Source organism: Colius striatus, chromosome 8 (assembly GCF_028858725.1).
Source record: "Colius striatus isolate bColStr4 chromosome 8, bColStr4.1.hap1, whole genome shotgun sequence".
In the NCBI taxonomy this organism is placed as follows: domain Eukaryota; kingdom Metazoa; phylum Chordata; class Aves; order Coliiformes; family Coliidae; genus Colius; species Colius striatus.
The window spans coordinates 38,773,350-38,894,813 of record NC_084766.1 but is presented as its reverse complement, the minus strand read 5'-3'; the positions used below and the strand labels follow the sequence as shown (position 1 = coordinate 38,894,813).

The following is a 121,464-nucleotide window of genomic DNA, read 5'->3' as shown; positions in this document are numbered from 1 at the left end:
AAAACTCATTAAATAGATTCAATACACCATGGAATTCTATATAGAAATTATACTGCTAAATGTGTACCATATTTCTCTGCCTTCCTTACCCAACCATTTTTATTTAGTAGTATATTTTACAGTGTGGACAAGACAAAAATGACTCAGAACTGAATCGGGCTTTGAAGATCATTGACCTGTGTTACTGTACTTGGGAAGATGGGAGGGAAAGGGTCACAATTTACAAATTACTGCACCGCTGAAGATGAGCTTAGCATGCAAGAGAAAATCAGGACTAAACCATAACTTAGTGAGGTTTCAGATTCTCAGCCAAAGCTGTGTCACAAAAGAGAAATTAACACTAACACCTCATGAGCCACCAGTGAATCACCAACACCGGGGTCATCCCAATTCTGGCTATACCTCAAAGTATTGCAACTAGCGAAATATCAGAAGCATTAATAAGTTCCTGTTGGGAAGGGTTTTTAGGGTTGTACCCATGCAGATTTTTTCTGAAGGCAAATAACATTGTCCTGAAGGTAGCATCCTTGTTTTCAAGCAACATATGGAAGTAATAGCTTCAAAAATACACTTAAATAAACTCTCTTGATTGCAGATAAACAACAGTGTGTTGTCTTGAGGGGCTACATAGCTCCTCTCTTGGACATCATTTGTGTTTAAGAGTCAGATGTTTGGTTACCATGTCTCTGTACCACTAGTGAAAGTAAAAACCATTCTTGTTTCAGAGAAGCTGTCTCCCCAAGCCAAGAAGGAAGGGAGGGAGGGAGGGAGGGTGAGCGGGCGCCCGGGGTGCAGCAAGAAGGAAGAAGAGGGAGTTGAAAGGCCGAGGCTCCTCCTTCTCAACTGAGTAATGGAAAAATGATGTAAGAATTCCAGCATCTGAATAAATATGTGCCCTATGACCTTAATCCCCCAGGAACCAAAACCATCCAGAGTCAGATAAAAATAGTAAACCCTTTACATTGCTGAGGGAGAACGGCACTGCTAGCAACTAATTAGCTAAATCCTGTTAATAGCATGGGGGCTGGGCTAAATACTGTTAACAGCACAAGGAAGGGAGTCTTTGAGAGACAGCGGGGGCGGAGGACAGGCACATGTGGCACGGCTCGGGCTCAGAGCACCGCTGGGGTGAAAAGCACCTCTGGCCATGCTGTCATGACATGGGGACGGGGATTCCCTGTGCCAGGGGTCACCTCATCCGTGGCACTGCACGACACACTTTGAAGGAGACCCACCAGAACGACTCCCAGTTGCCTTCAGCTGCTGTTCTATCCCCAAAACTCCTCCCAGAGGGATCACAGACCTCACCTGCTCACTCGCTTCTGCAGGAAACCTCAGCATTGGGGGTTCTTTTAAAAAAGATAATTACAGTGATCCTGACAGCAAATGTCAATGAACTGTTCAGGTTCACTTGTACCATTATACTTAAAGTACTATAGCTTAAGAGTGTGCCAAAGACTATTTATTCAAGCCATAAAGGAGACAATAGATTGCTTCAAAAGCATTGGCAGCTGTTTGTTCTTATCCTGAATGACTGTTTCATTAGTCAGCATTGGTTGTTCCTCATTATTCTCTATTTGCAAACATTCACACCGGGTGAGTCTTACATGGTGAGTGTTTTATCCACACTGTACACTCACATGTAAGCAAAGGTGCACATTTGTGCACAGCTGGGAGTCCTGGGTAAATTGAACTGTCTAGTTAATAGTTTAGATGTTTCCAGCCAAAGAATAACTCCCTCATCGGAGCAGAAACGATACCAGTTGATCTCAACGGCCCACCATGCTTTACTGGAGACAACTCTGGAGCTGGCCCAACTGCTGAATGTTTACTCCACGTGCAACAAGGTCTAAGGTTGCAGCTGCAGTGCTCGGCCCCCACTGCAGCAGTGCAGGGCACAGCTGCAGGCCCCGGGGCTGCAGGAGCTGCAGGGTCCCCGAGCACCACAGCAGCAGGCAGCAGAGCCCTGTCATAGCCTTGTGTGGTGCCTCAGGGCAGAGCAGCAGCTCCGAACCACCCTCAGCACCTTCACCTGTGGGACCCAGCACCGTATGCACACCCTGCCAGCAACCTGGGCATCAGTTCTAACTGGAGTGTTTACATATTGACGTGCCAGGATGAGAAATTAGTTTGTCACAGATTTCACTTCTTGTGTATTTACATCACATTTCTGCAAACTCACTGCAGGCACTCATCTCTGAGATGATCTGACGAGACATTAGAACCATCTGCTTGCCATCAGAAGGAAAGGCTGCTGTGTCCAGCGTGTGCTCTGTAAGGCTGGGAGTGCTCACTTTCTGTAAAACCATACTGAGCTTTGTCAGGAGCTCCAGAGCTCTGATGGCAGCAGCCCTGCTCCAGAGACTGCGCAGGGTAACATGACAGAGCAATCTGCTGCAGCTCATGCCCATAGCATCCAGCCTGTCCGATACCATTTTCAGCCTCCAAAAAATGCCAGTGTGCACAGCGTGCTGTACAGAACATATTGCTTTGCAACTGGAAGGCAGAGGCCTGAGGTACAGACCCCACAGCCTTTTAGGGTGCCTGGATGACATGACATTTTCTGAAATCGCTGCTTTTGCAGTTGCCACCATGTGCCTCGGCCACGGGGCTCCCAGCCACAGGCCAAGAGCAACCACTCCACAGCACTACTGCACCAAGAAGCTGGTACCCTTGTTTTGGGGTCTCTCTTTTAAAGGCATATTTGAAAGCACTACTTATCTCTGTGGCACAAAAAGAGAAACATGTATTCAACCAATGTTTTTTATGGTGCATTTTTTACAGACCAAACTCCATGACTGGCTGGTAGTTACAAACCCAGAGAATTTTACTCAGATTACTGCATTTCACACCATTCTTGATTGCAGTAATGCATTTTCACACGGTAAAGAAAAGCTGCCTAAGAGCACAGTTAATTTCATGCCATCTCAGGCTTTAAAAGCTGAGTAATTCTCATCCTTAGAGCAATATAAAACTGGAGCTGTCAATAGCAACAGACTTACAGGAGGCAGCAGATGACTCCACTCCCCTCTGGGCTGCAGGTGAGGTATCTGGCTGCAGGAAACTGTGCTGGTGGCACAGCCCAGGGTGCAGGGGACAGTCGAGGCTGTGGCACGGGCTGTGGGGGCTTTCATGAGTCCTGCCCTGGCCCCACACCTCACAGGAGCAAAGGAAGGTACCTGGGAAACTGAAGAATTTGGATCACAGGAGCTCCTTCACCCGAGGCATCCCACAAACCAGCCTCAGGGGATGCTCCCGTGCAGTTGGAGGTCAGTGAACCCTACCCATGGCCCTGTCTGCTACTGACATCCTGGGTTCCTGCCTTAAGGTGGATGGAAACATTAAAATGTTATTTTAAACTGTACGGGTTTTTTTTGGTTTTTTTCCCCAATTCTTGTGTTTCAGTGACAAACAGCAAACTCAAGCCAGAATTAAAAACTCCACAACACTGATGTGAAATTGTTTCATTTGGCTAAGGGCACGGTTTCTCAGGAGCTGTGGAGGCTTTTGCTGCCATTGGCTGCAGAAATGAACCTCTGGGAAACTCAGCCCGTCTCCTGGCAGCTCTGGAGCTCAGGCAGCAGCCTTGGGGCTGCTGAGGGCTGTGGGGAGCACAAACCCAACCACCTGGAGACTGTGATCCCTGTTAGTCCCTTGTCTCTCAGAACCCCTGCCACGTGCCTCTGACACATCATCTCCAGCCCACAGCTCGCATGTGCTCTCGAGGATGAGGAGCAGCGAGGTGGCATCGTTGCCTTGCAGGGCTGTGCTGCTCAGCTATATGAGGCTGCAGCTGCAGCTGTACAAGCAGCTTTAGCACTGCTTTACCTCCCTCCTGCTTTTCTTTTGTGACTTTGAGTGGAGACCTTAACCTAAACAGCAAGGAAGAGTCACCCTTTGCCTCACAGTTTCGTATGTTAAAAGCAATATCTGAGCAGCCAGACCCTGATGAAAATGTCCCTTTTGCAGGCTGGGGAGAGGAAATTCAAAGCCACCATCTGACCTCCCTCCACACCCAGACCCAACCAGGCGTAAGGGCTCTCAGCACAGTGCAAAGTAAACAGAGACATAACTCCAGAGTGTTTCTACTATTCCCCAGTACCCAGGTGCACACTCTTCTCTCAGGATTAGCATGGGCACACCACTTCCACGTCAGTGTTGAGCTCTCTGTTTGCTCAGAGGTGAGCAGACATGTTGGCTCTAGCTCTGAGGTGAGCAGACACGTTGGCCGTGCGGAAGAGCTGAGCCATGCCTCCTGTAAGTCAGGAAGGCTTCTTTAGCTACACCGAATACCAGACGGAGAGCACTTTGGCCCTGGCACATCCACGAAGCACCCAGGTGCCAAAGCATCAGCTGCCTGCTGCAGGAGGTGGCATCGGCTTTACCCGCCTCCCAGCTCCCCCCAGCACACGCCTGGTGCCAACATTGCTCAGCCCCAGCTTTCCCACATGCTCTGCCTTTGCTTTCCTTCCTTCTTCTCCTCACAGTATAAGCTCATAAGTACCTGTAGGAGAACATGGGCAGCAGACTAGCTCACTCCAACCATGATGACTACTTCCTTACACTGCCATCTCTCAAGAATCTACCAGAAGAGCCATGTCACCATGAGCTTATTTGCAGAGATGCACTTAAACTGCTTTATGAAATGCCATCGCCTACTGCCTTTCTTGCAGCTCAAATTGTTGCCATTTCTAAAGAAACAGATGTATTTTTCAGTGTCTGTCACCAGACAAAAAATCTTTTCATGATCCTTTTTCCAAGAAGCCTGAAAGATGAAAGTCTGAGAATAACATGAAACACTTCAGGCAATGTAGGAAGTCCGTAAGACACTGTATGTGTAGGCTGAGCGCTGGGTTAGCTGTAGCATCAGCTTTAAGCACGGACTACTTGTGCTTGCCGTGTTATTGGTGGGTACCACAGAGAAGCACAGTCATGGGCAAGGTCTGGACTTTGTTCAGTGCAAAGTGCCTTTTTCTAAATACAGTACTCAAAAGAAAAGTTGTTGTAAGGACAAAATTCCCTTAATTGTAAATACAGGCAATTATTTAGGAATCCCTTTCCTTCCCAAATGATACAGGTGGCTCCCCTGGGTTCACCCAGAGCACCGGGTTCCCAGCCCTGCACAGCTGAGGGGATCCCCATTCCCTTTCCAGGCTGCTGATGCCAGGACCTGCAGAGCAGCTGTGTGACTTCTGACCACTCAGCACCCACAACGCTCTGGGCTCATCCTGCAGAACAAACAACGGGTGACCATCTGCTTTTTGGCCTCATTTCAACTAATTTGGTTTTCTTCCTTCAGGAGCTGTTTGAAACTGAGGAAAAGATGTGAGATAGAGACCACCTTCTGGATCTCATTCTCCTCTTATGTAAGCCTGTTAAAAACAGTAATAGCCCCATTAAAGTGAATAGATTTGTATCAGGATAAAAACAGTGTGAGCAGCAGGAGAATTGGCTGCTTTGGGTATAAATTCATGAAAGTCATTTGAAGGCTCTCTGGGAGCATAATTAGAAACACGAAGTCCTGGGATGTCTTCCTTCCTTTTTAATCCAAAACTACTTTTAAGAGCTGCTGTCAGCTTGAAAAATGGTTATTAAAAGAGAAACAACTCCAGATATTTTGAGGAACAATGCAGCCTACTAAGTTTCTCTGCAAACTGTAGGGTCTGGCTGTTTTTTTTCACTCATTTCTTCCCAGACCCTCCCCCTCTCCCCCGCCAACGCATGATTGCTGGGCGAAAGATCCATTTCATCAATAGGGAACAAGACACAGACTGATTCTGGAACACAAAGGGATGTGAGAAGAGTGAAAGAAAAGTAGCCCTTTAATCTCTCCTGTGGCAATTTCATTCAAGGGAAAAGATACTTTTGCTTTTTGGAGCAATGCTATCTGCAAAATGTTCAGATGGAGGTATGCTTTTCAAGTTCACACAAGCCCTTTAAGCACTGACAATACTTAAGAGTACGTGAGAGAGCTTGTTCCTGCTATATTGTCTAGGGACAATAAATCAAGCATAAAGAGGAAACCTAATTCATCCAAGATATCATTTTCAAAGGCTTCTCTGCCTTGATAAACAATATTTCCCTTTGAGAAGGGGAACAGGGAAGGAAGTACAAAGAGCAGCTACTGGTTCTACTTTAAGTTGCTGGAGGTTGCTCAGACAGCAGGGTGAGTGACATACTGAAAGCTATTAAAAGGTAGCTAAGACTGATATTTGTCCATGTCTGAAGTCCAGCTTTTCCTCCTTTTCTCCCACAGAGCTTGCTCAGTGATATGTAAGCAGACTTGACCTCCTTCTGGTGCTCTCTCGGAGGGTAATATCTGTTTCCTATCCTAGAAGAGTTAATGCTGTTGTTTTAGGGAAAGGTCTGCATTGGAGGACTATTTTTTTCCTTCGTCTTTGTTGTTTCTGAGGATCTGTGAGATGGTGCATTCAGCTCTCAGGAACCTTATACGGGACCAGAAATACTGCATTCATAGCATTTACAATTCAGCAAAATAAGACCAATTTCATCCTCCTGCACTTGGCATAAACTCTGGGGCTACGTGCTCCAACTCTGTCAGTATTTATGGCTTGAATCAAGTTTTGGTGGTCTGTATAATGAGCATGAATCATGGCTACAGCATAACCACTCAGGAGCAGCTCTTGGCTTGGGGCCTCTTAGGAATCCCTGTGGCCTATAATCAGTAACCAAGACGTAAATCATGTGTTATGCCAGCCATAATGGACAATAAAAAATGGGAGAAAATATCAGAAAAGGAGGGTAAAGTGTGCCTGGGTGGAATGGTGGGACTGTCACAGTTGCTCACACATTATTTCAGGGCACAGAGGGGTATTTGAGACATGAAGGCAGTGTGTGCCCACAATCCATCACCGAGGCAAGGAGACAGCCTGGAAAGACGGTGGGAATGCATCTGGGTTCCCTTGCAATAGTGGACTTCACCATGGCAGGGCCATGGCAGGGAGCACAGTGGGGCACAGGCAGAGCAGGGCTGCACACACTGCAGGTCTGCAGTGATGGCAGCTTGAGTGGCTGAGCTGGGAACAGGGGCTGTAAAAAGCAGCTGTGTGTTTTTCAAATGTTTGGTGATGCACAATGTGTCCCAGAGATGTGCAGCAGCATCGAGAGCAGAGCTGAGAGGCTTTGCAGCCTCTCCCTGGGATGCAGAGGAAATGTCAAGCTGTCTTTAGCTTGGAAGTGAAAAGGTTAGATGGAATTAGGAAATCAGCACTGACAGAATAACTTTTTCTCCCCCTTAAGTCCAACAAAATGTCAGGAGCTGCAGCACAAGGAGGGAGGTCTAGGGGGTGCTTGGCTTCTGGAGGTGCTGGAGGTGAGGCTGTGACCACAGGAGAGACAAAGGGGCTCAGGGGATGGGGGGCTGCCGAGGTGCTAGGCTGGGACATGGACCCCTCACGGCCAGCAGCCCCGGCTGCAGCAGAGGGGGCTGAGCATGGGCTGCCCTGTGCCGTGAGCAGGAGCCTCCTGCCCTCCACGGCTGGAAACCCCGAGCTTTGATGTCTGTCTCCAGCTGATAAATAGCATGGCGTAACTGAAGGAAACAGTGAGCCAGAGAGGAAAGCCAAGGGAAATAATGACTCATGACTTGGCAGCTGAGAAAGTGCCATCCGAGCTCTCTGCTTCCCTGCAGGACCGGTCGTAGCGGTGCAAAGGTGAGCTGCTGTGCCCTGGCTCCTCCTGGCTCCCTGGCAGCTGCAGCCCAACCACAGGCACCACCAGAGAGCTGGCAGGGCTCCTGGCCTCTGAGGGCATGGCTGGCTGAAACAGGCAGGATGCCACTCCAAAACATCTTTCACAAGGGCATTGCAGACTGTTATTGTTTGCTATGATTATGGCCATCTCTACTAAGACAGAAATTAATACCAGCCCCTGGTTACCTGGACAGGGTGATCTGGTGTCATCTTTGTGAAACTGCCTGATTTAAGACTAGCACCAGCCTATATTCTCATGTACTAATACACCAGTGAGCTTGGTGATGTCAGGAAACAGACACAGGATAAACTGTCCCGAAGACTGAGCACAAAGGGAAACCCTCTCCAAAACCATCCCCGTCTTCCCAGGGTGGCAGCAGCAGCACTCTGCAGAGTCACAGACTGCACTAAAGCTGACTGGTATCAGTGTCATCGCTCTTTAATGCCACAGTCTTCAGTACCAAATATTTTTAACTTCAGAAAAAGACATTCTTTGTGTAACTATATTGGGGGTTTTTCTTGCTTTTTCTGTAATTGAGGTGAATTAAGAGTAGTTGGAAGCATCTACTCCTATTTTGGTGCCCAATACAGCGTGGTATTCTGCATCTCCTGGAAGACACTCTCTTTCTTCAACTCCCACTACCTCCAGCTAAAATTAGTTAATCTAAACCACATTATCTCAGGAAAAAGTGCGCTTCAGATCTCAGGACTTATCCCTCTGCACTGAACAACGTCTACCAGCTTTCTTGCCCTGGCAGGTCCCAGAAGGTTGCTGTGGAGGGGCCCCAGTTTGTCTCAGCAGCACATGCTGTCCCCAGTGCTTCGCCTGGTGAGTGGGTTGTGGTCAGCAACTGGCATAGCCGTGATGCCAGGGCCACAGCCGTGGCGTGAGGCAGTGGCATGTCCTGCAGCACTCCAGAATCCTCCAGAGCTATTGCTGAGACTGAAGACAGCACAGAGGCTGAGCCCTGGATCAGCTTCCCCAGGTGCCTCCTGCTTAGCAAAGACCACCTTGGGCTGGTCTAACCCTCGAGCCATCCCTACTGAGCGCAAGTGCCACCTCTCCCTGCCTGAGCATCAGCCTGGGGCTGTGTCCTGGGAAGCTCCTCCAGCCCCAGGCAGCAGTAGCTGTGTTTCTCATGCTTGTAATGATGTATTTACTCACAGTTACCTGTCCTTAGGATGAATATTTCAGTGCCAGGTTATTTTCCTCATTTTTGAGCTAAGTATAGGCTGAACAAGCCTGGAAAATCTCAGAAGAGAAAACAGAGGATACTTCAACAAAAGGATTTGCACAGACGGCTTGGCACAGCTGCAGAAAGCTGTATGAGCATTCACCTCATAGCAAGAAAGCATTTATCAAGAGGTCAGTATATTTACCAACTAGTAGCATTTTGCTTTCTTCAGGCCTCTTTGGCTTTTCTTTGCTTCTAACTTCAGCTGCTGCACGAGGATCCCAGCTCAGTGCCCAGGACTGTGCCCCACAGCATGCCCAGCGCAGCCATGAACACCCTGACAGTGTCTCTGGGAAGGACAAATGGCCTCAGGATCAGGTCTAAAACCTGACTCCATCATTACTAGCTCATATCAACATTTTCATATGCTTTAATCTCTCCCTATTTTTGGTGCTATCCATTTACAAACAAGTGCATGTATATTCAAGGAGTTAAGAGGGGGAGAAGACTGACAATGCTCCTGCACCTCAAACCTCCTCTGAAATGGCCATGGAGATCACCAAATGCTCCTGCCTGCTCAGGCACAGCTCTCTCCCGACTCACCTCCATCTTGTGTTCGTAAGGGCTATAAATACATCTTGTATGCTATACAAATAAGGCATGCACTGAAAATATTTATACTTTGCATCCACTCGCACAGTCCTCTGGATTCCAGCCTTGACAACAGTAAAAACCATCATTACTCCATCACACGGACAGGAGGAAAATTCCAGTGTGAAAGCTGGTTTATCTTGTAAGGCGTTTGAGGGAATTTTACTTCTGCAAAGACTGCAGCACTGGCAGCTAAACCTGGCCCTTTAAGGAAACGTCCTCTAAACGAAGGCAAGGTTTATTGGGTTTTATGCTGTTGCACTTTTAGACTGTTCAAAACTCTCCCAGGAATCCTTTTAATATTCCCATCAAATTGAAATATGAATTATGTAATTATAATTAGAGCACCACACTCTTAATAACATCCCCTTCATTTTGTTAAAGACTGTTTACTTCCTAACTTGTACCTGGAAGAAAGCAAACCAAACAATCAGTTCCCTCCTCTCCCATTAAAGCACAAAACAAACCAAACAGCTATTTGCTCAAAACGTATTAACGCAGCTCTTCCAGCAGCCGTGTTTCCATCAAGGTGCCCCTGCAGTAGCTGTAGGAACGGGGGAAGATCCATCATGGGGTGTTTCCTACCCTCAAAGTTGGTTGCACCCTTGTGCCATCTGGAGCTAAAGGCCATGCCCCAAGCTCAGTGCCCCACAGAAACAGGGCATTATTCTCCCTTTCTGCAAAAGCAGGAAATTGGGCAAGGGATGGATGTAGCAGCCCCTTTGTACCACACCTGTCTTCCATGGGCAAGCTGCAAATGTTTCAAAAATGAGGAAGCTGCACCCACAGCTTGGAACAGGAGGCTGGGTTGCCCATCTCACGAGGTCCCTTCCCACCTGAATTGTCCTGCGATCCTAGTATTGATCTAGTGTCAGCTGGACACGCTGAGAGACACCTTGACTGTCAGCACCAGGGACAGAAATGTTAAATCACAGCCTCAAAGCAATCTAAAAGCTCAGAAGTCAAAGGGCATATTAAAACCATCACTAAAATAAGGGGTAGTGTTGTGAATGGCAGGCAGCTTTGCATGGTCTATGAGGAGCTGGCTGAACTGACACTGGGTTTCCATGAGCAGTGCTTGTGCCATCTCACAGTGCAATGGCTGGAGTCTCCTCTAGAACAGAGCTGTGGCACTGAGAAGTCCTGAGATCTCTTAGATGCCCCAGTGAAAGACATGGAAGAAATGCCTAGACAGTCTATTTTTCTCCGTTTCAGTTTCATTTTGAAAGTAGAAATTACACAGGTTAAGCATTTTACACTGAGGTTTGACACGTGTCGGAGCCAAATAAAAGCATCATCCAGTCATTTCCCTGGCCTCCCTTTGGTTTCAGCACTCTTGGTACTAATTTGTGCTGCCACCTTTAACTATCAAGCAGCAATATTTAAACTGTAATCCTCAGAACTCAAACTCTGCAGAGTACTGCAAAACACTGATTTTGTTTTGTTCCCAAGGAGCCCACATCTGCATCCATCCTTCACAGAATATGATGAGCCCTCCGGACACCACCTCAAAGTTTCAGCATCTGATGCTTTCAGGGCAATTCTATCCCAGATCTGTGTTTGGGGCTGGCTGCTGTCCTACTCTCTGAAATGTCCTTCTTTTGGCCATGCTGGCTGCTGAAAGTCAGCCAAGGTCAGGTTGTTGCGTGTTCACGGGCCATCCCTGGACAGGCACGTTAGCTTCAGCTCTCCCTTCTCCTCGTTTCCTCGCCCTCCCTGTTTCCCACTCCTTGCTCTGCATGTCTGGCTGGGATGGCAGGAACAGCTCTCCCCGAGCCAGCGTGGGCTACTGGCAGCTGCCCATGGGACCCACAGTGCTGCCCGCACTGTGCCCATCTGGGCAGGAGACGTGGCCGCCAGCCCCTGGGCATGCGCCAGCCCGGGCTGCGCGGAGCGGGACGTGGGACACATCAGAAACAGTCTGTACGTGCCTCTGAAAGGAAACACGGGTTTCCAGCTCAGGAATGCCTGCGTTCTTCCAGCAGGCACAGGCAGGGGGCTGGCAGGCAGGCGCCTGGCTGGCACAGATGGAGCAGACCTGTTTGTTTGGCACATCCAGATATTGGATCCCGCAGCACTGCTCTGTGCACCCGCCAGACTTGCCCTGGTAGCTTAGTGCTGCTCAGTGAAAATGGAGGCTGCCTCCCCTTCCCTTGTGCATGTGCCAGGCTGGGACAGAGGCTGGGTTTGCCTGGTCCCCTGGTGCCGGGAGCCAGCCCGAGTTCCCTGGCACCAAAGGATTTGTTGCCAGCCTCTGCCCAACTCATCTTCTGCAGCAGGTCCCTGGGGCTGCACTGTCCGTCCTCAGACCATGCTGGCCAGCAGCCACCTTGTGATTGTAAAATTAACATGTTCAACTATGCTAATTGCTCTGAGGTTTTAAAATAAAGCTTGTCCTGAATGCTTTTGTCCTCACTTCACACACATTCAGACAGCTTGGATAAACCTTTGCCAGCAGCTACAATATTCAACCAAAACAACCCCTCACATGTAAACAGAATATGAACTGAAGGTGAGCAGCCAACGCAAACTTGGAGGGTGAGGAAGGCTGCAGTGGCTGCGCCATGCCAGAGCCCCCGTCTCAGTCCCCATCTCCTGCCCTTCTCCAGTCAGCCAGGAACAGCACCATAAATGTGTTCTTAACCTTTGCAAGGGAAGCGAGAGCACTGGAACTGGTGTTTGCCTTTCAAAGCTAGAACCAATACCACCCTCAGAGAAAGGATAAAGTGGAGGAGGCACATGAATGTTTCTGACATCTTGTGATATCAAATGGAAAGATTGCTAACACCCCGTGAGCCTGCTGGAAGCTGTGTGCCCAGTGTTGGCCAGGCCCACCCCCAGCCCCCTGCCTTCGCACATGGGCCTCACTCCCAGGCGCAAATTTGGCTGCTGAAGGGCTGCACACGGGCCCTGCATGGCTCTGCACCCATGGTCTGAGAGGGACAGTGGGAAAGCCCAGAGGGGCTCCATCAGCCACCTCCTGCAGATGCTACAGGGAGAGGAAAGAAACCTCCTGCCATTCCTTCCAGGGTTTACAGGTTGGCTTGCAGTGCAGAACCAATTTCCTGGAAAATCCCAAAAAGGAGACTGGCACTTGACATTAAAATCTAATAACGTTAGCAAAGGAAGGGAACAGACAGTTTAACAAGGAGCCATTTCTGGTGGTTACTAGATAAGATTTAAAAAAACGTTTCATCCTGAGTTGACCTAAATGGAGTGGAAAATTACCATGACTACATTTATCTGAAATCATAAAGTGTGTTCTGATTAAACCATGATAAAAAGGATGGTATAAATTGATCCAAAGATAAAGAAAGGGCAGGGAAAATGAGATGAGATTAAGAAAAGCAGCAGACACTAAAAAGGAAGGATAATACAGAAAGTCTCTGAAGCTGTATTAAAAATAGCTGTAGGAACTGGAACATAGTTTGGTGCTTCACTTTCTGTTCGTTGGGCAGGCTGCCAAATGATCGTCTTGCTAATCCCAAGCCCTTTGGCAGCCTGCTAAATGAGAAATAGGTCTACACCAGGCAGTCCCCCTTGCCCAAGGACTGAGGCCGGGACTGAGCCACGGTCCCTCCATCCAGCCCTCCACCCAGAGCCGCATCTGCTGTGCCTGTGCCCAGGACCCTCCTCCCGCAGGGCCTCCTGCCTCTCCCCCCTGGTGAGACCTGCTGCTGGTTAATACACTTCAGTCCTTATCAAATTACATTGAAATTGGTCAAAAGATTAGAAAACTATTACAACAGATCTGGAAAAAAAACAACCTGAGAGCGAGCGACTGGCTGAGCCTCATTTCCAGGAGATACAGTGCTTGCCTCTGGCAGCAGCTGTGATGGCCATGGACTTTTCTCTGATAAAAAATGCCTTTCAGTCTCCTAGGAGCAAATTAAAACGTGTTAAATAAACAAAATCTCTCTTTCTTGAGCCCCAGTCAGGCTGTGCAAGTGTCTGTGTGAGGACTGGGTGTTTGCAGCACCACCACGACACAGAGCAGGGAGGAAAACCACAAGCCATGAGGTCACACGAGGCTGGTGAGAAACGTGCACGTCAGCCTGCGCCGAGGGCTCGGCAGCCCGGCTGCCTGGGGCAGCACAGTCCCAGGAGCCCTCCTACCCACGGGCTCTCCAGCAGCCCACCAGCACCAGGGGTCCCGCTGATGGGCACAAGACACATCAGCAACCACCACGTGTCCCACAAGCCTCTCACAGTGTCCACCCCGTCTGGTGAATACAGAACTGATCCTCACAGTAATTTGCTCTTAAGATCACCTTCCTCAGAAAATGCATTACCGATGGCCTGGAAATGCCACTGCTGCTTGTTCAACACGGGTCAGAAGTGGATAAAGGACTGACTGGTTGTCCCGGGTTTGACTGGCACAAACCCCTTCTGCTGTTTTTTTTTCTCTTTAGCCTAATCACGCTCTCTAGGGCAGGAAAGCAGTTTATTTATCTGATCCCTTATGACTCTGATCTCAATCGGTTTTATCTAAGTGCAGCACTGAAATCCTCCATGTCCTGTGAACACATGCCCGCACAGCACTCTCTCCCAGACCTTCCTGGGATGGCCAGGGGAGGCTGGTTAATTTAGATAAGGCTCAGCAAACAGCATATTTGGAAAACTGTCTACTCTTTCCATTCAGTATAAACTTCCTTTTCCACTCTCTGTTTATGTTAACGTAGACATATGTAAATCCTTCCACCAAGATTCCTTTCCAGGAGAAAGTCAAGGCACGGAGCATGAGGAAGCCCCGTTCCCGCCAGGCTGCTGGGACAGTGCTGGCAGGGGGTCCCTGGTGTCCCCTGCTCACAGCCCCAGGGCAGCTCTGGGCCCTCTCCTGCAGGACTCTGGGAACGACTTGGGTCTTCCTTCTGTTTGAGAAACAGCCTCATATGCACATCTACCTCCGTGCTGCTGGGGCCGGTGCCACAAATGCATGGCAACATTCTGGTTCTCTCACTGGAGAGCTATTTGCAATATCATTAACCAGCCAAAGATGATTTCATTTCCCTAGATGTGGTATTGTTTTAATCAACGTCCAGCTAGTCAGCTGCTTCCCAGGGGTCTGCGCTCTGCTCACTCTGGCTCTGAGTATTTTGTCCTCGAAACAGGGACACGCTGGGATGTCCAGCTGCAGGTCCCTCTGCTGCCAGGCTGGCCCAGCTCCCCGTGGCCAGGCCCCCAGGCTGGGGCTCCCTGAGGCCATGGGCTCCCCAGGGCCAGCTCAAGATCTGCCCCACACAGAACAAGCTCAGTTATGAATATGAAAAAATACCTAATAAAAAAACGGCATGAATGCAAAATCAACAGCCACAGTGAGAAGGACGGCAGGACTCAGTGCACTGGTAAACAGGGACAGAAGAGACAGCCCTGACAGGTGGGAGTGCAGGAGGAAAGGTCGCCCAGATGCACGTCAGCGTCACCACAGGAAACGCCGTCTGAAAAGAATGCTTCAAACACGAGTGTTACCACTGTGACAACACGAAACAACGCTGCAGTGCTGCAACTTTCCTGCAATCTTCAGGAATGCCAAAGCCATCAAAACATCCAGAGCTGTGTGCTTACTTGGCCTGATCCCTTCAATCACTGTTGGCGCAAAGTTACTTGTGTGTTACACACTTCAGATGCAGAATCCATACCAGAAGGTTTTTGTAGTTGCAAAGGGCATTTCTCCTATATTAAGTCTTTATCTCCCATGTTCCCCAGCCAGAGAGGGCTATGAGGGCTGCAGGACCATGCTGCAATATAAAAAGTAAGCTAGGTAGCATCACGCAACCTGCATAAGCGGAGGCTTATAAACATGCTGCTAACTATCCTGTAACGAACTATTCCCTCTGTGAGTGCAGAGATTCACTGTCACTTCACACTTTATGTTAAACGGCAGCTTTCTTGAGACACAGAAGGAAACGGAGATGCTAAATGAAGCAGCATACAGCGTGAAGGTTCACTCATTCCTGACACAGTTGCCAGATAAATAAACAAAGCAGGTGTTCTGTATTACTGTGGGAGCAAATTTATCTTTGCTGATCAACAGCAGGAGCAAACATGGGAAGATGGCAATAAAGCTGTCATTCTTCCCTGCCCAAGACACTGGGTCTGAAGTCCTAAGCTCAGCTTGATGGGTAAGAGCTCTGCCCTGACCCTGGGAGCGCTCTGAGGGAGGTAGAGGGTGCCCTGCTCCTGGCAGCTTTACACTCCTTTTGGGGCTGGTGGATCCAACACCAACTGAGACTGCAAAACAATTTCCAACTACTCTCTATCCTCGCCTTTGCTAATGTCTATTTTCATTTACGTGAGCCTGCCATTGCTGCCATGGTGACCAACTTAGACATTAATTATATCAAGACATTAAAGGCAAATTGAAATAGGAAAGTTCAACCCACAGTTCTGGCAAAGAGAGATTCCAGTATTCCTAGATCGTGCCCCTCCTCCTTTCCCCTGGATCCTTCAGATACCACGACTTCACTAATTTCTTTCCTGCACTTACTTCTATGCTCATGTTGACAAAATCAGTCTTCTGCACTTTTTTTTACTGTCTCATATAAACCAGATATTCTCTGCACACAGAAAACCTCTGTCACTCTTTGGCAAATCCCTCTTGCTGCTGACAGACTCAGCAGGTCTGGTTTAGCACAGCGTTGACCCAAACCATCTGCCCTTCCTGGCCACATCCCCATTCTCTGGGTGCGCTGGGCAGCAGTGTCGCCGGCGTCAGCAGCTGCCCGTGGGCTGTGGCTGCTGAGGGCTCTGCACCCCGGCCTCCTGACTGGATGGAGGCTTTGTGTTACCCTGGAGAAATCAAGTCTTGCCCCTTTAGCCCAAAGGCCAGTCCCTGTGAGCACAGACATGGCCCTCACGTATCGTACAAGGTTTGGGGTTTAAGCACCTGGCTGCAGACAAGCAAAGCACGAGGCAGGTGCCTGGGAGGGCTGAGGCAGACTGGAAGGCACCTCGGGCTCTTGCACTGTATTCATTGGGTTTCTCACTAGAGATATGTGAGTACCAAAGAATGTACCACTGCAACCAGAACACGTGTCATGGCTGTGGCAGGGAAGAGAAGTTTAGAGAGACCGACTTGCCCTTTAATCCAGCTGCCAGTGCTCTTTCCCAAAGACGGGTGGGTAGTTTAGGCATGCTTGTTTTCCTCTTGCAACCACTTTCCAAGTAGATGGGGCTTCTCAGTCTCTGTGGTGTCAACTCCACACCTGCTGTGACTGAGCTCTTCTGCTTTCCTCTTCTCCCTAGGTGTGCTTCTGTCTGTGTCTAATTGTGCTTTCTGTGACCTCTGTCTCCTCACATCCTGCCTTTGATGTCGGGGCTGTCACAGATATTATTTTTGTGCTCTTCTCTGCAACTGCGTTACCATTGACTCATTTTTTTCTCCCTTTTCTGCGTTCTTTATATATCCACCCTTAGCTCAATTCCTTTCTGTTCATCTGTGTGTTCCTCTACGATGTGGTCAGTTGTTGAGGACAAGCAAGAGGGGATTTAACCGCACTCAGATATCAGGGAATTTGGCTTTTCAGAACATCCAATGAAGTAAATGTGAAGCAAACTGTACATTGCAGCACGTGTGCCCTGGAGAGGCTCCACTGAGGGAAGGCCTGGCCTCCCCCCGGGATGCAGCCCTGTGCTTTCCCACCGCACCAGCTGTTTGTTTTGGCACTGGTGCTCTGGAAAGGCTGCTTTACATGCCTCTGCATCCAGACACTGCTCATCTGCTGGAGTATTCTCCTTTAAAGAGCTACTGGGAATGAGTCCTAAAAAAACTTTGCAGAGATGCCTTCATTAGTTCTGCTGAGAAGAACACTAAACCCCCTGTGTGGCAGATGCCTTTCCCCAGAAGCAGCCTAGGATGACTGGCAGGACCATGACTGGTGTCTGGGTGCTACAGCTCCGTAGCCCTAATTCAGAGACAAACCAGCCCTCACACCATTTGGTACTCAGGGACTGATCCTCAGAAATATCAGCCTTTGCTAACAACAAAGAACAAGGGAAGCAAACAAAAAAAATCCAACAAGTTCAAGAAGAATCAACACACTTCAGGAAAGAAGACAGCTTCTGTAGAGATGTGGCTCTCTGGACAAGCCCACGATAATGGCTGTTGTCCTTCTCACATGGACAGTGCTTTTCAAGACGAGCTAAAACTGCTGACAGGTAATAAACTCTCAAATTTACTCATATAAATGATTTTCACTTTTCTTGTACATCAATCCAGATTCAAAGCAGTGTCCAGGGGTACTCAAAAGGGAAACAACTAAGGACGTGAGCAGGTGTCCTCTCCTTGGGTGCCCGAGATGGGAGACAAGGGATTTTTTCTTGTGATGTGTTGCTAAGTACTCAAACTCCTCAAATCTTGCATCTCCATGCAGCTTCAAAAAAGGCATGTAAACATCCTACTCTATACAATTGCACTGCATAAATCATTAACCCCAAATAAAATGCAGTAATCATGCCTGTTATCACCCATGTCACTAGCCTCACTGGTTTTAGTGGGACTGTCAGGGTGGTCAAAGGTTGTCAGCGTCAATTCCACCTTCAGTACGGGAGCCAGGGATGTTAAAAGTTAAAAGCAAATTACTGCCTTTATCTCCAGCCAACTGATCTTCAGATTGACAGCATTCAAATGTTTTAAACTTCAGACATCTACAGCCATGGGACGCCTCAAGGAATTCAGCTGGATAAAAACACCAAAAGTTTTTCTTCACCAACATAAGGAAAGAAGTGGCAACAGGTCACCAGGAACTTAAAAAACAGGTGATCTACATTTTGTAAGTCATCACTGCAGCAGCCAGCTCATGGGTTCTTTTCTGGATACAGGTAGCAAAACTTTTCAAGTGGACTTTTGTAAATATAAAGTTACTTTTTAGTAGAAACATAAAGTTTGTCACCTCTCAGCTGAGATAAATCCTCACTTTAATGGTCTCCACGAAGCAGAGTGAAACCACTCTGTCTGGTCAAAGCGAGGAGATGAAGTACAATTTGAATTCTTGTCCTCTCCTGTTGGAGATTTCTTTCTTTCAATTACCAAAGTGGCTCTGCTGTAGGTCCTGAGCAGCAGCAAGGAGGCTCCTGTTGACACACATGGGAATTACACTTTTTGGCATCGGTTCCTGAGTTGCCCAACAAGTTCTGTCTCTTTTTGCAGCAAAGGTTGTACTTCAGCACCAGCCCTGACTGTTGCAGACCCTGGAGCTGGGAATGTGCAGATTGAGGCATTATTTTGGCTACAACCTAAAGACCTTGTAGAAAAATTGAAAAAATTCCAAGGTGCTGCCAGTGGTTTTGCTGGAGACAAGATGAATGTCTACTGTGTTTGCTGTACCCTTTTAACTGCTGCTTTCCTCCTCCTTCCAGTAAATAAATCTCTCTATTAGTTAAACAAACTGACTCTGATAGAAACCAAACATTAAAAATATATTAACAATAATGTTCTGTTCTTAAAATAGAAAGGCAATAGTAGAGAGAGCCCTCAGGTTCTGGCTTTCCACTGGGCACTGGTTGCTCCAGTGCTGTTGCTTTGAACTCCCATAACAAAGAAATATAATCTGAAGGAAAAAAAAGTGCAAGTTGTAGCTGTGTGTTGGAGTGTTTCAGCTAAAGATGCCCAGTTCCACTGTGTTGCTGTTACAGGGTGGGACAGGCTCATCCCCTGTAAAACTCATGGTCTGAAGTGGTGCGGGAAGCAGAGCAGGAGAAGAATGAAGTGATTTGCAGATCCAGGCCTTGCACATGAACTTGGTTACCTCTCAAAATGGGCCTTTTTATTGCTTTTTCTGTCCCGTAGCGGGTGCTGCATAGCAGAGCGAGTACACACACAGCAGTCAGGCACTGCAGCGTAGTGATGGACTCCCAGGCTGGGGCACACACCACCATCCTTGCCTTTTCTTTGAAAAAAAAAAGTGCAGTTCTTCCCCAAGTAGAGATTCTGTTGCTTGGAAACAACCAGGAAAAGCCATCATGCAACTTTGCAACTGGGCATTCACTCCACAGCACATGATTTACTCCAGTGTGCGGTTTGGCAGTGCTGGGGTCTGGAGACCCAAAGGGTGGCTTTGTCCTGTGTGGAGGAAGGACACGTATCTGGGGCCTGGCTGCTGCCCACAGAAGCAGTTAGTTAGCAAATGAACATCCATTCTCATGTTCAATCTCCCATAAGCAAAATTAAATCCTGAGAAGCCTTTGGGAAACCTTCCTGTCCTCCTTTGCCCAGGGAAGCAGCCAGCAGCTGGGAGGCAAAGCCCACACCTGCATCACCAGACTCCTCCTGGGCTCCCCTAAACCTGGTTTTAACTCCATTGTTCTTGCAATACCAGAAGGAAGTGTTCAAGGTAAGGCAGGATGGGGCTGTGAGCAACTTGCTCTAGTGGAAGTTGTCCCTGCCGATGGCAGGGTGTTAAAGCACACTGAGCTTTCAGCTTCCTTCCAGCCTAAACCATTCGGTGAGTCCATGTTTTGTACCAATTTTTACTGCATACTTCAGATTGTAGGACCTTGCTCTGAAACATCCTCCAGAAGACGTTTCCTTGACCCCACAGCAGCTGCTGACATGGCCAAGTGGCTCCCTCCATCCACGTTCCTTTTCAAGATGTGGCAAGCTCCTGGCAGTGACTTAACACTCTCTATTTACCTTTTTTGGCTGAGTGCTTCATTAATATTCAACAACATGGAGAAAAAAAAGAGATCTGAAACCCATAAGGCTGATGCCTCATCCCACGCCTTCCCCAGTAGTTAAACTGGAGTTTGCAGTTTAGACCTGGATCTCATCTCACGTTGCTAGAGAGCTCAGTGTTCAGAGGAGGGCCAAGCCCTGGCCAGAGTGCCCTGTCTGGCTGTGCAGAGGGGGCTGGTCACACCAGGAGCGGGTTGTGGCCTTTTTTGGAAGCGCGGGGCCTGGCTCAGCGCCGTGGGCCGCGCAGGATGCTGGAAAGCGAGGCAGGGCTCCTCCATCCCACATTCCTTGCTAATTTTAACCAGCTCCCTTGAGCGGCTCGGGAGCAGAGGCCCAGGGAAGTACGGTTTTGATTTATTAGTCTTTCCCTTCTGAAAACTTTTGTTCAAGCGTCTTGGGACACAAGTAAAACCAGAATGGGATTCTCAGCCCGGATCCTTAGAGGTGTTTATCTACATCAACACGTATTGAGAGGTTTTTGCAGCATCAGCCAGCTTTTTTCCCCCCAAGATGCTCTGGCTCTGAAATGCCAGGGGAGCAGGGATTGCTGGCAGAGCTGTGTGAGGAAGCCTGTGGGCCTGGCCACGGCTGATACCAGCCCACAGGCACCAGTGTCCCAGCCATGGCTGGGCAATGCGCTCACTTGGGGCTTCCGTGTCTATTGGGAGTGTCAGACACCTTCCCACAGAGCCATCCCTGTGCAGCACACACTCCCTTCACTGGCAGTACCATCAGGAGCACATCCCCAGGCTCTACCCAGGCAGAGGACCGTGCTCATCCCAAACCTGATAATCATATCTCTGTTCTGGGGAAAGGAAGGGAACCGCTTGCTCTCTGGCAGTGCTGACCTGTCCCAGGGTGGCCCAGAAGACATCAGCTGGACAGGGAAGGTTGGGAAGCAGAACTCAAAGTCCTGACAACAGGACAGAGAATGACCACAAACCAAAGCACAGGAGGTCAAATGGAAAGGTGGGTCACTGGGTGTGCAAAAGACTGTAGGAGACACAGCCTCAGCACTTAGACATTGTAAAGGGGTGGGGGACAGGCTACTCCCTGTAGCCTACAGAACAAGCAACAGTGTGCTTAACTTGAGGTAAGAAAAGTCTGGTTTATGCACACAGAAAGATGTTAGTGGTAAGTTCAGCTGAGTGCTGGAGCCGACTTTCCATGTTGTTTCCATGTTGTTGGAATCTCCATGTTGTTGGAGATTCCCAAGTGCAAGTTCAACAAGCACGTGCCAGAGAAACAGAGAGTTGCTCCTGCCCTGTGGGAGAAGCACAGGTAAGAGAGCTCCCAGCTATGCCATCATCTTGCCTGTGACACAATCCTTGATTAACCATGTGGCAGAAGCCACAGCCCTTGAGAGTCCCCACAGCCACACAGGATTATCCAAACACCAGCACAGACGCAGCTCCTCATGAGCAAAAGGCTTGACCATCTCACCAGTTGCCGAAACACTTCCTCAGTACCTCAGCAGAAAAATTAGAGTTTATCAGTCCCATGGTGCATCAGTACTCAAATCAGCATGATATCACAGAATCCCAGGATGGTGGGGGCTGGAAGAGTCCTCCAGAGCTCAGCCAGCCCAAGCTCCTGCTAAAGCAGGTTCCCCCAGAAACGTGTCCAGGTGGGTTTGGAAATCTCCACACTCTCCCTGGGCAGCCTGGGCAAGGGTTCCCTAACCTCAGCACCAAAGGAATTTCTCCTTCCCTGCCAGTGGCAGCTCCTGTGTCCAGCTTGTGCCTGTTACCCCTTGTCCTGTCACTGGCCTCCACAGAACACAGACTGGCCCCATCCTCTCAGCACCCTCCCTTTAATTAAATAGAAACATTAAAACTTTTTCTTCCAAATAATTTGTCATCTACATTTTTTTTGCACATGGACTCTATAACAGCAGCCAAAATGACACAGTGCTCTTGGAGGATAGAGACTGTATCTCTAAAGCTTTGTATTAATAAGGGAAAGACAAAAAAAGAGGGAGAAGACAAACAGTTCCTGTGTTCCACCACCTGCCTCATCCCACAGGGGATGCATCTGAGGCTCCCAGACACTTAGTGAAGGCAGAAGCTCAGTGCTGTGGACACAGCAGTAACCACCAAAACAACAAACACAGGAGTTTGGAAATGAAACAACTCCTGCCTCCTTACTCTTACAAAACTAATGAATTCTCCAAGGTGTTTTGTGCTTAAGGCTAAAGAATTAAGCAATGCTTTACAGTTTAAAGGTTATTTGTTTGTTGTAGATTTTCCTATCCAGCTGCCAAATACCTTCTGGCTCAGCCTTCAAAACAAGTTAATTCTGTTACGATCAACCAATTTAAAGAAATGCTGGTTGAACATCTGAAGTATGAAACAGTGAGAAAAATAGGACTGGAAAGTCTCCAGCTATCTATTTGCTCCTGAGGTGGAGCACAGAGTCCTGCCCAGGAACATGGCCCTCAGCAGCCCTCGGCAGTGGTGAGGAAGGAATGAGGAAGGGAGATGTGTGCTAGCTGAAACGTCAGCATCACTGAAAACAGCATTGCTCAGAGTAGCCAATTCTGTCATTTTCTCACTGGTAAGTGCCAATTTCTGCCCCCCATCCGCAGAGTGTTTCCCATCCCAGCACTGGGAAAGCCTGGGCTCTGCACAGATCACACAGATCCTGAAATCCTCTTGACAGGGCAGGTTGTTGCTGCCTAGGCCTGGTGGCAGTGCTGGGCACAGCTGCTGTTTCTCAGTTCACCTGGGCTTCTTTCCCAGTGCAGGTAAGAACTCCCTGGTTTCTATCATTGCAGGCTGTAAATGAAACAGGGAGTGTGCTGGATAGAAATTATCAGAAAACGAAAATCCAAATTAGCCCACCTTGCTATTGGCAAGACTGTTGCTGATTAATCAAAAGCCCACGTTTTGAGGCACAATTAAGAGTTTTAGCACAGGTCTGAAATACCACAGCATGCCAACATCTGGTACTGACAACAGTACCCCTGCAGCTTCCCAGGATGCCTGCACAAAGCCAATTCATCTGTCCCATTGCATTCTCTCACTTCTTTTTCCACGTTGAATCTGAGTGCTGCTCTCCCTCAACTGGTCTGCAAATAGAAGTTATTCCACAAGTAATCGTACCATTTCTCTTAATTTGCTTTTATCTCATGCTTTGAGCCTCCTCAAACTAGCAGAAAAAGAAAGTTGTATGTGAGAAACAGCAGGAGATGAGGAAAACGGATTGAAGGAGACAAGAAGTTCAGCCTGATGTTCTCCACACCAGCCCATTAAACTGCTCTGACAAATCTCAGAAGCATTAGTCTTTGGTACTGAAAACTGGAATTCCTAATCGTTCCCGATTTGCTACAGTCTTAACACTTTAATCTACCTTGTTTTCTCCCCCAGATACTCCTCTCCTGATCCCATTGTTGTCTGATTAAAAGTAGTTCAAAATAATCAAACAGACAGGGAAGAAGGAATAAGAACGTCCTAGTGAGAGGCAATTTCAGAAAATGAGATTTAAAAAGACTTCACACGTTTTATTGAAGTGACAGTCCCACAGGTTAGAGAAATGAAGAATGGATTTACTTTTCTCAGAATAAATTGATGCTGTTTCTCCACAACATGAGTCATCACTTTCCATTACTATGAAGACGGATCAAAGCAGCTCTGAAAACTAATACACTCCATAGCCAGACCTTCACGTTCGTGACTTCAGTATTGCTGGTGGTACAGCTAGCTCAGCTCGAACACTGAAAGTCACCATTTACAAAAACTCATAACAAAAAACCTTTTCCCCTTGATAGTCAACATGTTCAGTCAGTCCAAGGCCTTACAATAAGCACATGTTGGTGACCAGAAGGAATGACCACACTGGTTTTGGCCAGGGGGAAGCCAATAGGCATGGGAGGGCTGACAGCACACAGGGCTCTGTCAGGGCAGGGCTGGGCAAGGACAGGGGGCTGCAGACTGGGTTTAGATCGCTAGTTTAGACCATCAGCTGTAGCCACCTGCCACTCTTGGTTGGGCCATCACCCTGGCAATACCTCACCCCGCTGAATGAACTGCACAGAGGAGACCTCTCCCCTGTCCCTCAGAGTCTGCAGCAAGGTGGGCACTGGGATAACCATGCTGTCTTTTGGCTCAGGCTGTGCTGCTGCTCTGGGCACCTTGCCAGATTCCTTTCTGCCCTCCTCCCATTTATTCCTTTCTCCCCACACTATTTCCTGTTTCAGATTTAGGCCTCTAGTTTGTGTCTGCTTCATACAAGCCAAACTTCCCACTCTTGTGTCCCAAACAGGGAGGGTTGGCTGTGGCACAGCCCCACATGGTGCCCTGCGCTGATCCCAGGCAGAACCAGGGCTCCTGGTCATGGGGGATGCCACAGCTCTTCCTCCCAGCTGCTGCTCCTGCATTGATCAGATTATCTTGCGACTTGTCAAATTATTTTTCAAAATCACCCTTTGTTCAAATCATCAGAGCCCTTTGGCACACAAGTACATCACTGTGTCCCTCAAACTGGCAATTAAGCACCACATGTATCACTGAGCATTGGTTTTCTCCTCTCCACGTAGAAAAATCAATTAGAGGTTCTTGTTGTGCAGCAAATGTCAGTTGTGCAACATTACAAAATCAGAAACATCTGTAACTATGGAAACTCTCAAGGCAAGACTCAATTCAAGAATAAATTATGACAGGAAGCTTTTTATGGCTTTTTTAAACAATAAATATAAATAGTTTAATTTCTTAGATGTGAGATAATGTCATTTTTCAACCTTTAGTATTGTAGGTTCAAGACCCATTTTAACAAAATTGACAGAGGAAAATGATATTTTATCAGTGTTTGCATCCAAAGAATCAGTAACATTGTCTTAGCAGGAATAACCTCCATTGTATTTCAAAGATCAGCATTCTTTTCAGCTGACTAATGGCTCATCCTTTCAGTTTATCTTGATGTGATTTATCATTGTTTCTACACTTTACAGTTATGCAAAACAACCATCAGGTGTGTGAAAGGAAAACCCAGTCAAAACTCTGGGTCACTGATGTCATAGGAAACGACCACGAGGTCTGTGTCCAGACACAGCTTTGGAGAGAAATCTGGAACTTGAAGTGTCCCAAAAAGCTTGTTTGAGCACCACAGCTACATGTCCCTCCACTGCAGCTGTAGGATGGGGTGAATTCAGTGTGGGAGCGAGTGATTTCCCCCCTCTCTACTTTATGCCAGTGGCTTGAAAGAGTCATGAAGGCTTTGCTGTGGGAACTGATGTGACTGGCAGCTTATTGCCAATTCCTTCTTTGTAAGACATGAACCACAACTGCTCCAGTTTATCTTCAGCTGTTTGTGTGCTTCTGTGTGCTCCTAACACAATTCTGTGACAATCATGTTTCAGGATCCCATTCGACAAGATTAACACTTACCTCTGATAACTTGCTGCTTGTCATGTCAGCACTTCACTGAAGGAAGTTCCTTGGATATAAAACTCAGATGCAGCTCCCTTAAAAAAAACCAACAGACAAGCTTAGGGAACTATGTGTTGGGCAATTGTTTCTTGCAGCTATGAGCTTGGGAAGAGAGGCTGGAGGGTCACACTATGTTTTCAAGGGCATCCCTCAGCATTCTCCCAGTGCCCTCATCCACCACAGCTCTCAGAAGCCTGAAGGAGGCTGCTCCCAATTGCATCTTTGTCGAATGATTCCTCAAGTGCAGAACCAGACCTTCCACGGGTTCAGGGAGGTCTAGTGACTCCCCACCGCCAGTGGCGAAAGAGCAGCACGAAAGGAGGCTAAAAGCACAGCACTGCCGGGGTTTGGCGGAGAGCAGCACGGGAGGGCGCCGCGGAGGGAGCGGTGTGGGAGCTGCTGTTGGGGGGGAGTGACGCCGCGGGGGCCGCGGGGCCGAGCGGAGCGGTGCGGGCGCGGGGTACGGGGCGCGGGGCACGGGGCGCGGGGCGGTGCGGGGCGCGGGGCGGTGCTCCCGTGCCGCGGTACCGCCCCGGCGCCGCGCACGACACACGCCTGGAAGTGAGCACACAGGACGGGCTTTCTCCGCTCTGTTTTTGTTTTCATCATCCTCTTTTACCTCCTACACAAGTCTTTGAAAATCAGGGCAAAACAATGAGGCGAGTCTGAGCTGAGCGACGGCTGCGGCTACTCAGTCTCAGACTCCCCCTGCCTGCAGAACAGCAAAACAAACTCCCAGCTAAGCCCGTCGGGTCCGCGCCGGCCGTGCCCGGCGCCCAGGGACCCTGCAGGCGTCTCCGGCCGCGCCGGGCCGAGGGGCTTCTGAAACGAGCTCTAGAAATCAGAGCAACGAGGCTTTACAAAACCTTAAAGGTCTGATAAAGTTTTCTAACGGCTTAAAAACAAGGATGCAAACAGAGCATGCTGCTGTTGCCATCGAACGCTCAGCACAGTCCCCGCAGGAGAGATGTTTAAATACACAGACCAAGTGGGCTTTCAGCATCAGCTGAAATCCTCACGCTTTTAATAGCTGTGTCCCTGCACAAAGAAATTATAATTCAGCTCTGGATCTTCAGTCATGGTGCTCTAAAAGTTGTGGAGGGCTGGGGCCGAGGTGAGGGGCAGTGGACAGGGATTTTCTCCTGTGCTGTACAGGAGGGTGACTGGGCAACTACAGCCCACGGTCCCTCCAGGGCAGCCCTGTCCCGGGGTCCCACGGGCACCTCTGTCTCCTGCAAGAAGCCCCTTTCAGTAGCAAAAGTCAAACTGGATGAAATCATGAGCTGTGGATGAATTAGCTACCTCATTAGTGGATTACAAATTTGCAAAGCAATGACACCAGCTACAGATTTACTGAGATTCACAGTTCTTAACTTTCACATGAAACAATGGACAAGAGGAAGGATACTTTTCCCCTAAAACACTGCAGTTTCCAGACTACCCAGTATCCTGGCCTAATTAATGAGCCTGGAGTCTGCAGCAAGGGAGCACTGCATGTTGAATATGATGTCTCAGGCACATCAGATGTACTAATACAATCTCCATAATTGGGACTCAGTTATATAAACAAGCAAAAACAATGTGCTTCAATGCTTGCTTGATATCACTGCCAGAGTGAGGTAAAGATGGCTCCATCAAGCCACTTCAGTGCTAATAACCACACAAGTGCAATTCAGCCCACTTTCCCACACTACTCAAATTTGACCCAATTCCCTCCTCATCAGCCAGCAGGATGCTGAATACACTTTACACAGCCCTCATGGCTTCCAAGGAAGCTTTTCCCAGCTTCTGGGAAAATTAAAGGAAGACTAAAAGGATTTAACACAAGGAGAAACCCCTTTGGTGCTGAGGTGAGAGAGCCCCAGCCCAGGTTGCCCAGGGAGGGTTTGGAGGTTCCTTCTTGGGAGGTTTCCAAACCCATCTGGACATATTCCTGTGCCCCCTGATCAAGGGGAACCTGCTTTAGCAGGGGGTTGGGCTGGGTGAGCTCTGCAGGGCCCTTCCAGCCCCCATCATCCTGGGATTCCATGATTCTATCTACTAGAGCTGCTAGAGCTGACAAAAGGCTTCACATGCTATGCAAAGAAATGTGGATTTTCCTCCAGTGCCACAGTGAAACCAAAGTCCTCCCTGACTCGGGATTATGCCCTGTCCACTTGTGTTCTTGCCAGGAGGAGGTCAGAAATTCAAGTGAGACTCTGAGCATCTCCTCAGATTTGCAAAAAACATAAAGCTGCATTTTAAGGTAGCATTTAAAAAGATACCTAAATAATTCCACAGTGGACGACTACAGGTACTCAAAAAGCCTGGGACTTTAAAAGCCAGAAAGTAAAGGTCAGCAATAGAATTTAGGAAGCTGGATACTAAATAACAGCACTGATTTCAGTAATTCAACAGGAACTGGTGACCAGCAGGGGAGCACGTGCAGGACATCAGCTGGAGTACAGGGAATGCACTGTAAGTCAGTCCCTTCAAGCTGCTGACAGGTGACTTGTGGCTTCACATACAGCAGAAACAGGTTGGAGGAAGGAAAGTTTGAGCATCAACTTTACCCAGCTTAAGAAAGCCCAGAGAATAACACATGAAGATATGTTCTAATGTGTCACATACATCAAAGCTATTGAAAATTAAGATAAAGGAACAGTAAATACCAATGTCTCATAGCTGTAAGCAACCTCCAATTTATTTCCTTCTCAGTCTGAATCAGAGAGCTTGTAACTCAAGAGCAACCAGCAAATGAGCTTGTCACCAGCCTTTTTAGAGCACAATCTGGAGAAGAGGTTAATAGATCTTTCGGGATGATCCAGATAAAATAAGTCTGTCAAGGTATAGGTTAAACCTTTGCTCTCAGGCAAATGGCATGGCATCTACTGCAGACATCATATCATTTCCCATTATTTCCATGTTTTCCCATTAATATATTAGAAGATTTTTAGATAGCTTACAGAGACAAAAACCCCAGGCTCATGCCCACAGGGAGGGCTCAGCCCTGGCTCCCCATGGCCATGCAACACATAGGAAATAACCATTCCTCAAATGCTAGATTAATCCAAGCTGTCAGCTGCTCCTTTCACAGGAGTTAAGTGTTGGAGTTTACATTACAGGAGAGCTGCTTGTTAGGAATGTCCCAGCCAGCTCTCCCTGCCAGCCCGTGACGTGAGGTGCTGCAGGAGGCAGCACACAAAACCTGCAACAGCCCATCCCACACTGCTCTTGCACATGAGATTGGTACCAAGAGACATGAGTTAGAGCTGAGGGCAGAGGAGGGAACCTGCTGATGCTGGGCAGCTCCTCTTCTCTGGGGCAATGATGTTCCTGCCACCCTACTGGCTCTTTCTCCACAGAAAAGGGCTGCATTTTAAATAGAGCTCTTTACTAGGCTAATAAGAAGCCTACAGTTTACATTTGCACCAGACTATTTTCCCAGTGAGATTGCCTGCTTCACCTCATTATATGGATTGTACCCTTTTGTACACAATTTCACTAAGAAGATTAGAATAGTCACAGTACCAGTGCTAAATATAGAACATATTAAGGTCCCTGTCTCCAGGACATCCATCGGGACTTCCAAATTAAACTACTCTGCATCTAATGCACATCACCAGCATGACTGCTTCCCTTAAGCCACAAATGAGCACAGAGGCACCAAGAGGTGAAGGGGAATTGAACAACACCAATAGACCAGCTGCAGAGCTGGAAGAGAGGCCTGGGGGTAGCATGATCACAACCTGCAAGTACTTACACCAGTAGGTATGTGAACTGGCAGGGGACCTTTGCTCTTGGGAGCATTGCCACATGTCTTCATGCAATGTGCTTGGGGGCCACCTCTGCAAGGAGGAGGATGAGAGGTACAGGATAGCTCAAAGCAAGAGATGTCTGAGAGATGGGGGATAGAAGAGCCTAATGTACACAGATAAGGAAAGTACCTCTGCACTTGCCCCAGGGACAGCCTGCAGGGCACTGGCAGAGCACTGAGAGACAGATAAGTGTGGCAAAGCCTGTGTGAGGGAAGCAGCTTTCAGTGCCCCAGAAGTGGAATGGTAATGACCCAGAAGTGGAATGGTAATGACCCAGAAGTGGAATGGTAATGACCCAGAAGTGGAATGGTAATGACATCTGCCCCGAGACAGACACTAATTGAGAAAAAACTTATTGAAATCAATACTCTGGAGGACATTCCTCCATGGTGGTATGAGCTAATTAACTCTCCCATGAAGTCTGGAATGCTGCTGTGATCATGACCTTCTCCCCCACGCTCAGGCTCCCGCCCCCTCCTCTCTCATAATAATGTCTTGGTTAAAACAGGAATTAAAAGCACCTGGAGTCAGGCTGACACACACCTAACAAGCAAAGGTCACCGTGGTGCCTGGACTTGCCTTCCTTTTCACAGAGGGTGAAAGTTACAATGCTAACACGTGGGACCCCCTCGGTGCCCACTGCACTCCCACACTGTCTCTGTTTGTGGCCACAAGCCCTGTTTTCCCAGGGAAGATGTGGCACAGAGGAAGCCTACGGTTCAACACCAGCATACTGCAAGAAGCAGTTACCAGCAACAGAAGCTAGGAAACAAGGACAAACAGGAGGCAAAACCCCTCCTACTGGAAAGGTGCATTTTCCTCCCCGATGCAGCCACAGCACCCACCTCTCCAGCCAGAACTTGCTTATCACACATGTTCAACACTCCCCAGATCAGACTGGAAACCAGATTTGCTCTGTCATGCGAGAATGTGAAGTAGTAAGTTCACAAATGCTAACTTGAATTTAGAAATCTGTAAAAGGCTGGGCCAAACCCCGGTACCAGGAGGATGGAGGAGGCTGCGTGGGCTGCAGCAGGAGGCTGTGCTTACACAGGCTCCCAGCTGGAAGGGAGATGGCTTTCCACACAGGTTTTTGTGGTGCTTGACCAGGCAGTCTTCATGGGCACTTTTATCCATTCCACACACTTGTTCTCTGGATTTCCGTAACATTGCTGAACACAACGCTGTTGTCTTTATTTAAGGAGCAGCTGCAAGGCCCATTTCAGCTGGCTAAGTCACCACACATGGCCACCATGAAACTTCAGGGATATCAGCAGCAGTCACAGCCTTATTCCCAAGGCAGTAAAAGCTCTGTCCCAATGCAGCACACCTAACACATTGCTACACGGCCTCCAAACCCACACAACACTGCTGGGGTTGAGGGGGGAGACTTTTGCCCAGGACAAAACTTTTCAAGTAAAGGTGTGAGATTGCACGTGACAGAAAAGGCTTTGAAAGCACGGGAGGTTATAGCAAAACCTGCAAAACAGTACCACAGCCCAGTACCAAACCCCAGTTCCTCCCGGGTCAGGGACGAGCCACCTGCTGCAGCAACACAGCAAGTGGCAGAAGAAACAAGATCTGTCTCAGATAGCTAAAACAGGATTGTACTTCAGGGTTCTCTCAGCAAACAAGCACCCAGCAGCTACCACTGCCTGCAGCTACCCAAACCCCTTATTTTTCCTTACTGCCCCACAGGGACAAGTACAACAGGACCTGCACAACTGATAGGTCTGGAGACTAACCTATACTCAGTAGACACACCACTTGGATTCTCACTTGGCCGTTCAGGAACGCCAACCCTGCTCACTGTGGAGACAAGTGTTCTAATCACCATCACCCTCCCAAAAACACGTTAGAGGAAAAATAAGGTAGTCCTACCTGGCCCAGCAGTTCCCAGGAACCAGAGCCCACCCAACAGCGCTAAGCGCCGTGGCCGTGGGGAAGGTTTTTGTGCTTTGGTGAGCTGAGGGTCTCGTTAGTGGCTGATGGTGGGCAGCTGTGGGCTGAGGGGACAAGGGAGGGGGTCGGAGCAGCTGTGCTCTGGGAGCTGTCACAGGCACTGGAGGCTGTGATTCATGCCCAAAACGTGGCACCGAGAAGCCAGACGCTACTCTGAGGTGTGCCAGTCCCAGTGCTCGAGTTTGGCACTTCTCTAAACCAAACTTTGCCGGGCATGGCTGCTTTTCCCGTGACACACCGAGTCGCAGCCCTCTGCGGGCCCGCCGTTAGCCGCCGCTCCGTCCATCAGCGGCACCGGCCGTGCCCCCCCGGCCCCGCCGCAGGGGTCTCCGCTGGGGGCGAGCGGCGCCGCGGGACACGACCCGGCCCCGGGGCAGCCCCGGCCCTGCCGCTGCCTCCCTCCCTGTGCCACTGTCCCGGGACAGCCCCCGGCCCTGCCGCTGCCTCCCTCCCTGTGCCATTGTATCGGCAGCCCCCGGCCCTGCCGCTGCCTCCCTCCCTGTGCCACTGTCCCGGGACAGCCCCCGGCCCTGCCGCTGCCTCCCTCCCTGTGCCACTGTCCCGGGACAGCCCCGGCCCTGCCGCTGCCTCCCTCCCTGTGCCACTGTCCCGGGACAGCCCCCGGCCCCGCCGCTGCCTCCCTCCCTGTGCCATTGCCCCGGGGCAGCCCCGGCCCTGCCGCTGCCTCCCTCCCTGTGCCATTGTATCGGCAGCCCCCGGCCCTGCCGCTGCCTCCCGCCCTGTGCCATTGTCCCGGGACAGCCCCGGCCCTGCCGCTGCCTCCCGCCCTGTGCCACTGTCCCGGGGCAGCCCCCGGCCCTGCCGCTGCCTCCCTCCCTGTGCCACTGTCCCGGGGCAGCCCCGGCCCTGCCGCTGCCTCCCTCCCTGTGCCACTGTCCCGGGGCAGCCCCGGCCCTGCCGCTGCCTCCCTCCCTGTGCCACGGCCCCGGGACAGCCCCGGCCCTGCCGCTGCCTCCCGCCCTGTGCCACTGTCCCGGGACAGCCCCCGGCCCTGCCGCTGCCTCCCTCCCTGTGCCACTGTCCCGGGACAGCCCCGGCCCTGCCGCTGCCTCCCTCCCTGTGCCACGGCCCCGGGACAGCCCCCGGCCCTGCCGCTGCCTCCCGCCCTGTGCCACTGTCCCGGGGCAGCCCCGGCCCTGCCGCTGCCTCCCTCCCTGTGCCACTGTCCCGGGGCAGCCCCGGCCCTGCCGCTGCCTCCCTCCCTGTGCCACGGCCCCGGGACAGCCCCGGCCCTGCCGCTGCCTCCCGCCCTGTGCCACTGTCCCGGGACAGCCCCCGGCCCTGCCGCTGCCTCCCTCCCTGTGCCACTGTCCCGGGACAGCCCCGGCCCTGCCGCTGCCTCCCTCCCTGTGCCACGGCCCCGGGACAGCCCCGGCCCTGCCGCTGCCTCCCGCCCTGTGCCACTGTCCCGGGGCAGCCCCCGGCCCTGCCGCTGCCTCCCGCCCTATGCCACTGTCCCGGGGCAGCCCCGGCCCTGCCGCTGCCTCCCTCCCTGTGCCACGGCCCCGGGACAGCCCCGGCCCTGCCGCTGCCTCCCTCCCTGTGCCACTGTCCCGGGACAGCCCCGGCCCTGCCGCTGCCTCCCTCCCTATGCCACTGTCCCGGGACAGCCCCCCGGCCCTGCCGCTGCCTCCCTCCCTGTGCCACGGCCCCGGGACAGCCCCCCGGCCCTGCCGCTGCCTCCCTCCCTGTGCCACGGCCCCGGGACAGCCCCCCGGCCCTGCCGCTGCCTCCCTCCCTGTGCCACTGTCCCGGGACAGCCCCGGCCCTGCCGCTGCCTCCCTCCCTGTGCCACGGCCCCGGGACAGCCCCCCGGCCCTGCCGCTGCCTCCCTCCCTGTGCCACTGTCCCGGGGCAGCCCCGGCCCTGCCGCTGCCTCCCTCCCTGTGCCACTGTCCCGGGGCAGCCCCGGCCCTGCCGCTGCCTCCCTCCCTGTGCCACGGCCCCGGGACAGCCCCCGGCCCTGCCGCTGCCTCCCTCCCTGTGCCACTGTCCCGGGACAGCCCCGGCCCTGCCGCTGCCTCCCTCCCTGTGCCACGGCCCCGGGACAGCCCCGGCCCTGCCGCTGCCTCCCTCCCTGTGCCATTGTATCGGCAGCCCCCGGCCCTGCCGCTGCCTCCCGCCCTGTGCCACTGTCCCGGGACAGCCCCGGCCCTGCCGCTGCCTCCCGCCCTATGCCACTGTCCCGGGACAGCCCCGGCCCTGCCGCTGCCTCCCTCCCTGTGCCACTGTCCCGGGGCAGCCCCGGCCCTGCCGCTGCCTCCCTCCCTGTGCCACTGCCCCGGGACAGCCCCGGCCCTGCCGCTGCCTCCCTCCCTGTGCCACTGTCCCGGGGCAGCCCCGGCCCTGCCGCTGCCTCCCGCCCTATGCCACTGTCCCGGGACAGCCCCGGCCCTGCCGCTGCCTCCCTCCCTGTGCCATTGTATCGGCAGCCCCGGCCCTGCCGCTGCCTCCCTCCCTGTGCCACGGCCCCGGGACAGCCCCGGCCCTGCCGCTGCCTCCCTCCCTGTGCCACTGCCCCGGGGCAGCCCCGGCCCTGCCGCTGCCTCCCGCCCTATGCCACTGTCCCGGGGCAGCCCCGGCCCTGCCGCTGCCTCCCTCCCTATGCCACTGTCCCGGGACAGCCCCTGGCCCTGCCGCTGCCTCCCGCCCTGTGCCATTGTCCCGGGACAGCCCCGGCCCTGCCGCTGCCTCCCGCCCTATGCCACTGTCCCGGGGCAGCCCCGGCCCTGCCGCTGCCTCCCTCCCTATGCCACTGTCCCGGGACAGCCCCGGCCCTGCCGCTGCCTCCCGCCCTGTGCCACTGTCCCGGGGCAGCCCCGGCCCTGCCGCTGCCTCCCGCCCTGTGCCACGGCCCCGGGGCAGCCCCGGCCCCGCCGCGGGCACCGGCCGCTCTGCGCTCGCTGACCGCCGGCCGCGGGAGCCGCGGGAGCCGCGGGAGCCGCAGGAGCCGAGCGATCCCCTCCCGGCTGCGCCGCCGGCACCTGGAGCCGAGGCCACACGGTGCGAAACACAAAATGTGGTCAAAGACGAAAGTCGTGCCCTTCCCAAGACCAGCAACCTTAAATCGTACAGAAGTACTTAGAGCTCACGTACGGCAGGCACGGAGGAGGAAGGCTGGTCACCGAACCGCACCCACGGGCGCAGGGACCACCGGCATTAACCCGCAGGACAATTAGCGCTTGTAATTTGCCTCTCAGGAATCCCAGTTTACCTTCACCCTCTGTCTTAGTTCACTGACATCATAGTTATTGGATAGATCATTTTTATGGATTATGTCTCACAAGGGCAACGCTGTAATGAATAGCAGCATTAAGTGTTTGCCGGGTTTTTTTAACACGGTGATCCATGGACGCTGGGCACATCCATCACGTTTATTGGTTGCCTTCCAGAAACATTCTTCATAATTTGCAAATTGAAATGAGGTTGAAGTTGAAATTTATTTCATTTTCCTGCAGTAAATACAGTGCTAACAGAGCAGGCACCAGCCCCGGTGCGGGGTTTTGTGTCTTTTTACAACACTGGATAAAACTTTATGTGTGCAGAACAGACAGAAATATCATTCAGAGGATTAATAAAAATATGGATCTCCTTTTTTAAAATGCCTGGAGAGCTGTGACCTAGCAGATGAGATTTCTTACTCATTTTCGAGGTCATTATAAACTACCTGGAATGCACTCACTGTTAGTAACATCCAACCACAAGGTCAGACTAACACTGGGGTTTTGTCACACACACCGTCACTGCTTCAGCTGGAGCAAAACTGAGTCAGCAATACCACTTCACTTGATGAATATCAGAAAACCATCTCTATATAATATCAGAAATTATATGTAAAATATACATTGTGGTGTCTTCTGTAGAGTTAGAGGCAGACAGAGGTTACGGAACTCAGACTCCTGTGGGAACAGAAACCACAGCGAAGCCACCCACGTCATCCCTTTCCAGCTGGTCCACTGTGATGAGTTTGTGTACAGCTGCCTAAGGGTTTAACCAGCTTCATCTTTGCCCTACTCAATTTCATTTGGTATGTTTTCTGTTTGTTATGGTTTTGCTTGGCAGTGGATTAAATTGCCTCATTTTCTTCCCCAAGTCTGTTTTTCCTGGGACCAAGTCCTCCCGGTCCTTAGCAGGTTCCAAAGGCCGTCAGTACTTCTCTCTTCTCTGTCCCATCAGAGAAGGAGACTCTGCAACTGGGAACAGCTTCCGAGTCTCAGGACTGTCAAAACCAGACTGTCTGCAGGAAAGAGTCTCACTACCAGTTCTGCTGGATTTGGGGCTGGGTTGGTGCAGAACAGACTAACTGCATAATCTTTTTCCTGCTGAGGTCAGGATTCTTGCAGATGGATTTGTATCAGACACACGTTCATGTAGATTTTAGAAAACTATTATTAAGAAGAAAACGGTTTTACATTGTTAGTATTTGGAGTTGAATCTCAAGGCAGAGACCATATCCACAGCTTTGTGTACTGGAAATGTCCCGTTCTGATACCAGGTTACCTGTGAATGCTGCTCAGCATGCCCCAGCGTGAAATCATATCTCTGTGCCTCAAACAATACTTTCCACTTTCAAACATAACTTCTTCATACTCTTGATTGTTTCCCTGTCTGCCTTTCAAAGCCTTTCCTAACTCCTAGTAGTGGAAAATTACAATTGGGAGATTTCAGTGCCACAGCACAGGATATGACCCAAACAGCCTGGGGATGTGTCGCAATGTTACTGGAAATTGTCAAGAAGAAACTGACACCATGGTGAGTCAATGGAACAGGGTCCTGAGGGGCACTGGCCTGTGCCAGCTCTTCCCAGGAGACCCCAGCGCTGCCCTTCTGCTGCACGAGCCCGTGGCTTAGTCATACAGGACAGAGCTGGGCTGTAGCCCCTGAAGAGCGGGACTGCCCTTCTCCCACCGCTCCCACCTGCCACTGCCCACTTTCATCCCTCATCCCCTGCACAGCTCTCTCCCCACGACCCTCTGTCCCTCACCTGCGCTGCTCCAGGGCTGTGCCAGCAGCACTGAAAGACCCCTTGGCCATTTCCAGCTGTGGGCTGGCAGCGTATATGCCGTTGCCAGCCAGCCTCTGAATCCTGCCTTGCTATATTGGTCTCTGATGGGCAGTGTTCTGTTAATAAATTAGTTTTGTGCAGCAGGCCTTCCTGGAAGGCTGTGTCCTGATGGGCATGGCGCAGACTGCCCACATTATTGACTATTCACATCTTCTGCATCATTAATGGTATTACAGGAATCCTCCTTGCATGAGGGACATGCTGGCAGAGCCTGACATGCACTGCCATGGTTGAGGAGGAAAAGCTACCCCAATTCAGACACTACAACCAGCAAACCTGCTCACCCTCTCTCAGAGAGATCGTTCCTGCAGTTGGAGTAGTTAAGATCAGCTCCAGGGCTCGCACAGGGCTGTCCTTCCTACAAGAACCAGCAGCTTGCACAGAAGGCGTCTTGGAGACAGCTGAGGTAACGCTGGCAGTGGTGGGACCACTGCAGAGGGTGGCAATGGTATTTGAATTCACACGTGATAAGCAAGAATTCTATCTGAAAAAAAAAGATCCCCACCAAGCCAGAAAGGTCAGAGGCAGGAGCTGGTCCCAGGACTCATCTCTCTGAAGGACAAGGGAGCACCCACTGCTCCAGCAGACGAGGAGCTCTCTGTCCCACGCAGGCAGCAGACAATGCTCCCAGCAGCTCCCTTTGGCAGCAGTAGCCTTATGCCAACCCCGTGGGCCAGTGGTGGCCATGGGCAGCTGTAGGCACAGACGTAGCTTGGACCAGCCAGCTTGAATAAAGATGGTAGGGATAAGTTAATGCAGCTGGCATGCTACTTCAGAAACAGGTGCTGCAAGTTAATCAATTGGGCCCTGGGTGATCTCATGGGCAGAAGCAGCATATAAGGAGGTAGCTAGCAAAGGAAGGGTGGCTTCGAGTCAACTCTGGTGGTTGTACTGTGTTGCCCCTGTACGTCTCTGCACGTGCATTACTTAGACCCTCTACGTCTTTGAGTGATTATTGCCTTCACAACAACAACATTTGGTGACCCCGACGTGATTCGCTGAATCGGTTGGATCAAGAACCCTCGGCAGAAAAGCACTTGGATTTCTGCTGGAAAAGGCAAGTAATCTGAGCAAACTGATATAATGGGAAAAATGCTAAGCAAAGAGGAAAGTCCTATTGACACCCTCCAGCATATCCTTGCGGAAAAAGGATTCAATTATGAAAGAGAGCCTTTGCTAAGGCTTGTAAGATGGGGACAGGAAGTAGGTCTCTTTGCTTCCCCCCAAGAAGTATATGAAAAAGGACACTGGGAAAAGCTAGGAGACATGTTGAATAATGCTATTGGCTTGTGTAAATTGGTATCATCCATTATACACCAGCTAGAAGCTGAGCGTGCTGCCGCTGCTGCCATGAAAGCAGAAGCTGCTGCACCATCTGCGTTCCCAGTGGATGCTAAAAGATTCTTTGGAGGTGGTGACTTTATAGTGCCATCGGCTCCACCTCTAGAAGAAAATACTCAGAGATTCTTCGGAGGGGATAATGTCGTAATACCCTCGGCTCCACCTCTGGAAGAGGAGAGCATGGATGTGAGCCCACCTCCCCCAGAACCCCCTAGAGCACCGTTCCAGGAGCCGAATACACACATTGCTTCTCCTCCCCTCCCACCCACCCTTCACCATCCTGCCCCATCCCACCCTTCTGCTATACCTGAAGGAGTACCTAACAGAGAACGGAAGGTACGTTTTACAAATGATATGCCGTTGCCCCTGAGCTCATCAATCCCTGAGTGTATTCCTCTGCCATCATCACCCCCAACTTCTAGTGAAGATCAACAAAGACAATTATTAAAGGAAGAGTTAATACAACATGGAGAAGATATGAAACACACTTTGGCCCAGCTGGAGGAACTGATAGAAAAACCAAAAGCAACAGCTAATCAGCTGTTGGAACGAATTAATGAATTAACCAAAACAAAGATTAAAGTTTCATCCCCACAGGTACTCAGAGATCCTCGTCCAGATGACTATGATCCGGCTAAGAAATGGAGAGGCCTCATACGTGATGCGGTAATCGAAGGCGAATTTATTCCGCAAGCCTTTCCAGTAATAACAGCACAAAGAAAACGACAATGGGCACCTTTAGATTGGAAATTGGTAAGAGAAGGCCAGAAAGCAGTAATGCAATATGGCTTGTCCAACCCATACGTTCAGACATTACTAGATCATATTTTTGCCAGTGGGTTAATGACTCCATTTGACTGCCGGAAGCTTGCAGAAACTTTCCTGAAGCCCACTCAGGTATTATTATGGGAGTCTGAATGGGAAAAAAGAGTTGATCTGACGGTGGTGGAAAACATGGACTTACAACAGGGAGATCCGCGGCGAGTCGTCACAGCAGACATGATGCTGGGTAAAGGAGCATTCGCTGATCCTCAGGTACAAGCCCGGCTGCATGAAGCTATCTTGCAGCAAACACAGACACTGGCACGTCAAGCATTTAAGATTGTTCCTGATATGGGGGTGCCAGTTCCCTCATATACAACTATTATTCAAAAACCTAATGAGCCTTTCATGACCTTCTTAGACCGCCTAAGAGCAGCTCTGGATCGTATACCAAACATGTCGGCTGAAGTCAAGGCGGAAATAGGGTTACACTTAGCAGTTGCTAACGCTAATCATGATTGCAAAAAGATCCTGCAGGCTCTCCCGCGGACAGCAACTTTGGTTGACATGATAGAAGCCTGCTCTAGGGTAGGATCGTCAGCACATTTAGCTGAGGCAATGGCAACAGCATTGAAACCTTTAGTTCAAGCCCACAAAGGAGATCGGAGGCCAAAGTGCTTTAACTGTGGAAAAATAGGACACGTGAAAAATCAATGTCGGTCCAGACCATTGGTATGGACAAACAGCTCCGCCAGGCCATCTGGGTCCAATGGCAGATTTCACGGTAATTGTTACAGATGTGGCAAGTTTGGCCATAGAGCCACTGAGTGCCGCTCTCGAGTGGCCAGACAAACAATGCATAAGGGAAACGGGTTGACGAGCGCAAAAAGGGCGAGCGCGATGACACAAAAACGCCCTTCAACACCAAGAGCTGCCTGGATGGCCTCAGATCAGCCACTGCAGGAAGCGCAGGAGTGGATGTGGAAACAGCAGTAGATGTAACCATCCACAACACAGAGGTAACAATTATCTCCTCTAACGTTAATGGACCCCTTGGCTATGGATTAAGCGCTTTGCTTTTAGGACGGTCATCGGCCTCTCGACAGGGTATTTTTGTGCTCCCCGGTGTAATTGATGCAGACTATGAAGGAAATATTGGAATAATGGTTAAAGTTTGGCAGCCACCAGTTCATATACCTAAAGGAACTAAAATAGCGCAATTAGTTCCTTTCAGAGCTAAAGTTCCTTTCGCAGGAAGTCGTAAGCGTCGAGACGGTGGTTTTGGATCCACTGGAGTACCTGAGGTAAGACTGGCGGTGCCGCTTTCACAGGGAAAGCCCACTCAGACGGTTGTATTCCAACATCCAAATGGTGAACACATGGTTGGGTACAACACATTACTGGATACGGGAGCAGATGTTACTATTGTGCCATTATCCTATTGGCCAAAAAGCTGGCCTTTAGAGAACTTAGACACCCCTGTTGTTGGAGTAGGAGGAATACAGATGACAAAAATTAGCACAGACCTGATTTCGGTATGTATACAGGGCGAAGAGAATAGATGTGTGCAAATTAGGCCCTATGTAATGAATACTTCAGTTTGGCTTTTGGGTAGAGACGCCTTAAGCCAAATGGGCTTTCGTTTGTCAAATGAAAATTTTTAATGGCGGCCATTGATGGGCGACCAATCCTGAAGTTAACCTGGCTAACAGATAAACCAGTTTGGATTGATCAATGGCCGCTAAGCAAAGAAAAGCTCGCCCACATTCATGAATTAGTAAATGAACAACTAGAGAAGGGTCATATTAAGCCATCCACCAGTCCATGGAATACACCAATTTTTACTATCCCTAAAAAATCAGGGAAGTGGAGGCTGTTACATGATTTAAGAGCTGTTAATGCAGTGATGCAGGACATGGGTGCTTTACAGCCAGGATTACCCTCTCCTGCAATGCTTCCAAAAGAGTGGCCCCTGTTGGTGATTGACTTAAAGGACTGTTTTTTCACAATTCCCTTACATGAGGATGACAGTGAGAAGTTTGCCTTTACAGTACCATCGATTAACAAACAAGAGCCAGCAAAACGATATCAATGGACTGTTTTACCTCAGGGAATGAAGAACTCACCAACTATTTGTCAAACTTATGTTGCCTGGGCGCTGGCACCTCTGCGCAAAAAATACCCTCGTGTCTTATTTTACCATTATATGGATGATATCTTGATTGCAGGAAAAGACCTGGACCAGCATCGCATTCTACAAGAAGTGAACCGGCAGTTAAGCAACTCCGGGTTGGTGATCGCGCCAGAGAAGGTACAAATGCACGCCTCTTGGAAATATTTAGGTAATATTATCACTGATGCGCGCATTTATCCTCAGAAGGTGGCAATTAAAACAGATATTGCTAACTTAACAGATGTTCAAAAGCTGATAGGTGATATCCAATGGGTACGAACCATATGTGGTATCACAAATGAGGATCTTGCGCCACTAATGCCTTTGTTAAAGGGCTCAGTAGAGGCTGATAGTGCGCGAAGACTGTCTCGGCAGCAAATCCAAGCAATAGAAAAAATAGGAAGCAAGATAGTCAATAACTACAGTCACCGATATGATCCTGACTTGTCAATTAACATTGCTGTGATAAGTCAAAACCAGCATGTAATGGCAATCTTGATGCAATGGGATTCAGTAGCGAAAGACCCATTGAGGATCCTGGAGTGGATATTTTTGCCATATAATTTACAAAAAACAATTACCACGAGGCTTGAGGCAATTGCAAAAATAATAGTTAAGGCCAGGAAACGTCTGCTGGAAATAGCAGGGATTGAGGCAGACATCATTTTCCTTCCTCTCACAGATGAGTTCTTGAACTGGGCACTGCAACAATCTGATGAATTACAGTGGGCCTTATTGTCTTATCCAGGAACTATAAATAATCATTATCCGGCCCATAAATTGTTCTCTGTTAAATTTCAAATGGAAGACCGGCCGTTGAGATCAGCAGTACCCGTTAAAGGCCTGACTGTTTTTACCGACGCCAGTAAGATCCAAGCCAAAGCAGGAGTGGTTTGGTGGGAAAATGGAAAATGGCAAAATCTAACTGTCCACTCCCCAGGCAGTTCAGTTCAACTGCTGGAACTGATGGCTGTAGTTAAAACTTTTGAGAAATGGTCAGACGTCCCATTAAACATCATCTCCGATTCCCTCTATGTGGTCGATGCTGTCACTCGATTAGAGAGAGCGCTGTTGAAAGAAATCTCTAATCAGAATCTGTATAACTTATTTCTGAGACTCTGGCATCAGATAAATGAACGGCAAACTGCTTATTATATTGGACATATTCGAAGCCATTCGGGCTTAAAAGATGGCCTATCAGTTGGCAATGAAATTGTTGACAGGATAGTGGCAGCTCCTTTATTGATACCTACGGGGCCAATAATTGACAAATTTTCTCAAGCCCGAAGATCGCACGATTTTTTTCATCAAAGTGCGAAAATGCTGGCGAAGCAGTTTGACTTGACCATATCAGACGCTCAGGGTATTGTTTCCACGTGCCCTGCATGCCAGAATCAGATCGGCCTAGGAGTAGGAGTCAATCCCAGGGGTCTGGCACCATTAGGTATATGGCAATCAGATATCACTGTCTATGCTCCTTTTGGGCGATTTAAACGTATACATGTTACTATTGATACTTATTCAGCCATGGTTTGGGCCACAGCCTTAACCAGTGACAGTTCTCGAGACGTCATAAGACATTGGAGGAGTTGCTTTGCTGTCCTTGGTGTTCCAAGAGAGATAAAAACTGATAATGGCTCGGGATACATAGCCAGTAAAACACGTAAGTTTCTAAACTTATGGGGTGTTAAACATACTACTGGTATCCCAGGAAATTCCACCGGTCAAGCCATTATTGAACGGACACATCAAACCTTAAAAGGCCTTCTAGAAAAACAAAAAACGGGGGAAGAGGGGGTGAGTCCTCAAGACAGACTAATGAAAGCCCTTTATACAATGAATCATCTCAGAATTGTGGCAAACCGGAATGAACCACCGGCATTAACACACTTTGCCCAAATGAGTCGGGATTTGGATTTTACTGACAAACCTAAAGTTTGGTATAAGAATCCCACTACTGGAGAGTGGCAAGGACCTGCAGATCTGTTAACGTGGGGAAGAGGCTATGCTTGTGTCATTACAGATCAAGGTCCCCGATGGATTCCGGCAAAATGGATCAAGCCACATCAACAGAAAGGACTTAACTGTAAGACCAATGGAAAAAACAATCTTGAGGAAAGAACCAAGTGATCCACCCTCAATCCATCACTCTATTAAAATGTAAACCCTCGCAACTGTGGCACCACTTAGGCTGCTGTAAATTCCTTCAGCTATAAAAGAATTAAAGAACTTAAGATGACCAACAGATGAAGAGATATTTTCATCTTATTGATAATGCTCACAGATCAGCATGCTAAAGGATCTGAAGAAAAGTCCAGAACTACATCAGGAAAAAGAAATATCAGTGGAGCTACCAAGACCTCATCCCTTCCTGCCAGTGTGCGTCCCTCCTACCAACACATATCAGATTGTTTATTTTGACTTTATGGATTTCTGTATTGTATTGTTCAGCGATGTAGCTGTTATTGACCTTTTGTTGTAAACTCATGGCCATGGGTAAAAATATTTATGTTTTCTTCATGTACCTTTAATTCTGAAATGTGTTGCTAAAGGCTGGCTGGTTCAAAAAAGAAAAAGGGGGGAATTGTAGGCACAGACGTAGCTTGGACCAGCCAGCTTGAATAAAGATGGTAGGGATAAGTTAATGCAGCTGGCATGCTACTTCAGAAACAGGTGCTGCAAGTTAATCAATTGGGCCCTGGGTGATCTCATGGGCAGAAGCAGCATATAAGGAGGTAGCTAGCAAAGGAAGGGTGGCTTCGAGTCAACTCTGGTGGTTGTACTGTGTTGCCCCTGTACGTCTCTGCACGTGCATTACTTAGACCCTCTACGTCTTTGAGTGATTATTGCCTTCACAACAACAACAGGCAGCAGAAAGCAGCTGCCTGCAGGAGGGGAGGGCAGGTCGAGGCAGGGCTGAGGTCTGCTGCCTGGCATGGGGGCCTCTGACCACCCCGGGGCTGCTGGTGACCGGGTCGGCTGCTGGTGAGCTCCTCTTCTAAACCAGCCCGAGTCTAAATCTGTCAAAACTAAAGCCTGCTATTATAGCTAAAAATGCCCTTTGCTAACTTCCAAGTATTATATATAAGCATGCAGCTGCATTCCTAGTTTTCACTTGCAATACTCTATGGCATTTCACTAAAGATCTGTAGGCTGCATGTCAGAGGAACCCAAAATAACACATATGCTTTTAAACTCAAAGGCACGGTGGTCAGAAAGTGAGGGATTGGTGCCATGCTGCTCACAGCCACACCAGGCAGCAGGAGAGCCTCCTCCCCAGCAGTATCCTTGCAGCACAAACCACTGTGGATTCAAACCTCACCATTCCTGCTCTCAAATGCTTTGAAGTTTAATTCTCTGGGTTTCCCAAAATAGGACACGACAATTACCCCCCAGCTGCGGGTAAGTGGGCAGACAAGGGTCTGTACTGCACAGAGCGCTTGTCCTCAGCTGCACAGCATCACATGCCCTCAGACTAGGGGAGTGGAGACATGTAATTAGCAGGTTTTCAGTCTCTCATTCTCCTGCAGAAGCTCTTCTTAAATTATCTGCTTTACCCTGTGGCTGATAGACTCATGTCTGAAGAAAAAGGGGCTCTCCTGAGGGACTTACTCCTGCTCCTACTTCATAGGCTTGAGCAAACAAATAATGGCAATCAAGAAACTCATGCAAACTCCAATTTCTAGGCCCAGACTAGATGCTGTGGACTAGATGCGGCCTCCAGAAGTGCTGATGAATTTTTTGCACGCAGAAAGTGCCAGATTGGTACATGCAGCCACACACACCACTGCTGGCCTCAGCATTTTTCAGATGTTGGTAACCACCTTCAAGTAAATATCTCCAGGCAGAGCTGAGGTAAATGCCAGCCAGTGGCTCATCCATGCCTCCCCTCTCCTCTCTCCTCTCCTCTCCTCTCCTCTCCTCTCCTCTCCTCTCCTCTCCTCTCCTCTCCTCTCCTCTCCTCCTCTCCTCTCCTCTCCTCTCCTCTCCTCTCCTCTCCTCTCCTCTCCTCTCCTCCCCTCTCCTCTCTCGGCAGTGAGTGGGGCTCTGACATCGCTCTCCCACATCTACACGCCTCTGTCCCCGCATGCCATGAGCTGTCCCACCCAAGTCCCACTGAAGGAGACCCAGACCCCTCTCCTGCCTCGCCAGAGCCCTGTACCACATCCAGGGGCAGGTGTGTGCTTATTGCAACGTTGATGCTCTCTCTCTGTGGAAGCATCATTAACTCCAGCATTCAGCAAAGTGTGCCAAGGGTAATGACAGTTATTAAGACCAGCTGACAGATTACTGCTGCCGACTGGCTCCCCTGGAGCCTCATCTGACCCTCGTGCTGTGAGGGGAGAGCCCCTCCACATCTTGAGCAGTGTTCCCATGCCAGGGAGTTTCCTGCAGAGGCAACGGGCAGCACCTCACTCCATTGCACGCTCTCAAGAGACCAGCAGGCACAGGCTGCAGGGAACCGCGCCACGTCGTCCGGACAGTCGCCCTCAGCTGCTGTGGAAGGAGTTACCAGCACTTTAGAAAAGATACAAATAGCACAAAGATGTTGGGAGCTTTGTTTTTCTGAGGGATTTACGCATCTCTGTCAAATGGAACGAGCTGACATAGAGCTCCCAAACCAGCCCTTCCGCGAGCACCCAGCCCTGGCAGCGCTGGGAGGAGTGCGGGTCCCGGGCAGCAGCAGGCGGGCACGGATGGGAGCCACGTGGGCACCACGGGCCTGGGCACAGGCAGCAGCGGGCAGGGCTGGCCAGTGCTTCGAGCAGAGGTGCCCAAAGCACGGCCCAACAGTTCAACAACACAGGGAGAGGAGCTGTGTTTTAGAACCGTACTCATTCACCGTCTGAAAGATGCAGCAAGGGCCTGGGGAAATGCAGGGGCAGAGGTACCGAGAGCTTCTGTGAGCCTGGAGCGCAGCAGCTCTGTCACAACACAAGGCATCCCAGCAGCTTGGTCTCACCTCCCAGTACCACACACTGACACTGCTGAACTCCAGGAACAAAATGCTTTCAGCTCCAAAGCTGATGTGCTTCACTGTATAAAGTTGTTTCTCATTTTGAAAGTTCCCTTTGTATTTTTCGCAGCTTTTATTTGGTCCTCAGGGGCTCTGCCCAGAATGGGCTCCAGATGACAGTGTTTTTACATCTTGATGGTCAGCATTCTGAAAGGCATTTACACTAGCAAAACAGCACAAAGAGCCTTTAATGAAACCCCCCAACTTCTTACCCAAATGTTGCAGCTGTCCTGTGGCTCAGAAGTGACCATCTGCACGTAACAGAATCAACAGCGTAAACCTTGGTGTACTCACCTTCTTCTAGCCCACAGCCTTAACAGCGGGTTTCAGCTGACCACCACCAAAGCCAGGGTGGTCGATTTGAGAGAGGGAAAGAGAATACAGCACAGCCTTTTCCCTCCCAAGGTTAACCATCCATGCTGCTGGGGAGACGGCGCCGTCCTGTGCAGGCACCTCGTGGCAGCCACAGCCACGTCCTGGGATGCTTGTGAGAACACCCCTCACAGCGATTTTCTGTGTCCCTGGCAGTAACATCTCTTAGGGGGAAAAATGTAACTGTGGCTCTTAAACTCCCACTGAACAGACTGCATATGATGTTTGATAAGGAGCAGAAGAGCCAGCTGACATTAAGGAGAGGCAGTGCTGCTGCTGCCAGCATCTGGGTGATGCACAGGAAATCACTCCAGCTGAGCAGCTCAGACGATGTCGTTTGAGAGTTCCTTGGTACTCTGTGTTTAACACCTGTGTTTAACCTCTGTCTTTACGGATATGTGTGATACTTCCTGTTATACTCCAGTATAACAGTAATAAAGCCAGGGGGAAAGGAGCCCTGTGAGACTCCCTTCTTGGACAGGATGAAATGCAGCACTTCCCACTTGGAAACTCACCAAATGTCAGATCTTTCTTCCAAAAGGAGCAAGTGCCCAGAGCCCCCACGGGACAGATGGTTTGGTCTGGGGATGGTTTCCCCATCACTCGCTGTGCAGGGATTGAAATCCCCATGCTTGGATTTCAGCTGCACTTTGGCACAGTGCGTAGCTCCCCAAACCAGGAATCATTGTGAAATGTATCAATGAGCTTTTCAACCCAGAAAAGGCCAGAATGGAACGTTCTCACAGCTCCCGAGTTCTTCCTCAAAATCTTTGAGCCAGAAGATGGAGCAAAACTGCCTCTCCCTCTTTGCAAAGGTTCAGCTCTGAGAAACTGACATTTCCCAAAGGAATACAACTCTGTGCAAATAAAATAAATGTTAAGAAGTGGTGTCTGCATTCCTGCAGCTCCCCATCCCTCTCACAGCCGTCTCACATCCCGCATCCTCCCGCATCCTCCCGCATCCCGCCGCCGCTGTTCCGGGCTCTGCCAGGAGATGGGGCCGTGCGGCGCGGTGCGGAGCCGCCAGCCCCAGCGGGCTCTGCTCCGCCCCCGACAGCCCAGAGAGATTTCTTTTAGGGGTCTTAAGCAAGCTCCTCCAAGTTTCTGTCAGAGCCCGATTTAGTTTCGGCACGGCGCTGGGGTTCTCTGGTGAACCCCCTGCGCGGGTCCTGCCCGGCTGCGCAGCGGCTGAGGCTCCCGAGGACAAACTGCGGCTCCCGCATGGACCCCCGGGCCCCCCGAGCCCCCGGGCCCTGATGCTGTCACTTGGACTCGCCCAGCTCCGACACCGATGCAAAGCTGACTATCTGTGTTTGAATGACGCAGCTGTGACATCCTGGGGACTGAAAATGCGCCTCTCTGCATCTGTGTTTACACTTCACACCAGCCCCAAAATAGCCAGCGCAGGTTGTGCTCCAAATACAGAGTGGATATTTGGGGGAAAATGTTACCTAATTTGACATTTTCAGCCCGCAGCTGCAATTTAATTGCTGAACATACAGCAGGTTTTCTTGTAAATTAATGGTGTGAAGTATCTTAGGAAATTAAAATAGCTTCTTTGGCATTAGGCGTCTGTGCCTCTTTACCTTCCTGGTATGTATTTTTAGAACAGGAGATGTTATTGATCAGAATCTCATTACAAAGATTTATAATAGTTAATAATTAGTGTATTAATGCGCCAGACTGCAGCAAAATTAAAGCAGGCTTTGTCTGCCTGGGCTCAATTCATCACCAAGGCTCTGAAGCAGCCACAGAACCATGCCCAAAGCAGAGACTGATGTCCCGAGGAATTGAGTCATGCTGGGGACACTGGGGCTGAGGCAATGGGAGCCTTCACAGGCTGGTCCCCACTCGGTGGCATTCACAGGAACCCTCGGGAGCACTTCCATGTCTGGATTAGAGGTGTTTCATTGTCACCTTGGCAGTACATCTCAGGATACTACATTTGAGTACAGAGAGATTCACACCTTCAAACCTGCAGTTTTCTTTCAAGGAGCTTTTGTAGCAGAAGTATTTCAGCAGCGGCTGCAGGATCCACCACAGCCCGAGCCCAGCAGGCAACACATCCCAGCACCTGTACAGGAACCAAAGCTGGAACTTAAGGGACCACTGAAGAGTCCCTTAGAATGCTTCTGTGGCAGCTTCAGACCCCTTCTCACTCAGCCCCGAGGGAGAAATGGAGCCAGACAGGATATCTGCAAGCCTGGTGGGGCCATTTCAGCATCCAGGCACCTGAAACGCTTTGATTTCAGCCCTCAGCACACACCAAACTAAACCCAGACCTCCTCCTGGCTCTAGCACTGCAGAATCGCCAAAGTGGCATACACTCACCTTTGCACATCCCATCCAGCTCCCAGGCAGGCTGGAAACCCTCTTATCATCAGGCTGAAGGGGGAAAACCGGATGTTTTCCTGCACCAGGAACCTCTTAGTGACCCAGCTCTGGGAAATGGGGGCACTGATGGAGTAGCTGATGGGACTGATGGAGTCTGCAATGTATTCATCATAAAAGGCCTGTTTATAGATTTAGTATTTTACTGTGCCAAAATGAAGAGGGAGCACATTTGGATTCAGGTGTTCACCCTGAGGGCTGACCCCTCCACCTCCCAGCAAGGCAACTTCTCCCTCTACAGACCTTTTTGCCAGGGAGGAAAGTCCCTGACAATCCGCCTCATTCCTTTGTCACACTCACATGAGTTCAGGTGTCTGCAGAAGATGAATACCAGCAGAGAGCATAGGGCAGGGTTGCCCACGCTGCTATAAAAATGCAGTCTGCTATCATTTCCTTATTCCCTTTACAGAATCTAGCAGGGAAAATACTGGCACTAATTCATCAACAGATCCTTGTCAGTATGTCAGGGTTGGGGCTTGGGTTTTGTTTTGTTTTCCTCCCTGCAGTGTGTCTCTGTACCCTCATGAGAGGCAAAGTGGCAGGATCAGGACACTGGCAAGGCAACTGGGTACGTGTGAGAGCAGGAACCATGGGCTCAAACCACCCCTCAGTGCTTCAGAGATCCCTGAGTCCAGGAAATGCTGTATCCAGGGGTGGTCACTGGCAGCACATCACAGTGGAGTTGTTCCATGCTGAGGGGGGCTGGTGTTTGCTGTTGGAGGAGGAGCTAAGCAGGGGATGGATATCTGGGTACCCCAGAGGCACAGCACTGCCTGGGAAACCAGCCACATCTTCTGATCCAGCACTTGCCAGTTCATCACCATGTCTGAGTGTTTCTCTGAAGGGAAGGATTTGCAGACAGCAGCACTCCAGCCAAGCACTGCTGCAACATGAGCTGCAGGTTGAGCAGAGGAACAGTCACAGCAGCAACTGCTGCAGGAGTGCAGCAGCAGCAGGGAGGTGCTGGGGGGGCAAAGGGGCTGTGCCCCATGGCCCTGTCCCATGCGCTGCAGCGGAACCCACGCTCCGAGGGATGATCAACAGCAGTTGTCCTCAGCTCAAGATACTGCAGGGACGGCCTCAGAGCATGGCCCCAGAGCACAGTCCCAGAGCTCATCCCATGTTGCAGCCCACCCCTGGACTACCCTCCCTCGGCCACAGGGTCAGTCCAATCGAGCAAAGTGTGCTGTCTCAGTCGGCTGGGTCAGCCCCACAGTGCCAATCTTGCCCACAGAGACTTTGCAGTTTGGACTCTGACTCGATGCAGACAGGGACAAGGAGTGCTCCATGGGGCTATGCTCACCTCCCCTGGTAGGTCAGCCCTGAGATGAGGCTGGCACGATTCCCAGGATGAGTTCTGTGGATCACTAATCTCCTCTCCTGCAGCCTGGGCTGGCAGAGCAGCTCTGCAGATCACTGACCTCCTCTCCTGCAGCCTGGGCTGGCAGAGCAGCTCTGCAGATCACTGACCTTCTCTCCTGCAGCCTGGGCTGGCAGAGCAGCTCTGCAGATCACTGACCTCCTCTCCTGCAGCCTGGGCTGGCAGAGCAGCTCTGCAGATCACTGACCTCCTCTCCTGCAGCCTGAGCTGGCAGAGCAGCTCTGCAGATCACTGACCTCCTCTCCTGCAGCCTGGGCTGGCAGAGCAGCTCTGCAGATCACTGACCTCCTCTCCTGCAGCCTGCTCTGGCACAGCTGCCACTGCCCAGGCCTGTGCTGTGCCATCCTCCGGTGCTGCACGCCGGCTCCTCCATGCCTCCGGGTACTGCATCGGCAGGGAGAGACCAGAGACCGCAGCACAGGGCACAGTGGGAGCCAGCTTGTCCTCCAGGTGCTGACAGCGAGCAGTGCTGCTGAGAACTGTTAAGGCTGCCTTGCTGGAACTTAAGAAAAGAAAAACATTTATTAGTTAAATGCAGTCTCCCAGTGGAAAACCATCAAGCACAGAAACAAAGTAAAATGTCATGAACACCCCGGCACAAGCTGCCTAGCACCTGTATTGAGGCCTTCCTGTGCAGAGCCCAGCATCCTGCCCATGTGCTCTCCTGGTTTTAGGAAACAGGTTTTTTTAATAAGTAATGTTCATAAATCAGTAGATCCATTTATATGGAGGTTCAGTATCTTAATAAATAAGCCAGAAAGAGGAATCCCAGTAACAAGGCTTCTCCATGTCAGAAATTCATCCACAGTGAAAGCATTTTCATCTACAGTGAAAGCTCACAAGTGGAAGCATTTCACCTAAATCACAGAACACATACATTCTATAATTTAAGCCTGAGCCTTGTTTTAAGAGGTGGCCTCAGTTACTGGGACTCCCCTGACATACATCATTGGAAAGCTTCCCAAATTTCTGAAACAGCACGGAACTGCATAAGGTCTCCCTTACAACCTCAAGCCCTGACTTGACTCCATCACATCCTGAAAGCAAAGGAGATTTTCCTTGTAAGGTTTCACAGAACATGCTACTCACACCTTGTGTTCTCACATTTGTTATTTTTATTGTTGTTGTTTAGTTAACTCAATAGTAGGTAAAGGAGAATCCACTAGCAGCCTTGCCTTCTGCAGTTCAGTTTTCTAAAAGCACTTAAAACCTGATTTACAGACCTAGAGCACATGGATCCAGCAGTGCACCTAGTACTGCAGGTCTGGCATGTGGAGGCCTATGTTTCAGAGCAAGCAGCCAGCCTCATAGCAGCAAAGTCTCCCTGCCTTCATGCACACAACAGCACATACTGCAACAGCACACGACCAAGCAGCTTCCCAGGCTGCAAACCCTGCAGCTCAGCAGTGCCTAGTGAAAGCCAGACACGCATAGCTCCTTGCAGAGACCCCTGCACCACAGGAGGCTACTGAGCTGGCCAGTCACAGCTCCCACAGGCGTTAGGCAGAGCCCGGTGCAGTCCAGGTACAGTCCCAGAGCTCTCAGCACACACAGCTCTGTCAGAAACACGCCTCTCAATGCTGGCAGTCTGACCCAGAACTCAAGGCATTTAAAGCAGATGTCTCCTTGATGCAAATGATCTCAGCCCACATTTTCTGGGATTATGTGAGAAAATGAGTCTGAATGTCACAGTATTTCAGCCTTTTTCTGTGAGAACGGGCTTTGCCATTTCCAATGGAGCCTCAGTAGCCAGGACCAGAAAGCTGAAGCAGAACAGCTGCCATCACCCTGCCAGGACTCCACATAATGCTCTAACTTGAATATTGGGGAAGTGTGGGTCAGTTCCTGTTCAAAATGAGAGATGCCACACAAGAGTTAAAAGCACAGCTGAGCTACAGTAAATACCGTGCAGGTGTTCACTGTGGTGACACTTAACAGGGAAATCCTCTCCGCTGGGCAGGAGAGGAAGCAGGCCACCCTGGAACAGGCAAACACATCAATGCAGGTGACTTTGCAATAGGAGGGCAGTTTCCACTCTCAGGAGCAGCTCTCTACCTGCTGTGGGGCTGGGGGGGCTGGGGGCTGGCTCCCATCCTCGCTGCTGTGCCCTGGAGCCAGTGACGGGCGCAGTCACGCCGTGATGGACGTGTGGGCCAAGCCCCATTGTGCCCATGCTGTCAGCCCTGGGTGTCTGGGGATGGAGGAGCTCATGACCTGGGAGGAGCGAGAGGTGCTCAGCTGTGCCCCAGCAGCACTGCTGTCCCTGCTCAGGCAAGGGGTAACTGCTGTCGCGTGCCCCCCAACACTGACCGGCATTTCTGCCAGCGGCAACGCGCTGCCAGACATTGTTACTAAATTATCAGCTGTTGTTCTTAGAAATGTGCCCTCCATAAATTGCAAGATGTGGCCAGCAACAGCGTTACAGCACCACAGCTCTGCACTCTCCTCCCACAGCCACACACCTCCCACCACCCTTCCCCGCCACAACGCCGTCCTGCCAAGCCGGCTCCAGCGAGGAGACCTCTCCTTCCCGTTCTGTTCCAGCAGCACTAGCGCCCACGGAGCAACCATCAGTCAGCCCAGGGCACAGGGAGGCAGTTTCCTGCTCCCTGTGGGGTGGATGAGGAGGCACTGGAGGCATGGAGCAAGGAGGGGTGCTACCACAGCCTGCATGGCACATCACCAGCACTGCACTGCTTTTGCCCCGGCTTCTCCTCTGCAGCTGCATCAGCCCAGGAACTGTTACTGTGCTTTGCTCTGCTGGCATGCAGTGACCTGCCTTCAGCACCAGCTAATTCACAGCAAGGAAAGAATTCAGCCAGCCAGAGAGAGGAATTTGCTGTAAGAAATGTTGTCATTTTGACATTTGATTTCATCCAAAATTCGTGTAAGAAGTGGAGTCACCCAGTGGTTTCACACGATCCTGTCTCAGACAGCTGAATGAGCTGTCCCGGCACTTCGAACGCTCAGCGTGAAGCTCTCATTTGAAATCTTTCATTTCTAAATACCATTCTGGAAGCGCAGTTTAGGGAAAGCTGTACCCTCCTGCTGAAACAATTCCAGAAGAAATGTTTCAAATGACTGTAATACTGATGATGTGGGAGCTAAGTATGTAATAACCAATTTGCCCATGCACAAGTGTGCTGTTCTGCATCTGAAGAGCAGCCATTTCTCATCTCTCTTCCATCAAGCCCTGTGTAGAAACAGTAAATTTTAGGGAAATGTAGATGGATGCTATCAGAGAAACCCAATCTGAAATTCAAATGAACGCTCACAAACACTGACTGTGTTCTTTTTAATCAGCTCCTATTGCAAAGTGAATTTGTACTGATGATGATCATCTAGAGCTGGAGATTAGTACCAGCCACTGACTACCAACTGTGCTGCTCTTGTTTGCAAACAGCTGCTTTTCACTTACAAATTGGTGGATTCTCCTGTCCTTGAGGGTGAAAACAAAATCTAGGAATAAAGCATTCTGACATGTGGGATATTCCAGAATATTCTGGAATAAAGTACTGGAGCAAATAGGCTGTAGCCTGCTTCTGGCTTGCTTATGACTGCAGCTGGTTAGAAAGGGCAGGGAGAGCAGCGGGAGGGCTGCGGGGCCAGGAGGGCTCTGCGGGTCAGACGTCCCGCGGCAGGCACAGCCTTCCTGCGGCACTGGGCAAGGGGCACGGGCCCTTCAGCAACGTGTTCATAAGCTGTTTATTGCAAGAGTTACAACTTTTCTCCCCAAACTGCAGGAGGGTCGGGGGTTTGCAGCCAAGGCAGCAGCATTCCCCACACCTGAGCAGCCGGTCTGCAGGTGGCCAGGATGAGTCCAGCCCTGGCACAGCCTCTCTGCTCTGGCCACATTCTCTCTTCCTGCTTCACTCAGATAAGCTTTTCTGTGGATTCCACCCTAGGTTTTCTACTTGTTCTTCCCCCTCTTGTCTGCTACTCCTGTCTTTCCCCATCCTTCCTGCCTTGCTTTCTCAGCGTCCCAAAACCGGTAGTTTCTGGTAGTTACTAGTGTTTTCAACTACTATTTTTTAAAGCTAATACAGCAACGAAGCAAATAACCCCTCACAGAGTTTTACCAAAGCTCTATTGACAAAGCCCTGCCTTGGGATTGTCTCTGTGTCAGCCAGAGGGTGCCCGGCAGACCACGTCACCCCAGAGAGGAGCGCTGCAAACAGCCTGAGCCTGCGGGGGCCGGGGGCTGCGGGACGGCCCCTGCCTGCCTCGAGCTGCAGCCGCTCTCGGGCAAGCAGGGGCCTGGCTCTCCACACCCAACTGGTTTGCAACCAGCACAGTGAGTTATTTAAAGGTTCCCTCCAAATGAGCTCATCTGGCATCCCTTGGATAAACAGTATTAGATGTGTTGGATGTTTCTCTTCCCAAATACTCTATTTGCTTTCTTTACACTCAAACCCAGAAGAAACAAGAAAATCGGTGTGAAAAAGTGACCTCTGCCAGACCCCAGCCCGTAAGCACGTTGCTGGAACGGAACAGTTTTTCCTGAGCAGAAGTGCTGTCCTTCCAGCCTCAGCTCGCAGCATGGCCTCATAGAAGGGACATGACAGGCTGGAGGAGGCAGAAAGCCAGCCCTTCCAGCCCAGAGGCAGGCTCAGGCCAGCTCCTGGCTGCAGGTACAGCCTGGCCACCAGCACTCAGCTCCATGCAGGCAGAAGGGCACCGACACCATCCCGATGCTGTCCCCAACCCCCGGCAGTCTGGGGCTTGCTGCAGGGCCAAGGCAGGTAATTCACTCTGAGGAATGAAGCTGGCAGGTAATTGATGAAAACTCTCTTTGCTTTTAAAGAAGCTGAATACAGCCTGCACAGCAACCATGGCCGGTTCAAAGCATCTGGCAGCTCTCGGTGCAGACACCGGCTTCACCCTTCAGACCTTGAATAAAAAAAAGCTGCAGGCAGGGAGGAACAAGCAGCTGCCTCCTGTAAATGGCATTTCATCACTGTACACAGAGTGACTGAGGGGAGAGAGAAACACACTGAAAGAGTCACTGAGCACAGGGTTTTCTGCACAATACTCGACTGTATCTTGCCATTTATTATGTTGCTACATAAGGAAAAGATGGTGTTTCCCTGCAGGCTTTTTGTTTCTGGGGTCAGAAATTGTCTTTGCAGCCTACATGTGTCCAATGGCGAGCAGACAGGAATTGAAGATGTTATGATATGCAACTATAATTCTAATCAGGAGACCTCAACAACCCATTGGATGTACTTTAGTACAAGAACACTTAGGATCTGCATGAGAAATCACAACCAGACAACCAAAAACTGGGCCCACCTGCCTGAACCCTCATTTCTGTCACAAGATGAAGTGGAAGCAATGGTGGCAGCAGCCCCAGAGCAGCCCTGCAGAAGCACAGTGCTTTGACATCAAGAGGGGTTTCTGCCCGGGGTGAGGGGGAGCAGGGTTGCCTGTGGGTGACCCACACTGGGTTTGCCAGGGCTCTGGCCCACAGTGGGCAGAGATGAAGCTGGATCCCCAAACTGGGCTGATGCTGCTGAAACACCACCAAATCACCCTCCCAAAGGCACTTCTTCTGGCAAGGAATCTTTGAATAATTCATTAACTGCCATAAATTTAAAAAAAACACCCCAAATTGGTGGCTGTCCTCATCTTGTTCACCTGTTTCACTGCACTTTCCACACACAGAGAGAAAATTACCATTCTTTTAATTTCAAACACAATCAATGGGAAATATTGGTCCATACAGTTCAAGGTTCATCACTTTCAGGCAACTGCTCATAAATATTCATGAGAGAATTAAAGAGCTATTAACAAGAGTAACTGCTGAGGAGCATTCATTAACTGTCTTCCACAAGAAATGAAATTTACATCTTTCAGTGAGGAAATCCACTCTGTGAAATGGCACCTTGCATGACAATAAAACATGTGGTAAAACCTGGTGTGAAGGCAAAAATTACCCCTTCTGACACAGGGGATGTCTTGGATTGTATGGAGCTGAGAAAAGAACAGTTTTGGTGGCCCCTGACTGCCTTCATCCTGCCCTGAGTGTGTTTCCTGGCGCCAGCACCCCAGCCCACCTCTGCCCACACCACAGACACTGCAGCAGCACAGATTCATCTCTTCAAGTAACTGTGATTCATCCTGATTTGCATATCATGGTCACTGCCTCCACGTTTCCTCTAATTAATTCCCCAGGAAGATGCTTCCCCTGCAGTGCTGTGCAACTGTGGGTTTTGCTGGTGCTCACCACGGCACGTGCTCCGTGCTGGCTCCACAGCAGGGGGTCCTGCCCCAGTGCCGGCAGTGGTGAAGGGGCTCAGGCATTCTACATGCACACGCAGACATGGCTTTGCACATAGGAGCTCTCTGCTTGTCCTCCTGTTGCAAACAGGGGCCGTTATTTTGATCTCATGCAGCAGATGTGATCACATATGCAATACCTATCAGTCCTTGAGCCATCCATGGGAGGGGGGCAGAGGCTCCACGGATTTCATCTAAGAAAAATGAGCAAGGAGAGGACTTGGAGGGGAGCAGGAGGAAAATTACCATTTGGGGGCCAGTGGAAGCAAATTGCCATGGCACGCTTTGCCGCTGAGGGCTGCACCAGCCCCTGCAGTAAGAGCTCCCCGCATGTCTGCCACGTGCGGCAGCCGTAGGACACTGTCAGGACAAATGTCCCTGCTGTGAAGCCGGTAATTTTCCTACAACTGCAGCAAATGGAAATGCATAAGGGGAATCCCAGGGGAGGATCTATTACGTAAAGCAATTATTTTTCATCTTGAAAGGCAAGACAGTAATCGCATCCCCTAACGTCTCTCCTAAAGCACTGCTCAGTAATTAATAGTTGCTCTTTGGCATTTGTAAAACCATGACACCTGAAAACAGGGAACCCAGAGCAGCCTGAGGTTCCCCTCAGCTGGGATCATACATAATACAACAGTTTCTTCCCAACAGATGAGTAGCTACTGGATTTTGGCCTGGGATTCCCAGAGCCCTGTGGATCCAAGGCATCCACAAAATGTAACAACAAAAATCGGGACTGTCCTCAGCAGCCTGGGATTCACTTGACTCTGATGGAGAACTGCTTGGGATCTGCACAAGGAAAGACATGCTGAAGAACCACACAAGGGGTGGGGTCTTTGCTTTAAGGGTTATTTGATAATGCAGACTGTTGCCTTGGTAAGAGGACAGAAATGGGGTCAGTGCATAAGTTCCCACTAGAGAGTTCTCTTTCTGGGGTCTGGATCATTGTAGTGGGCCATTGCTGGAAGAAGAAAAGATCCACAGAGCAATGCCCGACTACTAGAAGTCCCGCAGAAAACTGAAGTCCCGTTTTGCTGCCACCAAATTAGCCATAAGTTATTTCCTAAAGCCTCTGAATAGGTATATTTAAACTGCAAAATATCCACGGCCAGAAACGCTCATATATTTATCTGCAAAACCACAGCAAGCTATATATGTGCGAATGTACACATACATATGCACACACACACACATAAGCCTTTTTAAAAATGATGTCTGCTACTATTGTGCTGTGTGTGCTCTCTGTCAGCATTTCACAGAACACCCTTCATGCACAGGGTGGAAAGGCAGTGGCCTCGGGTGCTATTTTCCGTCCCAGAGCAGCATTTGGCCACGCTGCATCCTGCCTGGCTGGCTGCTGTGCCGGTGCTGGGCTGGGAGAGCCGCGGCACGGCGGCGGCTGCGGAGCACCCCGGGCAGCTGTGGCTCTGAGCACACGTTTGGTAAATCTGAAAGTGTAAATCAAATTATTAAAGAAAACCTCAAAGTATTGTCTGGTAGCATGAGCCAGAGCCTGCCTGGTCACTAGTAACACCCTAGGCCCCAAGCCTCGGGGCAGTCAGTGCTGCAGCACCATCCCTCTGGGCCTCCTAGCCCTGAGCTGCCCCACACTTGGCCAGGTTTGCAACCAAAGGTCTCCTAAAAGCATTGAATTTGGTAAGTGCTTCCCTTCACTGCCCTGAGGGCCACTTAGGACCTCCACCACCTCCCTGCTGCAGCCACTCTGCTCTCAGAAGCGCCACAGTGAATGATGTCACCCGTCAGTGCTGTCAGCCAGCAGCAGCCTGGTCGCACACTGTGTCAAGACCTCCCGAAAGGCCAGAGTAGAAACCCTCTGATGAGCCTGGTTCCATCTTTGCCATCCTGGTCCTGCCAGCTGGGAGCAAATGTCCCCAAGTCCCTGTGTCCAGGGGAAGGTGGGGAACAGGCAGTGGGTAGGCAGTGAGCAGGCACCAGCTCCCAGAGCTGCACCAGCACCATCCACTAACCAGTCCCTCAGAATTCGGTAAACAAAGGGGTCTCATTTTGGGGATGGAGGGGGTGGCTGGTTTTGCTTTTAACACAAATTAACAGCCAGTCTTCCCTTGCCTTTTTCCTTACAGGAATACGTGGCATCACCCCCAAAGCATATAAAGACCAGATAGCATAAAGCCAAGTCAACCCATCTATGGTGAAAAAGCTGACATCGTGAAGAATGCTGGGAGGGTTTCAAACCAGAGTTAGGGAAAATGCCTCACTCTTACAGCTTACAGCTCACTCAGAATTAGGTTTCACAAATTCCACACAATTTATATCACAAAACTGTCACTCCCCTCAGGCCATGTGCCCAAGCCATGGCTGGGACTGCAGGTACCTTGGGCTTCCCCAGTTTAGATGATTTCTGACCACAATGCCTGATTGGTATAAAAGCAGAGGGCAGCAGTTCAGTTGACACATGCTGGCTTAGACTGAACAGCCTGAAGGTTCATTCAGGAAACACCTTCTCAGTTTTCCCAAGTCTCACTGCATTTAAAAGTCTTCACCTCCCCAAATGTCATATATTTTGTCTGCAAACAAATCCCAGAATGACAATAAATACAAACAGCTTTTATCAGTGACAAACATGACATAAGGCTTACAGCCAAACCGATCCTCTCTTTTTCCCTGTAGATAAAAATGGAAACTGAAAGCTTCTCATGGTGACTGCTGTGAAGCACGCTCAGTACTGCATGTGAAGTGAAACATACAGGAGCATTTCAGCTCTTTGGTTTTGCCCTTCCTTCTGCTGCTGTGATTTACAAACATAGTTCTTGACTTCCAGAGCAGCAGCAGTGAGGGGCCAGCAGCAAAGCAGTTACGGTACCAGCAGCAGTGGGACACACGTGCCCAGCAAATGCATTTCTGTTTTCATGAGAGAAAAGGCAATGCAAACACCCTGATGCTGTTTACACAATAGAGATGGAAGGGGAATATCTCCATTATCAACTACTAATTTTTGCAGACAAAGAAGTCTTTTCTGTAGCACAGTAATCCTCTCATGCACCAACTGCACATAACTGGCACTTCACAATTATACATGTAGGGAAGCACAAGGTTGTTTCTTGTTTAGCTGGTTTTCAATCCAGTGTGCCAGCTTTCCACATTTTCCATTACCCCACACCTTAGGCATTGCTAATTCCCTTTGATAGGAAGTGACACACACTGTAATGAGGGTGGGCCAGGACTGCCTCCACCGCTCCCTCCGCCCGGCCGAAGCAGCACAGCATCAGCGAAAATTCCTCTGCACTATTCAGGCATGACCTCCCTGCTCAGAAACAAGCTTTAGCCTCCCCTGGTCTGTGATTTTCCATTTCCGTCCCAGCTGGGTCTGGCACGATGCCCCTGCAGTGGCTCTGTCTTTGCCATGGCATTGGTGTCACTCGAGCCTTTCCAAGCGCTCAGAGGCAAAGTCAGCCAGCCCTTGGAGCGGAGCAGAGCACCTCCTCCTGCTGTGCCAGGGCAGCCATGTCCCTGTGCTGGAGCCTTTCCTGCAGGGCAGGGCATGGCAGTGGCATCCCCGGAATGAGATCCTGCCCTAGCCTGGCTTGCTTGGCCAGGAAGGCAGAAAGCCATGGCACCTGGGTTTCTCATACGTACCAGTTCCCAACCCCCCTGCTCACAGGGGTTTGGCATCTCTCACGTCTCTTGCATGAGTGGGAAGTTAAAAGCAGATTTGAGTTCTGCCCCGTGCCCATCAGTGTTGTTGGGATTACAGTCATGTGCTTTGTGCATTTTCATTGTTCTGGGGACACTTTTGCACATCAAGGAGACATGTGAGTGCAAAGGTGTGAGGCCTCGTGTCCTCTGCGAAGCGAAGCAGCATGTAGCTGGGGAGAGAGGGACGTGGGGACCCTCACCCTGCCTTCTGCTGGGCTGCTGCCCAAATGCCACAGAGGAGTGCCAAGCATGGTTTCCAGAACAGTGTGGAGCCCGTGCCATTGTGGGGTCAGCATCTCCCTGCCCCAGCCAGGACAGACTGCTGCAAAACAGGTAGCAGAGTCCATGTTGTTGCTTAGCCAAGCTGTGCCAGGGGCTGGGGCAGCACGGGAGCCTGGTGGCTCGGACAAAGCCCCGCAGGGTGGGAGGAACAGCAGGCTCCTTGGCAAAGCAGCTCCTGAGCAGTGCCACTGCATCTGGCACTGGATTCTGGCACACTGGGGCAGCCCAGCTCCTGTCGGCAGGCAGCCAAGGCACAGCGTGAGGGCCTGTGGCCTCCCATGAGGGCTCAGCCGCGGGCAGGGCCAGGGTGAGGGCCTGAGGGCAGGACTGATGCTGGGAAAACGTGTGCTGAGGTGGTAAAAACTCAGTTTTAGGGTGTGTGTTACTGGTAGTTTAAATAAATAAATGAAAAAAGTTACTGCAACTGAACTGGAGATGGTCCCAATAAATGTTCTGTGCTCTGGGAGCCGTCTGGAAACGAGATCAGTCAGAACTGGTAAAAGCCACTGAAATGGTTTATTCACTCCCTTTCCCAGTCCTACACATATACATGGAGCTAAACTTTGCTTTCATCACAGGATTTATACATCTTCTTTCTACCATCACGAGAAATCACGGGACTCATTACTTTTAAAGGCACTGAGCCACACTGTGTGACAGACCTGTATTGACTTAAGAAGCCCAGGGTTTATTTTTAGACCCATGTCTACGTCTCTCACTTTAATCTCTCCTTGTTTAATCTGGTTTTGCACTCCTTTCTGACACTAGTGATAGGCAACAAAATAATCAGTTTTACAAAACCTCATCGCCAGACCCCATCAGCGCCTGTTACTGACCCCGGCAGGAGCAAATGCAGGCACGGAGGAACTATTTATAGCTCAGATAAACAAGGCAGAGGTTTTGCTTAATGAAAGGAAATGGAAAAATAGCACTCGGACATAGTCCTTGAACGCGTTGCCCTTGCCTGGGCTGGGGAAGGCCATCGGCTTCCCCGTCTCTGCCAGCCCATGGAGACGGGGATGGGGACAGGGCTGCGCGCACTGCAGCCACCGCTGGGCACCAGCCAGGGGGTTGGCTCCAGCCAGGGACTCGGCTCTCGACAGCGTTTCTGGTTTCACACAAATGCTATGTGGGAATTTTGTCTCTGCCCTAAAAAAGGGACCTAAAAAGGGTGAGAAGAGAACGATGTCCTGCCCCAGGCTGCAGAGAATTGCTGCACTGTGGCTCTGGGGCAGAAGGGCTTTAATCTGACCTGGGCAGGGACTTGAGGGGGGGATGCTTGGGGCACTCCTTGGACACACTAGAGGAACAAAGGTATTTATTCAGAAAGTAAAACATACAGACCACAGCTCTGTGCCACATTAACTTTGAACAACCATAAATGCATTAAGTAGAACTACTCCAGTTGAGTTTTCCAGGGAGAAGGAATACATAGCAGATACATCTCAACCAGGGGTTTCCCCGCAGCTTCTGTGCCCTCCGACTTTCGGAGTTCAGGGGGTTTATACCTAGTTTTGCACTGAGGAGGCCCAGCTGGGGCCAGCTGCCGCGGCAGAGCAGCGGCTGCCAAGTAGGGGACTGTGGAGAGGGCAGCCCAGGGCAGCTCCACAGTACAACACAGCTTGGCACAGTACAGCATGGCACAGCACAGCATGGCATGGCACAGCATGGTATGGCAGAGCATGGCACGGCACAGTATGGCACAGCACAGCATGGTATGGCAGAGCATGGTATGGCAGAGCATGGCACAGCACAGTATGGCACGGCACAGCATGGTATGGCAGAGCATGGCACGGCACAGTATGGTATGGCAGAGCATGGTATGGCAGAGCATGGCACGGCACAGCATGGTATGGCAGAGTATGGCACAGCACAGTATGGCACGGCACAGCATGGTATGGCAGAGCATGGCATGGCACAGTATGGCACGGCACAGCATGGTATGGCACAGCATGGCACGGCACAGCATGGTGCAGTGCAGCCTGGCATGGCATAGCATGGTACAGTAGATTATGGCACAGTGAGGCACGGCACTGCCCAGCAGTAGCTCCCTGGGGCTGCCCCATGCCAGCACAGAGTCGGGGCGAGCTGTGGGGCTGGCAGAATGCCCTGTGCCTGTCGCGCAGCAGCAGCCGTAGCTCCAGACTTGCCCAGCTGCTGCCTGCAGCCTCCCCGAGCGCCCGCTTTGCTCGGCTCGCCAGCAGCTCCAGGCAGGGAGTGTGGCTCCACCTGAAAATAAGCCAACCACGTTCCCATGTTCTTCACCCACTTGAAGCCAGCATGAATCAAGTCAGGGGGTTAATCCCTGAATTTTAGGGCCAGGGAACAGGCCTGTGCTAATTCTTTCCTGTAGATCTGCTAATTTGATTTTTCTTTTCCTGAGACATCAAAGCAGAACCTCCAGAAGAGAACTTCCTAATCAGCAAAGAGAAAAGGAAATCATTTATTTAGTGGGAAGGATGCAGACATACCAAAGGGAAACATTTCTATATTCTTTTTATAGCTATGAAAAGCAATTTTACAGAGTGGGCCCCCTAAAAATATGTTTATTGCAAAGAAATGGATGTTTGAGACCTTTTTGTGTAGTTGTCTTGTTCTCTGTACTTATACATGAGAACACTGATGACATGAGGTGAACTGGAACATCTTTTCCTTGTTCAAAATATTTTACGTTATTGACTGGAAGAGGATGAAGGAAGCCAGGAAGAAACAAAGTACTAGTGAAGAGTATGCAGCCAACCCTCAGATTAAATCTCCTGAGCACTGAGTCAGTCCTGCAGCTTGTAGGTGGCCTGCAAACAGTTTTTGGACTCTAACTCCAAAGAAATCCAAGTTTAGATTCACCAGGATCCCACAGTTGTACACAAAGTCAACCTGCAGAGCACAGCTAAGTGTTGTCCTGAGAAGTCTTGGATGGAAACTACAATTTAATTATATCAACAATGCTAAAAAAGTGTATACAGTAGCTCTACCCAAGAACCTTTCCCTGCTAACGAACATCTGCCTCTTGCTATGAACACAGTAGTACAGCTGCTTGTTGCCAGACGCCAGGGACTGCCAGAAGGTTTCAGATTTAGTCCAAAACCTGAAATTTAGCACTAGCTCTAGCTCTCATCATAGCCAGAGGAAGGATAAAAACATGCCCTTGGGCCTGCCCAAGGACAGAAGTGAGGCCAAGGGACACACAGGTCTATTAGCTCTGCCCAGGAGCCCAGGCAGATGCTGGGGCAGTACAGCCGTGGCTCCTTCCCCAGCTGACCACAGCACACAGCACTAAAAACATCACAGCTGGTGACATTTTCTAGAGGTCAGAACAAGTCCATTTGCAGAGTTTTCTGAAGTGTTTTATACCCTCAGATTTTATCCAATCCATTGGAAAACCTACTGCTGCTTCAAAAGCTGGCCTGCTGATGAGACAGCCCCAGTGCATTTGGTCACTGACAGGTACGGGGTTGTGGCCATCTGGGGATGCCTGTCCCCTGCCCCAGCCCTGTGTGCCAGGCCGTGCCCAGCCCCTGCCACTCACCACAGCCTGTGTGCCAGGTTGTGCTCAGCCCCTGCCACTCGCCACAGCCTGTGTGCCAGGCCGTGCCCAGCCCCTGCCACTCGCCACAGCCTGTGTGCCAGGCCGTGCCCAGCTCCTGCCACTCGCCACAGCCTGTGTGCCAGGTTGTGCTCAGCCCCTGCCACTCGCCACAGCCTGTGTGCCAGGCCGTGCCCAGCCCGTGCCACTCGTCACAGCCTGTGTGCCAGGCCGTGCCCAGCTCCTGCCACTCGCCACAGCCTGTGTGCCAGGCTGCAGCCTCCAGCCCTTCCATCATCTGCAGTTTTTCTCTTGGTATGTTCCTTGGCAGGCCTCAGCGGCCTTGGAGCAGCAGCTAATGACTCCTAGGTGCTGCAGGGTCTGCCATGTTTTGGAAGCTGCTGGAACACATTTCAGCCTCGCAGAAATGCCTGCAACAGACATGACATGACGGAGCACTGTCCCACAGCACGCGCCATGGGGACGGCCGCAGCCCTCGTGCAGCACGCCCGGGCAGGCACTGAGCTGCCAAACACACCCGCTGCACTGCAGCTGGGGCAGCGCTGGTACTGCCAGACAGAGGTGCCGGGACATAACATTTATCTCTTCTTTTATGGTGCCAGTTTTCAAAGACTAAATGAGGGCTGCCTCATTTAAACCAGTGAGTAGAAAGGGTAGGTGGGCCACAACGGGTGTGCGCGGGGGCACCGCCGCGGCCTGTCGGAAACCACCGGCTGTCTGGCGGGATGCTCAGTGCCTCGGCTCACCCACGCTCTGCCAGCACAGCTGCCTCAGCCCCTGCTGGCACTGCCTGTGATTTAAAATGTAGGAGGACAAGAGGATGATGTTTTTAGGAAAGTCACACTGAATTTAATAGAGAATGAATATGTTTCCAAATCAGGAGGTTCACCCGCATAGCACTGTGTAGTTCATTACAAACAAGCGACGTTCACTGCTGATTATTTCACAGCAATACCATCTCTGTTGATTTTTATGGGCTTTGAGACTGATTTCTACAAAAATCCTGAGCTTTCTTTGCAACACTTGCTAAGCTGAATGCTTATTCCAAACACAAAATACAGCTGTATAAATGACACATTATTGAGTGAGTCATAAGTAAAACTGTTAACAGCAAGGGGTGGCTAAGAAAATAATTACACAAGAAATCCTGTACATTGGAAACATCACAGGACACTCCTAGAATAAATCTGAAGGCCTAAAATTAATCTCAGCACCCCTGGGCTTTTGCTGAGGGTGGGTAGCTGCTGACCCCTCGCTGCACCGTGCTGGAACCCCGTGCCCGCTGTGTCCTCAGGAGCTGAGGGGAGGACTGGCTTCCCTCCTGCAGCTCAGCCCAGCTCTGAGCCAGGCTGCTGCTATTAACTGACTACGGGGAAGGCGTTCTGAGGGAAGTAGGAAGATGGTTCATTAAGAGTCACCTACCCATTCAAAGCTCCATCCCAGCATCAAGAACAACCTCAAGTTTCTGCACCAGGTCAGCCACGGCTAAGCACCAGTGTCCCTCACCAAGGGAAAGATGATGCTGCACTTGGGAGCGATGCCAGCTGGGGACCCTGCAAAGCCACCAGCCCTACTGCTGTGGCATGAACACTCACTAAGGCAGTTCTGCAGTTCAACTGCTCTGCTATAGTCTCAGAAACATTCCAGCCCCAAAGCTTTGTCCTGTGTTCTGCCAGTATGCCCACGGGTGCTGCTGCCAAGGCTGCCCTGCACAAGTGCTGCAGTGCCCACCACAGTGGGCATGTTTCTCTCCCTTGGCACGTCCTTCTCACACTTAATCAGAAAAGTAGCAGCACCGTGGAGCAGAAATACACGTTTGCTTTGGTTTTACCTTACACACCTTTCCCAAAAGGTGGTTTGATGTGTTGCAGAGTTTTGGACACACTAAGCTGTAATTTCCTGTGTACAGGTTGGGAGTGTTTGTGGCTGCACAGGGCATAGGAAGGACTGCAGACAAAACCAGAGAGCAAACACATGGCTTTTTTGTAACAAAAACAATGACTTCACTAAAAGTGTAATACACCATCCTTTTCCTCCGTTGGGAAAGTACCATTTAGACTCCAGCTGCTCCATGAGTAAGTGAAAATAAGCAGCACTGGCGCAGGCTGGGGAGGGAGTAGGGAGGACGATCCCTGGGTGCAGACTGGGGAGGGAGCGGGGAGGACGATCCCCGGGGCAGAGGCTGCTCCAGGATGTGCTCACAACGCCGTGGCTCCTGGACGGCAAATACCACAGAGGGGAGTGACCTGAAAGAATTAAGGGATTTTTCCCCTCCTTTTCTTATTTCGCTCCCATCCAAAAGCAGCATCCCAACTCTTTTCCCTGGTCTTTACCCTATGCCTTCAGCAAGGATTGGCTGCACCGTCCAAGTGAGCCTGTGATCTCAGTCAACTCGTCAGCCTTGGCTCCACTGCTCCAATCTCTTGCCTGTGCTGCCCCCATACCGTGCCCCTGCTGCTCCCATATCCCATCTATGCTGATGGGAGTGCCACAGGTATCTTGAGCAGTCATACCATCTTTTGCTCCTGGTTACCCAAGTTAATGCTTAGGCTCGCAAACTGGGTTTCTACAGAAAACGCGTGTTACAGTGGTTACCAGCCTTTGTAGTACAAAGCAAAGATCAAATGGCCCAGTGCAACCCTGTACTGCTGTATCTGACCTTCCCATGGTAGCCCCAGGTGCATCCTGCCTCTGCCTTCACTGCTGCCACTCTCCCGGCTGCCCCCGGCACTCCTGGCACATGGGACCCAGCGTCAGCATCCCAGGTGAGCACACGGGTACAGCCCTCTCTGACTGAACCCCTAGGAAGCATCCCGCCAAACTGGCAGCGCTGGGTCGGGCCAGGGATGCAGAGGGGGCAGTGGGGTGGGTTGCGGTGGGCACGGGCAGCGGTTCCCCCTCCCGGGGCTCTGCTGATGGCTGCTGAGACAGCGGCTGTGGCAGCAGGAGGCAGCGGGGCTGACACGGCGGGGGATCCGGCTGGGCAGCGCCAGGCTCTGCGCCCACCCGCTGCTCCTCCAGCCCGGATGTCTCATAGCCAAAATGATTTGACTTTTCCCACCTGAAATTTCATTGTGATGAAATTAAAAAAAGGCAAAAATACATTTGAGTGCAGCTGCGTTTCCCCAAAAGCCCCAGAAAGTACCTTCCACACCTAACGCCAAATCCTGTCGCCCGTCAGTGCTGCACACGGGGAGCAGGCTCGGGCTCACAACTACCAACTCTCCATCAGTTTTGGATTACTCTTCAACTTGATGTATATCCATAACACTGCACTCAGAAGCTTCCACACTGAGCGTGTTCAAACACACGTGTGCTGAAGGCAGCACAGGAGGATGCTCATGTATACACAGGAGCTGCTGCCTTTTGCCTTTGTTTACACATATTACCAGCACAGAAAATTAATCACAAGGAAAGCAAACACTTCAGCCTCCCATTCCCTGCACTGCTGAGGGTGGTGGATCCTCTGGCTTTTATTGCTAGGAAAATCGTTCTTTTGATGTCCTTTTAAAGTATGTCCTTTGAACCACGGGATTTCTGCTAACACTGCTGGTTTGATCACACTCCCAAGAGCTGAGATATGTGAGGTTTCATGTCAGGCTGCGAGGGAACCTTTTCATTGCAAAATTGATGTGCTTTAAGTAAGAGATACCTGTAAACTATTTAGTAAAAATCAGCATCTGAAGTTGTCCCCCAAAGCTTTCAACACTCTCATACACATCTCTGCAAATCTGGGATATTCAGAAATAGTTGTTGCTGCCACTGAAAATAAAACCCACAGCATATTTGGACATACACATGGCTAAATATAACACCTGATGGAAAATGGCAGCAAACAAGGTGGTTATGGCATGGGATAAAACCAACAGACAAATAAATCTCATCCATAAATAAACAAACAGGTAAATAACAGGGAGCCACTTTCCTTTTCCAAGTTCCAGCAAACTATTTCAAAACAGGCATTTCTCTGTCTGACTGCAGAACATGCAGGGAAAAGAAGAGAGACTGTAAGGCACCTATCGTGCAGAGGCAGGGCTCCCCGGCCACGCTTCACCATCCCTCGGTGCAGGGGCAGGGGGAAGCGCTGGGGCAGAGCACAGCACAGGCCGCTGCTCAGCCCCAGCCCCGCGCGCCCGGCGAGTGCCCGCAGCAGCCTGGCCTCCCCGAGGCAGCTCTCAGCACCCCCTCCACTCTCCTGCTGCTGCTGCCTTGCTTTGGGAAACACCACACACAAAGCCCCAACATGCCTCCATACTCGTGGGGTGTGACATGCCATGCCATGCCATGCCATGCCATGCCATGCCATGCCATGCCATGCCATGCCATGCCATCAGCATTCAGCCTGCACAAGTGACCCCCCCAGAGCAGCAGAGGAGACTGATGTGAGGACAAGGAGCACAAGACAGTCCAGCTACCTAGGACTGTCCTTCAGCCCAGTCCCTCAGCTACCCGCAGAGCTGGACACAGGGCACCTGTGCTGTCCTGGTGTTCAGCTTTAGGCAAAACATTTTAAGACAGGGATCTGAGTTTGAACAAAGAGTTTTTGAAAGAAAAATACTGACCAGGCCTGACAACAACTTAGACAGGCATCAGCTGCCAGGGAGCACACCTCTGTGCAGGGCTCAAACCACGCCACTCGGATGATCTCAGATCACATCTGGAAGGAGATGAAATGCCACACTACATGTAGAGCACCTCAGGAAAATCAAACACCCCACACCCTGGTTTTGTGTATTACACACACTCCATTGCTGCACATGGGAATGGATAGGGGCTGCAGTCCAATAGGTGTTAACAAAAAGCAAAGTGTTTAAACAATCTGGCTATAAATCTCTTCTGCTTTAGATTGCTCAGCTTTCATCTCCTGTCATAACTATTTATGTTTTTCTACACTGAGTTCCTGGACAGATGAAACCTCAACATCTAATGGAAAAACCCAACCAGGGTAAAAACCCCACAGGGCAGTGGGAAAAAAAAATCCTCGGAACCTCGAGATGCATCATCAGGAAGCAAAATAAGCATGTGTCCATTTTCATCACCCTGGCAAGTCACTCTGCCCTGTCAGCAAACTGCTCAAGTCCAAGCCATGCTCTCCTCTCTGCCACTCCCCGGATGGGCTTCCATCTCCTGCTTGTCTTTTAATTCCTTTGTCTACTTAAATGGAACAATGTGTCAGCCTGAAGCACAAGCAATGTTGTGAGACAGCCCCAAGATAATAAGCTGGGCAAACAAAAGCAGACAAGGGCTTCCTACTGCAACAGCCCACTTTGTGAGAGGATAAATCCCCTGGGCCAGGGGCTCAGCCTGGCAAGGGGAAGGAGGGAGGGAGGCACAGCAGCCCAACACACCAGCCATTGCCTGTGCGAAGGAGGAAAATACTTCCCTTTCAAAGCAGGTCATAAGCCACTGCTTGGATTCTTTCAAAGTACATGTTTCATTCATAGAAATGTCTTTTTTTTCCCCCCATATCCTTTATTTAAGCCGAAGAAGTGTGTGGATAGGGAGGATAGCACAGACATACCATGCAGTAATGCACACGCAGGAATCGACCCGCATGCATCACCCCACAGATTCAGCTCTGGTAGAGACCAATCCATACACTTCATAAAATTCTCTGTATCGACTCAAACAATTAAAGAGCCTGTAACCCTCCTGCCTCAGGAACATCCCAGCAAAGACTTCCAGATTTCCAGGGTTGAGTCCAAAGCAGAAGCACAGGCCTTGGTAGAAAATGTGTTCTGGACTACTGCTTCAAGGAAGCATTTAATGTAGCTGACTCATCAATGAATTTCTCAAACACAATCTATGTAAATGGTAGCCATGAGTGACTTTTATATTTTTAAACTTAATTTCCTTTTCTATATTAGATGTATATCTGCTGAACACTGCACTCACTGGAGTGTGCTGGTTCACTGTGCTTACAAACCATGAGAAAACTGCCTACTACTTGGAGATGATCATTCGTTTTTGATAGCTTAAGCTGCAAGCAGGCTCCAACTGTGCTCCCTTTGTTCCATGTTAGTTTTAAGAGGGAGGAAAGACAAGGGTTTCTGTTGAAAGCTAACTCTGGCACTGGTCAATTTGTTACTAACGCCAAATGTGTATGTAAGGAAACATCTCTCTCTCTCTTTGCCTGCAGCCATAACCCACCTCAGCTCCTTCAGTAGCACGAGGAACTCTGGGTTGACGCATGCCAGGGCTTGTATGAGAAGTGGCTTGACTCAGACAAGTGTCTATTTTGTTTGTCATTCAGTATGAATGTAAAGCATGAAATAATTAAGAAGACTAAGTTGGAGAAGGAGTTTATTTGGTTTGTCTGGAGCTTAAAATGCATTTTTAAAACTCCTTGATCGGGAGATTTTGTTCTGCTGGAAGTGTACACAGGCTTTATAAACACAAGCCTTCCTAATGAATGTTTTTATCTTTAATCTTTTTTTTTATTTTTGCACTAACTGTGCTAAGGATCAGAGTCCCCTGTAACTGTAAACCTAAGTGGCACGCTTTTCCCACACAGACTAGGGCAAGCGTCCCAGTCTGCTGCTCCCTCAGGTACCACCAGCTGACCACCCCTTCCCCTCTGTAATGTCCTGGGCCTCACTCGGATCAGAGTGACAAGACCTGCCCGTGTTTTTGCAATTCCCGCAGAGGTTAAAACCAGAGGAACTCTGCTCCACACGAGGGTAAGGTTTGATTGCTTTGGGAGGGGTGACGTCCTGGGCGGATGTCGGTGCTGCACCATGGCGTGACTCAGCAGAGCCTCCTGCATTAAAGGCTGAGCATGGGCACAGCGGCTCCATCTGTGCAGCCCCACATGCTGCAGGGGATGTGTTAACGCACAACTATATCTGGGGTGCCCATCCATTGGCACCCCCGGGGAGCTCGGGCTGAAAGCAGACATGAGGTGCTCAAAGAGCCAGCACCCGGGCTGTCATGCAGACACACAATGGATGGGCAACCGTAGCTGACAGAAAAACACATGCTCATTTATAAGCATTCAGGTTGAAAACCAAGGGCAGCAGCAGAACACCGGTCCCTCCTCCGCACTCCTGCGTGGGGGATGGCCCTGCAGCTGGCACAGCAGTGCCAGTGCTGCGAGCCATGCTGAGCTCCTCAGAATCGCTCTTCTGCCATGCTGCCAGCTTGTAAACCCTGTGAATAGCTAATTCCTCAGCTACATTTAGCCCAGTAACTGAGTGTTCATTAAACACTGCTAGTAGAGCTCATTAGGGAGTGCATGTGCCCCTGGTTGCGCACAGAGAGCACGTGTGACTGCAGGGTGATGCCAGCTTCTCCTGCAGATTGCTGCAGGGTGATGCCAACCTGTTTTGGGGATGTGCTGAACACCCCTGGACACTGCATAAGGGGTGTGGGGGCAGCAGACCCACGGAGCTATGGAATGCTGTGGGCATTCCCAGGGGAAACCTGCCCAGCTCTGCTGCCCACCCTGAGCACGCTCCAGGTGGGAGCAGCCAGGTAAGGGCATCAGTCACCCACCCCGAGGGCAGTCCCCTGGCATTGCTGTCAGTGCCAAACCCAGACGGCATCAACACAAGCCAAGAAGCTCTCTGCCTGGCTGTGCCCCCCAGGCGCTGCCAGGCACAGGCAGTGGATTTACTGCTGCTGCCAGCTGTGGGTGAAAGCTGCTGCTCTGAATCACTGAGGCCGCTTCCTGTGGACCTGCCTGTTGGTGAGTGGCTGCTTTCCACTGATTGCCAAGAGCAGGGGCAGGAGTACTTACAGCAAGCTAAAACCTATACAAATCTTTAAAGTGAAGCAAAGCCCAAAGCCCAGTAAATGGCAGAGTAACACCTCGGACCATCCCAGGTGCAAATTCCCAGGCCTTCTGCATTGCTTGTTTGCAGAACTCCTTTGGTGGCTCTCAGGAGCCCTTGGGAGCTCACATACAGATTATACCAAAGCAAGAGGATTTACAATCAAGGCACATCATGAAGGATGTCCTGCCTGTAGTTTATGTGCCTCTAATCTGCCTAGCTCATCAGCACATCCCACCTAATTACAGTCAGGGCAATCCCCAAAGGGGCAGGAGCTAGAAGAGGACATTTTCCTTTCTATTTAAATACAACACCTTTGCATTAAGTTGCAACACCTATAGCCCTTGACTCCATCACGGACAGCGCAGTTGCTTCAATATTTTGGAGTGTTCCAGCTAGAGATGTAGTACACAGGTCCGTGCAGGAGCTACACCACAGCACCGCTGGCTGCAGCACGGGCCTGCCGTCCAGAAAAAGCAAACCATAGAAGATGACCTGGTTACCAAAAGAGGATATTGTGCATGCTCCAGCTGCACTGACCAACTGACAAACCCCAAATCCAGCCCAGCTAAGATCGGCCTTTCCAGTGAGCAGCAGTCTGTGCCTCAGCCCATCTCCGGCTGCCCTTGGTGCTGGGCTGCGTGGAGCTGCCTGCGTTGCCGGAGCGTGTCTGGCACCTGCAGCACCACAGCTCACCACAGCACCTCCTTCCACGGGCATCCCGCTGCTGGGACAGCGCTGTGGGACACACCAGCCACACTGCCTGTGCAGACAGGCAGCGTGTGTGCATGCAGGGGAGGTTGAGGGAAAAATGAACGGGGTAAAGAAACAGAAGCCCAAGAAGAAAGGCAGGGAAAATTTTGCTTGAGATAATAGTGCATTCTGACCTGGACCTACGAAAGTTTGGGGGCTAAGGTAAAGCTTCTGATGTCCTGGAAATCACCAAAGTAGCCACACCATTTGTGTCCAGCCAGAAGCTGCTGCCCATAGAGGTGCCCATGAATCACAGCCGATAACCATGTGTGCGTCTGACATTTGGGAGAGCTTGGCAGCTGCCCTGCACTGGGAAGCAGAAGGCTTCCAGCTCGTTTCTTCTAGTGATTTATTGAAGACGACTGTTCTTTTCAGGAACTGTGACTTAAAAACCTGTGATTTATGAAAACTCCATATGTGCTCTTGCCCTCGTTCCCCGGGGATCACTTCCAGCAGGGTTTCCCTGCCGCAGGCTGCCAGCCCTGCGCAGGAGCCTGCGCGCGGCTGGCAGCGTGAAACCCGGACTGGGGCTGCAAGTGCAGCAGCAGCTTACAGTCATCCATTTACTCTGCTCACTGAGCAACAGCATGTAAATTTAGTTCTCCTTCTAATGCCCTCTTTGGAGGAAGTGTCAATTTTCCACCAGCCACAGGTTGCCTGCGAGCTGAGTGCTCACTCAGTGACTAACCCCAATGAACTGACCCCCCCAGGCACCAGCACTCCAGGTTTTGTGGTGGTAAAGGGTAAGACAGGCTCTCTGGTAAGAGAGGCTCATTGCTGCAGTTGCTTAGATATCACCAAAAAATCAGAGGTGCAATGAGAATCCACCCCAGCACTCTGAGGAACACCCTCAAAGCTTTAACAGCAAAATGCAGACAGGCATTTCTGCAGCTTATTTCTATATTGTATGTGCTGCTCACCCTCAAACATGGCCAGAACAGCACTGCTGTTCCTCATGCTCATAATGTCATCATCTCACAGTATTTTTCCCCAAGCAAAAACATCCAGTGAAAATGTCTGCCTCAAAAAGAGAGGTTAACTTCTAACTGCTGTATCTGAGGAGAAGGAAAAGCAACTCAAGCCCACCAAAGGAAAATTCAAAAGGGTGCAAAAAAGCCAAATGCACATTATTTAACCCAAAAATCCCAGAAGCTCATTGTTTTGAAGCTCCCTTGACGTGCTCTGCGCCTGCCCATGGTGAGGGCAGGCTGGGGGAGCTGGGCACCCAGTCAGCAGCTCCAGCAGAGCCTCTGGCAGCCCTGGCAGGGAGAGCAGCTGGAGGCAGCTGTGGCAGGAAGGAGCCCTGCAGCAGGGCTGGGCAGGACCATGCAGCTGCACGGTATGTGGCCCATTAGCACCATCTTATACAAAATGTAACTCAAAAAATGCATGATTTCAGAACAGATTAACTCTGTTCAGCACTCATTCCCACTGCTAGCAGCACGGCTAAATGTAAGAAGCTGAAGCTGGAAATGCCTGGCAGCATCTCTCCTGGGTAGGGGAAGGCAAGCACAAACCTAAAGCACCCCACCATCCCCAGGCTCTTCCCCTTCTCCATCAGACCCGTTGCCTCATTGACTCACCACGCAGCAAGAGGACTGGCAAACCTTTACACACAGTATCGGGGAAATCGTTACAGATCATTTCCTGGTGACATTGCTTTTTGCCCTAACTGGCCAAAGAAGAAAATCAATGTCTGTCTGGCAGTGCTGCGGCTTGGAGCGCTGGCCATGCGGGGGCTGCGGGCTGGCCCTGGAGCCCACGGCTGCAGCCCCGGGGACGAGCCACGTCCTGGCAGCCAGGGCAGCTTGCTCAGGGAGGAAGGGCCCCAGAGGAGACCGTGTGGCTCTGAGCGGGAAGGAGCACGCTGCATGGCAGTTTGGAAATTTCCACTGTAGTCTGAGTAAACAGCACGGATGCAGCTCTGGAGGCAACAAGCAGCATCGCTGTGCTTCCCATGTTCGGGCCCTGTCTGGTCTCTGCTGTTTGTGCTGGGCAAGGCAGCATTCAGCCCTGAAAGTTGCTGCCATACCCTGTGCAGCTCCCCATTTACTGGCCAGTTAGAAGAGTGTTTTCCGTTTACCAGCTCTGGTTTCTCTCACTCCCCACATTTTTCTCCTTTGAACTTTTTCCTCCATCACCCTTTCACCACACAACTGTGTTTGGAGGCTGTTTGCCCTTGCCTCAACAGCCAGTGTTGGCCACCACCTCCTGCAGCTACTGCCCTGTGTCCCTCCCTGTCCCTGGGTCACTCCTTGGGCTCTTTGCTGTCTGTGCATACTTCCCCAGCACGGTCATGGAGACAAAATGCTGAAAGATGAGGATTCTGTGTGCAGCAGAGCTTGCTGTGCAGTGGCTGTTGTAGGCAACTAGTCACCGTGTGCTGCTGCCAGAGCCCTTGCTCATGTCCCAGCCCTGTGGCTGCCCCCACACCAGCCACTTTCAGAGATAATAATGGCATTTCACAGTCTTTCCACTGCTGAAGGCTTACAAAGCAAAAGCACCTTGAATCACATGCAGTGGCAGGCAGGAATGGAAGTGCCACCTGAGTCTCTCCCATCACCACTTGGGGCCCCAGTGAAGCCAGGGCTCTGCAGGTCACACAGCTGCATTCCACAGGGCCACAGAAATTCTCCCAGAAATAACCAACCACACCTGGGCAGGGCTGACCTGGAGCTGCGAGGAGAAGAGGCCACACAAAGGCTTTACTGATGTGATCAGTGTGCTGGACTCCATCCCTCCCACTTCTGGACTACTGGCTGTAAGTATGCAGAAAGTTACAGTGCCTAGTGCGATGAGGAGTTGATCAAGGAACCAATAAATGAGGTCATTGCCTTGTAGGGAGCAATGGACAATTTCTTCTCCTTTTCTGTGATCTTGGCTAACTGAATCACAGCTAGTAATCAGGCCCTCTGAGGGGTGAATGAACATTAACTTGGCAGAGGAGATGAGGAGGTTAATTTGTCAGGGATCCTACTGGGACCAGTACCCACAACAGCAGCTACGTTAAAATCCCGTCCCGCAGCAGCTGTGGGGTTTGGTGCCCTGGGGCCCCGCCAGCCCATCCCAGCACTCACAGGGTCTCCTCCACCATGCTTGGGCTCGGTTCGCCCTTTAGCAGAATGATGTGGCTCCTGGAGCCAGGGGTTTGCCCCAGGACACGGTGTCCATGGCCTGCCGGAGAGGTCCTGCTGGTGCACTCAACCCCTTGGCACAATTTAGAGTTCTGCTGTAAATATAGGCATGGGACAACTCCCTGACCTCCTTGGACACCACACTGGGAGGCTTCCCACTCCATCACGGAGAGTGCAGAGGGTGCTCCTGTAAATCAAAGCTATATGATGTTAAAGGTATGCAGGAGCAGAATCCAAGCAATTCCTGGTTTGGCTTCCAGCTCTAATGGCTTTGTGTTTGTTCAAACTGGAAAAGCAGAAGCACCACCACCCGCCTTGTGAGCAAGGCAGCTCTTCACCCAGCCAGCCTGGTTCACTCATCCAAGGAGAGAGGGAATTTCCATCTGCTTCTGCAGCACTCTTCTGAAAGGACTGGGCCTCAGAACTTGATTTATTTTGAAAGGTTTTCAGTATAATGCATCAATCTGCTGTTCTGCCTTCAAGTCTGCTGTCCCTACTCCATAGGAGCCTCAAACGTATTACAAATAGGAGCCCAATAAACATATATCATTATCAGCAGCTGAGGAACAACAAACCAGCGATAGTAGTGTGGATCCTGGCATGGCCTCGTGTCAGACACAGCAAGGCGAAAGGCTCCCCAAATCACATCTCTGCTGCCCAGGCTGAGAACAATGCAGGGAAGAGGCCTCCCACCATCCCTGGGCTGCTGCATCTGCATTGCGTCAGGCACACAAAAATCCATACGCTCAACGCAGTGACAAAATGGGGCTTCTCCCCAGCTGCACGCTGAGTTTCAGCCCCATGGGGCTGGGAGCTGAATGCTGCCATGAGCAGCATGGCCCCGGCCTCTGGCCAGCCTTTACCAGAGGCTGCAGTGTGCTTCCATGCCCCACCTGCCCCACACCCATGTGTTGCTGTGACCTCCCTGCCCCACACCATGTGCTGCCGTGCCCCGCCTGCCCCACAGCCGTGTGCTGCTGTGACCTCCCTGCCCCACAGCCGTGTGCTGCCGTGCCCCACCGGCCCCACACCCATGTGTTGCTGTGACCTCCCTGCCCCACAGCCGTGTGCTGCCGTGCCCCACCGGCCCCACACCCATGTGTTGCTGTGACCTCCCTGCCCCACAGCCGTGTGCTACCGTGCCCTGCCTGCCCCACAGCCGTGTGCTGCCGTGACCTCCCTGCCCCACAGTTGTGTGCTGCCGTGCCCCACCTGCCCCACAGCCGTGTGCTGCCGTGACCTCCCTGCGCCACAGTTGTGTGCTGCCGTGCCCCACCTGCCCCACAGCCGTGTGCTGCCGTGACCTCCCTGCCCCACAGTTGTGTGCTGCCGTGCCCCACCTGCCCCACAGCCATGTGCTGCCGTGCCCTGCCTGCCCCACAGCCGTGTGCTGCCGTGACCTCCCTGCCCCACAGCCGTGTGCTGCCGTGTCCCGCCTGCCCCACAGCCGTGTGCTGCCGTGTCCCGCCTGCCCCACGCCCTCTTCCTGGAGAGGCACAGAATCTTTCTCTCACCCTCCTCCACTGCCCTCTTCCCTCCCCTTTGCCTGCTGGGATCACCTCTTGAGATGCTCAGCACCTGCAGGCACACACCACACCAAGTCCTGCAAACCAGCCAGGCCCCTGCCATGGCTGGGGCAGCTCTTGCTGTTCTCTTTGCCCAGAGATACCCAGGGCACAGGTCTGATCTGCTCCTCCATCACCTCCCAAATCTCGTCATCACCAGACTTTATCTGCCGAGGCTTCAGCGACGCCAGACAAGGGCAGCTTTGCCCATGTACAGCAAGGCTGATCCCCAGCGTGCTGCCTGGGAAGGCCAGTGAGGACAGGGCCCGTAGGAAAGCCCCGCGGGAAGCCACCATGAGGCCAGCTTTGCCTTAGTTAATGGTTGTCAAACCCATCGTGTCAAACCCCTGCAACAGGATGAGCACTTCTGCCTTTGAGCCACCTCTGCTCTGCCTGCAATAACTGCAAATAACAGCAATAAAGTCATTGTTTGCTATTAAGTTAGCAAGACCTAATAAATGCAATTAAAAGCCAAAACAAAATGCCTGAAATCACAAATTTCTAGTGGATAAACAATTCATTTATCTCCTTTAAGTAGAAGGTCTAAGTTAGCAGGATAACAAGCTCCCTATGTTTGTCGGGCTTTTAAGTCCTACTGCAAAAATTGTTTGACATAAGTGGCACTTTGGTCTTCTTTAAGCATTTCTGCAGCGGTGCATTAGTGATTTGATTACTCAGTGCTGTATTTTAAGTCAAGTGAGTGAGAAGAGTGGTACAGGAGACATTAATATAATTTTTGCAAGACTGCAAAATTGCTTTCAGATGTCACAGGGACAAGTAATTTATGGAGAGATCCCTTACAAAGCTTGGCAGCGATTCGCCATAGGCATGAGAGCAACGCAGCCTCGACTGGAGCTGCTTTGGACTCTCTGGTGCCAGGAGCAGAGCATGAGGCCGAGCCCTGCAGCACTGCCCATGAGCCCTGCAGCACTGCCCATGAGCCCTGCGCCGAGGCAGCATGCCAGCACGGCACGGGGGGCAGCGCCGGGACCTGCCCTGGCACTGCCGCGAGACAGCGTGCCCTCAGCCCCAGAAGCGGATGTGAGCGCTAAGAACATATTTTCTAGACAGGAAAACAACACAATTGGCCAGGAATGGGTTTCTCTCTTTGTTGCCACCACATGACCTCACTGCTCTTGATTTTCGGTTTCTCCGTGCCATTCTGCACCTCGGTTGCTGCAGGCCAACATCCCCTCCCCTCGCTGGCACCCGCAGCTGCTGACCCTTCCCTGCGAAGCAGCCTCCTCTCCTTGCTGAGCTCTCCTCCAGCCATCTGCCGTTATGGCTTTTCCCGTACAACTGGACAGAGGTGGCAGGGCTGGGAAGGTTTATCTGGGCGTAGGGCCCTGTGCCGGCCTTCCTGGCAAGCCCTGCCCTGCAGCACTTCCTGGCAGCCCCTTCCAGGTCCGACTTCAATTGAGACTGTCAGGAATAGGACTCTGTGTGACCCATCTCAGCGTCAAATGTCTGGATTTTCCTTCTGCGGCAAAGTACTTCTAAAACAAATGATTGCTGTTAGAGTCCTGACTTCTGGCCACAGCCACTCGTTTCCTCAGGTAGAGAGCTGAGGGTCCCCTTTCACAGTGGCAGATGATGCGTACAGGCAGCACTGGTAAACAACAGTTTTGTTTGCGGACTTGTACCAAAGGGAAAAACCTCAAAGCCCTGCACAAAAAAAACCCCTTTTCTAAACATAACACTTTTCCACACTTCCCAGAGAGACGTGGTGGTTCATAACAAAGGAAATGCTAAGGGATACTACCCAGAACAGAGCATCCATCACCATTGTGCAAGCAACTGATCCTAACTGGCTGATTGTAACTAATCCCCAGTATCTGTAAGGGAGTGTGGGGGGGGGGGAGTATTAATTACAGATGATAATTAACATCTGTGATGGTAAGAACAGTTTAATCTTGAAATAAGGATGAATTAAATTCACGTGCAAAGCTCCCCCCAGTGAAAGCAGCAGCAGGACCCTATCACAGACCCTTCGAGGAGGTGAGGCTGGGACCTGGCACAGCACGCAGCCAAGGTAACGACATTTCAGAGCAGGTTTAATTAAGCCAGGCAAGCATTAGCTTTCCCCCAAAGCCTTGTGCAGTCTGTACAAAGGCAGAGAGATCAATTGGTGTGTCAGGAAGCTGCTGGGTTTCTCTGCCACGCATGCTCGGCACCGTGTGGGCAGAGGCTGTGCCACAGCAGCACCCGCAGCAGTAGCTCTACAGCCTAAAGCGAGTCACTCACAAAGGCTGTCCCCTAGCAGCAACCAGGGGCTGGGGGAGTCCTCATGTCTTGCTGCCCCTTTCTATTGCACTACACTGCCAAATTTAGCTCCCTTGCAAAATGCTGTGCTGGTTCTGCCTGGCACAGAAGTCTGATGCAGAGCCAGACAAAATCTGCAGGGAGAGGAGAGGAGGGTCTGAGTCAGGCCTTTCCCAAATGACAAACGGCCCTCTCTTGGGGTAAGGGGTGTTTTTCAAGTCTCTGGAAGTGAGGGGGTGTGTGCAGCGTGGTGCCAAACTCAGACCTTTCCCAGCTGAGTGGCTCTCGCCGGCCAGAGCCCATTCCCGCCCGCGGAGCAGGGCCTGACACACGCTTGGCACATGGCTCCTGCACTGTCCTCTGGGACAGCACGCTGCTCCTGCTGCCCAGGCTGTCGGGGCACGGGCAGCCTCCCCTCATAGTGCTTTACCCACAGACAGCCTGTTCTCCTGCATGTGAACACCTGCTCTCCGCAGCCCCATCAGCCGCGAGGGCTGGCGGGCACAACCCGCCCGTGCCAGGCCATCACCTGCCGGCTCGGGACGTGCTCCCACCCAAACTCCATCTCCCTGCCCTGGGGTGCTGCAGGAATGGCCAGCACTCGCCACGTGCCCGACCTGCAAACCCCCTCACAGAGGATGCCCAGACTATGGTATAGGGGGAGCAAACCAAACTGGAGGCAAAGCAGTGCCAGAGAAGATGAAAAGAATGGTGTTACAAATTTGATTCTCCGTGAGGAAAGGTTTGCAGATGGAGACTGGGGTGTTTTCTTCCCACTGGGTATCAGTTTGTGAGGGCGAAGTTGCCTCAGTGCAGCTTTTACAGCCAGTATAAGTTGCTCCAGGGACTGTATTATATTGAACTTTTTTTTTTCTTAATTTAAAAGATTTTCTCAGAAAGAGGTCACAGATAGGAAGGTGAAACAGAGATTTCCAAAGGCAATTCCTGTCCAGACTCCTGCTCCTGTTTCTTGAAATTGCTGCAATTATCATACCAAGAAGTGTTTCATATGTCAGGGACAAACCTCCAGGGCTGAGCCAGGCAGCATTTATTAGTGGCTGACAACATCTAGCACCAAGAAGGAAAAATGACTTGTAAATTACAATAAACTTCATTAGTTTGGGCCACAGTGGAAACTGCCGCTTGGGAAATTGCTGACAGAATTTTTGGTGCATGTACAAGCCATAATAAAAGGAAACATAAAAAGCATTACACTAATAGGAACAGCTCTGCTGCCCCAGGAAGAGTCTCCCACTGCCCAAAAGGCTTCAGGGGGAGAGGAGGCCCTGTGCCACGGCTCAGCACTGCGGCCTTCATTCCCCCCAAAGCCCCAGGGGTGCGGGACAGAGCTGCCATCCCCCTGTGGCTGTGGCTGCACGCAGAGGAGGGGTTTGGAGGGAAGTCCTGGAGCCCTACACAGCAAAAATAGACAAAGGACGACCTGCCAAAATGATCTGTACAGCAGCAGGTCTTCTTACTCCCAGGGTGCCATTGGCCTCTGGCCCACCGGCACATTGCTGGCTCATGCTGCCCACCAGCGCTCCCAGGTACCTCTCTGCTGAGCAGCTCTCCAGCAGGTCACCCCCAGTAAAACCTGCAGAGTGAAACCTGAAAACGACTGAATTCCCCCACAACCACTTTTGCGCTGCACCATTAGACTTAAAAACTTAATGCTGCTAATACACCCCCATTTTTCCCAAGCCCCTCTCAGTAGGGCCATCACCCCAACTACATAATCCATCTGATTCAATGCATTCCTACAGAGTTAGTCCTGAATTTAAAAGCACCCTCACGTAACTGAAATTCACACACGGATCTAACTGGAGAAAGCAGCACAGGCTCTGCAGTTTGATTTAACGCTTTAAGATGCACTTGGGAGAGCGTCACACACCTACAGAAGTGGCTCTGAACACCCCTCTCCCCGTGCTTTCACCCTCCACTGCCAGGGAAGAGACCCAAATTCTAAACTTATCCCCTCAAAATGAGCATTTTCTCAGCCCACTTTGTATCAGTAGTCACTGAGTAATTCGCAGCAGATCTAAGATTAGCTAATGAGGTGCTGTGACTCATCAGGCAAGCCTCCGTGCTGCTGAGAAAACTCAGTTTGTCTTCAGCAACAGAGCTTCAGCTGCAGAAATTACAAACAAATAGGGTTTGGAGAGGCTACAGCAACACGAGGATTCTTAACCAAAGCGCAGCAACACAGATGGTTGTGCCCATGCACCGGCCGCAGCACTGACGGCTCCGTGGCAAAGCTCAGTGCCGGCAGGACCGCGCGGTGACAACGCACCAACCGGCAAAGCCCCACTGCAGACCGCTCATTAGCTCACGCCCATCGCCAAGTTAAAACCACGCAGAACCATCACAGGCAAACGACGCCGCTGAGCAAAATGATGGGGTGGAGGAAAGTCATAAACAGAATCAAAGCAGAAACGATCCCCGCCCCCGTGCCGGGCGCAAACCGAGACCCAACTTCAGTCGCGGGCTGAGCACACGAGCTCGGGGCCCGGGCCCGTGAACCCGGCGGGGGCCGCGATGGCGGGACGCCCCCCGCCGCCGGGAGCGCCACCCGCCGCGCCGCGCCCGGCCCTCCGCGCCGCCGCTCACCTTCGCCTCTCCGCTGGCTGCGAGAGCGGCCGGCACCGGCCTCACCGCGGCATCGCAGCGGCTGCTCGGCCCCCCCCGGCCGGCTGCTCCCGCGCCGGGCCGGGCTGCGCACGGAGCCGTACGGGACCGTGCTCTGACGAGTGTAACGGTCACGGCTGCGCCCTGCGAGCCCGCCGCGTCCGAGCCCGCCAGCGCGGGGAGGGGGCTGCGCCTCACGGCTCTCGGCCCCAGGTCGTTCCGTGCTGCAGGCCGCGCACTGGGCGACCCGCGGGCCGAGCCCCGAGCTGCGGCCCAAGCGCCACAGGGCCCTGCTCCTGCCTCCAAGAGGAGCCCCCGGGCTGCTGCTTCGCCCTCTGTGCGAGCCGCTGCTGCTGCTGCTGCCCCAGGCCCCGGCCCGCCGGTGGTCGGGAACACGCGGTCGGTTCGGCTGCACTTGAGAGTCTCTTTCCACTCGAGTCTGTTTCAAGCCACAACTACACTTCGTTTATTAAAGCCAAATGCTTCAGGTTTTGGTATCTAATGAAAAACAGCTTACAATTTATGTGCTTTTCATGAGGAGTAAGTGTCAAAACCAACTTGTCCAGCCTTGTGTTCTATCATACACACTTCAAAAAAACCCCGGTTTAGGGGAAAGACAATATTTTCCATAGCAGACAGATGTTTGATTAGGTTACAGCAGGCCTCCCTCGTCACTGGGCTCGTCCCAGCACTGCTGCAGAGGCAGGTGCCCGTGTCTCATCATCCATCGTGCTTGTCAGGTTGGACAAGCTGAGCCCCAGCTCAGCCTCCCTTGACACAGGAAAAACCCACATCAAGGCTGCTTAGAATTCCAATGCTACACGTGGCAATAAAAATGATAGTAGCAATAATCTTAAGTCTAGCAAAATGAGAAAGTTACTACTTGCTATTCCTGAGCATTGCCATTTAGGTTTTAACCCAATGGGGCTTTTCCTCTGAGAGAATAAGAGACTGAAGTAAGCCATTCAAGCTCCACATTAGAATGACATTTAGGAGCTTTTACATTAGCTTTGAACCAACCAGTTAGGAAATGAAACATTGCTGTGCTCTTGGTTTGTGCTTCTGCCTTTGCTGAGAAATTATTTTCATTCGCCTGCATAACCGTCAAGGCAAAAACAAGGCAATTTGCTACGAGCCTGCTGCTTCAGAGCCTTCCTAAACCACAGAGGGGAAGTGAGCCAGCGTCCTAAGCTCTGCTTTTTGTTGGGATGCTGTTTAAAGCTAATGTTCGAAGAAACTCCCTCCGTCCCTGACACCCTGTTATCCTGTTCTTACTGAAACCCTCTGTAAGGCTCTTGGTAAAGTGCCAAAACTCCAGTGACTCACATGCAGTGCTTAAATTCCACAGGTCTGCTTCACTCTTTAAGGTGTTGCTAACATGGGCATGTGTCATCACAGTTAAAAGCAGGAGCACATGAAACCTTCCAGCCCTCTTTGGAGGAGGGTCCCTTGCCAGCCCTCCTGGCAGAAAAGGGCAGCAAACCACTTCTCACCTTCCCACTGCTGATACAGGACCTGGCGAGGGCCTGACGTTGACATTTTCCCCTTCACCTCTGCATGGGCAGGGAGTCTGGGCAGTAAAAGCCCTGTTTGCTTTCTGAAGGGCCCAGCAATGTCAGGAATGTCACACATTGAGGCACAAGGACACCCGGAGCTGTGCCCTTGGTGACAGGGCACTGGCAGGACACACAACCTGCCAAGGAAGACTGGAAGGTTCCTGGCAGGGATGCTGAGGAGCACAACTGCTCTGAGGGCATGAGACGACACTGGCCACGGAGGCAGAAGCAGAAGGCAGAGGGGTTCCTGCTGTACACTGAAACATCTGGCAGAGAACATTTATGTGCAACGGGGGTTTTACTGCAGAACGAGACTACCATGAGAAAAACCTCTCAGACATCCTCTCTTAAACAACTCCATCTGGGGACCATGTCCAGCCTTAAGGGGACGGATGCTGGACTTGCACTTACCTTCTCAACCACTGTCATGTCCCAAGCCTAGACAAAATCAGCAGCCCCGAGCATGAGGTATCAGAGTTCTCTCCCATCCCTGGCAGAGATGGGACACCTGGTCTGAAGGATGCTTCTGCCTGTTCCTGGGACCGAGTGACATCTGCTAGGGGCTGCTGAGGAGAGCAGCTGGGACTCATCTGCTGTTCTTGGCATCTCCTTCCACCATGCAGGCAGGAGCAGGCCTTCACTGGACCTGGCAGCAGCCCAGTGCCTGTCCTGAGAGGGTGAGGGAGCAGGGGCCTGGTTGGGTTTCTGAGGCTACCTGTCACTCTCTTCAGCTCACTGCTGTAATGCTACAGCCAAAAAGCTTGCAACACTTTCTGGCAGGGATTTTCATAGAATCATAGAATGGTAGGGGTTGGGAGGGACCTTTAGAGATCATCTAGTCCAACACCCCTGTGAGCAGAAAAGACAAACACTACCTCACATAGCCATCAGCTAACCCTAGGCTTAGCTTCAGAAGATGCTAGAAAAGAAGCCCACAAAGGAACTCAGCCAGGCTAAGAAAGGCAGAACTGTTTTCTCCATGAGTGGGAGCACTCACTGCACACGAGCGTCTGTGCCAGCCACGCAGTCAGCTGTGGAGGTGGGCAAAGCTGATGCCCAGGTAAACAACTGCTCACAAAGGCGTTACACAGGGCGCAGGAACACGTCCCCTCACGCTGCACTGCTGGCCTCCTCACACTTATTTTTGGAAAAGAGGAAGCTTATTGATTTGTTTGCAGAGGTGGCCAAAATTGGTCTTGGGAGACAGATGTCCTATTTCAGCACTGCATTTTAGTCTGCACGTTTTATACCACCGTCTTCCACAGTACCACAGTCTTCCAACTATTTAGGGAAACATATTTGACTTACATGCTCTTACTGAGACTCTGCAGAAGGGGTTTTTGGTGTTGAATTCTTCTTGTTCAACTTGTTAAACAGAAAAAGGAAGCTCCGACCTCCCCTGCTGACATTCAGAAGACCGCAATACAAACTGGCATGAACCAGGAAAACACGGGTGTTTGTGTTTTCTGACCCGCTCGTTCCTCTAATTGGACAATAGTTCATCACAACGCTTGCTGCAACAGATTTAGAACAAACAGGAAGCAGAATCTGTGTAACAATCCTGTAGCTCAAAGGCAATTTTCTGCACGCAAGCATTTTACCTACCAGAGACAATGCTGAACTGTTGTTTTCTCCAGCATCAGAAGAAATAGACTACTAGAAATTAATGTTTCTAGACTGAGGGGGTCCAAGGGAAAGCTAGACTAATGAAAACTACAGAAATTCACAGACAGTTGCAAAGCTTGCCCACAGGTCACTTCAGTTTGTAAGCCATTTGCACTCTAAATTTGGTACAGAGGCTGTAGGCCGTTTGCTTCCTATTTCTTTAAAGATGACTAATCATTTATGGTCATGGGTAAGAATGAAGATCCTTTCTATCCAAAAACATGTGCTCAAGAGGGCTTAAATTACACCTGTTGACTAGGGGTGAACACAGAAGTTAGTTCAAAGTGTTAACTCCTTCTCCAGTTGGAGCCACCAGGCCCAACCACCCTGCTCCAGGCAGGCAGCAGGAGCAAGCCAAGGCCATGCTGCCGGCTGTCTCACGGGTAGGACACAAACCCCTCTGAGTTACCAGGTCACTGCATGTTCATGTACCCAGAAGCACCGATTCTCTCAGCTCTGCGGTAAACGACAAGGAACAGCTTTAACATATGCAAGAACAGCCACATAGTTATGCTTTGCACATTTTCCAAGTTTTAATAGACACAAAAGTGAGTCCATTTTACTTAAGACACTACAATGATTTCATTCTATTGCATGTCCTGCTCCAATTACATTTCTCAGAGTACAGTATTGAGTAGAAGTTTGGTAGCTTTAAAATTAACAAGTGTGTGAAATCTGTAAGTAAAATAAGCAGCAGCAATAATTTGGGGGATTTTCTCAAGAATAGCTAACTTTTAAGTAATAAATACATTCCAAGTTGTGGTTTTGGCTGTTCTCCTAGTTCATTGCCACATGACTTGTCAAATTCTCATTCTAGGGTACAACACCTTAAAGACTTTCCTGCCAGCCTCACACCAGAAGAGCCACCTATCTCCACGTCCCGGTGCCTGTCACCTGTCCCAGATGAAAAGCAGCGCAATCTGACAAACGCGTCCTCCTGCCACGTGCACGGCAACCTCCAGAGTCTCCTGGGGAGCACGTCAGGATGTTTACAGACTTGGTGGCCCTCTAGGAGAACAGCTGTGCTCTTATCTTCTGTTACCTTAAAGAAAGTGAAAGAGGGAGAGGTTACTGTGGGCAGCACGGAACAGACCGGCATTAGCCACGAGCACACGTGCTGGGTTTCCTCTAAATACAGCCAGGAATTCTCCTGCTCCCAGCTGGCCTGGCAGGCAAAAATGGCAGCAGCTACAGCTTTGGAAGAAACTTGTCAAGTTAACAAACCCAAAGAAAGAAAGGGAGTTTTCTCCAGGACAGACATGATACAAGTTGCAGTGACGACAATAAACATTTAGTCTCTGGCTTAAGACTTTTACGTCCCCATGTTCGAGGTGGGTTGCTGTGGGTTAATCTGCCACAAGTCCCTGCAGAGCGAGCCACGTGAAGAACATCTGCCTCCACTTTTCCAGCACCACTTATAAAACAGGATTATCTTCCCCTGAGAGCAAGCTGTTCAGAAGCTTTTTCAAGTACTGCAACTGCTCAAGACATCGAGCGCTGCCACAGAGCCCCAGCTGTGTGTTAATGAAGAGGCAGAATTGCCCCACCACCTTCTTGCTGTGCCTCCAGAGGCAAAAGACACCCTGCTTCCCTCTGGTCTCCCCATCCTGCCCTGGGCCACTGATCATTTCAGGCTGCACTCCTGCCTTCGGGCAACAAGGGCACAGAAGATGTTCCTTCTTGATTCAGAAGTGCAAAACCATGCACTCCAAATACCAGCTATCAAAAGCAACAGAGCTACCCACACATCTGGCCCTCTCACCAGCCACTAAGACTAAGAGCCTGAAAAGATCCATCTACTGGAGAGGGATGTGCCTGTCAAAACAAAGAACTATGAGAGAAAGAAGTCCTCATCTGTACTCCTGCACGCAAGAGGTACTTGCAGTGGCCCTGTGAGTCAGATGACGGTGTGGAAGCCTTGAAATCGACTTCAAAGAGAGGATCCATTTGTCTTCAAGATCAAGCGAAGAAACCAGCAGACCCACAACAACTCAGTGATGCAGAAATGAATGAAAAAATAGCATGGGGACCTACACTGAACACTTGTCAACTGCAGGAGCATCCCTGTGCCACACCGCAAACACAATTCGGCTTGAGCCATTGCAAAAGTCTGACCAGCCCCAACACACATCTGTGCCAAATCAACTAACGTGGCCAAGTCAGAACCACAGGACACACAGGCTCAAATCTGTGTTCCTGACAAACAGGATTAATGCTATGAAGCAAAAGATCAAAGACCTTTAAAAACCCTTCACAGCTGAGGTTTGTGACTCACAAACAAAGAGCACAATAAACCAAGATCACCAGCACCAAGCACAGGAAGATGACTGTACTTCCAGTGCTGCTGAAAACACAGCAGCTCCTCTTCTGTGGGTACAGAACCAAAGGCGACACTGATTTGCCCAGACTCAGCATCCAGAATGATCTTCAGCATTGCCCACACAATCGAGACTCAAAGAGCTGACTCAATACACTGTGAACATCTGCCCTAAAACCTGTATTCCAGAGAAGGACTGCAATCAGGTTTCATAAACTCCTGCAGAACTGAGCAGAATCATCCTGCTCCTAAGAAACTGGGATGTGTCTCAACAAGGCTCAACTGGCTAGCTGACAGAGAGTAAATTTATACTTCATCTTGCAGAAGAATCTATTCCTTTGTCTTCTGATGAACAGTGAGATTTTCAAGAGCACAGAATAAACTCACTTGCAGGTTCATTATCTTACACCAGCCTTAGTGAGGTCCATGGACTGGCAGAATAACCTTTAAACGTTCCTTGCAAAAAGCTGACCCTTTAGAGACAGATTATGGATTCAGAGTATTTGGTCTAAACAGGAAAGAATGCATTTCCTTGTTGAGGAGGCAACAGCAACCCCTCTGGCTCATTTCATTCCCTGTGATTTTCACATTTGGAGGAAGGAAGCATTACAACAGAAGCATGACGACAAAGAACCTCCCAGGGAAGGCTTCTGCCTGCACATGGGCAGATGCTGCCATCGTAGGGGCAGGGACGAGGCTGAGCTACAGCTGCTCACCAAGATTACCTGGGGACAAAGATCAAGGATTCTCTCCTCTGAAAGCAGAAAGTTGTTGCTATGGGCAAAACAGCAATCTGCTTTAAACCAGCTGATGCTCTCTGTGTTCTGCCCTGCCATGACAGCTGTCCATCCCTGGCCTGGAGATGCCGAGCTCCAGAGCCCACCCCCAGCCAGAGCTCTGGTATCTGCTTTAAGCAACCTCCTGAGCAGATCTAGCAGATTTCAACATGTGTTCAAGAGAAGCAACACAGCAACGGTCACTCACATGCTCTCAATTTGTCACTGGAAAACTTCAGAGTGTTCTGTTGAAAAAATATGGATAGAGCAGCAGCTCTTTTATGCCACATTCGGGACAGTGCTGTAGCCTCGATACACGAGTGATGAGCACACGACAGGCCGACTGACTCAGGGCACTGGCACGACCCAGCAGCCTGTGTGCTAAGCACTGTGTCAGAAAGAAAGGCAAGAAAGCACTCATGAAGCCAAGTGATTACTCATAATGAAAAAATGAAGCCCAAGATCAAATAAAGTCATTCACAAATTCAGCTGTAACAGCTGCAGAGTGCAGAAAGGCCATTTATCTTCTGAGATTACTGCGTCCCAGGAGCCTGCTCACCCCGCTCTGTTCCTGCCTCACCCTTCAGGTGAGACAAGGGCAGGCCATCCCCAGCACCCCCTTGGCAGCACGGGGAGTGCTCCAGGCCCCGCTGTGTGTCTGAGCAGCACTGAGGAGGTTGCTGCACATACCAGGGTGCTGCCAGTATCCAGGGCCAATGGGGCTGTCACAAGCCAGCTTCAGGTGGATGCCAAGAAACACACACGTGTGCCCAAGCCAGAGTCAGGAGCCTATCTCCATCAGACGGCATCTCTGGAAAGCCCTGGAGTGCTGCAGCACTGAACTCCCCTCCCATCACAGCCCCGCACAGGCCCTGGGTACTCTGTGTGCCCTGGCAGGGTGAGCCAAGCTGCTTACTCTGAGCAATGTTGTTTCTAACCATAATGCAATTAACAGCAAGCTGTAATTGGGCACTGCCAAATTGGTCTTCCTCCAGACATCTCGGCTTGGCGGGAGGGCAGTGAGGCAGCTCAGGGGGAGCAAGGGGTTGTGTCTTCCGCCAGGTCTGAGGAGGGAGGATGGGGGACAAGGAAGTGAGAAGACCTCTGGCAGCAGCTCAGTGGCTCTGCAGGGCTTAATTTCTCCAGACAGCAGCTGCCCGGCAGCCTGAGTCACCAGCGGGAAGCGAGGGGAATGGCAAGAGACCACTGCTGGCAGCGGCCCAGGGAAGCCCTTCCCTGCCACGCTCTCCTCTGCAGGAGGGCTGGGCAGCTGGCACCCACACCCCTGACCGGCCCCCCACTCCCAGGCAGCTGGATCCAGATGACTTGAACAGGCTGGCAGTTATGCTCTCCAATATTAAACTCTGTCATCTGAGCATCTCTACAAAAAATCACATCTCGGGTCCAAGGGTTGTCTGCTTTTAGAAAGGATTGCCTTCTGCTTGAAGGAAGGACTCAAGTTGCCTTGAATCAAGACAGACCAAGTTGTCATTCATAAGGGAAGCTCATCAAGTAATTGTGCTACAATTTGCTTCAACTACAGGGAGCACACAGGAAACATGCTTTATAAAGGAAACAAGTCTGTCTGATCCTACAGTGGCGGGAATCTAATGCAGATTAAACAGGAACTGATACACCAGTTAAGAGTTCTCACTCCTTCAGAAATCAATCAACTTAATGAAAAAAAGCCTCCATCAAAAAAGTGCCCTGCTGCTCCCTTCCAGAGAGACAGGCAAACACAGTGACCAAGGGATGACAACCAGTGCATGGCAGCTGATGGCGTCCAGGTGGGAGAGGCACAAGGTGCTGGGAGCATCTGTGACCCTCCTGCAGGGTGAGATGAGTCATGTTCAGTCGCAGAGGTAGCACACATGGATGCTCCATGCTGCATCCCCAGGGACAGGGTCACAAAAGGCCTTCTGGTGCCCAGGGGCCTGGCCCAGGCAGGAGGCACAGCCCTTGGATGAAGGTCACCTCCCGCACACACGGCAGGACCCCACACTGCTCCTTTGTAAAAGCTTTCAAAGAAACAAGTGTCCAGGATCCTCATCCAGACAGCTCTCCTCTCCACACAGGCAGCTCGTCTCACACCCGGCAAGCAGCGCCATGGCGGGGGCTGCTCTCCGAGGCCTGGCCCCTGGGCACTCCACTGAGAAGCCCCAGCATAGACTGATCCAACAGATCTAACCCGCAGCAGCCAGTGAGGCTGCAGAGGGCCAGCCACCCTCTCTGCTCCCTGCGGGCACGCTCAGCTAGCACAACTGGCAGATGCCTAGAGCTCCAGATGGGGCCTGGAGATGCTCAGTGCAGAGGGCAGCTTGCTGTGCTTCCAAGGGAGCTGCTAAGCCCTCTGGCTGACACAAATCTCCTTGGGCAGCTGAAGTTACAGCTCACGTAAGCAGATCTCATTCTCAGGCATCTGCACATCTCGTGTGCAGTTAGAAATAGCACAATGTCCGGCCTGCTGGCATTTCCAAAAACCACGCCTGGGAGCAGAGCGGAGGGAGAGGGCAGCACATGGCACTGACAGGGAGCAGCAGGTCTAGGAGGCTGCATGTGCGGCCGCAGTGGCCACAGGTGAAACGTGGTAGATGCTTCTGGGATCAGGAAGATCAGTGAGGCACAACCAGATGTGCAGCTCCAGTCATCCAGTGCTGGGGCACACACAAATATGCGATGCAGTCCAATTTAGACTTGTTCTCCTACTTTGCATTAGTATGCACAGATGCTGACTCCGAGCTGTTTGGAGGAAGACTGAGAAACTGTAATTAAGTTGGATGCTTGGTTTTAGCTGACTGAACTGTCTAGAAAACCAGGCCAAGAAAAATCTCAAGCACACATCTACTGAGCTGAAACATTTCACAAAACACCTGCCTGGACATGAAAAACTGAGTTATCACAGCCATCACCTCAACTTGATATAACCTTTTTGTGCCACTGGTAGAGCAGAAGCAGCGGTAAAAGGAAAAAGAAGAGTGATTTACGTTGCTTCATGAACTGCTGGCAAGCAGTACTGGCTACATGCACATACAAAGCCCTGAACATCTTTGAAGGTGAAGTCATAACCCAATGTTCCAAATTTTATGGTGGAGCTTACTATATATAGCAAGTATGCAATAAGCTTTGATTTTGCTGTACATGGCAGCAACGTGGTTTTTGTGACGAATGGCCAAATGTACTGATACCCAGAGTCTATCAAGCTAACAGCACTGAAATGAAAACCTTCGGCCTTCTCAAGTTTAATGGTTCCACCGCCACAACTTGGGGGCAGAGGGGATAAAGAAAGTGCAGAAGAAGGAAGGATTTTCGAGCCTGAAAAAGCAAATGAATATATGTAAGAAAATCTACAAGCAGTTTTTACAAAAGGTTTTACTGCATGAAAGGGCTGTGGGCAGGAAAGGGAGATCTGTCACAAGGAGCCACGCAGGAGGATGACAGAGACCCATCCTCGTGGCACTGCAGGATTTGCTGTCTGCTGAGGGCCTCACACCAGCACGGACCAACACCCTCACCATGCAGCGGGGCTGGAGCAACACATGCTCCTTGAAGGGGCCCCGATTCCACCATGTGATGCGTTCCCTGAGGCAGGGACAGGGCAGCCTTAGGAAACACAGGTCTCCTCTCCTCCTGGCCCGAGCTGGAGCTACAGTCACATCCACCACTTGTTCCCAGCATCGCCTGTGTGACACCATCCGTGGAGGGTCTGTCCCTGCCCTGTGCCAGCGCTCAGCACGCTGCATCACACGTCCTTCCATCGCATCTGTCTGGGGGCTGAACCCAGCAAACCTCTGTCATAAAAGCAAAACTAAGCTGGGGTGCTCACCACTGTGGGACGTTTGACTTGAACTCGAAGCTTATGCACCTCTGTGTTTAAATATGATGTTAGTATGAGAGTGAACAGAAAGCAAAATGCAAACAAACATGAGGCTTTCACACTCCCGAGCAGCAAAGCGAAGGTGGGAGCGCTGAACCCTGCAGGACCAGCTCTGGGAGCAGGTCCCACACCCGGGCCGCCGGCTCCTGCCGAGACAACACGTGCTTGGCACGCCACTGGCAACGCTCCAGCTGCCCGGAGACTTTCTGACCATCCGAAACAGCTCTGGAGATGAGTGCTGCAGCCAAAACAGGCCGCCGACGGCCAGCGTGGCAGCCTGCCCGCGCACGGGAAGGGCCGCGCTGCTGCCGGGCGAGCGGGAAGCCGGCCCTGCTGCTGGCAGGGTCTGCAGGGACGGCTGCCCCTCACGCTGCCAGGCAGCCCACGCTGCCCTGGGACACCTGGGCAAACAGCTCAGAGATGTCCATCCCCAGCACAGTACCGTAACTCTCTCAACAGCAGGCTCAGCTTCTTCTGGCCTCCTCCCAGCACGTGTGGCAGCACCGAGCTGTGATCCTTGCCCTCCGCCGCCTCTGTGGCACCAGGGCCCCTCTGCAGCTGAGGGCAGGAGGGAGGGATGCCAGCAGCTGCTGCTCTCCCAAGGAGCAGCAAACAACATGCAGCCACAGCCAGCGTGGCCTCAGGTACCCCACGCCCGGAGCAGGAAGCAGTGCTGCCAAGCACAGGCCTTGCCAAGAGTAGCTGGGCTACGGCCTCGCTCTGAAAAACCCACAGACGGGCTTTCCTTAAGAGAAAGGCAGACCACCTTCACCCTGGGCTAGGGATAACCAGCCCTAGGGCTCACAGCAGCCATGGTGAGGGGTCAGGCTGCAGCTCAGGTCCTCCCCCGCGGGACACGGGGCAGGGGCTCAGCACACAGCAGGTCAGGCTCTGCAGGGACCTAACGCTGCCCGTTATCCTGGCACTACCACAGCCATGGGTCTGGTCACAGTCACCTTCTGCTAACAACAGAGCCCTCTGGCCATAAAAGCCTGAGCAGCAGAGCTAAGGCAGTACCTGGTGCTTCAAAACCAGGTAAGAATGATCCAGCAAGCACCCGGCTGTAGCACAGACTCCTCTGCAGCACGGGCGGCGTGCCCAGCAGCTCTGTGAAGCACAAAGAGAAGCTACGAAGCAGCACCTGATGCTGAGCAGGAACTTTTCTCCTGGCACTACTCTAAATCAAGAGTGTCTCACAAATTTGAGTTCTGTGGGTTGCCAGCCTGCCTGTAGTTTCTCCAGAAACCTTGATTTACCAGCCAGTCCATGACAAGCCTTAATAAAATGCTTCCTTTGCAAAGAAAGGTATAAGGACAAACCAGTACAAACGTGAAGTGATCACATCAGCTTTTCCAACCCAAACTGCGTTCAGAAAAAAGATCCAACTGCTTCCAGTTTAATATGCATCCACAAATCACCTGAATTGTTTGTACAGTTTCTCCAGTAACTGCTCTCCAGGCTCTGCAGAACAGTATCATGTGCCAGAAGACTGAAAGCTTCGCATAGAAAGTGTCAGTACTCACAGCCTTCTGCCGTGCTCAGGACGGGCACCAGCAGCGTTGGCAAAGCACTGCTGCCAAAGGCACCCCTGCACTCTTGTTCTGTGCTAACGATAACAGCTCTCTACAGCTGCTACTGAAGTCACAGTACAACGGGTTCTACAGCAGCAACCTCAACATTACCAGTCAGATGTCTGCTCTTAGAAACCACTTTAACGGGTATAAGGCTGTACTGCCTTGAAAGGGCCTCAGAGATTTAATTGTAGCTCAAGTGTCATTGTGGTCCCTGGACTTGGGAACTGCAAACATTAGTGGAAATTTAAGTTACATCCTTCAGGAAAGAACATTCTGATTGAAACAGCTCAGTTTTACCTCAGGGAAATTCAAGGAAAGCGATACAATTCAGTCCTCCTGGGTGGAGAGAATTAGGTACAGAGCAAGTCTTTGAACCAACGAGTTGTTTGATTACGTGATGTACCACAACACTTGACATGCTAATTGGGAATATGAGTAAACGTGACATGAGGAACACAGGAAGTTATTCTGTTCTGCTGTTCTAGTTTTGAGTAACTGCCAGGCATTACCATTAGCACCACGTCCACAGTGGTCCCACTGGTAAGAACAAGCAGCACTTTCCTGAGGCCAACACATGACTGGGAAACATTCTCCCATCCTCACTTCCAGGTCTGGACTTTGAGCTCCTCCTGGGCATACTCTGCATGCACTGACTGGCATGGCCAGTCTGACTGATCTGACGCATCAGGTGCGCCTTTACCCCGCCCCTTCTCCTCCCCAGAAGCCATCAGATGTGGCACACCAGCCCACCCAGTGCTCACACCAGCCAGGACAGCAGTGAGCAACAGTGCTGACATCATTCTGTTGGAGCTGTCCCAAACGGCATATCCACACGCAGCCACAACCCCTCAGAAAGATGAAGCTTTGCTACTTCAGCAGAGCACTGTCTGCACAGCACTGGTAAGGATGGTGTATTCAGCCAGCCCCACTCAGGATGAGATGAGCATTGACCACACAGTCCCACTACCTCACTATAGTTTACGTAGAGGACAGACAGCTTACAGCAGCAATAGCACTGGCTTGTGTACACACAGCTCTTGTAGCACAAAAAAGCAGAGAAATGTAAGGGACAACATAGTGAACCACGTTGTCTAAAGCAGGACCCTGACAAGGCTCTTCCTAATCCCTGAGTGGTTGGGGCTGGAAGGGCCCTGCAGAGCTGCTCCAGCCCCAGCCCCTGCTACAGCAGGTTCCCCTCGCTCAGGGGGCACAGGAACGTGTCCAGGCGGGTTTAGAAACCTCCTGAGCAGGAGCCTCCACACCCTCCCTGGGCAGCCTGGGCCAGGGCTCCCTCACCTCAGCACCGAAGGAGTTTCTCCTCCTGTGCCAGTTCCTGTGTTCCAGCCTGTGCCTGTTACCCCTTGTCCTGCCACTGGCCACCATGGAACAAAGACTGGCCCCATCCTCTTGACTAATGATTAGTTAAGGTTTTCAGACAAAAAGTTAATACCTCCCCTTGTTTAACAGTATCACAGATGAAGTCTTGTCTAGTCAGTGATGACTGGAAGGTCATGAAACAATTCTAGATCTTACTCGAGGAGCTGGATTCTTCCCCTGGACTCTCCTGACAGCAGTGTAGCAGGCAGCATCAACTGGAATTACAGACAGCAGTCCTATTCCCACTAACACCCCAGACTGTATTTTTGGGTACTAAACTTTCATCCTAGGTAAAGTTTCGACTGTCTGATGAGAAAGGGAGTCCCATCCCCCTCCATGCTTACAACCAGTAAAAGCAAAATGTAGAGGCATTGCAGAGAATCAGCTCCCATGTGTATGTTCCCACCTTATGTCCTCATACAAAGAGGCTGCAGGTAAAGCCTGAAAGAACCGAGTTTGATGATCCAGGACATTCCCCAGCAACACACTGACATTTCAGGTACAAGCTGAAGTTCAGGTGCTGTGAGAAATACTGAAATCCTGTTTTCTAGTTAAGGAGAGGTTTAGGTACATTGTTTTTAAAGAGATGTAAAGAGAGTGCCTTCCTAAAAAATCCACACAAGAGGGGTCAGAAAAGCTGCTGGGGAGCAAAGGGGCTCCAAGGGCCCGTAACTGCTGGGCAACAGTGCCTACATACCATAAACATAAGCTCAGTTCCAAGAGTTTTAGTTCTTTGAACCAAAGTTTCAAAGAAGCTTAAAGTCTGGCAGCTGTTAGCCCTCCAGCCACACAGGATTAGTTTTGACACAAAAGTCAAAAGAACTTGCCCCATCCTGGCCAGTAACAGCACTTACACGTAACTACACTTTTACCAGCTCCTGAGCAAGCGATGCTTGCTCCCTCCTAACGTGCACTGCTCTGTACCCTGCTCTGGGAGCAACGGCTCCAACTCCCATGGCTTCCCCAAAGGTTTGGACCTAAAAGTTCGTGTCACCTCTGAAATTACCAGCCACAACTAATCAGCAGGCATTGAAGTTTAACGATTGTCAGCCTGAGTTTTTATGGAAAAACAAAAGCAAACAAAGAGCAGAACAAAGATTAAAAACCACAGGGAGGCTTTTCGTGGGAAGCTCAGTCCAGCAGGCACTCACCTGATACTGGAGGCAAAGTTATGTCTCAAACTGCGATAAGAGATCTCTTATTTCTGGAGTCAGATGCTCTACTGCCTTTGCAGCTTCTGTGATAGCTTTCCGATACATCCCCTTCTTCTTGCGATTAAACCTCAGTTTGAAAAATTCAGAGAAAGGAGAGAGTTTTGAAACAGATAAGAATGAGGTTGTTGGAGAACCAAACCATGACACTTTAGCTTCGCGCCACGAAGGTTCCCCGTTTTCCTTCTGGCTAAGGTTTATGTCAAGAACACGTGCTGGCCACCACGGAAAACCATGGATTTTGCCCCAGACAATATCCCCGACTGAAACAGTCCTGCCGTCTTCCGTGACGCACTTGGACACGCTTTGGGTGTGCAGTCTGACTGTCAGCGGCGGCACGACCTTACGCTCATCTTTTGAAGATGAAGAGACGGATGCGTCATCACCAGGCAAAAAGTCACACATTTCTGGTGATGTTACCTCCGAACTAGAAGACTTGGATTCGTCTAGACTGTCATTACTACACACCGATAAACTAGAAGAATCTGCTTTTCTCTTGCGGTAATTCATAAGGAAAGCCAAGTTATCGTGTCCGTCTTTGCCTTGGGGAAACCTTTTAAAGTCATCGTCTTCACCCGAACTCCCTGAAGACACCTCAGCTAAACTTCTGTCTGTGGGTTCATCGTTGTAAAACGCACCAGGATTGGACTCCTTGCTGTTCTGAAGGACATTTATTTCGTCGATAAGCTCTGCCTTATAAATTGAAACACTCTGACCGTCATTGATGCGATGGGGCTTCAGCCGTATCTTTGGGGGCGGGACATCCGCAGCGGGATGCACCGGCCGCGTCAGCTTCAGCTTTGGAATGGAAGCAAGCTGGCTGCCTGCTGATTTGTCCGTTAAGCATTTGGTTTCTCGACACCGATCAGAGTCTCCGGCCTCCTCTTGGTCCTCCTCTCCGTTCTGCAATATTCGCTCTGCACAAAATGGTTTGACTGAGCCATGAACCCGAGAAGGGATTTTTACCACTTCTCCTTTCCCCTGTGGAGTGCTGTAGGATATCTTTATGACTGGCGTTCGATGTATTAGCTCCCCAGAAAACTTGTCATCCTCTCTCTTCTCTCGCTTGTTCCTTTTCTCTGTGTAGTCGGAGTCACTGTGCTTTTTCTGCTCTTTGTCCTGAACGCTCAGCTTCCTCCTGGTTTTCGCATTCTGCCTCGCTGTGCTCGTGTCCTCAGGGTTCAGCGTGTTTTTACACTTCTCACAGAGCACCTGCCTGGGCCGCAGCCTGATGGTGCTCATGATGAGCCTTCCCGGGTCTCTGTTCCGCGACAAACGCCTCCTCGTCCTCTTTATAGTCCGTGGCGGCGGCTGCGGGACCCACTGGTTGTAGGTGTGCCGCAGCCACAGCGGGCGCGGGAAGGGAGCTCCCTCGAAGTAGGGGGGGTAGGGAGGCAGGCTGCCCGGGGCCGGGGCGGGCAGCAGCGGGGGGACCTGCTCGTCGCCGGTTGCTTTGGCAGGCTTTTCGCCGGCGGGCTGTGGCTCCGCGTCGCCCTGTGGCTCCACGTCGTCCTGCACAGCAGCTCCGCTGTCAGCAGCTCCGTTCGTGCAGCTGGCAGCAGGAGGCTCCTCATGCTTGGAGAAGGAGGGTGTGAGGCAAAACAATCCAGACCTATAACGGGGCGAGAAGGAGGGAGAGAGTCAGCACGTTTGAAAGGCCCTTCTCTGGGAACGCTGTGAGTAGCAAACACGGCAGTTTCCTTTAAAAAGGCCCAGAACCAAATAAAACATGTCCACACACATACACAACATACTGAGCGTGCAACATTTTCCCTTGACTTTTAAGACAAGGCAGCCGATTCCGTCACTGAAAAAACAGCATCTCAAAATTGATGAAAGGTGACAAGGTACGGAGACCAACATCTCAATGTCCATGAACCATCTGGAGAAAGTTTTGCTATAAGAAGTTTTGAGTTTCGTCGTGCAAAGTTTATTTTATCAGCAGGCTGGTAAAGCCACGAGGGCTGCAACACAGATTACACAGGTCTGCTGGGAACTCTTAAACTTCCTTTCCTCATACTGCACTGAAGCGGATTTTTCATCTCCTCTTTCAAAATCTGAACATGCTGACTTGGATAGGTAACTTGCACTTCCAAGGCACAGGTTCACGAGTGCACAGTTCTGCTCCTTTACCTCCAGCCTCTCCATGTATGACTTGTTTTAACGAAGGAATACACTGCTACTTCAGAATTGCAAGATTAAGCACGATGACATACTATTGTTCAATGCTGACTCTCATTACAGGCTACCAAAGTCTGGATACAATACCTTGCACAAATACTGGCAACAGCAAATCCTCTGAAACACTGGAACTCACAACTGTGATTCATGTCTCTGAGTCTCTGCACCAGAATTTATGCCCTTGGCCTGACATTAGAAATATTATGCTAATACAGCAGTTGGACAAATATTTGCCCTGAAACACTGGCTCAGAATGGGCAGTGTTTGCTGTCTTGGATTTCCAGAGATACTTCTGCAGAGAGAACATCACCAGTGAAGTGTTTCAGCTTTTTTAGTAACAATGAAGTATAGGTGAGCCACGAAGAAGTCAGTAAGAGGTGGAGAACAGTTCCAGACCAAATGCTAGACGTACCTTAGGATGCTACATTCCCCATTCCCCTCGTCACTAGCCATCATCCTCCTTCCAAGCAACCAGCCAGGGAGGAATTTCTTGGTGGCATTAGAGGGAGAAGGATTTTGGCAACTGTTAGACAGAAGGGCACGGAAGAGGAGCAGAAGGCACCCGCTCAGTCCCACATCCCCTCATAGAGAGAAGCACAAATTCCCTGCTGCAGGTTTCTGATGGAGAGGAGTCTTTCCCCTCCCTGCAGGCACCCAGGGCCCACAGCACCTTCCCCAGCTCTGCTGTGGGAAGGACCCTACAAACACCTCTTGCCCATCCCAGGCACAGGCATAGGCGAGGTCTCTCCTTCCCAGGTGCACCAGCAGAAAGCAGAGTCTAGCAACCACCCCCTAGACAGCAGGGCTTGTTAAGGAGATGGCAGGAGAATGGGGAATAGGGATCCCATTTAATGTCTCTGGTTCACTGGCTTCACTCTCCTTTCCTCAGACAACTACAGACTGTATCTCTCTCACTTGATTTCCATGAAGACTCCCATCAAATTTAAAAATAACGCCTGCATAAGCTAAACAACGAGGAATGAGTCTGATCCTGGTACCAAGTCACTGCCCTTCTCTGAAATGAAATGACCCACTGAGTTACCTGGACTCTGAAAAGCCCTTTCCCATTACTCAAAGAGCAAAAGTGCAAGAACTCGCTGTTCAGATGACAGCTTAGTTTAACTGGGAAGCTCCAAGTCAAGTCAGGAGGATTAAGCTGTTAAAACCACGGAATTTGGAACAAAACGTTTTTGTTCCAAGAGATGGGGTTTTTATGAACAGAGACAACTAAGAATGTAGGTGTCTTTCAAATGACAACCAAGAAAGCAAGTACACTTTGTACAGCCAAACAAGGATGTCAGCATCATTCCTGAAACAATTGAGAGTGATATCATTTCCGAAGCTGTGGCTATAAATTTTGGTTATTTCATGCAATGAGATTGTGTAATTTGGCCACACCAGAAAACTGCAAGCCTTCTGTTCCTTGTGTGGCCACAAGCCCAGCACCCTCCGTCCCTGCAGGCAAGCCTGGATCCTGTCTGCACTCCACAGCCTGGCTCCGAGAAGGCAGGTCCTTCCAATCCGCTTCCCTCCCAGGATTCGGCATGGCACGCAGCTTCTCGCTTGGCAGAAGCAAAGCACTCAAAGGTTAACTTCATGGGACGATTTATGCTAATCAAATTAACGTATCAGCACGCCATAATGTAGCCAGGTTTGAAAGAGTCCACCTTGCCAGAGGAACACACTCTGCAGGCCCTGGCAGACACCAGCCTCCCATCCCCACGTGCCAGCAGCATCCCTTCAGCACAAGGGAACAACCACCATCACCCCTCCACACTACCAACTCCTGATGGGGATGCCCTCAAAGACTGAGCTCCTTCAGCTGCAGGAAGACCCAACTAAAAGCCCTTAAGTCCTACCTGTGGAGAGTCAGCCGCTGTGCCCTCAGCCCCCGGTGCTCCCCCCGCCCTGCTGCCCTTGCCTGGCCTGAAGCTGCCCTCCAGGCACAGCTCCCAGTAAGAGGATTTAGCTCCAGTATCTTTCTACCCACCGCAGAAGAAGAAATGTTTCATCTGACACACTTTGCTTTTCAAGAGAAGCTCTTTTACCACAAGGAGAAATACCCATTTCACCAGGTCTCCCTACATCCCCCAGACTTTTTTGCACAAACCTGGATGTAGTTCACGTGTTTCTGCCATCTATTTACTGTCATTATTGATCCTGCACCATCTAAACCTATCAACCAAGATTAAGGTGCCCGAGTTTGTGGGTCAGGGGCATGAGTGCATGTGCGGGTGTCACAAGCAGAAGTACTGCAGCACGTGATCTCACCCTGTTTGTAATGTTCCTTTCTGGGGCGGTCATAGCCAGACAGACAGTTACCTGCATCCAGCCTCCCCTTGGAAATGGAAGAGGCTCACACATCATTGAAAGTAATTAATTACAGGTTCAGTTGCAAAAAGTGCTGAGTTGTTATCAAAACCACTGCAAGTGCCGCCAAGATGCATTTAAATCCCTTCACGAGCATGGACACTGTGTAGCTGACTGCCTAGAAAAGCGCCTGTCCTGGAAGGCAGCCGCAGCACATGCTGGCGCTCGCAGCCGGCACCTGCGGGGCTGCGCTTCCAAAGGCAAGCACCGCTGCTTCCAGGAGATGGAAGCATCTCAATAAAAGCCAAGCATGCATTTTTAACCACATCCCTCTGTTCCTAAAGGCACAGGGGAAAGCTGCCTCGAGGCAGGCAGGCAAGCCAGAGCACGGGGCAAAGGCTGGGAGCAGCAGGCAGGCTGGGGGTAGAGCGATGGCAGCCCCCCCACATGGGACACAGCCCAGCCAGGCACTGCTGCACCAGCGGGGCTGCGCGGAGGAGGAGGGAAAACATCTCTGCCACGCCTCTGGTTTGGACCTCTTCTGGGGCCTTCGAAGTTCAGTCAAATTCCTACTGCCTTTGGGACACATCCTGACCTTTACCTTCCAACCTGTCCCAAACCAACTCCTGTATTTTGCTGTTAGTGTGATGAGCAATAGCTCTTCTCTGCATATCCCAAAATTCAGGGCCCTGCAGTGCAGACAGTGCTCCGAGATCACTCCCCACACCCACCTGATGTCAGGAAGGTCCATTGAAGCCAGGCACTTGCCTCATATGGAACACTTCCTCCCTGTGGACCACCCAGAGAGAGAGGCCATGGCTCTCCAGCCACATGTTGGCCACCATGTCACAGGCCTATGACAATCCCCACAGGACAGGCAGCACCTGGGACCACCACAGACGGGGATGTGGCCCCAGCAGTTGCTCTTCTGTCAAATCCTGAAAACTCTGAAGGTGGGGAAAGCTCCTGGCCCTGGCCTGGACCCCAGTCCCACAGGGAGATTCTCCTCCTGGGAGCTGAGGTTTCTACCCAGGGCTCCTGGCCAGGCGGGATGTGCTCCTGCTCCACCACAGCCCTGCAGAGATGATCAGAACAGTGCCAGGAGGCACCCAGGAGCCAGGCTGCTCGTCCTGCCACTTCTCCACACAAGGCAGCAGCGCTGTACCGATGGGCTACGAAAGTGTCCCACTCAAAGATTCCAGCTTCTTTGAAGGTGATGAGAAGGAACAGCAACTCCATCCGTGTGCAACCTCGGGGGCAGGTGGGCCCATCCAAAAGCTCACTTTTCTCCACAGACAAGTCTGATTACTAGAAACATTACTGTGGCAGGAGCAAGAAGACAGGCGCAGTTATGCTGCTCACAAATTAAGACACATCAGCAAATCCCTTTCTTCTGCCCTCCCTGTTCATGTCAGAGAGAAGGATGCTGCTCCAGCACCTCGCTGCGGGCCCAGGCAGCCCCTGGCCGAGCCGCAGCTCTCCTGGTCAATGGGACAGGAGCGGAATGAGCATCGACTCCCAGAGACAACTCCACAGCTCGGGAGGCTGCGAGACCCCCAGCAGCCACCAGCATCACCACAACAGGCTCCAGAAGAGCCTGAACCCCCCCACTCACATGGTTGTGTCTTGGATCCACAGGGCATAGGGGGAGGCAAAAGGAGAAGAATATCGTGGAGCGAAGGGACAAAAGCAGGTTGTAAAGTGCACATTGTCAATAAGTAAGAAGAAAAGTGGAATGTGAACAGAAAGAAACAGCTGGGTTTGAGGAACTGAGAAGATCCCACTCGCTGTTCTGGCTGGAAGGCCACACCAGCACGGCTGACGGACTCGTAACAGAGGCAGATGCCTGGATACTTCTGAAAATCTGGCTCCAATTTCGCAGGACAGCCATGTGAAACTAAATCATCTACGAAAATTAAGCTCAGAAGCCTTGCTTCATACTTCTCAGAACAATCACAGAGGTATAGCCGGCTGTACTCCCACCCAGCACAAACCTGGGAGCACATTTCCAGAGCAGGCAGGAACCAAACCCACTTCTTAACTGGAAGCCGGCACAGCTTCGGGGTGCCAGTCCTCGGGGCTGCTGCCCCGACCACCGACACAGTTAAACGTGCTTTAAAAGCCGGTGCTGCTTCAAAACACAGCGCTGCCCGCGTACGTGCGCCCATCCCGCAGGCGAGCAGCCGCTCACGCACCTCATGCGGGGACGCGTCCCTCCCGAAGTCACGGGGGTCGCGTCCTCTTCCGAGCCCCGCAGGCCGCTGCCACGTCTGAGGACAGGGTACAGCGAGACACCGAGTCCCCCGAAATCGCCGCCGAGGCCAAGCGACAGGCCGGGCCGGCTCTGCCGGAGGGCAGGCGGGGGGACAAGGACAGCGCCGGCCGCGCCGCGGCCTCTCGCAGGCGCTGCCCAGCACGGGGCCGGCGGGATGCCGCGCCGGGGGGCGCGGGGGGCGCGGACACGCTCAGCCCCGGCGCCGGCCCGGCCCCAGCGCGCGTCCTCGAGGAGCCAGGGCGGCCGCGGCGGAGCCTCGCTGGTCACCAGGGAAAGGGCCCGGCGCCCACGCGGGGCTGCGGGAGCCGAGGCCACCCCGGCGGGCGGCGGGAGGGCACCGGTGCCGCCACTCCCGGGCTCGGCCCGTCGCCCGCAGGGAGCCCCGAGCCGCTTTGTTCCCGCCGGGCCGAGCCTCCCCTGGCGAACAAAGGGCGAGCGACGGGGGCAGCGCGGGGCCTCCGACCCCGGCCGGGCCGCGGCGCCCCGGGCCGGCCCCGCTCCTGCCGCGCCACCTCCCCTGCCCGGCCCGGCCCGGCCGGCGCCGCTCGCCCCCTCCGAGCGCCCGGTTCTCTCCTGTTCGCCCCCCCAGCACACGTACTTCTTGGTGCAGTCGAGCAGGACGCCGGTGAACCGGCGCTCCCCACAGCTCAGCGTCACCACCAGCGTGTCGTTCACCATCTGCTCCACCAGCACCGGCAGCCACGCGCCCACCCGCGGCGACGGCGCCCGCGCCTCTGCCGCCGCCTCGGCCATGCTGCCGCCGCCGCCGCCGCTGCCGCCGCGCCCCTCCCCCGGCGGCGGCCGCTGGGGCCGGGCCGGGCCGCGCCGCGCCGCGCGATGACCTCACGGTGCGGGCGCCCCGCGGCCGCCGCTGCCGTGGGCGCGTGACGCCAGGGCCCGGGCCCGCCCCCGCGGCTGCGGGCGGCCCAGCGCCCCCTGCGCCGCGCTCGCGGCGGGACCGGGGCGGGGGCGGGGCGGGACCGGGGCGGGCTCGCGGCGGGGGCGGGGCCGGCTCGCGGCGGGGGCGGGGCGGGGCCTGGGCGGGGCGGGGCCGGCTCGCGGCGGGGGCGGGGCCGGCTCGCGGCGGGGGCGGGGCGGGGCCTGGGCGGGGCGGGGCCGGCTCGCGGCGGGGGCGGGGCGGGGCCGGCTCGCGGCGGGGGCGGGACCGGGGCGGGCTCGCGGCGGGGGGCGGGGCCCGCGCACGTGCGGCGGGCGGGGCGGGGCGGGGCGGGCTCGCGGCGGGGGCGGGGTCTGGGCGGGGCCCGCGCACGTGCGGGGGGCGGGGCGGGGCGGGGCGGGGCGGGGCGGGGCGGGCGGTCGGGCACGGCCCCGCCCGCCCCCTGGCGGCAGCGATGTGCGCTGGCAGCTGCCCGGCGGGGCGGGACCGGGCGGGTCCGTTACGCTCGCCCCGCGCCCCGAGCGCCTGTGCCCGCGGCTGAGCAGCCGCCCGGAGCCCCCGTGTGACGCCGCGATGCAGCCGGGCGTGAGCTCCGTGTTCGGTGTTTTCTCCCTGTTCGTAGACGTTGCCCGTGCTGTGTGAGGCTGCAGGCAGGTTCAGACGCTGTCTCCGTTCCTGTATACAAAATGCAGGCGTGTTTCTCTACCTTGTTTTGTGGCTTCAAACTCCTTGATAATTAGGGTGACCCAGCCCTGTCCAACGTAAGCCTTCATGCTGTTAACTGTGCCAAACGTAAGGGCTTGTGCTGGGTTTTTTATTTCCTAGGTGTTTGGCTGAAGGACACTGGTCTTTGCTGCCTTGATTTGACATCTGTGCCAAAAAAGAAACAACTCCACTAGTTTGGCTCAACACCCTCTCTGCCTCAGTTAACCATTTACTAAATGGGGATAACATGGTCCTTCCTGAGCACAGAGACTCCTGCCAAACCTCCCAGTGACGTCTCGGCAGCATCACAGAAACTGTTTCCTTTGAAACCAAAACGCCTGGTTTCCCACGTGGGCTTTGGAGAGTGTGTTACATGAAAGCAGCCTTTTCAAATAACAGATATGTTTTACTGATCTTTTACAGAAGGATCCCATTTTTAATCTAAATTGCTGAATGGACTCAAGCACTATGGTTTCATATGGAATACATAAAATGTCTCTGCTGTTGGCTAAGGCTAAATTCTCATGGCACAGAAAGGACCAGGACCCAAACATGAAGCTTCCTGTAGGTTTCAGGTAGAGACTTGCCAAAAAGGGCTATTAAATGCTTACTCACATGAGTAGCACCATGCATTATTTTCTCTGTTAATCTAAACAGCAAAATAAAGCCTCAAACCCCAACTGAATTGGTATTTGGTATTGTGTAAGATGGAAGCTTTTAGTCATTGCAATTGTGGTATCTAGAGGATGGGATGAGCTGTAGTTCAGAGGCAGCCTTGACCTTCTGCAGAACCTTGAATACTAAGAGCAACATGCAAGCACAGAGGAAAGTCCTGATGTCATCCAGGACAGAGAAATCTGCTCCTTTTCAATAGGAAGAGGATTTTTCAAAGCATCATCTAAAACTCAGTGACACACTTTTAGAGAAAGTCCACCTCCAAAAGTGTGAAGAAATCATTAAGGCAGTTCCTGCTATCACAGGCACTCCCTAAATTATCCACTGTAACTCGGGCCAGATGCAGCCCACTCGGGAAGGTATGGAATGAGTCAGTGCAAGATTACCAGCGTGGAAACAGCAGGCAGACTGTGTACACATGCCTGTTCTGGACATCCAAAGGAAACTTTCTCAAGTGAATAAACCACTGTAAATAGTATCCCTTCAGAAAAAAGTGCACCAGACCCAGAGGCATGGCTCGGGGCGTTCCACTTTTATGGCAGCCTCCCCAATGACCCCTGTGAGACCAGGAGCACAGAGGGGTGTAACTCTGTGTGCCAGAGCCCACGCGGTGGGCACGGAGGTGGGAGGCCCTGGGATAGCTGGGATGGCAGTGCCAGCCAACCCTGCCAGCACAGCACATCCTCTGCTCCGCAGGGCTGGCTGGGCTTGTGCCACCTTCTTATGAAACATTTCCTCTCTGTGTCTCCCCCATGCCCCTGCGCCGGCTTCTCCTAAATGCCAGGCTGAGGGTGTCATCGGGACCCACGCCTACCCTGAGGAACGGGTTCCATTCTGGGAGCGGGCAGCTCGTGTTGTGCTGTGCGTGACGTTGTGAAACGTGAGGGATGTGGGTAATTTTAGAACAGTGTCACAATTTCCTGGCACAGGGACAGAGGCTTTGCCCTGGGCATGACTTGTTTACCCCGTGATGTACAGCAGGGAGGTTGTGCTTTCTGCACATTAGATCCCTTTGGTTCTGAGGCCAAAAGATGCTTTGAATAAAATCTGAATTTCTTTTTTCCAAGTACATGTACTGTGGAACGGTGCAAACTGCAAAACTGAGGCTACAAGTGAGTTCACAGCCACAGCCACGTGTGCACTCCCAGCCCTTCTGCTCAGGGCCTGCCAGGGCTGCCCAGGGCCTGGGAGCCCACTCATTCGTGACAGGTCCAAAGGCTGCCAGCAGGCACAAGCTCTAACTGCTGCCTGAGAAGGAGCTGCAGCAGAACAACCTTTTGATGCACCGCTGCTCCTCTTTGGAGTAAAGGAACAGATCTGGAGTCATTTCATACTCCTTCTGCATTTTGGAAAGGTTTTGTTTGTTACTACATAGCTGTTTACTGGAAAAAGGCTTTGCCAAATTGATTCTCCCCAGTACAACCTGCACACGTTAACGGCAGCGAGCTCATGCTTGGTGAGAATGCCCAGCACACGCAGGCTGTGCTGCGGCGCGGGGCGCAGCGCTGGTCCTCACCCCTCCTGCAGGAAAGGCGTGTCTAAGAGTTTTCTATTTCAATCTGAGAAAATCAATTGCAGGTATTTGTTTGTGTATGTTGTTTGTGTATGTGTGTGTTGTGTACATGTACACAGACACAGCATAAACAAACCCACAATGTTTAACTTTTAACAGCTTCAATTTTAAAACATTTGGTACCTGACGCTTCTGTGAGGTGAGGGGAATGTGGAATTCACAACTGTGCACCAGCACACAGCACCATGTTTGCTGTGCTTCCAGAACAAGACAATCCTACTGTCTCAACGTCCTCTTCTGCTTTCTTCATTTCCTCTTGGGATGTTCTGTTAGTTTTTCTCCCCTCGCTCTCATCACTTGCCTGTGCTGTCTGACATGCTGCTCCAGTTTCTTCTCTCTGAGGGACCTAAGTAAACACAGTAAAATGATTTCAGTTGCTTTATATTCATTGACCCCTGTTTCCAGTTTCAAGTATTTTAACATATTTCTGACAAAAAGACAAATACAGAGGGAACAAAATGAGCAAATGCTGTGGCTTTGCCTTTGTGCACTTTGTGGTGAATGCACCACGTGGTGTCTTGCACTGCTGTAGCTTAGGCTGGCTCCTACACTCGTTAGTTAGGCAGTTCTGTAAACCTTGCCTTGCTCAGTCTCTCAGCTTGATGGTCAGGGTTTGAGGAGAGGAACGAGGAAGGGAAGAGGTGTATGGTCAGGGGAGTGGAACGAGCACCTGCAGTTCAGGGATGGGAACATGGACAGCGAACTGAGCACGAGCACGGGTGAGTGCATCGGGACCACTGCAGAAGGCAAAGTAACCACCTGAGAAGTGGCCAGGGCAACTGGGCTGGACACAATGCAAGGGACTGAGCCATCTACAGCACATGCAAATGACTTTTCCACTGTCTCACCTGTAAAGTTAAAGTCATGTTGGGTAGCAGAAATTAAGAAAGAGTACAACAGAGCCACCCTTTCCAATGCACATGGAACATTTGTGCAGGTATGAAAACCAACACAAGAACAGGACTGAAATACTGAAGACTGCTGAATAAACATATGTACTGTACTTCATGTTTTGTGCTCATCAGACCTCTCTGGCCATAATATCTGTAAGTACCTCTTTTCCCTGTTACAAGATAGTATAATATAGCATATGTTTCCTTAAAGCTCATTGAAAGTCTCCTTGATTTACAGACATCTGTTTATTAGTTCCATCCTGAGCCTGTTCCAGCCAGAACCTGCCTGTACAGTTACTCAGGTTACATCCTCATATAAAGAGATGCTAATTTTCAGAAGTGCAAAATGCAGCACACCAACGTGTCTGGTTATCAGAAAACCAAAACGAACATTGCAAGCTTTCCCTGTATGCACTAAAACCAAACAGAACCTCCCTGAAACTGAATTTGAACACTTTCTAAAAATAGCATCAAACATTTCACAGGCTCCTAAGAATTTTGGACTTTTTCCCCCCAATTCTCATAAAGAAGAAGCATTTTCCAGCCCAGCTGACAGACCAGAACAACCAAGACAAACGCCAGGACAAGCCTGTCAAGGTGAGGGATCAGCTGGCAATTTTTTGGTTCATTTTGCAAAAAGGATCAGACATACACAATTTCTAGTCAGCCCTCTGGCTCACATGGTATTAATATGATATAAGGATGCTGTAAAATAGTTGGATAATTATGAAATTATTACTAAAGTAACTTATTAAAATAAGAATTGCTTTAAGAACGTGCTTCTTGTCTTGGTATTGTGTTGGACATGAAGGAGCAAATGTACATGCTGCAAGCCTCAAAGTGCTAGTGAATCCCCTGTAAAATGTTTCATTTTTTTTAAAGTAAGCCTGGAGTTAATTTGTTTTTTAAATTCTCTTCTAGTCACAGTGTTTGTTCATTAGGGTTTGTTCATTTTTGTTACTTGGCAGAAAACACTTTTCAGGCCTGATGTACACACTCAGAAAGACCCAGGAGTGAGGTTCCCTCCTTTCCTCTTCAGCCTTCACAAATCCCTGGAGGAATCAAAACATCCAGCCAACTTCAAATTTGGTCTATCAGAAGCATCATCTTATACCAGAAGCATTCAATACTGTAAATAAATCGTACTCCAGCATCCACAGTTCTGTCTTAATGCCTCCAAGTCGCCTGACTATTGGAGCCACTGCAGATCTGGAATAACAGTTTGAAGGATCTGGCAACTCCCACACTGCACATGGGGCTGCAGCACATCATGCAGGAGCCACAGGGTCTGCAAAGCCTTTGCCAGTGTGCTGCCACCTAAAGTCCCAGATTTCTCCTTCTAAATCTTAAATGTAAGTATGTGAGCTACAAAGAAAATAAACCACAGGCTATCATGAATAGATTGCTTTTTCCAGTGTCTTACCTTGCCATTTTCTGTTACATTCCATGTCTGTATTTGTAGGTGAACCCCTAAACTTCACTCTCTTCTCTTCTCTTCTCTTCTCTTCTCTTCTCTTCTCTTCTCTTCTCTTCTCTTCTCTTCTCTTCTCTTCTCTTCTCTTCTCTTCTCTTCTCTTCTCTTCTCTCTTCTCTTCTCTTCTCTTCTCTTCTCTTCTCTTCTCTTCTCTTCTCTTCTCTTCTCTTCTCTTCTCTCCTCTCCTCTCCTCTCCTCTCCTCTCCTCTCCTCTCCTCTCCTCTCCTCTCCTCTCCTCTCCTCTCCTCTCCTCTCCTCTCCTCTCCTCTCCTCTCCTCTCCTCTCTTCTCTCTTTTTCTTCCTTCCTTCCTTCTTCAGATAGAACTAACGTTATGCCTCATTTCTTGGGTCTACTCTGTGACAAGTGGATTGATTTCTGAACAGCAATCCAAGTGTATGCATTTAGTGGGGAAATATGCAGAGATATAAACAGGTTCTTTCAACAGAACCTGTTCAATACACAGATCTTTTATACCTTAGATATATCACATTTTTATGTTACATGCAGAGTTTGCCCTCTAGCTGTAGCCTTCTGTCAGCAAACATAAAGTTAGATTTAAGTTTGCATGGAACATAGTACCTGAATTAACTGAAAAGGATTTATTTTCTGCTCAACAGAATGACAGACAAATAAAAACCAGACAATTAAAAGACAATGACATTGTAATACTTGCTTTTTCCTTTGTTGAAATAAAGCTTGTTCTTCTCTGAGCTGCTTCTCTGCTACCAATCTGCACTTTTCAGTTTGCTTTGCCTGGATTGTCCTGTCATAGGATAGAAATTCAATAAATGTTTTCCTCCGTATGTCCTTTTAAAATGGGTATTTTGATATTATTAATTAAACACTACATAAAAAACTAAGTACCTTTAATGACAGTGATGTACACACTCAAAATGCCATTTTTAATCTACTGGTGATTCTGCAAGAGTAGTCAGTTTTATTAAAATAGTTAAAGTAAAAAACACATCTAAGTAATTTACCAAATTAATTACTTCACAAAAGCTACAGTAAGCCCAAGGCTGTATTGTGAAGGGGAAAAAAGTAAGCACAAATCCTGAATTCTGCAAGGCTTCTTCCATGCTGTTATATTTCAAAACAAAAAAAAGGATAACAATATGAAAGATCAAGAATGTGTTTTAACTTTGCAGAAAAAGTGCTTAAAATGATAGAAAATATAAAAGTTGCTTTGTATTCTGTATGTCAACACCACCATTTATTCATCACATACACGTTTGATGATAAGTAAAATGATGGATATTAAGCTGCTTTTCTATTTCCCAGCAGAAGTACAGCTGTCCAGCACTTGCAAGACCCTCAACACATACTGTTGTGAGGCTTGGTGACCTGCACAGACTGGCTGACTCTGAGCATGCTGCTCCTTCCTTCTCTGTTTTTTCCCCACTTCAGTATAGTCACCTAGATGTTTGCCAACAAGAAATTCTTCTTTTTGGTCTTTCATAGCTTCTTTTTCCAGCTTCTGAAACCTTAGCTTTTCCTCTTCACGAGGCTGCTCATCTGACAAACCCAAACTGGACTGTAATGGTTCCCTGAAGTTCAGCTTTTCAACCGCAGGCATTTCTGTTGGGATCAAAGGGACAACACCGTAACCCTACGCATCACTCCAATTCAGTTAACTGTGTTTTCAGCAAAACACAGCAGTTAGATAGTGTCAGCCAATCAACCTAACAGACTTTTTAAAATACAGATTTTATTCTCCATTATTTTTCCCGAGTTTAAAGTGATCTGTGAAGCAGCCGCCGTTCTATTGATGGACATGAGCAGAAGAGTGCCTTCCTCTCATTGACAGTTTATGCATCTCATCATCTTGTGAGCTCTTCACTCAGCTTTTTATCAATTCCACCATGCAGGAGCTGATTCAACGCTATACTCATTTTTGACAGGTGCTCAATACCTCTGACTCAACATCGACTAAGAGCCAGGAGTCGCTGACACCCTGCAGAAATCAGATGCGTATCGCAGTGTCCATGGTCCCACTCCTTGTTGCCTTTGTCATGGACACAGCTCCCCACAGAGCTTGGCCTCAGTCAGGGCCAGCCCCAGTCCCAGGCAACTAAGCAGAGATCCCAGTACTTATGTCAGTAAGGTCTATACAGGGCCCTGTCAAGTGTAGTGGGAGAACAGCCATGAATCCTGAAATGAGGATGTGGAAGTGGAAAATCCCAGCTTTGTACGGGGATCTCTACTGTGAGGAAAAAATAGGGTGGAAACTAAGAGTCACACATAATGCATGTGCATATAGGGATTGAGTTATGGCTGTATATAGCCCTAACTTCTCTCCATTTTTGTGCAGCATTTATAGCCTGCCAACGTAGATTTGGACAGAAATAAATATTACATGAATTGTGTGTGACTGAATTAGAGTTCTCTACATGATGAATAGGAGTTAAAAATACGTTCCTTGTATCAGAGAAAGTAAAAAGGCAGTGCAAACAGATACAATAACCATCAACATACTACAAGTGCTCAAATGCAATCTGAGAGTCAAAACAGGAAAGATCTTTCAACACCATCAATTTAAATATGTCATGTAATGACAGAAACCAAAGTGCTGATGAAAGTACTCAGCACATCTTGTTTCCCACCCCAGCTAGCATCTTGGGTTTCTCATTATCTCATATCACACCTTTATAGGTATTAATCTGTAAGCACAACTGAACATACGCGTCATATTTAGCTGACAGCGACTAATTCCAGGGTGTATCTCTGCTGCTCTCCAAAGTGTGACGTGCACTTAAGTACACTAATCACACTTGCCAATGAGTTATTGGGGTTCCCACAAAGGTGCCAAGCTCAGGATTAGTTGACCACCACAGAATCCATCCACCATTTTTGGGTAGTCTGTACCCCAGGCCTTCTGCTGCCCTAACAATAACCATAGCAGCTAAATATATCACAGGTCACCATTGACCACAGTGCTGGGAGATCACAAGATACACAAAGACTTGGTTCTGTATGGACTATATAGACTCAGGAGGTGCCCTGAATAAACACATTGGATTTAATCTCCCTCCTCACATTTTAGAGAAAAAGTATTATTACAAAGTACATTCTGTTATCCTCTCTGCATGGAGTATGTATATACTACTTCTTACACACTGCTGTCATCCAACATAACAGATGGGCCATGTGGGAGAGAGCAAAAAGCTTGTTGCATATTACAGAAGGTTCCCAAACTTCATGTGCATGCCCACAGATTCAAAATACTGAAGTCCACTGGATTGTTTAAATATACCACTATCTAAACTGACATTAAACATGATAACGTAATTAAGTTACAACAGTGTTCCAGAGCACCATTTATAATTGTTTTGGCATTCTTATCTATTGTGGTTGAATTAAGTAGGACAGAATGCAATCCCATATTGTTATGCAGACAAAAATCAGCAGAAATAAATGCTTTTGAGTTGTGATTTTGAAGCGTACTACTATTGTATACCACTGAAGGGGAGTTAAAAACCTAAGTAAGTGTCTGGAGTACCCTACGTTTGTTTTGAAAGGAAGTCTGTACCAAATGGGAAAGGGAACTCTGAAAAACAGTTGTAATAATCCACTTACCAGTATGAACAACATACTATTGTCAGACACCACTCTGCTAATGTCCAAACAAGACTCTCACTTCACATACTAACTGGAAGAGTGATCATCTGTAATCAATTCTAAATTGCTACTGCTGAGCATAGAAAGTGATCTCTGAAAAATAATACTGGCTCACCTCACATGGCTAGATAAAAGATAAAAAAGCAGGCAGTCTATTTTCATAGTGTGCACATCCTTAAAATCAAGGTCAAGGAAACTTCTTTCAGCTCATGACTGAGCTCCTAACACCACACTGGAGTCAGGGGTACTGCACATAAACACAAGTACCCAGATTTCCCCAGGATTAATACTTTCCTCTCTCAGGGGTTTTACTTCTTTAGCCTGACATAAAAAATGACACAGCTTTGTCAGTACCCTGACTTTTTTACTGTAGGTAACAAAATGCTCACAGATAAATGAATTACCTCACTGTACAGGGGAGGATTCACAGCTGTGAGCACAGTAAGACCGTGTGCTCTACCATGCAAAAGTTTAGCTTCAGTTTGCACGATTTGCTCACTAAAACTCGAGTGCTAGAGAAAGCACAGTTTAATTGGACTAAAACATTCCAGTGTATTTCAACCGTCACAAGGATTTGTTACTGAAGCACTTTGAATGTCTACAAAGGCATAATTTCGAATATCCAAGAGCCACATTAGTTCTCATTGAAAATTAATGGTAAACGTTTGGCATTTCATTCCCACTCCCAAGTGTTCTCCTGTTTCGATTCCAAACGTTACGCTGCTGCTGCTGGAGATATCAAGCCAACACCTATGCTTGGCTTCAGGCCTGTGTCCCAGAAAACAAACATCATCCTCAGCTACGTTAAGCACAAATGAAGAGCTTTGTTCCCTTCCATTTCAGTACTCTTTGTAAACAAAGGTAGCATGATGCACCGGTAACCATGATGGATTCTGCAGACTGCAAAGCAGAACATCAAATGATTGGATCGCACGCCTACTTTAAAATGATACTATTTAGAAAGAAAACCCTGAAACACTTAATGAAGCTCTCCCACCTCCACGGGCCACTGATCACCTGCCTGGAAGAGGACACCTTTGATGTTTCTTTCCTAACATTTAGCAATGGCCCATTCCAATTCTTGTAGCATGGGCAATTCTGTGAAACACAGAATGTTGGGCTTCTAGCTTTGCCATTACTACTGCATTAAAAACTAAACTAGACTAGACTTCTAAAGCAGTCAAATATATTTAAAAGGACAATCTTGCATCTTTAAAGGTCTATTTTAATAGATCCGTGGTTTCCTTCATGGAAGATTCTGTACGTTTTTCCAGGTGATGAGTTTACACTAACTCTGATGTAACGTGGCCCAAGGCGGGTATCACGGGCACCGCAGGGAGGCAGCTGCTGGGCTTGCTTCCTCTCATCGAACCACAGAATCCCCAAATGGTTTGGCCTGGGAGGGACCTTAAAGCTCAGCTTGTTCTAACCCCCTGCCGTGGGCTGGGACACCTTCCACTAGACCGAAGCACCTCTTCCAGTTAACTTGGTTTTTGACCTACAATAGTTCCCATCTAGGATGATCCTTGCTTGAAGAGGTATCAAATTCAGTGTGAAGCTAACAGAATCTATGGTCTGAAACAGGCCTTGATTTAAGTTTCTGAGAAAACAGTTTAACTTGCCAGCCCACTGAGCTACTCACCTTCTCTAATGCTTGTGTGAATCTGCCTGCAAATTGCCTAGAAGGAAGATCTTTTGTAAGTATAAAAGCCAAGCTAGTTGGGTAATACAGAAGGTATCTTAGTCTGTAACTTCTCTTGAGAACCTGATGACTTAGAATGCTAAGCACAGCACATTTTTACATGCTGTGCATGCTAAAATAAATGTCCACTAATGTGGAAAAAATGATACAAACATTAAGCACCAGTAATGCAAATAAAACCTCTTGACACAGAGAAATGCACTGCTCCCTCTCAAGTCATGGTAAAATGGTGTGGAATGGGAAAGGAAACAGTGGTAATTAAGCATCACTACTGGAATATAGTTTGCCTCAAGAATTATAAACAGAGAGACAATAATCATGTAAAGTTCTGGAAATGTGGATGGTTCCTTTTCACGACACCATACGTGGAACTGATTAATAATGAAAATGTAGTTATTATCTTTACGTTTTTGCTTCATTTGCAGTACCATGGTATTTTGAGTTGATACTTCTACATATTTCACCATATTGCTTAGCATTTTAAGTGGCTCATTCACACTCTGAATTTAATGCCTTCCCTTTAATGACACCACAGTTTAACACCTCTAATTCCAGTCTGATACTAATGGTATCCACAGTAATTAGTCTTCATTATAGTAAAGCTTAAGTATGAGAAAATGTCTTCTGTGAGATTATGCCCAGCATTTCTATTATTAATGACTTCTGGAATCTATCGGATCATAAATAATGCAAATTATGTTGCATCTTTTCCCTTCTGCTGACAACTTCTTAATTTTACACTCCTAATGTGAATTTATAACTGCACATATATACTTTTTATATATACTTTGCACAGTATGTGTTAAGCATACAAAGTATAGTTTTTATACACTGGGAATAGAAGAGAAATTGTGATAAAGAACAAATTGTGCTTTTCCTTGAAGAATGTGAGCTCCCCTTTATCCCCTACAAAATGTCATCTACCTGTATCCTTATCATGTCTGCTATTCTGATGAAGTGCCTGCACACACAATAGCCATTTTTCATCTTAATGAAATGGCCCAGCCTTCTGTCCATACTGCTTCTCTGCTGATTGTAAATAACAGCCTCTGCTGAAACTTCACCTTCTGTTTCTCTAACCACATAACATGTAACTAAGACTTCCTCTCACACAAATACCACCTCTTCTTCTCTGCTTAGGGGTTTAAGATTCAGGGTTTGATTTTAAGAATCAGGGTTTTATCACAACACTGAACCACTTCTTTTTCCCCCTTAATCCCAGTGAGCAATATCCCTTTCAGATGTGAAGCTGGATGACACCCATTAGTGAGAGAGCCCCTGAAGCATCCCTTGGCTCACACTGTTATTCAAAGGAATTGCAGTGAATGCACACAAATACACCCCCAACAAACCTGAAGAGGCTGTCTCTGCAGTGAGGTGTTTTCCATTCCCACAATCCCGAAGAAAGCACAGGATGGATTTTAATCCCTTTTGTACGATGTCTTTAGGTGGAAATTCAAGGGGACAGTGCCGCAGATTCAAGGCTGTCAGCGAAGTTAAGTTCCCTGTGAAACAGATTTAATTTAGCAACACCAGAATCATTGAACATCACAGGCTGGAAGGGATCTCACAACATCATCAGGCCCAACTCTTCAACGTTTTGGAAGCAGAGAGAGTTTTCAGATCTACGTAGCACTTGTGTCAAAGTGAATGCCTGGTACCTACTGTGTTTATGATTTCTAGGATAGTTGCCACTATTATATGTGCAGATACTATAAACTACCTTAAATTATTTATTTGGCCAAGACTAGTGATTTTCAGTTCACTGGTTTTCGAGCTACAAACCCTGGATACTTTTACACACACACAGTACTAGTAACACTGCCACACCCAAGATTATTACCCAGTTCCTGATGGGCTGCATTTCTCTTTTCAAATCTCAGGCTATTCTGGACAACCAAGAGCAAACTCCACTGAAATGTTTGCTTTCTCCTTGAAAGCAACCCCTCAGAACATGAAGTCATTGATTTTTTATGCTTGACCAAGGCTACCTTCAGACAGATGCTTCTGGGAAAAAACAGGCCAGAGTTGAAGCCCAGTCCAGAGCTGGCACCAGGTGTGCACAGAACCAACCTCACACATCTTTTATCACCTCGTAGACTTTAAGTTGAATCCAATCTCTTCTGTCGGGCCCTTTTGCCTTGCCCCAGCGTGGAGCTGCACCTCTGAAGTATGGCTGGCAGGTGCTGCCCCTGGATGGCTTCAGACACTGTGTGTTCTGGTTTCTGAGACCTTCCACGTGAATTTGTATAAGACAGACTCTGCTATTCTTCCTATGATTGTCTGCATGCTTTTTCTTCTTTTACATCTTTTTGCCTTTATATTCTACTGTAGCTAATAGCTTTCCATGTTTTTCATGTTTTTTAAAGTGTTAAAATGGTTTTTTTAGCTATTTTATTTCTCTCTCCCATTCAAGACCAAGTCAGGACTGCACTAACTTTCTCTCTATGGCCCGGCTAACCAGCACAGTCCCCAAGCTCCCGTTCCTGTGCTTTTAACAATAAATGAATGGAATCTGTGGTGTTAAGAAAACAGGGCTTTACACTATATTATTTTTTTCATATGAAAGGAAAGAAAATAAAGATTTTAATTCTTCCTTCTTTTCTTTCAACTGCATTGTTCTGATTTTCCACTTCTGAAATCATTGGGTCCATATTGCCTCCTGCTCCCTGTCTCAGCATTGGCTAAGGAAACAAAGGGCCACCATCTCTTGGTGACCAACAAGAGAAAGACACAGATCGTTAGCTTCCCAAGGGCTAATGAGTCCATGCACATTGCTGGCCTGACACAGCTTCCTACTCATCTCATAAGCAAAAGTATATGCAGCACAGGTACACAGGTGAAGAGGACTAGCAAGGTGGACAAAATCTGTCACATTCTGCTCACTGTCTAGTGAAAGGGAACAAAGTGCGAAATATGCACAATCCATTTCAGAAATCAGGTTTGTGCTGATTGTATTTATACACATTTATAAATGATGCTTCACAGAAGTAAAATAAAATTAGCAATTTCCATTCCTAACCAGATTTGCAGAATTGAGTAAGACTTCCAGTCAGTTTTGATTCAAACAAAAGCAAAACAGTTGAAATTTGCTAAATATTTCAAAAAATAAATGTACCACCCTAAAAGAAAGGTAACACCATATTTTGTCCTGACATTTGTTTTAGATTGACATGTGCTTTAGAATAACGTATCTAGGAAGTTCAGCATTGAAAACCACATGGACAGTCTCAATCTAATCAACCAGAATATATTTTTCATATTGTATTATTGGAGTCACACTTTAAATCTCCATTCACAGCTTGACTGTACAGTCTAATCTACCTCACTTTCTCTGCTTTACTTAGTACAGAACAAAACAGTGTATTTCCTCTTTTAAAAGGTTTTTGTAAAACCTTACTTGCAGAAATGACAAACACATTACTAACAGTGCAGCTATTTGATTTTAAATTACCAGTAATTAAAGCTGAAAGGAATGTTTCAAAACAAATTTTACGATGTGATTAACAACTCCATTTGACATTACTTCTCTAGAAATGTCAACTGCAGCAATATTGACAAGGTACACTTAAAAAGGAAAACCAAAAACCAGCATGAGAGCAACTGAAGGCAGTGAGCAGCCGAAGCAGGTACGAGGGTTCTCTGGGAAGCTGGGGAGGGCAAAGGCATTCTTCCTGGCATCACAATGGGGACAACTGCTGGATGTTCCTCTGGGCCCGTTCTCTTGGAAAGGAGACTTGAGACCCAAGCACAAATGGATTCTTCACATAAAAGAGGTAGGATATACAACCTGCCATATGTAAAACCACATCATAGCTATGCAGAGAGCTTACTGCGATATCCTCCTACTGCCATGGAATGCAGATTTGTTCCAATGTCACTGAAACAAAGAACAAATGCACCTCAAAGTCGTTTCAACTTCATTGTTATTTTTCATTGTTTCTGGTTTTCGATCAGCCAGAGGGTAAGAGCTGACTGGTAACTTACCAATAGTGTAAGAAAAACAGAATTTTGTCATCCCAACAACAAGGAAATTGGTTACTTGAGAGTTAAGGAAAACTCAGCTCAAATCTCAAACCCATTCAAAACATATTGTTTTCCTCACAGACCATAGCTAGAAGAACTCTCTGATTTTACTCAGAACTGTTATTTTGAAGTCTGTTGAAGTTTAACTCAAATGGAGAGCGAATGAAAACCAGGACTGTCTGATTCATTATTCTGAAACTGTACTCAAACTGCAACTGAGGTGATTTAGAGAAACTGAAAAGCAACGGGACTGAAAAAATGGTTTAAATCCCTGGGGAAACGTTTAGAGTGAAGTTTAACTGCACTGCATGTGCACCACATGCTGGCTGAAGAGCAGACACGTTGTTTTACAGTGAGTGAAGTTTATGAGGGAGCAGTGCAGAATCAGCCTGCCAAGGTCTCATGGAAGATCAACAGCTCTGAGGAGAGATCAGCACAGAGGAATTACGTACCTGAGATCACTGGAAATACCCCAGGCAGAGAAACTGCCCCCCAAAAACAAATGGGAGGGTCATAAAGGAAGAATTACTTGGCTACAAAATAAAAGTATGAGAGAGCAGCAGTGCTGTAGATGTAATTACGTTAGAGAGTAACAAAAGTGCTGAAAATTGAAAATCCGTGTTTATTGCACAGAGAATAAACATGCTGCTGTGTAATTACTGCTGTTGGTTTTGTGAGGAAATATATCCAGAGCTCACACACAACTTGTCAAACAAGGAAGCACACCCAGCACTCTAAACAATCCAGCTGATTGCTGTCGGTACGGCACTGAGGATAGGAACGCTGAGGTCTGGAGCTTTAGCAAATCATCTGCATTCTAACAATCTAAAAACAAAAGTTTGCTGAGCGAGCTGCAATTACCAGAATGCCTTTTCATACAGTTATGATTCACAAATTAGAAAATTACTTGAAATAACCATAAATCGCAGAAAGGAAGAGCTACATTATCAACAAGGAGAGATGGCTTTGAAAATGCTCCATGTAAGGAACTATTTGGAACATAATTAGATTTAAAATAGTTTAGTGTTAAGAAGTTGAATCTATTTTTAAACAGAAATGATCAAAATGAATCACACAGATGACTTCACTACTGGAAAAATGAAACCTCTTTTTTATCCTGCAGAAAACCACTTTGGTTTGCACACAATGTGTCTGTCATGGGGCAGCTGTGCAGGACATGCAGCTACAGCTCACGCTGCACAAGGCAGCAGTGGGCACTGTCTTTGCCTGCCTGCCTGCAAGGAGGGTGGCAAGTCACCACTCAGCCTTGTGGCAATCTTTCAAAATCATTCACTTCAATCTAAGCTGCATCACCTACTGAGACTCTTTGTGCTTTGGAACTGCTCCTACATCACTCTAAAGAACACTTGGGTAGATGTAGCAAGAGTGGGCTGGCAGAGTGGGCAGCAGTATCCCCATCCCCATTTCAGAGCAGAGGAGACTGAGGCGTGGGCAGCCCTCTGATTTACCCAAAAGTAGGTAACTCTCCTGCCTTCTCCAGCAAGCCACCAGCAGTCCGGGAAGAAGAAGGCATGTATCCCAAGTTGCTCACAACACTATCCAACCGGTGCAGCCTACAGTGGAGTTTGGGATCATTTTTTACACCCTTTGGCTGGCTATGGGTTCCCCATCTTTGGTAATCAAATTCAGAACACATGATAAATCTACACAAATCAGGTACAGCCACAGGGGAATAACAAAACTGCTTTGTTACTGTTCTGCTCCCCTTCCAAAGACTGTTCATTTATTGAACAGGTAGCTTTTCATACAAAAAAAAAATCAACAAAAAGAAAGGTCAAAGAATGAAGGTAAACATTGCAGATTCATTCCAGAGCTAGATGAAAAGCATACCCCAGAAACGGAGACTAACAGCTGAGACAGAGGAGGAAACGGTAGGAGAGCATCAGCCCAGCACAACAATCCTGCCAGCCTCACCCAGGATCCTTGTGACTGTCAAAAATACTGAAGTGGATGTGTGCAAGTGATTAAGACAAACAATGCTGAAAGTCCTGCTAGCAGTGCTGGCAGAGCAGACCCGCCTGGCTGAGGCCACCCCTACTGCAGCCTTTTGGGAAGCCTGGCTGCAGCAGCCTCACAAACACCTCCAGCCATCTGTCAGCACTGCACTGCTACCCAGCAAAATCTGCCCTGAAAATCCTGCAGTGCTCTTTACTAATTGCTGGGGCTTGAACAAAACCTCCAACACAGCAGGAATGCTGGCATCCTTTTTTTGGTACCTGACAGACACAGAGACAGGGGAAATCCATAAATGTCATATATGGTAGGAATCCTCTCATTTCAATACCAATCTGGGAAACCTGTAATGACCAAAATATTCCAGTATACAAGAGTCTCAATCCAGGATCTGTCCTGAAAACAGCATCACACGAAGCAAGTGTTACTGCAGAAAGGACAGCACACCAGTGGCCCATTTCACTCTGAGAGATACAAGGATGTTTAAATCAGTAAATGATTTTTTTTATTCATTGCTGCCCAGCTTGGGGTAACAAGAGCAGTCATTCCAGGAATAGGCTGCCTCATAGGAAGCAGCAACGGAACAAATGATGCCCTCTGCCCTCCCTTGCCTGGGCTACCAGCCATTCCTCTCCAGCAGCCAGACAGGCAACATCCAGGCTGCAGAGGTCATCAAATCCAACTCCAGTTTGAGGCCCTTTCCTTGCACTCTTACATGTTTTGATCCCCTGTTCAAAGCTCTCCTTCAAATAATTCTGCTAGGAGAGAGATTCCACAGTAACAAGCCCTGTTCAGGATGAACTGAAAGCTAACTAGCAGAGCAGAGGTGGTAAGTGTGTGTGAATTGTATCAGTAAACAGCACCTGAACTGCAGGGCCAGTCATTCCCTTCTGCCCTGCACACGTGTGACACAGCACCAAGTCAGCCAGCACACAGCACACCAGCTCCTTCTGGCACCCTCTGGCATGGTAATTGTGAAGGATTGCAGCACAGAGCT

At 50.2% G+C, this 121,464-nt stretch overlaps 1 protein-coding gene across 2 annotated transcripts; it reads right to left on the bottom strand.

The window, feature by feature from the left end:
- Positions 1-47,623: 47,623 nt before the first annotated feature.
- PWWP2B (PWWP domain containing 2B) lies at positions 47,624-103,690 on the bottom strand. Of its 2 annotated transcripts, none has more exons than XM_062001718.1 (3): positions 103,527-103,690; positions 96,103-97,774; positions 47,624-50,420 (listed from the first exon to the last, which is right to left on the bottom strand). In XM_062001718.1, exons 1-2 carry the CDS (start codon positions 103,679-103,681, stop codon positions 96,121-96,123), a joined length of 1,809 nt encoding a protein of 602 aa, XP_061857702.1. In that variant the 5' UTR covers positions 103,682-103,690; the 3' UTR covers positions 47,624-50,420; positions 96,103-96,120. The 2 variants fall into 2 exon arrangements, with proteins under 2 accessions (XP_061857702.1, XP_061857701.1); XM_062001717.1 differs by lacking the exon at positions 47,624-50,420 and adding an exon at positions 85,528-86,075.
- Positions 103,691-121,464: the final 17,774 nt, after the last annotated feature.

What these genes read in the sequence shown, in the direction of transcription:
- PWWP2B (XM_062001718.1), bottom strand. Translation starts at nt 103,681, where the DNA reads ATGGCCGAGGCGGCGGCAGAGGCGCGGGCGCCGTCGCCGCGGGTGGGC. An exon ending in CTGCTCGACTGCACCAAGAA is followed by an intron (nt 97,775 to 103,526) that starts GTACGTGTGCTG and finishes GCCCCGTTATAG; the next exon opens with GTCTGGATTGTTTTGCCTCA.